This window comes from Bufo gargarizans, chromosome 1 (genome assembly GCF_014858855.1).
Source record: "Bufo gargarizans isolate SCDJY-AF-19 chromosome 1, ASM1485885v1, whole genome shotgun sequence".
Classification (NCBI taxonomy): Eukaryota; Metazoa; Chordata; class Amphibia; order Anura; family Bufonidae; genus Bufo; species Bufo gargarizans.
In genome coordinates this window covers 465,400,301-465,544,479 of record NC_058080.1, presented here as the reverse complement: position 1 = coordinate 465,544,479, position 144,179 = coordinate 465,400,301, and the positions used below count along the sequence as shown (strand labels likewise).

At 45.9% G+C, this 144,179-nt stretch overlaps 1 protein-coding gene across 1 annotated transcript; it reads right to left on the bottom strand.

Moving 5' to 3' along the window:
* Positions 1-62,871: 62,871 nt before the first annotated feature.
* On the bottom strand, positions 62,872-143,854 carry CDC42SE2 (CDC42 small effector 2). Its single transcript, XM_044287424.1, has 5 exons — positions 143,561-143,854; positions 81,873-82,140; positions 68,700-68,801; positions 66,500-66,613; positions 62,872-65,578 (listed from the first exon to the last, which is right to left on the bottom strand). Exons 2-4 carry the CDS (start codon positions 81,924-81,926, stop codon positions 66,515-66,517), a joined length of 255 nt encoding a protein of 84 aa, XP_044143359.1. The 5' UTR covers positions 81,927-82,140; positions 143,561-143,854; the 3' UTR covers positions 62,872-65,578; positions 66,500-66,514.
* Positions 143,855-144,179: the final 325 nt, after the last annotated feature.

Below are 144,179 nucleotides of genomic sequence, written 5' to 3'. Positions count from 1 at the left end.
TTCTAACGTTAGGATCTCTTGGTTGGAATAAGAGCATCTGAAGTCTTATATCTCTTCCGGGAGGGAGCAGTGCTCTTTTGGAACCTCCTTATCTTAAAACTGAAAAATTGTTCTTACTATCCTCTCCGCCGATGCACTCGATCTCTCTGCTTTATCAGAATCGCTGATTGCCATAAAGGTACTTCAAGCTATATCTTGGGATGTAAATGTCCAGCTTAATCAATGAAGATCAATGAAAAAGGATCTAGAAGTCAAAGTATAATGTCCAGCAGTATTGATCCCTTTAAAACATAACTTTTACTTTTCGAATTATAAAAAAATACCACCGTAGTGGTTCACCAGTGAGTAAGTGAAAAGACGAACAACAATAATAATAATAGATACAAAAGATATGTCTGGGAGCTAATGGTCAGTCCACTTCTAGAGGAATGAGTGAACACAGGGCAGCTGAGGGGAGCAGTGGGCACACCTGTACTCTCCCTATGCTCACCCTGGCTACAACCTCAGCCCAGGGACGCCTCCTTGTGGTGGAGACTCCCTGTCCTCGTTCCTGGGCTGACTGCCCTGCGTTTACCCTCCTCTGAAAAAAATAACAACAAAGTAAGCTCCCCAAGACGCTGATGGGTGTAGTCATGTGTCCCTGGTAATAAATTACTAACAGGGCCACCGGAATGGATAAAGACCAATACACAAGGTGACTTAGATAAATATCACCTTTAAACCTATGGAGCCAGACCCTGGGGCATCAAACTGGTGCGTTCCCAGACTGGTTCCACATAAGCCCCAATGGGGGGCTTATGTGGAACCAGTCTGGGAACGCACCAGTTTGATGCCCCAGGGTCTGGCTCCATAGGTTTAAAGGTGATATTTATCTAAGTCACCTTGTGTATTGGTCTTTATCCATTCCGGTGGCCCTGTTAGTAATTTATTACCAGGGACACATGACTACACCCATCAGCGTCTTGGGGAGCTTACTTTGTTGTTATTTTTTTCAGAGGAGGGTAAACGCAGGGCAGTCAGCCCAGGAACGAGGACAGGGAGTCTCCACCACAAGGAGGCGTCCCTGGGCTGAGGTTGTAGCCAGGGTGAGCATAGGGAGAGTACAGGTGTGCCCACTGCTCCCCTCAGCTGCCCTGTGTTCACTCATTCCTCTAGAAGTGGACTGACCATTAGCTCCCAGACATATCTTTTGTATCTATTATTATTATTGTTGTTCGTCTTTTCACTTACTCACTGGTGAACCACTACGGTGGTATTTTTTTATAATTCGAAAAGTAAAAGTTATGTTTTAAAGGGATCAATACTGCTGGACATTATATCTTGGGATGGGAGAAAGAATTGGGAACCGATATAGTACGCGCAGATCAGCAAAAAGATTTTATATTTTCTCATAAGCTCTCAATGGCCTGCTCCGAACAGGAAAAAAATTATAAGATTATGTCACGCTGGTATAGATACCCAGTTAGACTACACAGGATCTTTCCTACAGTTTGCGGCAGGGAGAGAAGTACTACGCTTCACATATGGTGGGGATGTGGATTGATTAAACCGTTCTGGGATAAGGTATTCAAAGTCTATCGAAGTATCACACAGAAAACGATTGATAACACTCCCCAGGTGGCGCCCCTCTCCATCATGCCGGTGTCACGGGTAGTACGGGGAAGGAAAGACAACCAAAGGGAACCACAACAAAACAACAACAGACTAGGCCCCAAACCTAGGGAACAAAGAGGTCACCTCCTAGCAATCCCTGATTCTCTCCCTAAGCTGATAACAACATGTGCAAATCTCAAAGGTAGAAATGCATATGCACAGGAACCTGAGACTGCTGAAACACTGCACCAAACCTTCAGCTTAGGGAACAGGGAAAGAAGCAACCGACTCCTTCCAAACTGAAGGAGCTAGTGTCTCTCTAAGGCCTAGTCAGAACTGACACACCAAGAAAAGGGAAAAGGACTTAGCTTGTTAAGCAACTGGATCAGCCGCATGGAAACAAGTGAGAGACGGAACATATAAAGAGCCACCTGACTGATAATGAGCAGCATCTGCGAAGGGGTGGAAACCTGTCAGCAACAATGAAAACAATAGAGATCTGTCAGATCGACTCCTGAGTCTTCCAACTATCTGAACTTCTAAGATCTCTCCCAGGGCTGGTGGTGACAGCTGGGCTCCATCACTTCCCAGAAAAAGAGCCTACTAGATTTTGTATCTCCGCGGCCAGATCAGTAATACCTAGACACTGGCGCGCGACACATGTACCCAATATGAGGGAATGGTATCAGGTGTTCAACTTCACATGCGAATAAACATAGACAGTTATGTATCTTTAATATATGTATAATGTGATAGAGATCTATACTTATGTCTGAACATCTGCTTTGGAATCATATTCTGTATAATGATGTTATGCATAAAAATGTTTAATTAAAAATGTTTAAACATAAAGTATAACTTGCCCTGCAAACACAAGCCCTCATATAGCTATGTGAACAGAAAGATTAAAAAAAAGTTATGGCTTCTGGAATGCTTGGAGTAAAAAACTAAAATGGAAAATCCTCCAGTCTGAAAAGGGTTAATCTTTTGGACTCAATTTGCATCATTAAAGTGAATCAATCTAATGAAGGATATGCTTGAATAGTGTTTTAAATTATTCAAATGTGTTACTACTTTTGCAAAATAAAATCCTGTTTAAAAACAAGACTTATTTTTTGTTATACGGAGCCATGGGAGGGCTTGATTTTTGCGAGATGACTTTTAGTTTTCATTGGTATCATTTTGGAGTGCATAACACTTTTTCATTGCTTTTTATTATTATTTTTTTGTGGCAAATAAGCACAGGATATAATGTGATACATTATCCTACGAATGCTGCGATACCAATATGTGGAGGGCATTTTACTTTTGAAATTTTTTCCATTGAAAAGCTTTTTTTCAATGGAAAAAATCTCAATCTTTTTAAACATGGAGATTTTCTATTACGAAAACTTTTATTTATTTATTTATTTATTTTTTCATCCATGTACTAGTCCCACAAGGAACTTTAACAGGCAATCATTTGATTGCTTTTATATTACTCTGTACTGCTTATGCAGGACAAAGTATTATACTGTCAGCCTAATATTAAGTGCAGTTGAATATGGATATACTGCAAACATGCCTTGGGCCTTCATTAGGCACCAGGGTGCCATGCAAATACATTGACAGCATGCAATCTCATTCGCGGGGTGCCGAAAGGAAACATCTAAACCACTTAGATGCTGCAGTCACTATTGACTGTGACATCTAAGGGGTTAAACAGCCCAGATTGGTGCTTCATTTGTATAAAAATTGCATACAGTAAAATGTATTGATTTTTACGGCCACAAAAACTCATCCATATATTTACCAGGAAGTCTATCTTAATTCTATGTTTAGTTCAAATGTTAGTGTTAAGCATTCCAATGCAAAAATCTGCTACCATATCACGAATGACAAGTTATTTTAAAGAATGTGAATGGAGGTGTCAGGCTTTATCTACAGCAATGCTCCATCTCACATGTCAGTAACAACATTGCTGAGAAAAAGGAAGTTTTAATATAAGGCTCTAGGAGCAACAGAGGCACTGCTGTTACTCCTAGTGGCTCAGCTCTCTCTGCAGCTGCCGCACCTTCTACACTTTGATTGACAGGGCCAGGTAGGCGTAATCACACTTTGCATTGACTTCTCCTAAAGTCAGTCAAAGCGCAGAGGGCATGGTAGTTGCTGAGAGAGAAAAGCCTCTAGGATTAACGGCAACACCCCCAATTGCTCCTAGAAGCTCTTTTTTTTTTTTGGGACCAACACCGAGGCCTTCAGCTGCCAAGCGCACATGCAGCAAGTCAGCCAGTTTCGTAAGTTTCATAGGTACAAATCTGCTGACAGATGCCCTTTAGGATCTGTGACATGAGCTGTCAGATTATTTATATATGTATGTCACCACATTAAGGCCTCTCACAACTCGGATCTTGTCCATGGATTTCCATGCCAAAAACTACATGGAAACCACATCCAGTTGTCAGTGGGAGGCTACACTGCAATTCTTGTGTCTGGGTGGATTGTTTCCATGCAGTTTTCCACAAAGTATCATTGTGTATGGAGACAACTTCTTGTCAGGAGATATGGTAGCACTCTGTTGTCAAGTAGACTAGGGCAACACAAAATCTTTTTGTATACTTTTTGTGAAATACAAGGATTTACTACAGAAGTCATGTCAGGAGAGCCAACATCTCCTCTATAAATGCAGTGAATGACACGTTTTCTTTCCTCTTTGGAATCATTCTCTATGTCCCAGACTGCCATGTCCACTCCTCCTGATGACTGCAGTGTTTGCTGCTTAGACATCTTTGGCCCCTCACTTCTGCAGCCCATCCCCTCCCTCTATGGCAACATAAATACAGGGTTCCCTCAAGTTACAATATTAATTTGTTAATATATTCCAGGACAACCATTGTATATTGAAACCATTGTAACTTGAGCCCATAACTCTATGGAAAACTAGTAATTGGTTCCAAAGCCCCAAATCGTCATCCCAAAATAAGAGAAAATGAAGATGTAAAGAGGACCTGTCAATACTCCTGACATGCCTGTTTTATAGCTACATGCATTCCCCATGTAATAACAATTCTAGAACATCTATTCTTCTTGTCACCACCCCTCTGTACCCTTACTGCAGTCTGCTAGCAATTAGTTCATAACTTCTAGTAGAAATAATACAGGAATGGCCCAACATAGAGACATAAGAATAGATAATCCAGAATTGTTATTACATGGGAAATGCAAGAAACTATCAAAACAGGCATGTCAGGAGTGGTGACAGGTCCTCTGTAAGAAAAATAAGCAAATTACTAAGACAGATAAAGCAATCTTTACATATAACAGTCAAGAATAGATTCTCAGAGATGTAAAGCATTATCTCTGAGGACAGAAGCTTCTTCAGGGTCCTGTATGGTACATGTTGTACCAGAAAATAATATGGAGCAGCTCATCATGGCACAGACAGAGGGCAGTACAGGACATTACTACCGCACTGTACTGTAATGAGGAGCTAATAAACACCATCAACACAATAAAGAATAAAGGTAAAAACGGAACACAGAAACACTCAACCACACAGTCAGGGACATGCATACGCTTTCACTTTCAATCAAAAACAGGTGTATCCAATGGTCAATATAACCAATCATACGGCTAACCTACCTGTGCACTCATGGACATGTGACCATGATGTCACTGCAGGCTCATCACCCTTTGTTGGCATGGAAACTGCACTGATAATGCAGGGCTGGCAGCAAGGTTGGACTGGCCCATCGGGCAACCAAGAGGATCCTCCAGTGGGCTCAGGCTCTGATACCATAGTGGGCCACAAAGGTCCAGGCAAAATAAAATTATTGGAACTGACTTTTGAGGCATTCACTTGGCTCTAGTTTGTATTTCTTTCATTCAAATTCTATTAGACTTTATTGATAATACAAAGGTTGGGCTCCAAGAATAATATCCCTTGCTGTGCCCAAGGAACCCCAGTCCGACACCAGCTCGCAGCATCTTTGCAAAATGCATGTCTGTGCCCCATACTACTAGATCAGTTGTATATGCAGCTTATTTGGCAGCAATGAATGTAGGTTAGCAACAGAAGATACAAACTTATGTTGTAAAAAAGTTAAAATCAGACATCATATAGTACATGAAAATCTATTTCTAACAAAGCTAGAACTGGCCCTGTACCTCATGGGGGAGTTGCTATCACTGACAGCTATCTTTGTGTACACACTTACACCGCTTTCACACAGTACGGCTTAAAGGCGTTGTCTGAACTACGTATTTTTTTTTATAAATAAAGTACTGTAAATCTGATGGTCTGCAATATATACATAGGCTAAGCAAGTTTTAGGCAAAAAAAAAACACATTATGGGCCAGATTTATCATTACTCTGACAGCTTACTCCACTTTCACATATGGCTAAAGTCAGTTTTAGCCAAGTCAGATTTATGATCGGCCCTTTAAGACTGTAATAAATGTGGTTCGACGGTAGCAGTTTATCCGTCAGTAAGCAGCTTTACAAAAGTCGCACATCTTTACGAAAAAGTCGCATGTTCTATTAAAAAGTCTCATAAGATAAGCATGGTCCTCACTGGAGTGAAATTGCGACTTTTTAAATAGTCCCAATATTAAATCTGTCTAGAGATTCATTTACATAAGAAAACACGTCCACTTTCAGAAAACTGGCGAGCATAGTGCAGAGCAGAAAAATTTGTGCGCAGTCTTAGCGTTTGGGACTTTTTCACTCCAATATTCTGACCTGAGCTAATGATAAATCTGGCCCTATATTTCCTAATTTCCCTAGTTCTGTCATGGCCTGTTGTTAACATGCAGTTGCAGAGCTGTGGGGGCAGGTAACAACAATCTCTGAGGTTTTCCTCTTGAATATTGTGGGTGTCAACAAAAACTGCTTTTCTCTCCCCTTGCTTTGCAAAGGGAGTGAACAAAATTGCTGCCCTGTCTGCAGTTTGACTGCTGGGATACTCATGTTGTATGTGTGGGACTACAAGTCCCAGCTGCAATGCTCAAGAACAGGTAGGGGGACTCCTCCAGTCAGTCAGCTCTGTGTTTGCAGGGTGAGGAGGGAGTGAAGTACTGTCACAACCAGACAGCTGAGAAGCTCTGACAGAGGCCTTTCAGAACCTCCTCCTTGAGTTTTCTTTGTTTTGAATTTCAGTTCCTCATCTCGTTAGCCTCTCTCAGCTGTCATGTAGTTGGACTGATTGCATCCCTTTAAATTCCTCCCCATAATGCATTAGTGTGCGGCTTATACAACTTCCTGGAGTGTGTGTGCATGCTGATCCTATTTTCCAGCCTTCTATCAAGATAAGTGCTGTACATTTATTTGTGATTTTCTGTTTGCTGACTCCCTCCGTGTTTAGTGTAGGGAGCCGGTGGTCGTGTCCCCTCACTATTGTAGGGTGTTCAGGTGGTATATAGTCGAGGTACGTGGATATGCGATCATCCACCATTGGGATTTTCGCATAGGCTGAGCAGACAGGGAGAGAGCCAGGTCTGATGCAGGGGTCTCCCTTTTGTTCCTTAGTTTTGGATCCAGTGAGTCATATATTCATTTTGCATTGTCTTGTTTCCTGTACACCTTCCGTGACATTATAAGCCGCCAAAACCGTCTCAAGCATGGATCTGGTTTCACTTTTGACTGAACGTTTCCAGGGTCTTTCATTGGAGGTAGCTGATCTCCGTAAGACTCTTTCTCAGTTTCTAGTGACCGGTTCAGCTTGCGTTCATGGAGTTTGTTCTGAGCCTAAGATCTCGCTCCAGGATACGTTCTCCGGGGGTAGTGAGAATTTTGTGCGTTTCAGAGAGGCTTGCAAACTCCATTTTCGCCTTCTTCCCCATTCCTCTGGTGATGAGGAACGGAGGGTGGGGATCATTATATTGCTGCTCAGGGGTAACGCTCAGTCGTAGGCCTTTTCGCTGCCGGTGGGGGCACGGCCCCTCCGTTCAGTGGATGATTTCTTTTTAGCCCTGGGTCAGATATATGATGATCCGGATCGTGTTGCTTTGGCTGAGTCTAGACTACGTCTGTTATGCCAGGGTACACAATCCGCAGAGATATACTGCTCAGAATTTCGGAGATGGGCAGCTGATACTGGTTGGAATGATGCTGCACTCCGAAGTCAATTTTGCCATGGTCTTTCAGAGGGATTGAAAGATGCATTTGCCTTTCATGAGAGGCCTATCTCCTTGGACTGTGCTATGTCTCAGGCCGTTCGTATTGACAGGCGTCTTAGAGAGAGAGGAGAGATCTCTCCTTCCTGTCATACTCAGTCCCAGGACAGTGCAGCGGTCTCATTCTATGCGCAGGGGTCTCAGTCGCTGTCAGCCCCTTCTGAGCAGGAGCCCATTCAGCTGGGGTTGATTGCCTCTGACAATAGAAGATTCAGCCCGCATGGGAAGGTTTGTTTTTGTTGTGGAGGTATAAATCATTTGGCAAATGTTTGTCCCTCTAGGAGATTCAGGCAGTTTTCTGGGAGTAATAAAGAAACAAAAAGGAAAAAATCTTTTAAAAATGTTCCATCTGTTACTATTGGCAGGGTTGAGGCGGAAATTGAAAGTTTTCCGTTTGCTTGTAGTTCCCGTTTTGTCCTCCTGGGAGGTTGTTTGTGCCTCTCGCTTTAAGACACAAGATTTTTAAGGAACACCACGATACGGTCCTTGCTGGGCACCCGGGGGCAAGAGCCACAGTGGATCTCATTGCTCGGAGATTCTGGTGGCCTGCGCTTCGTAAGTCGGTTGAGGGTTTTGTGGCAGCCTGCGAGACTTGCGCTCGTGCCAAAGTCCCTCATTCACGGCCATCAGGTCCTCTCCTTCCCTTACCCATTCCTTCCCGTCCTTGGACACATCTGTCCATGGACTTCATAACGGACCTGCCTTGTTCCTCGGGGAAGACTGTGATTCTGGTGGTGGTGGACCGTTTTAGCAAAATGGTGCATTTCATCCCTTTTCCTGGTTTGCCCAATGCTAAGACGCTGGCGCAGGCATTTATTGATCACATTGTCCAATTGCATGGTATTCCTTCAGACATAGTCTCTGATAGGGGCACGCAGTTTGTTTCCAGATTCTGGAAGGCTTTCTGTTCTCGCTTGGGGGTTCGGTTGTCATTCTCTTCTGCTTTCCACCCGCAGTCGAATGGCCAGACAGAGCGCGTCAATCAGAATCTGGAGACATATCTGCGCTGTTTTGTGGCGGAGAATCAGGAGGATTGGTGTTCTTTTTTGTCCCTTGCTGAGTTTGCTTTAAATAACCGTCGTCAGGAGTCCTCTGATAAGTCACAATTTTTTGGTGCATATGGGTTTCATCCGCAGTTTGGGACTTTCTCGGGAGAGGGGTCTTCTGGTTTACCTGATGAGGACAGATTCTCCTCGTCTTTGTCTACTATTTGGCAAAAGATTCAGGATAATCTAAAGAGCATGAGTGAGAGATATAAGCGTGTGGCAGATAAGAGACGTGTGCCTGGTCCGGACCTGAATGTTGGTGATCTGGTGTGGTTGTCTACCAAGAATATCAAATTGAAGGTTCCCTCCTGGAAGTTGGGTCCTAGGTTTATTGGGCCTTACAAAATCCTATCTGTCATCAATCCTGTTGCCTACCGTCTTGATCTTCCTCAGACTTGGAAGATCCATAATGTTTTTCATTAAAGTCCTTATTAAAACCTTATGTTCAACCCATTGTACCCTCGCCTTTGCCTCCTCCTCCGATTATGGTTGATGGGAATCTTGAATTTCAGGTCTCTAGGATTGTGGATTCTCGTCTTGTCCGCGGTTCTCTCCAGTACCTCGTTCATTGGGAGGGTTATGGTCCTGAGGAGAGGATGTGGGTCCCAGTGACGGACATTAAGGCCACTCGTCTCATCAGGGCTTTCCATAGGTCCCATCCTGAGAAGGTGGGCTCTGAGTCTCCGGAGTCCACTCGTAGAGGGAGGGGTACTGTCACAACTAGACAGCTGAGAAGCTCTGACAGAAGCCTTTCAGAACCTCCTCCTTGAGTTTTCTTTGTTTTGAATTTCAGTTCCTCATCTCGTTAGCGTCTCTCAGCTGTCATGTAGTTGGACTGATTGCATCCCTTTAACTTCCTCCCCATAATGCATTAGTGTGCGGCTTATACAACTTCCTGGAGTGTGTGTGCATGCTGATCCTATTTTCCAGCCTTCTACAAGATAAGTGCTGTACATTTATTTGTGATTTTCTGTTTGCTGGATCCCAGGTGACCCTGACTCCCTCCGTGTCTAGTGTAGGGAGCCGGTGGTCGTGTCCCCTCACTATTGTAGGGTGTTCAGGTGGTGTATAGTCGAGGTACGTGGATATGCGATCATCCACCATTGGGATTTTCGCATAGGCTGAGCAGACAGGGAGAGAGCCAGGTCTGATGCAGGGGTCTCCCTTTTGTTCCTTAGTTTTGGATCCAGTGAGTCATATATTCATTTTGCATTGTCTTGTTTCCTGTACACCTTCCGTGACAAGTACCTGTGCACAACATTTGTCTCTTCAGGGCCTAGAGAAGAGGAAGCCCTGCAGCTACTCAGTACCTGTGGCAGAGCCTCCAACCCTGAGTCTGTGCTGCTCATGGTAGATGGGGTTAAACTTTGCTGAAGAATCCAGTGGGAAGAAAGACATAGGGCAGACAGCAGCACATTGGCAGTACATGCGACGTGGCTTGTTGCCCCAACCAGCGCAGCCTTCACAGTGAGGTTTCCTGCACAGACACAGACTTTGCTCACTCCTATAGCCCAGACCTGTGCACAGAACCTCATCAGAATAGGGAAAGAAGCTGACATCACAGGTCATGTGTCCCTCAGCAAACTGGGAGAACAAGGCCACTGTAGATGAAGGAAGAGAATTGAAAAGCTCTTATATTTGGTTAGTTAGAAACATACAAAGAACAAAAAAATAACTTGGACAACCCCTTTAACTCCTGCTTTTGGTTCACAATCACTGATGGAAATCATTATCAAACACTGAACAAAAACTGATTGTGTGAATCTGGCCTTACACAGAGAATGCTATCAATCACTGATAACACCTAATCGTAAACAATGAAATCAGAAAAAGTCCAGATATAAATGAATAAATTACAAGTTTTACTGAATCTTTTCCCATAAAACTATATATCAATCTGCTCAGCTCCTCCTGCTCTATAACCTGCTGCCTGCAGAATTTATTGCATTTTGGGTAACATATCCTCTTTAAATGTATAAATTATACATTTGGCTGAATCTTTCCCCCAAAAAACTATATATCAGTCTGCTCAGCTCTGCCTGCAGATGGCACTGCATTTCGTGGTGACAGGTTCTTTTTAAAGAGCTTCTGTCACCCCCCAAACAGCAATTTTCAGTATTGGACTTAATATAATTGCTAATGTATGCAGAGTCCATATATACCCCTCTTATCTCTGGCTGTGCTTTAAATTCTTTAAAAATTTTACTTTTGTCATATGCACATTTCTTCACTACCAGCAAGTTGGGCGGTTACTTGCTGGTAGGCGCCGCATCCTCGGTCTAAAAAAAACCGCCCCCTCCTCCACTTGATTGACAAGGCCAGTGAGCACTCTCCTCCTCTCGCTGGCCCTCTCTGCCCATAAAATCCTGCGCCTGCGCCATACCGGTCCTCATTCGGAGAAGGCGCTCTGAGAGAAGGACGCTCACTTGCCCGCTCCTTCCTCAGTGTGCCTGCGCCGATGACGTCAGCTTACACCTGGAAAAGAAGCATCGGGTGTAGGCTGATGGCATCTGCCATTTTTTGTGAGGGGAATTTAAAAAAGTAAAAAAACACAATTCTGCCATTTTTTGTTTTTTTTCCCCTATATTCTAAAAATTACATGACCTTGAAGAGAACCTTTCATCTGGCAAAAAAAATGGTGAACTAAGTGTCATGATCTGTACAGCGGCACCCAGGGATCTCACTGCACTTACTATTATCCCTGGGCGCCGCTCCGTTCTCCCGCTATGTTCTCCGGTATCTTCGCAGAGCTCACAGCCTGGGAGAAAAAAATCTTCCAACCTCCTGGGAGAAGAAGACGCCCAGGAGAACAAGGGCAGTCTCCGCCTACTTTAACCAAGTGACCAAAGATACCAGATGGCATAGTGGGAGAACCGAGCGACACCCAAGGATAATAGTAAGTGCAGTGAGATCCCCGGGCGCCGCTGTACAGATCATTACACTTAGTTCACAATTTTTTGCCAGATAAAAGGTCCTCTTTAAGGTCATGTCATTTTTAGAATATAGGGGGGAAAAACAAAAAAATGGCAGAATTGTGTTTTTTTACTTTTTTAAATTCACCTCACAAAGATTTTTTTCCTGTTTTCCTGCAAAAAACAAGCCCTCATAAGGCTATGTGAACAAACAAGTAAAAAAGTTATGGTTCTTGAAAGGTGGGGAATTAAACATGAAAATTAAAATGTGGCTGCATTTTAAAGGGAAATGTAATCTGAAAATTACCTATTGTTTAAATAAATTTTTTTATGTTTAACATAATTTTTTTAGACTTTGTGGTTATATTTTATATTTTCCAGATTCCTATCTATGTTTAAAGAAATCCTAAAATCTTAAAACTCACACTAACTGCTAGGCCTAAAATATATTAAGACTTTGAGGGACCTCATTAACTTCTATGGGAGATTGTGGATAGAGTAGGGAAGCTGTGAAATCTCCTTGTCATCAACTTATCTGTTCTGGCTCCAGCGCCGCGTTCTGGAGGCTCGGGCACAGCCACGCCGTGTCAGATCTGCTGCGGAGCCATGCGCCCCGTGATGTGCGGCCTAACCACGCCTCCTGGTGAAGCAAGTGAGTCCATGACTACGGAACACTTGCTCACCTCCTCCCTGCTGCGCATGCATGCTGGAGGAGTTTCTGTGTGTGATTTAGGGTCCATTCACAAGTCTGTATGTGTTTTGCGGATCCGCTAATTGCAGATCCGCAAAACACGGACACCGGCAATGTGCGTTCTGCATTTTGCGGACCGCACATCGCCGGCACTGTTATAGAAAATGCCTTTTCTTGTCCGCAATTGCGGACAAGAATAGGACATGTTCTATTTTTTTGCAGAACGGAAGTGCGGATCCGCAAATGCGGATAGCACATTCCGGCCCCATTGAAAATGAATAGGTCCGCACCTGTTCCGCAAAATTGCGGAACGGATGCGGACCCATTTTACGGATGTGTGAATGGACCCTTAATTGTTTATTAGAGTCAGGTATATGTTCTAATGCAGGCTGAGCGACAGCTCTGCCTGCCTATCTGTAGGATACTGGTGTTCTGATCCAGTGGGTGCTGAGTCCCTAGACCTATCAGGTTCAGATACAGGGACTCAGCACTCTATTTAAATCCCCTGCTGCAATACACCCTTGCCAGTTATAGGTTTACTCACTTGCTGTGCTCCTGGTGCTGTATGTGCGTATTGGATTGTTTGTTATCTTCACTGCAGTTTGCCTCTGACCTCCCTCTGTCTAGTGATTCTGTATTGTGTAACCTGTCTGGTTCTGACTTTGGCTTGGCTATTTTGACCACCCTCCATCCTGTGATTTTGTACCGCATTGTCCTCCTGGTTTTGACCTTTTTCTGTATGACCCTTCTCTGTGTGGTTGCGTCCCTGTGTCTGTCTGTGTCAGAACCTCCCAGGGAGCCAGTAGTGGGATGAGGAACCTACTGGCAGTAAGCAGCTGACAGCCCAGAATGCGGTACAAGTTTAGGGATAATCCAAGAGGGGTAGTCAATGTCCAATCCGGGTCGAGGCAGGCAGCGAAGGTTCAAGGCGGAAGACAGTCCAGGGGTCAGTAGCCGGGAAGGATACAAAGAAACAACAGGCAATAGAAGGATCTGCAGGGAGGCTAGGTGTTCACCATAAGGTGGAATAACTCAGCAATGAACCAGAGCTCAGGCCAGGTCTTTATAGCCAGGGAAGGTAGGAACCACCCTCCCCAGGAACCAATGGCAGGCGAGGAAGGTGGAAGGTGTGTACTGGGAATCTCCCTCAGCAAGGCTCACACCTGACAGCCGGATAATGCAGGAACTCTATGCACCCGGAAATGTGCGAGCAGCCTGTGTACTGCGCACACGCCGTGCACCCACACCTCGGGCACCAGGTGTTCTACCGAGCTGAAGGGGAACCCGTGCCCTGCGCCGTGCCCGTGGTCCCAGAGTAGGGGTAACACCCCCTGCTTCCTGACAGAGCCCCCCACCAAGGAGTGGCCTCCGGACGCGACCCTGGGAAGGCCTCTCGGGGTGAGCCCGATGGAACGCCCGCACCTTGGCGGCCGCATGGACATTCCCCAAGGGCTCCCAGGAACGCTCCTCGGGACCGTACCCCTTCCAGTGGATGAGATACTCCAGGACCCCACGCCGGCGGCGGGAGTCCAGGATCTCCTGGACTTCATACTCATCATCGTTATTCACCTGGATGGGAGGTGGTGGAGCAGGTGCCCGGTCCGGGAATGGGTTGGCACGGTGTGGTTTCAACAAGGACACGTGGAATACCGGGTGGATTCCCAGGGAAGTAGGCAACTGGAGCTTGGCTGCAACGTTGTTGACCATACTCACGATCTCAAAGGGACCAATGTAACGGGGTCCCAGTTTTTGGGAGGGACAGGACAGCTTGAGGTGCTGTGTGGAAAGCCACACCTTGTCCCCGTCTTTGTACCTGGGGAATTCTGTGCGTCTACGGTCTGCCTGCATCTTGTGCCGCTGCTGAGCGGCCTGGAGTTGTTGCGTTAGGGTCCGCCTCAGTTCTCGTAGGAGCCGGAGCCGTTGAGCCACTTCAGGCACTGGGACATCAAGGGGGAGATCCGGGAGAGTTGCGGGATGATAGCCATAGTTGGCATAGAATGGTGAGAGCCCGGTGGAGGAATGAAGCTGATTGTTGAAGGAAAATTCCGCGAAGGGGAGATGGCTCACCCAGTCGTCTTGTAGATGGGATGTGTAACAGCGAAGGAACTGTTCGAGAGTTTGGTTGGTCCTTTCGGTCTGCCCATTGGACTGGGGGTGATAGGCAGAAGACAGGCTGCGAGTGATATGAAGGCTACGGCAAAACTGGGTCCAAAAGCGGGAGGTGAATTGTGAGCCCCGGTCTGAGACGATGGAATCAGGGAGCCCGTGCAACCGGAACACGTGTTGGAGGAACAACTCTGAGGTTTTTTGGGCCGTCGGGAGACCGGAGGTCGGAATGAAGTGGGACATCTTGGTACATCTGTCCACCACCACCATGATGGTGGTACAGGCTTGTGAAGGCGGTAAGTCCACAATGAAATCCATGGCTATGTTGCGCCATGGAAGGGTTGGCACTGGCAGAGGCTGTAATAACCCAACAGGTTTTGAGGTGGGACGTTTGTAGAGTGCACACACGGAACAAGACTCTATGAAGGAGCGTACGTCGGCTGCCAAAGAGGGCCACCAAAACTGACGTAGGATGCATTCCATGGTGTTGCGCCTACCTCGGTGGCCTGCTGTGGGGTGGTCATGGTGATGCTGTAGTACAGGCATAGGAAAAAATGCGTATAGCAGCACAACGAAAAATGTAAGTCTTATCTTGTGGTGGTGCCAGCCGTGTTGGGAGCCAGTCAGAAGTTCCCCCTTGGATGCGTCGTATAGAAGAAACCGCAGCACTCTCCTGTCTTCAATTCAGTGGAATTTATTTCACCAGCAAAAAAATGCGACGTTTCGACCGTAAAGGTCTTTCTCAAGGCTTGAGAAAGACCTTTACGGTCGAAACGTCGCATTTTTTTGCTGGTGAAATAAATTCCACTGAATTGAAGACAGGAGAGTGCTGCGGTTTCTTCTATACGACGCTGTAGTACAGGCAGTCGCTGGGAGACTGGGACGTAGATCCACTGTTGGTGGTAACAAAGCCCCTGCTTCATTGGCAGATGGGCTGCCTCCTCTGGAGCTGGCATGCTGGCCCGTCGGATCCTCTCGATCAAGGAGTGTTGGGTGGCTAGAAAGTATGCGGCTGGCAGGATCGGTTCCGGAGGTGCAGGATCGGTCTCGGAGGAGCACATACGGGACAAGGCATCAGCCTTGCCGTTCTTGGATCCCGGTCGATAGGTAATCTGGAGGCGAAAACGGGAGAAAAAGAGAGCCCACCTGGCTTGTCGAGGACGCAGTCGCTTGGCACTGCGGAGATATTCGAGGTTGCGATGGTCGGTGTACACCACCACAGGGTTTTCGGCTCCTTCCAGCAAATGTCTCCATTCCTCCAGGGCGTCCTTGATAGCGAGCAGCTCCCTCTCACCCACATCATAGTTGCGTTCGGCCCCGGTGAGTTTGCGGGAATAAAAGGCAACGGGATGGAGAAGCTGCTTCTCCCCTTGGACCTGGGAGAGAACCGCCCCGATAGCCCCCTCGGAGGCATCGGTCTCCAGAAAAAACGGGCAAGAGGCGTCCGGTTGTACCAGTATAGGTGCCTGTGTGAACAGCCTCTTAAGGTGCTGGAATGCCTGTTGGACCTTCGGGGTCCATTCAAACAGGGTGTTGCTCCTGGTCAGAGCAGTGATGGGAGCGCAGATCGCTGAAAAGTTCCGAATGAATCGGCGGTAAAAATTGGCAAAACCAATGAACTGCTGCACCATCCGCCGATTGCGGGGGACAGGCCAATTCTGGACGGCCTGGATCTTCCTGGGGTCCATCTCCACTCGACCTGGGGATAGGATGTAGCCCAGGAACTCAATGGACGAGACTTCGAAGGTGCTTTTTTCAAGCTTGCCATAGAGACTGTGGGTCCGCAGACGCTGTAGCACCGATTTGACATGCCGTTCGTGTTGTGGCAGTGATCTGGAGAAGACAAGGATATCGTCCAGATATACCACAACATGGGTATCCAACAGGTCACGGAAGACGTCATTGATGAAGCACTGAAATGTGGCAGGGGCGTTACAGAGCCCGAAGGGCATGACAAGGTACTCGTAGTGCCCAAACCGTGAGCGGAATGCTGTCTTCCACTCATCCCCCTCCCTGACACGAATCAGATTGTAGGCCCCACGGAGGTCGATCTTGGTGAAGAAACGGGCATCCTTGACTCTGTCCAGCAAGTCGGGAATGAGAGGGAGTGGGTACCGGTTTTTCTTGGTGATGTCGTTCAGGGCCCGGTAATCGACACAGGGCCGGAGACCCCCATCTTTTTTCCCCACAAAGAAGATGCCGGCCCCAACTGGAGAGGTCGAGGGACGGATGAACCCCTTCGCTAGGCTCTCCTCTATGTAGTCCTTCAGGGCCCTGGTCTCGGGTTCGGACAGATTGTACAAGCGCCCGTACGGCAGTGGGGCTCCAGGGAGCAGGTCAATGGGGCAATCATAAGGCCTGTGTGGCGGCAAGGCGTCTGCTCCTTTTTTTTCAAAAACGTCTGCATAGTCCCGATATTTGTCAGGTAGTCTGTGTTCAACGGTGCCCAGAACCGCAGGAGGGCTTGGAGCCGGAGACGCGTGAACAGGAGAACCGGAGGGGGGCGTGAAGGTGATGGAGCCAGAGGTCCAGTTAATCGTGGGGTTGTGTCTCCTAAGCCAGGGGATGCCTAAAATGACTGGAAACAAGGGGGAAGGCACGATGTCCCACACGATCTTCTCGGAATGGTAAAGGCCGATGCGGAGGAACAAGGGATGTGATTCCATGGCGATAGGTCCCGTCTTTAGGGTGCTGCCATCCACCAGATGCAGCTGGGATGGGTTCTTCTTAGGGCGCAACGGGATGCCTAGTTGGGAAGCCAGATCCTTGTCCATAAAACAGCTGCTTGCGCCCGAATCAATGATGGCAGAGAGATCAATATTGTTGTTGCCCAGCTGCAGGGAAACAGGGATGGTGAGATGAGACGAGTTGTTATACATAGGTAGGTTAATGCATACCGTGGGTGTCTCCGGCCTACCTTCGGGAGGTTTGATGGGACAGTCCTTCAGGAAATGGCCCGGTTTTGCGCAATATAAACACAGATGCAAGGTTCTTCTCCTGGTTCTCTCCACCGTGGACAGGGGACCCCGAACAGCCCCGATCTGCATCGGCTCCTCCTGGTTACCGTCTGCTGCCACAGGAACAGGAAGCCTTAAGGGTTCCGACCGGCGCTCCGTTAGAGGCGGGGTCTGTTGTCGCTCCTGTCTTCTTTCCCGGAAGCGGCGATCCAGGTGGGTTACTGAGTCCATCAGGCCCCCCAAGGAGCCCGGCACCCCAATGCGGGCGAGCTCATCCTTGAGCTGCTCGGACAAACCGATGCGGAATTGGTCAATCAAGGCCACCTCGTTCAAGCCCGTATCCGGGGCTACCTCACGGAATTCCATGATGTAATCCTCCACTGGACGTCTGCCCTGGCGGAGGGTGCGCAAGGTACCCCTGGCGGTTGAAGAACGCAGGGGGTCATCATAAAGTCTTTGCATAGCTGCGGCAAAGGACTTCCAAGATGCCAGCACTGGGTCATCGGCTAGTAGGAGTTGGTGCGCCCAGGTCTGGGGAGGCCCTGAGAGCAAGGAAATTGCCGTGCGTACCTTGACGAAGTCCGTGGCATATGTACGTGGCTTCAGGGAAAACAACAGCTCGCAGGAGATGATGAAGGAGCGGTACTTCCTCCGATCTCCTGAAAACCGCTCAGGGAGGCTGACTGACGGCTCGCTAGAGACCACTTCCAGGGTGCGCGCCGGCGTAGGGGGAGGCGAGGGTGGTAGCGCGGTGCGCTCTGCGATGCGCTGCTCCTGTGTGGCAACCCTCTGCAGCAGGTGCTCATGACTCGCTTGCATCTCCTGAAAGGCCTGCGTCATGAGGTTAAGTTGCTGGGTCATGGCCGTCATGGGATCCACTGCTTTTGCGGGTTCCATGGTGAAGGCTGAGTTATTATGTCAGAACCTCCCAGGGAGCCAGTAGTGGGATGAGGAACCCACTGGCAGTAAGCAGCTGACAGCCCAGAATGCGGTACAAGTTTAGGGATAATCCAAGAGGGGTAGTCAATGTCCAATCCGGGTCGAGGCAGGCAGCGAAGGTTCAAGGCGGAAGACAGTCCAGGGGTCAGTAGCCGGGAAGGATACAAAGAAACAACAGGCAATAGAAGGATCTGCAGGGAGGCTAGGTGTTCACCATAAGGTGGAATAACTCAGCAATGAACCAGAGCTCAGGCCAGGTCTTTATAGCCAGGGAAGGTAGGAACCACCCTCCCCAGGAACCAATGGCAGGCGAGGAAGGTGGAAGGTGTGTACTGGGAATCTCCCTCAGCAAGGCTCACACCTGACAGCCGGATAATGCAGGAACTCTATGCACCCGGAAATGTGCGAGCAGCCTGTGTACTGCGCACACGCCGTGCACCCGCACCTCGGGCACCAGGTGTTCTACCGAGCTGAAGGGGAACCCGTGCCCTGCGCCGTGCCCGTGGTCCCAGAGTAGGGGTAACACCCCCTGCTTCCTGACAGAGCCCCCCACCAAGGAGCGGCCTCCGGACGCGACCCTGGGAAGGCCTCTCGGGGTGAGCCCGATGGAACGCCCGCACCTTGGCGGCCGCATGGACATTCCCCAAGGGCTCCCAGGAACGCTCCTCGGGACCGTACCCCTTCCAGTGGATGAGATACTCCAGGACCCCACGCCGGCGGCGGGAGTCCAGGATCTCCTGGACTTCATACTCATCATCGTTATTCACCTGGATGGGAGGTGGTGGAGCAGGTGCCCGGTCCGGGAATGGGTTGGCACGGTGTGGTTTCAACAAGGACACGTGGAATACCGGGTGGATTCCCAGGGAAGTAGGCAACTGGAGCTTGGCTGCAACGTTGTTGACCATACTCACGATCTCAAAGGGACCAATGTAACGGGGTCCCAGTTTTCGGGAGGGACAGGACAGCTTGAGGTGCTGTGTGGAAAGCCACACCTTGTCCCCGTCTTTGTACCTGGGGAATTCTGTGCGTCTACGGTCTGCCTGCATCTTGTGCCGCTGCTGAGCGGCCTGGAGTTGTTGCGTTAGGGTCCGCCTCAGTTCTCGTAGGAGCCGGAGCCGTTGAGCCACTTCAGGCACTGGGACATCAAGGGGGAGATCCGGGAGAGTTGCGGGATGATAGCCATAGTTGGCATAGAATGGTGAGAGCCCGGTGGAGGAATGAAGCTGATTGTTGAAGGAAAATTCCGCGAAGGGGAGATGGCTCACCCAGTCGTCTTGTAGATGGGATGTGTAACAGCGAAGGAACTGTTCGAGAGTTTGGTTGGTCCTTTCGGTCTGCCCATTGGACTGGGGGTGATAGGCAGAAGACAGGCTGCGAGTGATATGAAGGCTACGGCAAAACTGGGTCCAAAAGCGGGAGGTGAATTGTGAGCCCCGGTCTGAGACGATGGAATCAGGGAGCCCGTGCAACCGGAACACGTGTTGGAGGAACAACTCTGAGGTTTTTTGGGCCGTCGGGAGACCGGAGGTCGGAATGAAGTGGGACATCTTGGTACATCTGTCCACCACCACCATGATGGTGGTACAGGCTTGTGAAGGCGGTAAGTCCACAATGAAATCCATGGCTATGTTGCGCCATGGAAGGGTTGGCACTGGCAGAGGCTGTAATAACCCAACAGGTTTTGAGGTGGGACGTTTGTAGAGTGCACACACGGAACAAGACTCTATGAAGGAGCGTACGTCGGCTGCCAAAGAGGGCCACCAAAACTGACGTAGGATGCATTCCATGGTGTTGCGCCTACCTCGGTGGCCTGCTGTGGGGTGGTCATGGTGATGCTGTAGTACAGGCCAGGCAGTCGCTGGGAGACTGGGACGTAGATCCACTGTTGGTGGTAACAAAGCCCCTGCTTCATTGGCAGATGGGCTGCCTCCTCTGGAGCTGGCATGCTGGCCCGTCGGATCCTCTCGATCAAGGAGTGTTGGGTGGCTAGAAAGTATGCGGCTGGCAGGATCGGTTCCGGAGGTGCAGGATCGGCCTCGGAGGAGCACATACGGGACAAGGCATCAGCCTTGCCGTTCTTGGATCCCGGTCGATAGGTAATCTGGAGGCGAAAACGGGAGAAAAAGAGAGCCCACCTGGCTTGTCGAGGACGCAGTCGCTTGGCACTGCGGAGATATTCGAGGTTGCGATGGTCGGTGTACACCACCACAGGGTTTTCGGCTCCTTCCAGCAAATGTCTCCATTCCTCCAGGGCGTCCTTGATAGCGAGCAGCTCCCTCTCACCCACATCATAGTTGCGTTCGGCCCCGGTGAGTTTGCGGGAATAAAAGGCAACGGGATGGAGAAGCTGCTTCTCCCCTTGGACCTGGGAGAGAACAGCCCCGATAGCCCCCTCGGAGGCATCGGTCTCCAGAAAAAACGGGCAAGAGGCGTCCGGTTGTACCAGTATAGGTGCCTGTGTGAACAGCCTCTTAAGGTGCTGGAATGCCTGTTGGACCTTCGGGGTCCATTCAAACAGGGTGTTGCTCCTGGTCAGAGCAGTGATGGGAGCGCAGATCGCTGAAAAGTTCCGAATGAATCGGCGGTAAAAATTGGCAAAACCAATGAACTGCTGCACCATCCGCCGATTGCGGGGGACAGGCCAATTCTGGACGGCCTGGATCTTCCTGGGGTCCATCTCCACTCGACCTGGGGATAGGATGTAGCCCAGGAACTCAATGGACGAGACTTCGAAGGTGCTTTTTTCAAGCTTGCCATAGAGACTGTGGGTCCGCAGACGCTGGAGCACCGATTTGACATGCCGTTCGTGTTGTGGCAGTGATCTGGAGAAGACAAGGATATCGTCCAGATATACCACAACATGGGTATCCAACAGGTCACGGAAGACGTCATTGATGAAGCACTGAAATGTGGCAGGGGCGTTACAGAGCCCGAAGGGCATGACAAGGTACTCGTAGTGCCCAAACCGTGAGCGGAATGCTGTCTTCCACTCATCCCCCTCCCTGACACGAATCAGATTGTAGGCCCCACGGAGGTCGATCTTGGTGAAGAAACGGGCATCCTTGACTCTGTCCAGCAAGTCGGGAATGAGAGGGAGTGGGTACCGGTTTTTCTTGGTGATGTCGTTCAGGGCCCGGTAATCGACACAGGGCCGGAGACCCCCATCTTTTTTCCCCACAAAGAAGATGCCGGCCCCAACTGGAGAGGTCGAGGGACGGATGAACCCCTTCGCTAGGCTCTCCTCTATGTAGTCCTTCAGGGCCCTGGTCTCGGGTTCGGACAGATTGTACAAGCGCCCGTACGGCAGTGGGGCTCCAGGGAGCAGGTCAATGGGGCAATCATAAGGCCTGTGTGGCGGCAAGGCGTCTGCTCCTTTTTTTTCAAAAACGTCTGCATAGTCCCGATATTTGTCAGGTAGTCTGTGTTCAACGGTGCCCAGAACCGCAGGAGGGCTTGGAGCCGGAGACGCGTGAACAGGAGAACCGGAGGGGGGCGTGAAGGTGATGGAGCCAGAGGTCCAGTTAATCGTGGGGTTGTGTCTCCTAAGCCAGGGGATGCCTAAAATGACTGGAAACAAGGGGGAAGGCACGATGTCCCACACGATCTTCTCGGAATGGTAAAGGCCGATGCGGAGGAACAAGGGATGTGATTCCATGGCGATAGGTCCCGTCTTTAGGGTGCTGCCATCCACCAGATGCAGCTGGGATGGGTTCTTCTTAGGGCGCAACGGGATGCCTAGTTGGGAAGCCAGATCCTTGTCCATAAAACAGCTGCTTGCGCCCGAATCAATGATGGCAGAGAGATCAATATTGTTGTTGCCCAGCTGCAGGGAAACAGGGATGGTGAGATGAGACGAGTTGTTATACATAGGTAGGTTAATGCATACCGTGGGTGTCTCCGGCCTACCTTCGGGAGGTTTGATGGGACAGTCCTTCAGGAAATGGCCCGGTTTTGCGCAATATAAACACAGATGCAAGGTTCTTCTCCTGGTTCTCTCCACCGTGGACAGGGGACCCCGAACAGCCCCGATCTGCATCGGCTCCTCCTGGTTACCGTCTGCTGCCACAGGAACAGGAAGCCTTAAGGGTTCCGACCGGCGCTCCGTTAGAGGCGGGGTCTGTTGTCGCTCCTGTCTTCTTTCCCGGAAGCGGCGATCCAGGTGGGTTACTGAGTCCATCAGGCCCCCCAAGGAGCCCGGCACCCCAATGCGGGCAAGCTCATCCTTGAGCTGCTCGGACAAACCGATGCGGAATTGGTCAATCAAGGCCACCTCGTTCAAGCCCGTATCCGGGGCTACCTCACGGAATTCCATGATGTAATCCTCCACTGGACGTCTGCCCTGGCGGAGGGTGCGCAAGGTACCCCTGGCGGTTGAAGAACGCAGGGGGTCATCATAAAGTCTTTGCATAGCTGCGGCAAAGGACTTCCAAGATGCCAGCACTGGGTCATCGGCTAGTAGGAGTTGGTGCGCCCAGGTCTGGGGAGGCCCTGAGAGCAAGGAAATTGCCGTGCGTACCTTGACGAAGTCCGTGGCATATGTACGTGGCTTCAGGGAAAACAACAGCTCGCAGGAGATGATGAAGGAGCGGTACTTCCTCCGATCTCCTGAAAACCGCTCAGGGAGGCTGACTGACGGCTCGCTAGAGACCACTTCCAGGGTGCGCGCCGGCGTAGGGGGAGGCGAGGGTGGTAGCGCGGTGCGCTCTGCGATGCGCTGCTCCTGTGTGGCAACCCTCTGCAGCAGGTGCTCATGACTCGCTTGCATCTCCTGAAAGGCCTGCGTCATGAGGTTAAGTTGCTGGGTCATGGCCGTCATGGGATCCACTGCTTTTGCGGGTTCCATGGTGAAGGCTGAGTTATTATGTCAGAACCTCCCAGGGAGCCAGTAGTGGGATGAGGAACCCACTGGCAGTAAGCAGCTGACAGCCCAGAATGCGGTACAAGTTTAGGGATAATCCAAGAGGGGTAGTCAATGTCCAATCCGGGTCGAGGCAGGCAGCGAAGGTTCAAGGCGGAAGACAGTCCAGGGGTCAGTAGCCGGGAAGGATACAAAGAAACAACAGGCAATAGAAGGATCTGCAGGGAGGCTAGGTGTTCACCATAAGGTGGAATAACTCAGCAATGAACCAGAGCTCAGGCCAGGTCTTTATAGCCAGGGAAGGTAGGAACCACCCTCCCCAGGAACCAATGGCAGGCGAGGAAGGTGGAAGGTGTGTACTGGGAATCTCCCTCAGCAAGGCTCACACCTGACAGCCGGATAATGCAGGAACTCTATGCACCCGGAAATGTGCGAGCAGCCTGTGTACTGCGCACACGCCGTGCACCCACACCTCGGGCACCAGGTGTTCTACCGAGCTGAAGGGGAACCCGTGCCCTGCGCCGTGCCCGTGGTCCCAGAGTAGGGGTAACACCCCCTGCTTCCTGACAGTCTGGCACTTAGTAGTACAGGGAACATCGACCATTTGCGGTCTTGCTGCTTAGAGCTTGGCAGCTCCCTTTGCAATTGCTAACCACTGACGTCCCCGATGTGTTTAATGGGAGTGAAGTCTGGAGAAGCTGCAGGCCGTAGCAGCATGAAAAACAGCTCCTGGGACACTTTTGAGAAATGGTCACACCACCGGTTCCACGACCAAATCAAGGTAACACTGAGCTGTACCTGAAATGAAGACTAAGGAGGTTCAGTTACCGTACATTACCCCCTTGTTTACATAAATCCAAATTTTTTATTTTTCTCCTCTAAATTGACACACCCTATTACACCACACCATAATCCCAGAAGTAGGACTGGTGTGACATATCCCTTTTGAAGGCCTCTTCATGACATTGCCCACATTGTCTCCAAACCAATCTCTGGCTATCATTGCATTGGAGACAAAAGTTGGACTCATCTCTAAAGAGGAAAGACCTCAATTCCAGCCTCCATTGCCATCTTGCTGTGCACCACGATAGCCTTTGAGGTGAGGTCAATAGAATACCTGTAGCTGGACATCTGGCTAGTAGCCCAGTGTTGTGCAAAAGCCTTCTGATGGTTTGTGTTTGCTGAGATGAGACTTCCAATTTCACTTGCAGTACAGAATAGGTCACTATGTGCCATTCTTCTAATTAAACGATCCATATGAGCAGAGGTTTGCCTCTGTGGACATCTTATCCTTCCACTTTGTCGTTCTCCACTTTGATTCTCCCAATCACTGGGACATGCAACATTGAACACTGCTGACATCTCGGCCTAGACGCTTAGTAATAAACCAAGGTCTACCAGTGCAAGGATTCTGTCCCTCTTAGGCCTCATGCACACGACCGTTGTGTGCATCCGTGGCCGTTGTGCCGTTTTCCGTTTTTTTTCGCGGACCCATTGACTTTCAATGGGTCCGTGGAAAAATCGGAAAATGCACCGTTTTGCAGCCGAGGCCGTGATCCGTGTATCCTGTCCGTCAAAAAAATATGACCTGTCCTATTTTTTTGACGGACAACGGTTCACGGACCCATTCAAGTCAATGGGTCCGTGAAAGAACACGGATGCACACAAGATTGGCATCCGTGTCCGTGATCCGTGGCCGTAGGTTGCTTTTTATACAGACGGATCCGAAGATCCGTCTGCATAAAAGCTTTTTCTGATCTAAGTTTTCACTTCGTGAAAACTCATTTCCGACAGTATATTCTAACACAGAAGCGTTCCCATGGTGATGGGGACGCTTCTAGTTAGAATACACTACAAACTTTGTACAAGACTGCCCCCTGCTGCCTGGCAGCACCCGATCTCTTACAGGGGGATATGATAGCACAATTAACCCCTTCAGGTGCGGCACCTAAAGGGGTTAATTGTACTATCATATTCCCCTGTAAGAGATCAGGGCTGCCAGGCAGCAGGGGGCAGACCCCCCCCCTCCCCAGTTTGAATATCGTTGGTGGCACAGTGTGCCAACCACCATCGCCCCCCCCTCCCTCCCTCTATTGTATTAAATCGTTGGTGGCACAGTGTGCCAACCACCATCGGCCCCCCTCCCTCCCTCCCTCTATTGTATTAAATCGTTGGTGGCACAGTGTGCCAACCACCATCGCCTCCCCCGCCACCCCCCCCCCCCTCCCTCTATAGCAGTAACATTGGTGGCAGTGTGCGGTCTCAACAGTAGAAGATTCATACTTACCTGCTTGCTGCTGCGATGTCTGTGACCGGCCGGGAGCTCCTCCTACTGGTAAGTGACAGTTCTTTAGCAATGCGCCGCACAGACCTTTCACTTACCAGTAGGAGGAGCTCCCGGCCGGACACAGACAGCGCAGCAGCAAGCCGGTAAGTATGAATCTTCTACTGTTGAGACCGCACACTGCCACCAATGTTACTGCTATAGAGGGAGGGGGGGAGGGGGGGGCGATGGTGGTTGGCACACTGTGCCACCAACGATTTAATACAATAGAGGGAGGGAGGGGGGCCGATGGTGGTTGGCACACTGTGCCACCAACGATTTAATACAATAGAGGGAGGGAGGGGGGCCGATGGTGGTTGGCACACTGTGCCACCAACGATTTAATACAATAGAGGGAGGGAGGGGGGGCCGATGGTGGTTGGCACACTGTGCCACCAACGATATTCAAACTGGGGAGGGGGGGGGGGGGGTCTGCCCCCTGCTGCCTGGCAGCCCTGATCTCCTACAGGGGAATATGATAGTACAATTAACCCCTTTAGGTGCCGCACCTAAAGGGGTTAATTGTGCTATCATATCCCCCAGTAAGAGATCGGGTGCTGCCAGGCAGCAGGGGGCAGTCTTGTACAAAGTTTGTAGTGTATTCTAACCTGAAGCGTCCCCATCACCATGGGAACGCCTCTGTGTTAGAATATACTGTCGGATCTGAGGTTCACGAAGTAGCTCATATCCGACAGTATATTCTAACATAGAGGCGTTCCCATGGTGATGGGGACGCTTCAAGTTAAAATATACCATCGGATTGGAGAAAACTCCAATCCGATGGTATAAAAGAACTCCAGACTTTACATTGAAAGTCAATGGGGACGGATCCGTTTGAAATGGCACCATATTGTGTCAACATCAAACGGATCCGTCCCCATTGACTTGCATTGTAATTTAGGACGGATCCGTTTGGCTCCGCACGGCCAGGCGGACGCCAAAACGACTTTTTTTTCATGTCCGTGGATCCTCCAAAAATCAAGGAAGACCCACGGACGAAAAAACGGTCACGGATCTCGGACCCACGGACCCCGTTTTTGCGGACCGTGAAAAAAAACTGTCGTGTGCATGAGGCCTTAGTTTGTAACAAGTGGTGATAACTGGCATGTTGACGAACAGGAGATGACATGACATGATTTGATTTTTGAGGTTTTATTTGGCTAAAAAGCATTGCTTTCAGTTTGGCTTTTATGCCCCGTCCACATTTCCACAAATTGGAGCTAGGTGCTTGAAAATGTAATCATCTGCAGATCTGAGCGACACCTACTGCTGCCTTAATTTGCATAACCTTACTGTTCAGGAGTGTACAAAGTGACTAGAAAATTCTAAAAATATGTTTAATATAAAAATTTTATTTAAAGAGGACCTTTCACTAGTTTAAAAACTAAAAACTAACTATATCTGTGGGCAGAGCGGCGCCCAGGGGTTCCCCTGCACTTACTAGTATGTCTGGGCGCCGCTCCGTTCGCCCGGTATAGGCTCCGGTGTCTGCAGCTCCCTCTATTGTACTGGACAGAGTTTTTGTATAGGCTCCCTTGCTGCAGCGCTGGCCAATCGCAGCGCACAGCTCATAGCCTGGTGCGCCCAGACATACTAGTAAGTGCAGGGGGACCCCTGGGCGCCACTCTGCCCACTGATATAGTTAGTCTTTAGTTTTTAAACTAGTGAAAGGTCCTCTTTAAACAATAGCTTATTTTCTGTTGACACAGAAACCATATACAGTACAGACCAAAAGTTTGGACACACCTTCTCATTCAAAGAGTCTTCTTTATTTTCATGACTATGAATATTGTAGATTCACACTGAAGACATCAAAACTATGAATTAACACATGTGGAATTATATACATAACAAAAAAGTGTGAAACAACTGAAAATATGTCATATTCTAGGTTCTTCAAAGTAGCCACCTTTTGCTTTGATTACTGCTTTGCACACTCTTGGCATTCTCTTGATGAGCTTCAAGAGGTAGTCACCTGAAATGGTTTTCACTTCACAGGTGTGCCCTGTCAGGTTTAATAAGTGGGATTTCTTGCCTTATAAATGGGGTTGGGACCATCAGTTGCGTTGTGGAGAAGTCAGGTGGATACACAGCTGATAGTCCTACTGAATAGACTGTTAGAATTTGTATTATGGCAAGAAAAAAGCAGCTAAGTAAAGAAAAACGAGTGGCCATCATTACTTTAAGAAATGAAGGTCAGTCAGTCCGAAAAATTGGGAAAACTTTGAAAGTGTCCCCAAGTGCAGTCACAAAAACCATCAAGCGCTACAAAGAAACTGGCTCACATGCGGACCGCCCCAGGAAAGGAAGACCAAGAGTCACCTCTGCTGTGGAGGATAAGTTCATCCGAGTCACCAGCCTCAGAAATCGCAGGTTAACAGCAGCTCAGATTAGAGACCAGGTCAATGCCACACAGAGTTCTAGCAGCAGACACATCTCTAGAACAACTGTTAAGAGGAGACTGTGTGAATCAGGCCTTCATAGTAGAATATCTGCTAGGAAACCACTGCTAAGGACAGGCAACAAGCAGAAGAGACTTGTTTGGGCTAAAGAACACAAGGAATGGACATTAGACCAGTGGAAATCTGTGCTTTGGTCTGATGAGTCCAAATTTGAGATCTTTGCGACGCAGAAAAGGTGAACGGATGGACTCTACATGCCTGGTTCCCACCGTGAAGCATGGAGGAGGTGTGATGGTGTGGGGGTGCTTTGCTGGTGACACTGTTGGGGATTTATTCAAAATTGAAGGCATACTGAACCAGCATGGCTACCACAGCATCTTGCAGCGGCATGCTATTCCATCCGGTTTGCGTTTAGTTGGACCATCATTTTTCAACAGGACAATAACCCCAAACACACCTCCAGGCTGTGTAAGGGATATTTCACCATGAAGGAGAGTGATGGGGTGCTGCGCCAGATGACCTGGCCTCCACAGTCACCGGACCTGAACCCAATCGAGATGGTTTGGGGTGAGCTGGACCGCAGAGTGAAGGCAAAAGGGTCAACAAGTGCTAAGCATCTCTGGGAACTCCTTCAAGACTGTTGGAAGACCATTTCAGGTGACTACCTCTTGAAGCTCATCAAGAGAATGCCAAGAGTGTGCAAAGCAGTAATCAAAGCAAAAGGTGGCTACTTTGAAGAACCTAGAATATGACATATTTTCAGTTGTTTCACACTTTTTTGTTATGTATATAATTCCACATGTGTTAATTCATAGTTTTGATGCCTTCAGTGTGAATCTACAATTTTCATAGTCATGAAAATAAAGAAAACTCTTTGAATGAGAAGGTGTGTCCAAACTTTTGGTCTGTACTGTATACACGTCCATAGATTGTGGAATCAGTTTAAACCCCTGTAAATGTGTGTCTTGTGTGAATACCATGTTGCCTAATGTTAACAATAATTTAGTTTTTCATTGTTCTTCCACTTTAGCATTACATTACATGCCTCTAAAAGTGAGACAATGTACAATGTACAATGTACAGTCTAATTCTGAAGTGGAAGCAGCGCTCACATGCCACACAGCGCTACTACCTCTTCAAACAGCTGATCGCATGGGTGCTGGGAGTCGGACCCCAACTGATCGGACCCCTACCGATAGCTTATCAATATTGGAGCTCTGCACAACCCCTTGAATTCAATTATCAGTAGACCACACATTCTCAGACACGTATGACAGCTTGTACTCTTATCATGTAATTTCCAAGCTAATTCAGTCATTAGTGTTTATTTTTAGTCTGTAATGCATGTAAGAAATGGGAGTTCTGAAATGCCCTTTGCTCCTGATGAAACTGGAATAAAAACAACTAAAATAATCATCTAACGTCAGAACCTAAGAATAACAGTTTGGTCAAAAATAGACATTTCTCTGAATTGGGGTCAAGTCACTTCTAAATCTGTAGACACTGCTGGTTTAGAGCTGAATCCATGGGAATTAAAGTTCTAATCATCAAAAATAAATACACAACGGAGTCAAATTATTATGTCCACTTCCTACTTTCGATGTTGGACGCTCATGAAGGAAGTCACGTGTCATGAGTTGGCTTGGTGGGTATATGAGGTGTGCAATAGGCTGTCTGCACATATATCCCTTGCTGCTGTCCTGGGTAACAGGGGCAATTTACAAAACGGGATGATTACTGCCTTTTGGGCCAAGTGGCATTATTTCTGAAACTGCACAGTTTATGCACTGTTTGTGTGCTGCTGTAGGTGAAAGTGTATCATGAGTGGACAAATGGCACAATTGTGAATAAGCGATGTAGAGTCCACTGATGTGAACTTTTGCTACAAAGGTGAGCGAGGGTGGAACATGCTACAGTGGAGCAACTCACAGCCAAAATAAACCAAGGAGCTACCAGACACATCTAAAACAACGGTTCAGTGAACCCTACTGCGTATGGGGCTCCAAAGATGGATAGTCACTGCACCTTTGCTAATGAAGTTGTATAGTCAGAAAAGGCTTACATTTTTGTGGCAGTATCAGAATTGGGTTGCCTTCTCTGTTGGGTCACGTTTTCTGCTTCATCAAATGGATGGACGTTGGTATTGGAGGTTAGGAGTATCAGAGATAAAACACCCTGCAACCATTGCTGTAAGAACACAAGCTGGTGGTGGCAGCTTTATGTTCTGAAGAATGTTTTTATGGCATTGTCTGGGCCCACTCATCCATTTGGAAGGCACTTTCAACCCATTGAATCCATCCTTGCAAATCATGTACACCATACATGCTGATTGTCTTACCTGGGGCGGATGGGATCTCCCAGGAAGACAATGTGACATGTCACATGGCTAAAAATGTTTTATATTGGTTGGAGGAGTGTGACCAAGACTTCCAAGTAGTACCTTGGTCCCCTTATTCACCAGACTTGAACCCAATTGAGCATCTGTGGGACCATCTTGATCGTCATATTCGCTCTTTGGATCTTCCTCCACTCATCCTCCGGAAGCTGTGGGATGCATTGCAGTAGACATAGCTCCAGATATCTGTGACAACCTACTAGGACCTTATTGAGTCATTCTTAGCCCATCTAGTTGCTGTCCATGCTGCACACAGCGGATATTGCTGGTGGTTATAATAATGGGACTCGACTGTGTACATAAACAGATTGTGTCCAAGTCCAATAATGTGTAAAGGGCCCTGTACACTGGTCGACATTTGAACAGATCATCGATAACCAGCATTACTAGTAATGCTCATTAGCGATGATCTGGCAGTGTAAATGCACCGCCAATTACTTGATGATCGAGCAAAACACTAGTTTATCGGGTAATTGTATCTTTTGTGCAGCACAAAAGACCATAGTTTCCCATTGGCAGATTGTGCTGTGTGATCGTGGAGAGTGGGCCTGTATAGCGCTGACATAAATAATACATCACTTTGAGCTGAAGTTGGGACTTTCAGAGCCCCTTCATCCCCCTGGATTGGTCTGTCTTTGTGACACACCAGTTCCTACAAAGTGACAATGAACCAAAATCTTAAAGGGGTTGTCTCACCTCAGTATTCACCATTTAATCACTTCGTTGTAGTTCTAGGATGGTTTCTGTAATATAGATCCATGTTCCAATTTGTCTCTATCACCTCTTATTCCTCTTTATAGTGCCCCAAATTCCATGCTCATTTCTAGGGGTTACGGCCACCACTGTAATGTTATCAGTGGTGGCCGCGCAGGCGCACAGGAACCCTATCGGACGGCTGATCTGGTGGCCGGGTTTCACAGGAGCGAGCGCACACAAATTATTGTGCATCACTCCCGGCCACCTCGTCTGAGCTTTACTACAAGCTCATAGGATTTGCAGTGTGTGCGTACGCACAAGCAAGGGTTGCGTCCTCCCTGCCCTGTTCACTGTGCGTTCAGCTCCGCCCCCAGCAAGCAGGGAACTGAGGCCTGTAAATAAGGAGGTGAGACAACCCCTTTAAGAAATACAGTCAATAGACAGTATAATATTAAAAATAAAGCAGACATTTTTAGTGAGGCTTTTCTCAGGCCTTTTTAGAGAAAAGAATATTCACCACTTAAAGGCGTTATCAGGATAAGTCATCAATATCTGATCAGTGGGTTCCTGACTCCCGGAACCCCCTCTGATCAGGTGTTTGAAGCCTAGGTGTAGCTTAGTCCCATTCAAGCAAATGGGGCTGAGCTGCAGAAAATCCCTTTAAAGGGAACCTGTCACCGGTATTTTGTGTATAGAGCTGAGGACATGGGTTGCTAGATGGCCACTAGCACAACCGCAATATCCAGTCCCCATAGCTCTGTGTGCTTTTATTGTGTAAAAAACGCGATTTGATACATATGCAAATTAACCTGAGATGAGTCCTGTGCGTGACTCATCTCAGGGACAGGACTCATCTCAGGTTAATTTGCATATGTATCAAATCGTTTTTTTTACACAATAAAAGCACACAGAGCTATGGGGACTGGATATTGCGGATGTGCTAGCGGCCATCTAGCAACCCATGTCCTCAACCCTATACACAAAATCCTGGTGATAGGTTCCCTTTAAGGTATATTCAAAAGCAGCATTTTAATTTATTTTATGCACTTATATAGCGCTATTATATTCTGCAATGCTTTACATACATTAGCATCAAGCTGTCCCCAGTAGGGCTCACAATCTAAAGTCCCTATCAATATGTCTTTGGAGTGTGAGAGGAAACTGGAGTACCCGGAGAAAACCCACATAAACATGGGGAGAATATACAAACTCCATGCAGATGTTGTTCTTGGTCGGATTCAAACCTAGGACCCCAGAGCTGCAAGGCACCAGTGCTAACCACCAGGGGCGGATTAAGTGCATGATAGGCCCGGGGCTGTCTACCCAACTTGGGCCCCTCCCTCTATTTTAGTTTAGTTTTTTTTTTTGTATGAAGAGGCTGCGGTGCTTCATGAGCGCCACAGTCTCTTCCTAGGCCATATGACATCTTCAGACAAAAAAAAAAAGCAAATTTGGCTCCTAAACTGAAAAATTTGGTCGCCAAATTTAAAATACATATAATTATAATAAAAAGACATGGACGAGAATACACCACCACATACCTCTTACATCCAGTGACATCTCCTGTCATGTAGACCTTCTCTTTCCTCTTCTCCTCCATTTGACCCAGACCACCATGGCAAATTCTTTCAGCCGCATCTCGTCTCTACAGTTTGTAACACAGACACGTTAGATTTCTCAATTTTTCCATCAACCTCCTCATCCTGGTGTCCCCACAGTGTCATTCTGCTGCCACCCCCAATACTGTGCCCGTTTTTGCTCCCTAATGTCCAAGGTACTATACTGCTGAAAGAATTGTGACCCTAATAGACATAATTAGAGTCATTTATCAAACTGGTGTAAAGTATAGATGGATTTCCAAAAGAGCTGTCAAATATGAAAGGTGAGATCTGATTGGCTGCTATGGGCAACTAAGCCAGTTCTACTTTACACCAGTTTGATAAGTTACCCCAAATGTTCCTATAGTGTCCACAGCAGCTATAATGTCCCCTAGAGTGCCCCCTGTGATAATACCACCCTCTATTGTGCTCCAGACAATAATCCCTGTATAGTGTCCCAAAAATAATAGAATTGCCCCTACAGTGCCTCCCCAATAGCAAGGCCACCCACGCTGCCTCCACATAGCAATTTCCCCACACTGTCCCCACATAGAAATTACCCCACACTGTCCCCACATAGAAATTACCCCACTGTCCCCACATAGAAATTACTCCACACTGTCCCCACATAGAAATTACCCCACTGTCCCCACATAGAAATTACCCCACACTGTCCCCACATAGCAATTACCCCCACACTGTCCCCACATAGCAATTACCCCCACACTGTCCCCACATAGCAATTTCCCCACACTGTCCCCACATAGCAATTACCCCACACTGTCCCCACATAGCAATTACCCCACACTGTCCCCACATAGCAATTACCCCACACTGTCCCCACATAGCAATTTCCCCACACTGTCCCTACATAGAAATTACCCCACACTGTCCCCACATAGACATTTTCCCCACACTGTCCCCACATAGACATTTTCCCCACACTGTCCCCACATAGCAATTACCCCACACTGTCCCCACATAGCAATTACCCCACACTTTCCCCACATAGCAATTACCCCACACTGTCCCCACATAGAAATTACCCCACACTGTCCCCACATAGAAATTACCCCACACTGTCCCCACATAGAAATTACCCCACACTGTCCCCACATAGAAATTACCCCACACTGTCCCCACATAGAAAGTACCCCACACTGTCCCCACATAGAAATTACCCCACACTGTCCCCACATAGAAATTACCCCACACTGTCCCCACATAGAAATTTCCCCACACTGTCCCCACATAGCAATTACTCCACACTTTCCCCACATAGCAATTACCCCACACTGTCCCCACACAGTAGTTTCCCCCACACTGCCCCCACATAGTAATTTGCCCCCACACTGCCCCATATAGTAATTTGCCCCCACACTGCCCTATATAGTAATTTGCCCCCACATAGTAGTCCCTCCCATAATAATTTGCCCCCACACTGCCCCATATAGTAATTTGCCCCCACATAGTAGTCCCTCCCATAATCATTTGTCCCCACATAGTATTCCCTCCCATAATAATTTGGCCCCACAGCCCCCACATTCTCCCCCTCCCCATGTACTTGATGTATCTTAATATGTCCTACCACCCCCCACATGTCCCCGAAAGTAGGCACATAAAATAAAAAAATGAAAAAAAATGAAAAGCGAAATACTCACCTAGGCTATGTCCAGGGCAAGGCTCGCAGAGGAAGGTGGGATGAGGCAGTGCTGCGTCCTGTCACAGGCACGCAATGACGTCATCACGCACGCCTGCGCCGGGATTTCACTACCGCATAGGCCTCAGGCCTATGTGCGGCCTGAAGCCTATGGTGGTGATCGGAGACAGGACAGGGAGCTATGCGCTCCCGTGCCCCGCCTCAGTATGTGGGCGTTCGGGTCGGCGTTGGGCCCCCCAGTGGTGCTGGGCCCGGGGCTGCCGACCCGAACGTCCCTATTGTAATCCGCCACTGCTAACCACTGTATAGTTTATGTAAATGAGGCTTGCAGAAATCCCATGTGTTTTCTGCCAAAACAACACCATTCAGGTAAATGGAACTGATTTCAGTAGAAGCCAAACCAGAAGACAAGAGGCTAATCCAGAAATGAACCACATAGTCTAAGCAAGTAGATTAGGTACAAAGTTAATCAGTAGGCAAGGGGAAATGCAGGCACAAGCCAAGGTCAGTACACAGGAAGGTCTAGAAGGATGCAAAGCTGACTGAACAAGGAGCTTTTGACACTTGAACAGGGCCTGTCACCACAAAATGCATTGCAATCTGAAAGCACCATCTTATAGAGCAGAAGAACGAAGCTAAGCAGATCGATGTATATTTTTGTGGGAAAAGATTCAGTAAAACCTGTAACTTCTATATTTATATCTTTGCTTTTTCCACCTCTTGTGAAGAACTATCGTTACAGGGAGGAGATGTTATCAGTGACTGACAGTTATCTCTGTATACACACTTATACACACAATGCTATCAGTCACTGATAACACCTCCTCCCTATTCACAGGGCTGCAAAAAAAAAAAAAAAAAAAAAAAGTAACATAGAAATGTATCAATTATAGGTTTTACTGAATTGTTTTCCACAAAAATATACATCAACCTGCTTGGCTTCTCCTGGGGCTATCAGATTGCATTGCATTTTGTGGTGACAGGTCCTCTTTAAAAAGACTGTGTTTGCCAAACCCTTTGCAACTGACTAGGGGCCCATTCACACAACCATATGGTCGCCGTGCCTGTGTTGTGGACCGCAAATAGCATTTCACAAAACACGGGCAGCCGCCATATTGCGGTGCGGCCCCAATTACTTGAATGGGTCTGTGATCCACAAGATACGGCAAAAGATAGGACATGTATCTTTTGCGATGCGGAGGCACAGACCCAAAAGCCCACGGAAGGGTTTCTGAGTGTTTCCATGTACTTCTGATCCGTGCCTCCTTACCGCAAAAGATAAGATATGTCCTATCTTTTGCCGTATCTTGCGGATTATAGACCTATTCAATTTAATTGGTCCGCATCCATGATGGGGAGTTTACACAGCCGGTGACCCGCTGTTTGCGGTCTGCAACACAGGCACTGCGGCCAACCGGTTGTGTGAATGGGCCCTAAGACTGTGTCCTCTAAGAGTGACTGTTGTAATCAATAAGCTCATTGTCTCATATGAAACATCATAACCATGAAGCTTGTTTGTGAGAACATTATAACTGCAGAGTCTGTTGCCCCATGTGTGAGCAGTTGGGTCATTGTTCCAAGTTACATCTGTTTCCTTCAGCCACCCTTGACTGGGGAGCCATATATTACACTTATTGGCCAAGAAGATCCAGAGTAAGGCCTGACACCCAATCCCTCTTCTTTTTACAGGCTACTGTCTATGATGTCTAAAACTGCTGAGTATTATTAACATAAACATCTATGTTTCTTTTAGTTTATAGCTGACTGAAAAAAATGATATATTGGAGAAATCAAATTTGTATGAACATACTGTATCAGCCAGGGATAGTTAGTAACAATGCCTGTTATTGGTTAGTACAGGCTGTCCAGCTAAGTTATTGTCATTCTCCTAGTGCTTCTTCCACTCACCACTGACTGCTATCCCGTTTTTCTGAATAATTACACTATGTAAACTACATATTCTCTTTGGATTCATTATCTTGATGAGAACATTGTTCCATCACAACAATGTTTACGACCGACAAACTGCAATCCATTGATGTCATGTATGCTCATTTTCCTGGGTATTGTTATGTGCAGAAACTAATTTCCTCAGAAATGGAATGCTTGATTATTTAGAAGTCGTCACATTGGACAACTTGTGATTCATATTGCAGAACAATTTAAAAGTAATAACTCTTAGGACGTGGCCTGCGGCAGCATGGAGTAAGACGCACCTGAGAGCGCTCCTGCCAGCATCCTGAAACATCCTGCTGATTAAAGACACCTAGTGGACGAGTGGAAGTGTGCCTAAAGTGAGAGGGAATTCGCCTGCTGCTCATATGAGCGCAAGAATGCATGGGTGTAGGAACCCTCAAAAATCTGGGGGGGACAGCATTTTTGCTCGCCGGGTATATTCTTATTCAGTAAATTGCGAGTTGTTTATATCGTTACATTTTAAGTGTGTGTGTGAAAAATCTCACAACAAAAAAAATATGCAAAAGGAACAGTTCTTTGTTTATCAGGTCACAGAAATTAACCAAACGTTTGCAGTTATTCCGGGTACTTTCTCTGGCACCACCCTCAGGGGTGCTTGCTGGCTTGGCCGGGCAGAAGGAGTGTAGGAGACTGTGAGACCTTTTTCTCCAAGCTGCTCCGGATCAGTGCTCTGGGCAGCTGGGCTCCGGGCTGGAAGTGGCACAATAAGAAAAATATATTTTTCATTACACCTCAGGTCAGACCACCAATCAGACCCCCAATGTTAATCAGACCTCAGCTAACAGCCCCAGTGTTAATAAGACCTCAGATCACACCTCAGCTCAGACCCCTATATTAATGACCCCCAATCAGACCTCAGATAAGAGCCCCATGCCTCATAGCAGCCCCCAGTGCCTCTCCAGCAGCCCCCAGTGCCTCTCCAGCAGCCCCCAGTGCCTCTCATCAGCCAGTAATAACAGGACCCCCCCAATCATTTCCCGGTATTAACAGCCCCCCCCCCCATTCATGTGCCAGTAATAACAGGGCCCCACCTATCATGTGCCAGTAATAACAGTCCCCCTAATCATGTGCCAGTAATAACAGGGCCCCCCAATCATGTGCCAGTAATAACAGCCCCCCCAATCATGTGCCAGTAATAACAGCCCCCCCAATCATGTGCCAGTAATAACAGCCCCCCCCCCATCATGTGCCAGTAATAACAGCCCCCCCAATCATGTGCCAGTAATAACAGCCCCCCAATCATGTGCCAGTAATAACAGGGCCCCCCCATTATGTGCCAGTAATAACAGCCCCCCCCCTAATCATGTGCCAGTAATAACAGGCCCCCCACAATCATGTGCCAGTAATAACAGACCCCCCTCCCAATCATCTGCCTGTAATAACAGGGCCCCCCAATCATGTGCCAGTAATAACAGACCCCCCAATCATGTGCCAGTAATAACAGCCCCCCCCCCAATCATGTGCCAGTAATAACAGGGCCCCCCCAATCATGTGCCAGTAATAACAGGGCTCCCCCCCCCCAATCATGTGCCAGTAATAACAGCCTCCCCAATCATGTGCCAGTAATAACAGCCCCCCCCCCATTATGTTCCAGTAATAACAGGGCCCCCCCCAATCATGTGCCAGTAATAACAGGGCCCCCCAATCATGTGCCAGTAATAACAGACCCCCCCCCAATCATGTGCCAGTAATAACAGCCTCCCCAATCATGTGCCAGTAATAACAGGCCCCCCCATTATGTGCCAGTAATAACAGGGCCCCCCCAATCATGTGCCAATAATAACAGCCCCCCCAATCATGTGCCAGTAATAACAGCCCCCCCCCCCATTATGTGCCAGTAATAACAGGCCCCCTCCCATTATGTGCCAGTAATAACAGCCTCCCCAATCATGTGCCTGATCCTAACCTGACTTGAAGGTGGTTTGCTGAGTCCTTGAACCTCTATTTTCCAGTGTTTTCTGACAGATGGCCTCTCTGTCCTCAGGGTTTAAACTGGAGGTGTGGATGCCAGAAGCTCTGTCCTACACCTGCTTGCAAAGGTGCCTGGGAAGCCTTTATGTATGGCTGTTTGCCATCCTTTGACTTGAAATATATGTAAGAATCCCCTTGAATACTTGCTTTTGTAGCTGGACACTGGTCACCCCGGAAGAGTGAGCTGTAGAAGTGGACTTCTCACCTCTGGGTGGAATCTTGCGGCTTTAACCCTGGACTGTGGAGCCAACAGGGAGAGAGCAGAGAGGCAGGAGGCCTCCCTTCAGCAAGCAGCTACTTCATGGCTGCATACTAACTACACTTGGCAAGACTGGAACTGAACTGGAACTAGACTGAACTGCCTAACTTGGGCCTGAGCTAAGTTATTTATACACTGTGACACTGCCCCATCTTGTGGAGAAACTAGTGTAGTGCACCCTAACTAGGCCTGTGTAAAGGATCTTACATGTGGAATCACATAGTGACATGGGAGCAGGCCCGTCGCTAACAGACAGGCAAAACAAGCAATTGCTTGGGGCCCCGAGCTGGCCCGGGGCCCCAAGCAGAGCCGGTGCTTGTTTTGCTTCCTTTAAGGCTGCAGCCGCCTGAGCGCTCTATAGAGAGCCTCAGGCGGCTGCAGCACTCCTGGTTACCTCCCGAGTTCCTCCTCTGCTGACTGCTGCTCTGTAGCATGGCCGAGCTCTCCTCCTCCTGAGGGCTGCGCCAGTGCGATCTGCAGGAGACTGAGGGCAGGAGCTTCATCCTCGTCACTGGGCATGCACCGAGCCCAGTGACGTCCGATGCTCGCTCTTCCCTCAGTCAGCCTGGGAGGAAGCGCAGAGGATTGCCGATCGGCTGCTGCACCCTGCGTTTTCTCCAGCCTGCCTGCCTGCCAGAGTGAAGCCAGCCAGCGATTTCTTTCCCCACCCTCCCTCCTGGAAACAAATCATTATTACTGGGTTTGGCGCATGCCCAGTGACGAGGATGAAGCTCCTGCCCTCAGTCTCCTGCAGATTGCACTGGCGCAGCCCTCAGTGGGTACTGCGCCTGCGCGAGAGTTCGTTCGGCCGTGAGGGAGGGGGAGGAGAGGGATGAGAGGCTGTGGGCGGTTAGGCAGTCGGAAGGAAGGCGTTTTGGGCACTGTAAGAGGGGCGTTACTGGGGACACTAAGGGGAATAAAACGCCCCTCTGGGCACCTTCAGGACTAATTTACATAATCATAAAAGTTGGTTTTCTCATAAACTACTGGACGGATTACAAGATAGAAGAGCACAGCCGATTCAAGGTAAGCTGTGCTGCATGCTTTAAAATCCGATTTTGGGTTAGGGGAGGTGACAGAATCCCTTTAAACTGTATGGCTATATTGTGGTTCCTGTAGGCTTTGCGTGCGTAAGGTGGGGAGGGCGTGGAGGGGGGGGGGCCTCCATGTCTATTTTGCTTGGGGCCACCAAATTCCTTCAAACGGCCCTGCATGGGAGAATATGACATGAGATGAAATACAGCATACAGGCATAATACAAGACATTAACCCCTTAGGGACACAGCCTTATTTCACCTTAAGGACCAGGCCATTTTTTGAAAATCTGACTACTGTCACTTTAAGTGCTGATAACTTAAAAACGCTTTCACTTATCCAGGCCGTTCTGAGATTGTTTTTTCGTCACATATTGTACTTCATGAAGTAAAAAAATATATTTTTTTGCACAAAATAATACCTAATTTACCAAAATTTTTTCAAAATTAGCAAATTTCAAAGTTTCAGTTTCTCTACTTCTGTAATACATAGTAATACCCCCAAAAATTGTGATGACTTTACATTCCCCATATGTCTACTTCATGTTTGTAGCATTTTGGGAATGATATTTTATTTTTGGGGATGTTACAAGGCTTAGAAGTTTAGAAGGAAATTTTGAAAATTTTCAGAAATCTTCAAAATCCCACTTTTTATGGACCAGTTCAGGTTTGAAGTCATATTGTGAGGCTTAGATAATAGAAACCTCCCAAAAAAACTAAGAAACTACACCCCTCAAGGTATTCAAAACTGATTTTACATACGTCGTTAACCCTTTAGGTGTTGCACAAGAGTTATTGGCAAATGGGGATGAAATTTGAGAATTTCATTTTTTTGTCTAATTTTCCATTTTAACCCATTTTTTCCACTAACAAAGCAAGGATTAACAGCCAAACAAGACTGTATCTTTATTGCCCTGACTCTGCCGTTTACAGAAACATCCAATATGTGGCCGTAAACTACTGTACGGCCACACAGCGGGGCGTAGAGTGAAAGGTGCGCCGTTTGGTTTTTGGAAGGCTGATTTTTATGGACTGGTTTATTTACACCATGTCCCATTTGAAGCCCCCTGATGCACCCCTAGAGCAGAAACTCCCTAAAAGTGACCCCATCTAAGAAAGTACACCCCTCAAGGTATTCAAAACTGATTTTATATAAATTTTTAACCCTTTAGGTGTTGCACAAGAGTTATTGGCAAATGGGGATGAAATTTGAAAATTTAATTTTCTTGCCTTATGTTCCATTTTAACCCATTTTTTCCACTAACAAAGCAAGGGTTAACAGCCAAACAAGACTGTATATTTATTGCCCTGACTCTGCCGTTTACAGAAACACCCCATATGTGGCCGTAAACTACTGTACGGCCACACAGCGGGGCGTAGAGTGAAAGGTGCGCCGTTTGGTTTTTGGAAGCCAGATTTTGCTGGACTGTTTTTTTGACACCATGTCCCATTTGAAGCCCCCCCTGATGCACCCCTAGAGTAGAAACTCCATAAAAGTGACCCCATCTAAGAAACTACACCCCTCAAGGTATTCAAAACTGATTTTACATACATTTTTAACCCTTTAGGTGTTGCACAAGATTTAATGGAAAATAGAGACACAGTTTCCAAATTTCACTTTTTTGGCAGATTTTCCATTTTCATTTTTTTTTCCAGTTACAAAGAAAGGGTTAACAGCCAAACAAAACTCATTATTTATGGCCCTAATTCTGTAGTTTACAGAAATACCCCATATGTGGTCGTAAACTGCTGTACGGGCACACGGCAGGGCGCAGAAGGAAAGGAATGCCATACGGTTTTTGGAAGGCTGGATTTTGCTGGACTGTTTGTGTTTTTTACACCATGTCCCATTTGAAGCCCCCCTGATGCACCCCATTTTAGAAACTACGGGATAGGGTGGCAGTTTTGTTGGTAGTAGTTTAGGGTACATATGATTTTTGGTTGCTCTATATTACACTTTTTGTGCGGCAAGGTAACAAGAAATACCTTTTTGGCACAGTTTTTTTTTTGTTATTTACAACATTCATCTGACAGGTTAGATCATGTGGTAATTTTATAGAGCAGGTTGTCACGGACGCGGCGATACCTAATATGTATACCATTTTTTTTATTTATGTAAGTTTTACACAATGATTTCATTTTTAAAACAAAAAAAGTTTTAGTTTCTCCATAGTCTAAGAGCCATAGTTGTTTCAGTTTTTGGGCGATTATCTTAAGTAGGGTCTCATTTTTTTCGGGATGAGATTACGGTTTGATTGGCACTATTTTGGGGTGCATATGATTTTTTTAAAGCTTGCTATTACACTTTTTGTGACGTAAGATGACAAAAAAATTGCTTTTTTTGCACCGTTTTTATTTTTATTATTTTACGGTGGTCACCTGAGGGGTTAGGTCATGTGATATTTTTATAGAGCCGGTCCATACGGACACGGCAATACCTAATATGTATACTTTTTTTTAATTTATGTAAGTTTTACACAATGATTTCATTTTTGAAACCAAAAAAATGATGTTTTAGTATTTCCATAGTCTAAGAGCCATAGTTTTTTCAGTTTTTGGGCGATTATCTTAAGTAGGGTCTCATTTTTTGCGGGATGAGATGACGGTTTCATTGTTACAATTTTGGCGTACATGCAACTTTTTTGATCACTTTTATTACTTTTTTTGGGAAGTAAGGTGGGCAAAATTTCAATTTCATCATAGTTTTTAATTTTTGATTTTTATGGCGTTCACCGTTCGGGTAAAGTAACATTAACCGTTTTATAGACCAGGTCGTTACGGACGCGGCGATACCAAACATGTGTAGGGAATTTTATTTTTTTCATTTTTAATCAGTGATAAATGTGTTTTTTTTATTTTTACTTTTTTTTCACTTTTTTAAACTTTTTTTTTACCCAGACCCACTTGGTTCCTGAAGATCCAGTGGGTCTGATGTCTGTATAATACAGTACTGTACTCTATATAGGGTACTGCACTGTATTTTACTTACACTGAACAGATCTATGCCTTCAGCATAGATCTGTTCAGCACCATGGACAGCAGGACGCCTGAGCAGGCGTCCTGTTGCCATGGGAACTTTCCCCGTCTGCCACAACTTCGCAGACGGGGAAGGGTGAGGACGGGGCTTCGGGAGGGAGGGAGCTCCCTGCGCTGTTAACCTTTTCCATACAGCGGTCCATACAGACCGCTGTATGGAAAGGGTTAAACGACTGACATCGCATCAACGATGTCAGCCGTTTATACCAGGGTGCCAGCAATGCCGCGTCCGTAACGACCTGATCTATAAAACGGTCATGTTACTTTACCCGAACGGTGAACGCCATAAAAATCAAAAATTAAAAACTATGATGAAATTGAAATTTTGCCCACCTTACTTCCCAAAAAAAGTAATAAAAGTGATAAAAAAAGTTGCATGTACGCCAAAAGAGTATACCCACTAGACGCCAACGATTATTCAAGGGGAGGCGGGGCGGGGGATCGCCCGCAACCCTCCTCCTGCACCACCCGCCCACATAATATCATTCAGGGGTGCAGGGGGAGGAAGAACATATATTTTGGGCATTGTAAAGTTTCTGATCCCCGCAGTCAGGGACCGCGGGGATCAGAAACGGCAAAAAGCGCATCAAACCGCAGGTCTGAATTGACCTGCGGTTTGTTGCGATCGCCGACATGGGGGGGGGTCACGGGACCCCCCCGCGCATTTAGCCTAGATGCCTACTCAATGATTTGAGCAGGCACCTTGTTCCGATCACTGCCAGCCGGGCGGCAGTGATCGGAACAACACATGACGTACCGGTACGTCATGTGTCCTTAAGTACCAGGACATCATGACGTACCGGTACGTCATGTGTCCTGAAGAGGTTAAAACACAATAAAAACATGTTTGCGGGGCCCACAGTCACGTAGTGGGACACTACAGGAGCGATCATCAGATGAAGAGGGGGAGGGAGCTAATGGATGCCAGGGCCCTACATCAAGAGAATCCACACAGGAAAAAGAAGCCCCCCACAACCCCACAGAACAGGAACCCACTCTTAAAGATATCATGGTGGCAGTAGCCAGTTGTAACACCACCCCTAAAACTCTCAATATTCAAGTGGGCAGTCTGAGGGAAGATATATCCCTTATAAGGCATGACATGCATAAAATTACTGAGAGAACCTCAGGACTAGAAAAAAGAGTGTCAGTGATGGAAGATAAGGTTAGGCCTCTCGAAATGACCACTGAGTCTACGGCAAGATATATTGCTGCTCTATTTGCCAAGGCGGATGATTTAGAGAATAGATCACTCCGTAATAATATCAGAATAGTGGGTGTCCCGGAAAAGACAGAAGGGACAAATGCTACAGAATATATAGAAAAGTTGATACATCAGAAATTTCAGGACAAAGACTGTTATCAGTATATGCTGTAGAAAGGGCTGATCGGGTGCCCTCAAGACCACTACCACCTGGTAGACCACCGAGACCAATACTTGCTAAAATACTGCACTTTAAAGACAGAGATACCATTTTGTGGCAATCACGTTATAATACAGACCTGGTCATAAATGGAGCAAAAATTTCCATCTTCCCGGACTATTCTACAGAGGTCCAGAAGAGGAGGACACGTTTTCTGGATGTCACGAGGAGACTCAGAAATCTGCAAATCCAATACTCCATGCTGTTTCCGGCTAAACTAAGAGTGGTGGCTCTGGGATCTACAAGGTTCTTTGAGGATTCAGAAGAGGCGGCACAATGGCTGGACTGCCATGAAAGTCAATTGAAAGAGAAAAACAAGGACACTTGAGAAGTTGGCGTCTAGGAGGACATAACTTGGCTGTTCCGCACGGTGTACTGAAATGAGCTCCTGTCCCCCCCCCCCCCCCCCCTTTTTTTCCCCTCCTTTTTCACTATTATAATGTGCAGGAGGACAACTCGTCATAGGACAGTTCTACGGTTGGGACAATCTGACTAACACTATATTACCAGTTCCTCTGATGCAGGAGTGTGAGTTGCACAGAAAGTACTGTTAACAGTTAATATTTATTTTCCTTTTGTGAGGTTGGGAATTGAAGGGTTGAACATGCTATATACAAAGGTGGGCAAGTTTGTTTGGGAGTGCCCTGCCCTATTCATGGGAAGAGTTGGAGAATGGACATATGTCTTTTGGAATAGAACCTATACTTATGGTAAGGGACTTGGCGGGGGAGACTGGGGGGGCAAGGGTACTCACTCCGGTATAGTTATGGGGACAATAAGGTGCTCTGAACTGGTGCAGCAGATGACCCTAATGGGTGGGGATCATTTTTCTGTTTTGATTCTGGAATATGACACGTATGACTGGGATACTCAGCTGGAATCTGAGGGGCATGGCTGACACAAATTAACCACAGATTTGAATGTATTAAAGAGTTCCTAGATGAGGAGGGAAGGTTTGCCTGTATACTATGCAATATAGAAGGTATCCAAGTGATGCTGGTGGCAGTATATATCCCCCCGCCATTCGGATCGACCACTCTGAGAATGGGCCGAAACTGTGGAAGTGCAATTTGGCTGCAGATTCTGGGAGCCCTGACAAGCATGACTGAAGCCATACTAGAATACTTTACTTTTAATGTGGGTACAGCGTCCCCACATGCAGTATGTGATGCTATGAAAGCATATTTGAGGGGGCTCTTGATTACCGTAAGTGTATTAGTGCACATAAAACCAGGTCTAAGGAAGCAGATGTCAGGGCTCATAAAGCAGTGGCTGATGCGGAGGAGGCCTTTGGGGCAGCACCTTCGCAATCTACCAGCAGTGCATTGAGAGAAGCGCAGGAACAATTAAGATGCCACTTACTTCAGGCCACTGATAGGAAGCGCATCTTTTATAAACAACGTTTGTTTGCAGAAGGAGAAAGAGTGGGTCACATGCTATCCGTTATCTCCAGGGTCCAACAAGGGATGACACGTATAAGGGAATTGGTGGATTCCCAAGGGAAGTCATGTGTGGGTACAGAGGATATTATGGGTGTCCTCAGGGGTTTCTACTCCTTTCTTTATACCTCTAGGGCCTCGAATTCAGAGGAGGAGTTACTAATGTTCCTAAGGGAGGCAGAATTTCCTACACTATCGGCAGAGGAGAGGGAACAATTAGAAGCATCTATTAATCTGGAGGAACTGGAGGAGGCGCTAAAAGATATGGCTAATGACAAGGCCCCGGGATCAGATGGCATTCCAGTGGAAGTATATAAGAGATTCCAGGGAGTGCTGTTGCCGGAATTACTAAAGGTTTTCAATTACTCTCTTGAGGTGGGCTCTCTCCCTGCTTCTATGCAGGAGGCGCTTATAGTAGTGATACCAAAGCCAGGGAAGAACCTGAGATTCCCCGATTCGTATAGACCTATATCCCTTCTAACGTCGGATGTCAAACTTCTAGCAAAAGTCCCAGCAAAGCATCTGTCCAAAGTGATTCTTAATATAATAAATCCAGATCAGACGGGCTTGATGCCTCAAAAGTCTACAGCTATTAATATCCGCAGAGTATACACCAGTCTACAGGTTTCGGCGGATAATTGTGGAGATAGAGCTGTATTGTTTCTTGATGCCGCTAAGGCCTTTGACAGTGTGGAGTGGGGGTATCTTTGGGGTATGTTAAGATGTATGGGCTTTGGACAGCGATTTAATAAATGGGTGCAGGTATTGTACTCTAACCCAAAGGCAAGGATCAGAGCTAATGGGGGAGTGTCCAACTGCATTAATCTGGCTAGGGGAACTAGACAGGGTTGCCCGCTATCGCCCCTACTGTTTGCTATAGCTTGGAGCCTCTAGCGGCAGCATTGCGAAAATCCCCAGATATTAAGGGATTTTAATACGGACAGATACATAATAGAATTGCATTATATGCTGATGATACTTTATTTTTGGGAGATACGTCACCTTCCCTATCGGCCACTATGGCTCTTATAAACCGGTTTGGTAGGTTGTCGGGCCTTACTATTAATTGGCAAAATTGCGGTTGATGCCTATTGATGGTCAGGCTGTGTCAGCCACGGCCACTGCTAAAAATATTCCATGTGTTGAGAGTATTAAGTATTTAGGAATTAAAATTTTGCCCAGGCTCCTGGACGTTGAGGAGTTAAACCTGTGCCCACTGTTGTCAAAATTTAGAGTGAAGAAGAGTGAAGGTTAGAGCATGGTGTAAGTAATTTCTCTCAGTTGTGGGTAGAGTAAATCCCCTCAAGATGGTAATGATGCCGCAACTTCTATACATACTCCACAATGCCTCGGTCTGGTTGCCCCTGGATAGATTCCATAAAATTAAGTCTATATTCAGGGACTTAATATGGCGGGGAGATCAGCCTAGGATTCCATTGGAAACATTGCAGTATGCTAAGACGGGGGGGTACCCGTGGCTGGCAGTACCAAATCCGTGAATCTATTATTTAGCAGCGCAGTGTCAACATTTTAAGGGTTAGATGGACTACACACTGGTCGATATGGCTAGTCAGATCTCACGTTAGGAAGGTTGTTGTATGTAGCCAGAAACTTGATAGCCCTGCACTAGATACAGGAGAGCCCTCCGACACTGGAGGAGTTCCGGCGTGCCTAGGGTGTTTGGCACCTGGAGCGGGTCCTTTCTCTGGCACCCCCCCAATACTTGACCACATACCTCTAACATCCAGGGACATCTCCTGTCATCCTGTCATGTAGACCTTCTCTTTCCTCTTCTCCTCTGTTAGACCCTCATGACAAATTCTTTCAGCTGCATCTCGTCTCTACAGAGTTTGTAATACAGACACGCTAGATTTCTCAGTTTTTTCATCAACCTCCCCATTCTGGTGTCCCCACAGTGTCATCCTGCTGCCACCCCCAATACTCTGCCCGTTGTGCTCCCCAATGTCCCAGGTACTATGCTGCTGAAAAAAGTGTGACTCCAGTAGACATAATTGGGGTTATTTATCAAACTGGTGTAAAGTAAAACTGGATTTCCAAAAGAGCTGTCAAAAAAGAAAGGTGGAATCTGATTGGCTGCAATTTCCCCCCGATGTACTGTCCTCCTGTGTGTCCCTCTGATGTACACGTCCTTCTGTGTGTGTCCCCCCATGTCCCCCAAAGTTGGCACATAAAATAAATAAAAAACTAAAAAAAAACTAAAAGCTAAATACTCACCTATGTCCAGGCACGCGATGGATTTCACAACCGCATAGGCCTCAGGCCTACTAGGCCTGAAGCCTATGGAGGTGATCGGGGGCGGGGGATGGAACTATGCGCTCCCGTGCCCCGCCGCAATATGTGGGCGTCAGTGCTCCAGCAATGAGCGCTTTCATCTGTATTAATGGAAGCGCTCATTGCTTCTGGCACCCTCCTGAGAGCCGGCACCTGGGGCAGACTGCCCCCCCTCTAGGCACGGCACTGGTTCCGAATAAAAGTTAATAGCATGCTGGTATATAAAAAAGCTTTATTCCTCAAAAGCGGATGCCCACACAAGTTTGACAAATTATGGAGCGACTAGTTGTCGCATACTCATATTATACTCTAAATGACAAGGGAAGGAGGCGAACCATTGCCGGAGTAAGTAAGGGTTTGGGTGGGGGTGGGGTGGGGGGTGATAGGTTTACATATATTTACGTATATCTAAAATAACTCGACAGGTTATCACTATTTGCAGATGATCTCCTGTTGTTCCTTTCCTCTCCAAGATTAGGGCATCCCTCAGTCCTCCGCGAGTTTGAACTTTTCGGGCGCCTTAGCAACTTCAGAAATAGCAAGTCAGAAATATTAAATATTACTTTACCCCATAGTGAAGTTATACATATTAGAGATACATTCACATTTCGCTGGGCCTCGCATTACATTAAACACCTCGGGATCTGCTTACCGGCGAACCCTACCCATCTTTTTTAACTTAATTTCAAACCGATGCTCAGAACCATTGATTCACTCCTTCAGAGATGGTCTTCCCTTCACATCTCATGGTTCGGTAAAATGAATGTCCTTAAGATGGACATTTTGCCCAAACTCCTGTACCCTTCAAGACTGTCCTCTGTGATATCCCCCAGACATTCTTTACCAGACTTTGTAAGATGGCTTTTCAATTTGTTTGGAGTGGCTCTAGGGCGAGATTAAGTTACAATGTCCTGTCTCGCCCAAAAGCGAGGGGAGGAACAGGACTTCCTAATTTCCTGTCATACCACAAGGCATCGGTTGCGAACTGCGTCCTAGATCTCTTTCAGATTCGCACTACCATACTGTGGGTAGAGATAGAACACGAACTGGATCCACATTTAGCAATGGGTATTTTTTGGTTACCTCTTTCTCTCCAACGGCAATTACCTCAAACACAACTTTCACCACTTTTGTTAACATTAGCAAATTCATGGAGTAAGTTTGCAACGAAGCTTAAGCTAATTTCAGCACCAGGACCGCTGACGGTCTTATCGAATCACCCGGATCTGCCCGATGGCATCAAAAGCCTTCCAACTTTTAGGGACCACAACTTAGCCCCGATTAGGATCCGAGATCTATATAATGAACGAGGTATACTCCCCCTCAATGAACTTTCACACCACTTACCTAATTCGGCAGGACGCTGGTTCCAATACTTTCAACTTCGTAACTTTCTCAATTCCCTGGCTCCTGGTTCGCAGTTATCGGCCCCTTTAACTGATTTTGATAGATTGTGTACTGGGCCAGGACACGCTGTGTCACTGGTCTACAGCCTGCTGGGCACTGGTGGGATTAGAGATGGAGCAGCCGACACTCAAGGGAATACCCCTGGTTTCATCCCGGTATGGGAAAAGGATCTGGAGGTTTCCCTAACTAAGGAACAGTAGGGAAGAGCGATATTGCTTACACACAAATCCTCCATATCAAGTCGAATTCAGATACTTAATTATAAGATTTTGACACGTTGGTATAGGACACCGGTAAAGGTTTACCAGTTCTACCCCTCGGCCCCCAATTCCTGTTGGCGGTGCCATGATCCACATATGGTGGGACTGCCCAGGAGTAGGGCCACTATGGCAGGATGTATTAGCCTTATACAACAATCTGTACCAGTCCCATATATCACCCTCTCCTCTGATAGCATTACTGTCTATATTTTCTGGTCGATTCCAACAAGTAAAAAGAGGAGCACTCAAAACTTTTATTCGTGGAGGTCGACTGATAGCTTGCAGAGAGTAACCTGGGTAACCGCACTCGATGCTCTTGTCCACATGGAGGAATTGAGCGCGGAGGTCCATAACCAGAGGTCTGCTTTTGCACAAACCTGGAAACCTTGGTTCCGATTTCAGGAATCAGCGCAGTTTTCAGATTGCTTGACCAGTGGTATTATCATCTCTCAAGATACATAGAATCCTAGTGTCATCTATTGGATATTCGCCCTTTCCCTCCCCCCTCCTTTTCCCTTCATATGTCTTGTCTTAGTCTTTCCCCCTGTTTGTATTTGTTGACTCAATGTTGCTAATATGGTGTTTTAATTTAATTATTACCATTTAGAAAGTCATATATCTTGTTATATACCTGAATGTGGGTATTTTCCAAAACCTTCTTCTAGACATTATTTTGGATGTATTGTGTATTTATGTACAACCTATATGACGGTACATTGCACTTATTATCCTTCTCTCAATAAAAACTGATTGAACCATAAAATAACTCGACAGTACACAGCGGATTGTATCAAATAGATTTATTTTGTGTTCTGATTTTACATACTTAATGTGTATCTGTAACATTATTCTTGTCAATAAAAAAGATATGATTAAAAAAAAAGTTATAACTCTTGAAATAGTTTTTCATGATTGCTATGGTTTTTTGAAAAATATTCTCATGTAGTTGCTTCCCTCATGCCTACCGTATATCCGTCTCATGCCTTTTTTTTAACCCCTTAAGGATGAGCAGCATACATGTATGACGCAGTGAACAAAGCGTTTGTGCATTCCGCTATCAAGGAGAACTATAAAAATCATATGGTTGTCAGAAAATAGCGCTGCCAGGACCCTGGTGCTGTTTGAAAGCAACATGCATCCTGTAAACCAATTTATGAAAATATGAAAAAGGTGGCCTTTACCTTCTGAACACTGCAGCGCACCCAAACAGCCCAGAACAGGCTGTAGTCACACAGCTAATTTCATAAAATATTATTTTGAAGGATTTTGATGCAAATTGCCATAGCCGGAGGGCTGCTGCAGTTGGAGCTCATACTATAGTTCTATGGAAATACAGTATAAGCCTTAAAAAAAACTAATTAGTGGATATTGTAGCCTCCTAGAGGGGCTACAAAAAAGTAAAAAAATTATTTAAAAAAATTATATATATATATATATATATATATATATATGTATATATCAAAAAGTAACACACTCCAAAATGGTATCAATAAAAACCGTAGATCGTCCCGCAAAAAATGAGCCCCCACACAGCTTAGTAGCTATAAAAAAGTTATGGGGGTCAGAATATGGCAATGTAAAAAAAAATTTAATTTTTTTTCAAAGTTTTTGTAATTTTTTTCAGTATTAAAACACGAAAAACCTACACATATGTGGTATTGTGTGGTAATTGTACTGACCCAGAGATTGAAGGGCACAGGTATGTTTTTCTACATAGAGAACACCATAAAACTATGGCAGAATTGTTTTTCTTTTCCTAATTCCACCCCATTTGGAATTTTTAGGCTACTCACTACATTGCATGCCATATTAAATTATGGCATTAGAAAGTATAACTTGTCCCGCCAAAAAAACAAGCCCCTATATGGCTATGTGAACGGAAAAATAAAAAAGTTGTGACTCAGGGAAGAAAAATGAAAACACAAAATCAGAAAACCTGTGGTATCCAAGGGGTTAAAGGGGTTATCCGAGTTATTTTTTTTATTCTTTCTATGTTCCTAACTAAGCAAATGTAACAGCTTTCCAATTCACTCACTTTATTTCCAGTGGCAGGTTTCTCAGATTTCACTGAGGGTCACATGACCTGTGATGTCAGCTTCTCTCCCTGCTCTGATAAAGGTCGATTTACAAGCCTGTAAACGAAACGTCACTGTGCTGGCCACGCCCCCCCCCCCCCCCCCCCTTCACTGCGTCTACTCTCTGCTAGGATTCTTAACCCCTTCAGCTGCATAGCTCTGCAGGCAGGGATAATTCTGGGCACTGGAGCTGATCTACTAGAGAGAGCATTGCACAAGAAGGAAGATCCTGTGTGTATTAGCAGTGTCATTATACAGCTGGGACATGTAGTTCTACACATACAACATGCTGCAGAGTCTCCCAGCACTCAGGGCAGCTCTTGTATCCACTCCCTTAGCAGTGTCATTATACAGCTGGGACATGTAGTCCTACATATACAACATGCTGCAGAGTCTCCCAGCAGGCAGACATGTCACTCAGGGCAGCACTTGTATTCACTCCCTTAGCAGTGTCATTGTACAGCTGGGACTTGTTGTCCTACACATACATGCTGCAGAGTCTCCCAGCAGGCAGACATGTCACTCAGGGCAGCACTTGTATTCACTCCCTTAGCAGTGTCATTATACAGCTGAGACTTGTAGTCCTACACATACAACATGCTGCTGAGTCTCCCAGCAGGCAGACATGTCACTCAGGGCAGCTCTTGTATTCACTCCCTTAGCAGTGTCATTATACAGCTGGGACTTGTAGTCCTACACATACAACATGCTGCAGAGTCTCCCAGCAGGCAGACATGTCACTCAGGGCAGCTCTTATATTCACTCCCTTAGCAGTGTCATTATACAGCTGGGACTTGTAGTCCTACACATACAACATGCTGCTGAGTCTCCCAGCAGGCAGACATGTCACTCAGGCAGCTCTTGTATTCACTCTCTTAGCAGTGTCATTGTACAGCTGAGACTTGTAGTCCTACACATACAACATGCTGCAGAGTCTCCCAGCAGGCAGACATGTCACTCAGGGCAGCTCTTGTATCCACTCCCTTAGCAGTGTCATTATACAGCTGGGACTTGTAGTCCTACACATACAACATGCTGCAGAGTCTCCCAGCAGGCAGACATGTCACTCAGGGCAGCACTTGTATTCACTCCCTTAGCAGTGTCATTATACAGCTGGGACTTGTAGTCCTACACATACAACATGCTGCAGAGTCTCCCAGCAGGCAGACATGTCACTCAGGGCAGCACTTGTATCCACTCCCTTTGCAGAGCAGCAATAAGCTTAACGTGTGCCTAAACTTTCAAATACATTTTCAGAATAAATTGCCATGTGCATGAGTTATAGCACTATATCTGACCATTTTATGACTTGTACCTGTGCATGCTGTATTTCTGACAGTTCTCCCTAAATTGGCAGGTGGAGACTAGCAACTCATCATAGGACCAGATTTATCATGACTCTGACAGCTCACTCCACTTTCACATATGGCTAAAGTCAGTTTTAGCCAAGTCAGATTTATGATCGGCCCTTTAAGACTGTAATAAATGTGGTTTGACAGTAGCAGTTTATCCGTCAGTAAGCGGTTTTACAAAAGTCGCACGTCTTTACGAAAAAGTTGCATGTTCTTTTAAAAAGTCGCATAAGATAAGCATGGTCCTCACTGGAGTGATTTTGCGACTTTTTAAATTGTCGCAATAGTAAATCTGTCTAGACATTCATTTACATAAGAAAACACGGCCACTTTCAGAAAACTGGCGAGCATAGTGCAGAGCCAATAAAAGTCGCAAATTTTTGTGCAGTTTAAGCGATTGTGCAAAAATTTGCGCTTTTTCACTCTATTATTCTGACTTGAGATAATGATAAATCTGGCCCATAGAGTACACATGAAGGCAGCATTTTCTGCTTGCGAGCTCTCACTCAGAAGCAGCATATAGGACATTATAGAGAACTGCTGAGCAGTATAGATGTGAAAAAAGCACTTGGGCTAGGACAGAAAACTTATTTATAGCTGCTGAATTTGCTTAGGCTACTTTCACACTTGCGTTTGGTGCGGATCTGTCATGGATCTGCACAGACGGATCCGTTCAGATAATACAACCGTCTGCATCCGTTCAGAACGGATCCGTTTGTATTGTCTTTAACATAGCCAAGACGGATCCCTCTTGAACACCATTGAAAGTCAATGGAGGACAGATCCGTTTTCTATTGTTTCAGATTGTGTCATAGAAAACGGATCTGTCCCCATTGACTTACATTGTGTGTCAGAACGGATCCGTTTGGCTCAGTTTTGTCAGACGGACACCAAAAACGCTGCAAGCAGCGTTTTGGTGTCCACCTCCAAAGCGGAATAGAGACGGAACGAAGGCAAACTGAGGCATAATGATGCATTCTGATCGGATCCTTTTCCATTCACAATGCATTAGGGCAAAACTGATCTGTTTTGGACCGTTTGTGAGAGCCCTGAACGGATCATACAAACGAAAAGCCAAAACGCCAGTGTGAAAGTAGCCTTAGGCTAGGTCTACACGACGACATTTGTTGTGCGACATTTTGTGGCACCAATGTCGCACGTCAATTTTTTGAATGGCAGTCTATGCACTGGTAATCTCAAATGGATTTTCTGCGATTGTTGCGTCGCAGTCGCAACATGTTGCAGTGCGACACCATAGACTGCCATTATAAAAATTGTCGCGCGGCATTGGTGCAACAAAATGTCACACGACAAATGTCATCATGTAGACCTAGCCTTAGTCATGTCTGTGTTGTGCTCTGCACTTGTTCCCTCCTCCTCTCTGTATACTTCAATTGGTTACTGTAATCTGATCCTTCAGTAAACAGACGTCCTCACAAGACCGAATTCTCTTACATTTTCAGAGAGAAAGTTAGCTTACAAAAGGAAAAACTGCTGATGACTGTAGAACAAGGCATTTTTCTCTGATAAGATACATTTTAAAGTTCTTGTATTCACTTGCACTACTGATTTATGCAAAGTTGCCTGAAAATGTTATGATTATTTAAGGGTGTTTTCTAATATTATGTAAATATAATGTATTACTGTGTAATTAAACGTTTTCTAATATATGATGGGGGAGATTCATCATCTCCCTGCTCCAGAAAAGTTTTGCATACATGTTTGTGACTTTTTATTTTTTTTAAATCACAAAGGGCAGTTTTTACACTGCCCTCGCCACTTTTCAGAAAGAGGGTGTGACAAGGGTGGGAAGGGGTCATGGTGGGCCACCACAAGGCGCACGGTCTGCTGGAGGATGCGCCTAATTTATGACAAGGTTATTGGACCAAATCCACATTTTGCCTTTAGAAAACGATTTACAAAAACCACATCTGCACTGGTGCAAAAAGAGATCTTGAAAGTAGTGTGGATTTGAAACTAAGTATATGCAGAACTTTGTCATTTGGAGTGATTTTTCTTAAAACCTCTTTGAGGGTGTCTGGACGTGTTGTTTTTTTTTGGGATAAAAAAATAAATAAAACAAATACACATTGTATGAAAAGTATTGGGACACACCTTTAATCATTAAAGTGTAGCAATTAAGTCTGTCTTAACAAATATATGTGAAAGAGTGTCTCATTCTGAGGAGCTCACTGAATTCCACCGTGGTACTGTAATATTATGTTTCCGTTGTAACAAGTCAGTTCATGACATTTCCTCCCTCTTAGAAATTTCACCATCAACAGTGAATGGTATTATTGCAAATTTGGACACAAAGTGGGGTCACCAAGTGATGGGGGGGGGGGGGTAATTTATTAATCTGAAATACGCCTAAACTAGGAGTATTACAGGTACAGATTGCGTTGCAATAAAATGGTTAGTTGCGCCGTAATCTGCGACTTCTCCCTGCTCACACCAGGTCTAAAGTCATTTACCATTTTCTACAAAAGCTGTCTTACATTTAGAACTGGCGAAGGATCCATTGAAGTTATGAAGAGGCCGGCATTTAGGGCTTTATTAAGTCCGGCTTTTTATGCCTCATAGTCTATAAAAGCCACCAATGTTCTGATGACTTAACTGCAAATTCCGAACATGAACATCAGCACAAAAACTGCACCTGGAGCTTCCTTGTGTGGTTTTTCAAGCTGTTCCATGCAAGCCTTACATCACCAAGCACAATGCCAAGCATCAGATGGAATGGTGTAAAGCTACTGGGCTCTGGAGCAGTGTACTGTGGTGTCAGATGGACAAGCCTGGGTTTGGGAAATGCCAGGAGAACATTACCTGCCTCAATATGCTGTGCCAACCATAAGGTTTGGTGGAGGAGGGCAATGCTATGGGATTGTTTTTTCAGAGGTTGGCCTAGGCCCCATAGTGCCACTGAAGGGAAATCTTAAGACTTTAGCACACAAGACATTTTTAAAGGGAGTCTTTCACCTAAAATGACCATTATACACCACAAACATCATGATATCCATTACATTCCCCATATTATAATCTTACCTTTCATATTGCTGTCCGTCGCCTATTCTCTCTTAAAAACGCTTTTAATCCATATGCTAATTAGGTTCTGAAGGTGCCCAGGCTCCACGGCGCTGTTCAAATCAAACCCCTCCCCTTTCACCCCTCTGGCCCGCCCTCGGTTCTTGAGATACCATCCTCCAGTCAATGACAGAGCCTGTGCACTCCATTACCCACTAGGGCAGAGGCAGCAGAGCGTTTAATCCGCATGCGCCGGCCCGATCTAGCCGGCGGAAGTAAACTGCCAAAATATCGGGATGTACAGGCCGGCGCATGCACATTAAACGCTCTGCTGCCTCTGCCCTAGTGGGTAATGGAGTGCGCAGGCACCGGATCTGTCATTGACTGGAGGATGGTATCTCAAGAACCGAGGGCGGGCCAGAGGGGTGAAAGGGGAGGGGTTTGATTTGAACAGCGCCGTGGAGCCTGGGCACCGGCCGCATAAACGCCGCCCCTGGGCACCTTCAGAACCTAATTAGCATATGGATTAAAAGCGTTTTTAAGAGAGCATAGGCGACAGACAGCAATATGAAAGGTAAGATATGGGGAATGTAATGGATATCATGATGTTTGTGGTGTATAATGGTCATTTTAGGTGAAAGACTCCCTTTAACAATTGGATGCTTCCAACTTTGAGAGAACAGTTTGGGGAAGACCCTTTTTAGTTCCAGCATGACCATGCCCCACTGCACAAAGCAAGCTCCAGAAAGGCATGGTTGGATGAGTTTGGTGTGGAGGAACTTGACTGCCCCAGACTCCAAACCATAACTTGTCAAACACCTTTGGGATGAACTAGAACAGAGATTGTGTCTTACCTCACAAATGCTCTTCTGTATGAGTGGGCAGAAAGTTGCACACAGACACACTCCAAAATGTAAAAACATCTTGTAGAAAGCCTTCCCAGAAGAGTGGAAGCTACTTTAGCTGCAGAGGCGAGACCAACTCCATATTAATGCCTATGGATGTAGACTGGTATGTCATAAATGCTGCTGTAGGTGTAATGTTTAGGTCCCCATACTTTTGTCCATAGTGTATATAGAATATTTCCTACATACTAGTTTACCTCCCCACCCACTCCTTGCTTTGGCTGGCTGTTTTCCTCTAATGTGCAAGCATGACCAGCGCAGTGTATAACGTGTTGGAAAAATGGATGAAGCCAGGAAACAAGACAACATGGGCAATCACAGTACATTAGTAAGTGTCTTGTATTCACTTTATCTACATGATCAATACCATTAGATGAAGTGTGAAAACACCTTTAAGGTTGGAAACACACAAAGGATGGACTTATATACTTCCCCCTGCTGAATGCACTTTTGGCTTTGGTTCAAAAATTGCATGTTTATTTCCAGCCTAAGGTACCGTAATCTGCGCTGTGTGGAGGCACCCTAACGGTCCTCTTACACAAAACGATCAGGCAAATTATCAGGGATGAGCATTTGTATAGAGTTAGACCAATAAAAAAACAACAAAACACAGCTTTTCACCAGAAGAAGCGGATACCTCTTGTAAAGCATGTTGGTGGAAATGTCATGGTTTGCAGCATTACAACTAGAGATGAGCGAAAAACTTCACATAAAACTTTGTTCTAATACTGTACGGAGCAGGAACTCCGTACAGTATTAGAATGTATTGGCTCCAATGAGCCGAAGTTATTACTTCAGAAATGTATTTATACTGTAAAAAAAAACATTTCCCAAACTCTGGGAAATAAATCATGGAATGATTTAGAATAAAGCAAGATCCTACATTTACAGCGGGTTCACACCTGAGCGTTTTACAGCGCGTTTCTACACGCTGTAAAACGCTCAACAGGCAAGAACCAATGATTCCTTATGGGAATGGTTCTCACCTGAGCGTTTTACAGCGCGTACGATTGCGCTGTAAAACGCCCGACGCCCCAAGAAGTACAGGAGCTTCTTTGGGGCATCTTGTCGCACGTTCCCGTAAATAGACTTCAGCGGGAACGCGCGACAATGGGCGTTCGCTTGTCTCTGTATGCGCGATTGCAAACGCCTGTACAATCGCGCATACAGAGTGTACGTTCAGGTCTGAACCCAGCCTAAAGATTGTTTGCAGGGTTCTGTGCACATTTCGTACTTTGATGCAGTATTTGCTAAGGTGCCTAGAATGTAGTGGAGTGTTGTTGAGAGATTGTTTCCAGTAGGAATATTACATTCCACAGGCATTTCAAGGAGTTTACATATCTGCTACAATATTTTTATAGAGCAGGTATCAGCAACCTTCGGCACTCCAGCTGCTGTAAAACTTTAACTCCCTGCATGCACTTTTTCAGCTGTCCTTATTATTCCCATAGACGTGAAAGAAGGATTATGGGAGTTGTAATTTTAGAGTTTTTTAGTGCGGGAGGTTGCTAATCTCTGTTAGAGGATGATTTATCTATAAAAAGTATCATTTTCATGAAATCACATCCACTGCATGTACAGACTTGAAGGGGTTCTAGGGGCTTTTAATATTGATTACCTATCCTCAGGATAAGGCATCAATATCAGATCAGCGGGAGTCCGACACCCCCGACAATTAGCTGTACAAGTAGACTGTGCGTGTCGTGTGCACTTGTCTCCCTTCTCACCACTGCTGCTTTGTCATAAAGAGAGAGAGAGAGAGAGAGCGAGAGAGCGCAAATGCACACTGCGTGCGCTCCATCTCATGATACAGATGATACTCAGGATAGGTCATCAATATCAGATCGGCGGGGGTCCCACACCCAGCACCACTGCTAATCTGATATTGATGACCTATCCTGAGGATAGGTCATCAATATTAAAAGCCCGGACAACCCCTTTAAGAAGACCTATTATTTCTGCAGATTTCATCCATTCCATTGTGATAGGGATCACAACGGACTTAAAAGATAGTGTGACTAATGACAAAATAGACCAGGGGTCAGCAACCTCCTGCACTCCAGCTGCTGTGAGACTACAACTCCCAGTCGGAGTGCTGGAGGTTGCCGATTCCAGCTGTAGACAGTGTACATTTCAGTAGCACAGGATGGATAATAAATTTGGTTCATGGCTCGACACTTCTCTATACCACATATTGGCTGGCTTATTGCAACAGAATTTTGTGCCAAAATTTCTGTGCAAATTTAGTGCATCTCAAGCGAGGCGCAGTCCAGTTTTTTTAAACTAGGTGTGTGAAGATTTGCTACAGTTTAACAGATGTAGGCACAATCACTTTGGGCCATGATCTACCTTCTTTAAAGGGGTTGTCTCATCTCACAGTTACTAGGACGAGAAGAGACACAGTCCTGACCACCTCCCGGCCGTGAGACTGTTTCAGTAGACCTCATTGCCGTTCAAGAGACCTACAGAAACAGTGTAGCACAACAAGCTATGCTGTTTCTGAGTTGGGACATTCACGTGGCTTGCTGTGCTATGCTGTTTCAGGAGCTTTTAATGCACCGCAATTAGAGCTACTGAAATAGCAGAGTACTGGCATGCTCTGCCTCTTCATGGCCGGGGGGTGGTCGAGGCTGTGTCTCATCTCGCCTTGGTAATGGCGAGATGAGACAAGACGACCTCTTTAATAGGATAGGTCACAAAATGGACACAAGCAGCAAGCAAACTTAGAACACTTCAGGGCTATACTTGTCATTAAGGGATGAATAAACCCTTTAAGGGTATGTTCAGACGATAATATACTGCCAAGTTGAAGAAAAGTCAACATTTATTTGCTGTGGAATCCACAGCAGAACTCTTAAATTAAGCCTCGAATTTCTGCTGCAGATTTGTAGCTTGAATGCCGCAAATTAGTTTCAATGCTGCAATCCGCACGTTGACACTCATCGCAATTTCAGCACAATTTCCATGAGGAAATTGTGGAGAGAATAGATATGTTCCTTTTTGATGCAGTTTGAAATATGCACTGAAAGAATCCGTGGCCAAATGAACACCAGTGCAGATTCCTGTTGAAAACAACGGAAGGCAGATTTCATGTGGAATCTGGTAAAAACATTGAGCCAAAATCGGCATGGAAAAAAAGGCAGTGGGAACACATTCTAAGGCCGAATGCACACGGCTGTGAGCTGGTCCGTGGTAACACTAGCTGGATTCCTGCTGCAGCCGCAGTACAATGATGCAATGGTATAGATCATACCAGAGTATTACTGTACTGCGGCTGCAGCAGGAAGCGCACGGCGTCATAGCAACCAATGACGCCGTGCGCTCCTGCTCTCAGCAGGAATCCAGCTAGTGTTACCACGGACCGCTCACGGCCGTGTGCATTCGGCCTAAGGGTATAACTCATGTCTAAATTTTTGGGAAATCCACATACACAAAAAACAAAACAACTGGGAGATTATACCCTAAATGAGCTGTTCTATATTATTGCATATTATCATGACGTGTTATTCATAGGGAACAAATGCCCTGTGAGCAGTCCACTGCAGCGACATGTTGTCTCTAATGGCAGCCAGTCAGGTCTTCATCCCCTCTGTACCAGTCTGTTAATCAGTTCGGGCTCATTGGCCTTGTTTTATATTTTGTATGTATACCGCCTTGGATATTAATAGAATTAATACTCAGAATCAGGGTCCTTACACACATGAATTTGGCTCTAGCATTTACCAGTAGAAAAAAATAACACCAGAATAGGTGCAAAGGGTTTCTTTTGGTATCTTTTTTTGTGTGTTTATTTTCTGGCTTTTTTTTTTTTTGCACACAGCATAGTGTAGTGCCATCACCTATACTGCTGTCCATTGCTAGTTTATATGTACCCCGCTGTCGTACACCCACCCAAACACCAAGGCAAGAAATACAATCCTTATTCCACGCACCATTTCAGTCGCCATCTTTATTGGATAACGTAGAGAAAATGAAATAAAATCTCCAAGGCAGAGATGAAAGAAAACATTTATTGAATCAATGTCAATACTTCTCTGTCATATCTACAAGCCAACACTGAACTGATTTTATTCAAGAATGAACACAATGTACAAAAAGTATGCTTTGTTATAAAAATATGTCAATTATTTACTTCTTATTCTCTTGATCAAAGAATGTGAAAATATTTTTTGATAAACCTGCTCTTCAGACAGATTGCTAGTAGGATGATAAAAAGCATGGCGAATAAGCCTGGCACAGTCTGATGCCTTTCACGGAACTGTGTGTAATACCGCACAATACTGAATGTGTTACAACAGTTTATTAGGCTTTTGGATGTATCACAACAGAGTAGCCATTTCTGCGACAGATATCTGGCTTCTTCATAGGGAAGTTTGATCTAGCAGGTCTATTGCAATAAATTCACATTATTTCCCCATCTGTTGGGACACTTTATGGACAGGGAATGTTTTCATACTAGATATTAAATAGAACATTTTGGCTTCACGGTTCTCGACAGGCATTCAGTCAGACTTACATTTACATTCCATTTAATCAATACTGTGTTTTGACGTGGTGCTGAAACTAGCCTGACATGATGGCGTCACGCTACCTCCAGGACACATCGCTTACGTGAACACGGAACCAAACAACATGTATATCTGTAAACGGTGCAATATCAAAATATCTATTTTTACAATGGGTAAAAGACATACATGTTTTGGAACCTGAGCAAAAGACATTTTACAGAAGCTGTCAAGAGTCACCCTGTATATTAGAAGCATTTTTACCTTTTACTCTACCCTGGAATTTTCTCAACCATAGAGCAGCCGCCTACAATCTTGAAGCCTATGGGAAATTAACATTTTTCTCATACAGAGAAGTCTAAGGTACTTTCACACTGGCGTTTTTTGTGGATCAGTCATGGATCTGCAAAAACGTTTCCGTTACAATAATACAACCGCATGCATCCGTCATGAATGGATCCTGTTGTATTATGTCTTCTATAGCCATGATGGATCAGTCTTGAACTCCATTGAAAGTCAATAGAGGACGGATCAGTTTTCTGTTGTGCCAGATTGCGTCAGAGAAAACGGATCCGTCCCCATCGTCTTACATTGTGGCTCCGCTTCATCAGGCGGACAGCAAAACGCTGCAGGCAGCGCTTTGGTGTCCACCTCCAGAGCAGAATGGAGACTGATCGGAGCCAAACTGATGCATTCTGAGCGGTTCCTTATCCATTGAGAATGCATTAGGGCAAAACTGATCCGTTTTGGACCGCTTCTGAGAGCCCTGAACGGATCTCACAGATGGAAAGCCAAAACGCTAGTGTGAAAGTAGCCTAAAATAGGCAATATAAAGGCCCCTTCTATTGGGAAATGTGAATTATTACTGGGACCAAGAAGGTTTTAAGATCCAAGCTCCATTCTCCACCTAGTCCCAGGAGCTCAGAACTGTTAGGGCCATTTCACATGAGTGTATTTGTTCCATGTGACAGCAGTTTTTTCTGGACTAAACACTGCCCCTGTGACAAACTCACAGCATCATCATTTATAATGCTGTGCGTTCTTGCCCAACCACAGCTATACTGAACTGTACACACATTGTTTCAGTACAGCCGAGGTTGGGCAGGAACACACACCATTATAAATCATTATAATGCTGTGAGTTTGTGTCACAGGAACAGTGTTCAGTCCAGGAAATACAGCTGTAATGAGGAGCGTATTTCTTGCACTGCATGCACTCTTGTGAAATTGCCCTTCGTAGTGTCATCAGAGCCATTAGAAAAGCTACAATGGATCTTCAAGAGTTAATATTCCAGGTCTCAGGTAATGAATTACATTTTTTTTTTACATTTAGAGAACACTATTAAAGAGTTCATCCCATCTCAGCCTTTCATTGCCACGATAGGAATAACCACAGTACGTGCCAGAGGGGAGTTAACAGACTTAGGCCGAATGCACGCGGCCGTGAGCGGTCCGTAGTATCCCGGCCTGGCATCCTGCTGAGAGCAGGAGCGCACGGCGTCATTGGTTGCTATGATGCAGTGTGCTTCATGCCGCCGCTGCACTACAGTAATACTCGTACAGATCATACCAGTGTATTACTGTAGTGCAGCGGCGGCATGAAGCGCACGGCGTCATAGCAACCAATGATGCCGTGCGCTTCTGCTGTCAGCAGGATACCACGGTCGTGTGCATTCGGCCTTACAGTAACATCCAAGCGGCTGGTGTTCCATTCTTTCCATAACTTGCTGTGCTTGGCTATTTGAATAGCTATGGGAGGAAACAGTAGAGCACCGGCTGCTCAGGCCATTTCTGTCCCTCAGTCTTCCCAGGTTGGTGCTTACTGCGGTTATTCCCATGTCAGCCATAAAAGGCTGAGATGGGACAAGTCTTTTAACAGGCATCTATCACTAGGAATCTCATTGGTAGACTAGGCAGAAGATCTCGTAAGGCTAGCTCAGCTGAATATAATGATACCTTTCACAAAGCAATTCATTGCTTCATTCTGGAGAAAAACTACTTTTAATACACGTGCAAATGAGCAAAGAGGACAGGCTCAAGCTACTCTGTGCACCCTTGCTCCTCCGGCTTCCCTCTCCTCCTTGCTTGACAGGGTCAGGGTCCTACACAGCCATCTTGCCTAGCCCTGTTAATCAAGAAGGTGATGGAGGGAGTAGCAGAGGAAGCAGGAGGAGCATGGATACATAGAATGTTTTTGGTCCTGCCCTCGGTGCACCTAACTACTCACTTGCATATGGGTTAAAAGAACTTTTTTTTCAGAAGAAAGCAATGGATCGCTAAGTGAAAGGTGTCACTACACTCAGCCGAGTTAGCCCTACAAGGTCAATTTTCTGGTGACAGATTCCCTTTAATAGCTTTTACATTGCCCTTTTGAAAATCATCCTGTGATGAACTCCAGCTGTTTTTCCCCCCAAAACTATCACCCTTTCTTTTCACAGGAGACAGAATCATGTCTGACCTACTTTGTTTTCAAAGTACTGCTGCCATTTATTGGTGGTAACAACTTCACTGGAAACTGAGCAATTCCACTTGATGATGTGTTATACATGGGCACAATAAAAATCATCACAGAAACACTCATCGCCATTGTAGTTCATACTCCAATCAGGTCCTCAAACCTTTTGTCTCTTGTAAGCCACATACAAATTTGAGTCATGGTCTGGAGCCACACTGCTCAAAAATGAAGGAGACACACCATATTACCAATACATATGGTCATAGCTCAGGATTCCTACTGGTTGGAGACGGCTGACGAATCAATAATGGGGCCTTTTACTTGTGGCACCACAAGTGACTGCTCCAGACCAGCACTGTCAGCTTCTTTTCTTCAGAAATACTGGTGCCACACATTGCTGATGCTTCACCAGCGCTTTGCATGAGCTTACCAGTTGCCTACTTTTCTGCACCAGAGTAGGATGAATAAGGTAAGATTTAGTTTTCCTTTTTACTGGGAGGTCAGGGCACGTGCACCAACTCTTCTAGTGGCTGATGTGCAATGGAAAACTCAACACCAGGTGGAAATGCTCCTGGAATGGATTCTTTTGACCATCTTTGACATGGATCACTTATATTTCTCAGTCTCTTGTAGGTGGTTAAGCCCATTTGTTGGAAGTCCTTTCTTTAAGGTCATACAGCTTATGATGGACTATATTAACTATAATCATAAATCTAAACGTTATATTCTCTTTTATAGATTTCTACATGAGAAAATTATAATTCTCTTCTTGTGCCATTGCACTGTGGATTATTATGCGTGTGGTCACTCCTGGAATGGCACAATGTTAATATTGATAAGCACATCACATGTTTCCATGACTAATGCATTAAATTAAGGATATTCCTGAATTTCCAAAGTGTGTGGCTTAATTTAGAGGTCTACAAACTGCCACCAGTTGTGGCCATGCTGGTAGCTGTCCCAACAACTGGGCCTCAGCCTAGACCAGAGGGACTGTTGCCTGTACATTATATCAGGTTATGGGATTTATTGCAGGCAGTCTGACATGCACTATTGCAGGTAAATGGTTAAGAAAGCAGGAATGGCGATTCTAGTATTTCTTTAGAACAGACAAAAGCACCAACACAATACTTTATAGGTTACTACACTGGTTACAATCTCGAGGTCAGATCTTTCAAATAAATATAGTGAACATTTACAACAGAATTCCTTATGAATGGATGCGGTTTATTATTACGTCTTATTATTATCATCATCCTTAGCTAGATCAATTTTGGGCAGACCTAAAAGTGATATAGCTATACTAGGAGTCTTTACTCCTGTTGCTCTAGGAGGACATTTTGGCATATACATGTAGCATCATCTTCAGCAACAGGCAGTTTCCCATTTCTAGGCCCAGCATAGGCCCACTGTACAAAGCAACATTACATAGCATGCAAGTCATCTACTTCACTGACAGTCCAATTTCAATAAGCATTGTGCTTGACGGTCCCAGGCCTTCTCAACACCCGTGAGCGAAGGCCCGCATCTAGCAATTATTAACTGAAGGGAAACAACCCCCCCCCCCCCCCCCTCAAAAAAAGAAAGAAAAAGGGTGAAAAATGTGTAGATCTGAAAAATAAAATAATTCCAAAGATGTTTTTGCTGTTAATTTTGGCGTAAACCCTTTGTGCCCTTTTGCGTTTGGTAAGACCGTCGGCACAGGCCATCATCTTTTTCATGTGGGAGTACAAATGTATCATCTTACACGCAATGAAGAACACAGAAAGCAGTCACTGATGCAAAATGAGGGCAGTAAAGACAAAAAGGAAGAAGTTAAGAACCATCCAGAAGATCCTAGAAGAAAGAAGATGATAGGTTAGTGATAAAAATGGGACATGAAAGTATGGTTTTTGGCCTGTCAGTACTGGCTGACCTGACCATGCGCACTTGGCAGATGAAGGCATCTGTGTTGGTCCCATGTTCATATGTGCCACGCCCTCTGCACTTTGATTGACAGGGCTAGACCTGATGACATTTTCACTGTCTGGGCTTTTCAAAGTGCAGAGGGCGCAGCAGTTGCAGAGAGAGCAGAGCCTCTAGGTGTAATGGCAACGCCCCCGTTGCTCCTAGAGGTTAATTTGCATATACAAAAACTAAATTTTTCTCCGAAATGTGGACACACATGAACATGGGACCAACACAGATACCTTCAGCTGCCAAGTGCACATGTAACAGGTCAGCCAGTGTCATAGGTACAGATCTGCTGACAGAGGCCCTTTAAGGGCGATAAGCCGAGTGTGCATGTGTATAGGGCAGTCAGAAGGAATAGCTGTGGCCAGTGTAACAGTAAAAATCCGCAGGGGGTTTAGAATAAACCTTTTAAATCAATGAGCTGCATGAATTGTAAAGTTTAGATAATCATAGCCATACATGAAGGTAATATCATTTAGAGAACTACCTACAGACATAAAAGGTTACAGTGTAAAAGGTTTTCTTGCACACATTTGATTATTTTACCATGCATGCATAATTTTAACTATTTTCCACCCACTTCAAAGAGTATTTCTAACTCCTGCAGCTGTAGGTGTGATGCCAGAAAACACTTCTTTGCCCTGCAATGGTAACAGGAAGTGGTGGGGACGTCAATGACTGATCTTGCAGGAATGGCGGTGGATTTAACAGCAAAGCATCAAATTCTTTTAGTTTCTTACAATACATTTCAGCAGACATTACATCGTTTTCTCTGTCATTGAAATTCACATGACAAGTACTGACCAGGTAATACTAAGGTTATCCTGCTTTTGTATCTACAAGCTGCATCTGAACATTTGCAGACATGTTGCCACTGTAGCCGCCCTTTGACTGCATTTGGTTTTGGATAGAACTCACCTGCAAATTGAGAAAGAAAAGCATTATAGAGATCAGTTATTACACCTGAATAGTCCTGACATACAGTCCAATCAGCCACACTAAGGGCTCATGCACACCAATGTATGACTTGAATGGGTCTGCAATCCGCAAGATACGGCCAAAGATGGGACATGCCCTATATTTTGCGGAGCGGAGGCAAGGATTGGAAGCCTACAGAAACACTATGAATGGCTTCAGTGGGCTTTCAGCACCACGACTTCATCATCTTTCAACCTGCTGGGACCACCCCTCTGCCTTAACGGGTACCACACTTGATACTGTTTCTTCTGGAATCTGGTAAGGTTATTCATGTCATTTTTATACCCGGATGACCAGGATTGATTACCCGATACAAGTGGCAATAACAGGTTTTTGTGACACTTACCATACTAGTAGAGACATGCTTGAAATAGAAACATTGCTATAGTTCTAATTGTTTAAACGGTTCTATCAAAAGTTATGTTTTAGTAATTAGTTCCCCCCTCCTGTTGGATGAGGATTGTGGGAGGGTCGCCTGAGCCAGCACTGTGATTATTGCAGCTCCTTTGTTTTTCCACTAGCCCTCTTTTTGCTGTATCTTGCAGATTGTGGACCCATTCAAGTCAATGAGTCCGCATCCGCAGCATGGAGTGCACGTGAACTTTGAATCGCTATTTGCGATCTGCAGGACGGGCATAGAGCCCTTATGTTCATGTGCATGAGCCCTACGGATATGGCCAGCGGTGCAGCTGGCCTTAAGCAGCTACACTCAGCTGATGACTGCACAACTCTGCAGTAAAGCCATGCGGCCATAGGCGAGTGTCATGGGGACAGCATGGAGCCAGCCCCACAATCAGGTTCTTGCTTCTGCTCGGGGACATTCTACCAATCCCCCTGGGTGCAACCATAACCTTCATGACAGTTTGATGTAAAATATGTAAACTCAGAAAGAAGAAAAATACTTTGCATTAAACATTTTGCCTGTAAGGTTTGGGGCTCTACGGACACAAACATGGACTCATATGAATGTGTTTAGATGGATTTTTGAGTACAAAATTTTAAAAGTTTGCACATTTTTGGTTTTGTGACATTTGTACTCACTCTGCAAATTTTAAAGGTAGAAAGTAAGCAAGGTGGGAGGCTTGGCTTAGGCCAAGTGGATTCATCAGATTAATGAGATATGGCACAAATCTGTGTCTGCTTGTAGAAGGTTTTGCCTGTCACACAGTTAAGTTTACAAAATTGAAAAAATAAATAAATAAAAAGTTGCCATATTCTGACAGCTAAAGAGCTGTCTGCAGGGAGAGCTGTAGTTTTATTGGTACCATTTTGAGGTACATAAGGCTTTTTGATCACGTTTTATGCACATTTCTTGGGGAGGAGACAACTAGAGATTAGTATAGTTATCAAACTCGATTCAGCTGCTTCGCCAACGTTCAAAGAGATTCAATCTGTTACAAATTACTTCATCATGCATTGCATTCCATTCTACTGTATGTAGCTGGCGCAAAGAGAATAACAATCGTGGCCCCCCGTCATTGAGCCCTTCAGATCATGGCATCTGTCACATTCAGGCCTTTCATGGGTTAAAAAATGAAATAAAAAATAAACCCAAACATACTCACCTTGTACATTTGCTCAGGGAGATGTCGTCATGGCCATCTTAATTGAAGAAAACGCGCCAACTTCATCATGCTGGCAGGGCGTGGTGACATCATCACTGATGCGTCGCTGCACCCGGCCGTGATGATGTCACACATCAGTGCCCGAGAGGTCTGGCACTTTTTCTTCAATCAAGATGGCCGTGACGGCCTCTCCGTGAGCAAATGGATGAGGTATGTATTTCTTTTTTTACCAAGCAATTCAGGAAAAATTACCACGAAGCGCAAGGAAATTTGACTTCAAGATGAATCAAATTTTTCCTGAAATTCGGATTGAAGTCAATAATAATAATAATTCGATTCATTGAACACTAGGGACAATGTGACCAGAAATGGCAAAATGGCTTTTTTTTATTCCATTGCAGAGTTCACCGCAATATTTCAATAGTTTTTTTTCTTTATTTCAAAAAAAGTTTTATACTTACGGAATTCATTCCACTAAATACATCTCCCGATCCTACATGTGCAGTATGAACAAAGTTTGTGGGTTCTCCTATCATGCTTCTGTCAATACGCCGCCTCCTTTTCTGTAATGATACGGAGAGAAAAGATGCAATGATGTATTTTGGTGCGGTCACATTCTGCACTGAGCTTATTAACATATATGTTCACCTATGACAATAACTAGTTTTATTAAAAGGTCCACATACCTGGGTCTGCAGTCAGATGAAAGTCCGAGCTGAATGCCAACAGTAAATATGAATGCCCCCAGTAAGGCTACTTTCACACTAGCGTTCGATCGGATCCGCTCATATTAATGCAGACGGTGGCTCCGTTCAGAACGGATCCATCTGCATTATAACTTAGAAAAATTTCTAAGTGTGAAAGTAGCCTGAGCGGATCCGTCCCCGTTGACTTCCATTATAAGTCGGAACGGATCCGCTCGCCTCCGCACGGCCAGGCGGACACCCGAACGCTGCTTGCAGCGTTCAGGTGTCCGCTCACTGAGCGCTGGCAGGCGGATGCATTCTCAGTGGATCCGCCTCCACTGAGAATGCATTAGGGCCAGACGGCTGCGTTCAGGGCCGCTTGTGAGCCCCTTCAAACGGAGCTCACGAGCGGACACCTGAACGCAGGTGTGAAAGGAGCCTAAGAGTAATGCCCCCCATCTCTGCTTTTGCGAAGAATAAAAAAAGAAAAAAAAAAAAAAAGAAAAAGAAAGAAAAAAGAAAAGCACTCCCCTCCTCCATTTGCTTGAGCCGCTGTGAACACTCTCTGTTGACTGGAAGCTCCAGTGTGAAGTGAGCTACTGGCCGGGTGGCAACCCTAGCCGCAGAACAGACTCACAGTATGTATTTCTGTTCCACATCCAATCCCCATTATTGGTGGATTGAATGTGGACTCCTTCATTTCAATGGGCCCACAAAAGATGCAGATAGCACATGGTGTGATTGGAGCCTTATCTTTATTTCCCCATTAGGCCACTTTCATCCCATGATGGAAAGTTCGCTGCAGTTCGCTCTCCGGTATAGGAATGCAACCAAATGGAACAGAATGCATTTTGGAGCATTCCATTCTGTTCAGTTACATTTTATCTCCATTGACAATCCATGGGGACAAAACAGAAGCATTTTTCTCCGGTATTGAGATCCTATGACAGATCTCAATACCGGAAAATAGAAACGCTAGTCTGAAAGTAGCCTTACAAAGAGAGGCACAGGCAAGATGGGAACATGCCACTGACACTGTGGAGTCAATGATGCGTTCCCGCCCTGTCTGTACCCCTCAGTCCCCTCCCAACCTCCCCATGTTTATTTTACCTTGATTTTTTTAGATGGCTGCGGAGTGGGAGGAGGCATGGCTTATCAGAGTCGAGAGCGGTGTTTTAAAGTCCCTCTTTTGTGGCCACCCTATTCATTGGCGATGTCTATCCCCCTTCTTCAGCAGTAAGTGTCCTTTGGAGCTTGAAGCTCCCGTACGCGCCACTGCTGCAGGAGAGGAGGGACTGAGCCACAGAGAGACAGCTTCCTCCACGTGCAGGCGCGGGAAGAAAGTGCTGAGAGAGAAGTCCCTGGGCCTGCAGGTGCAGGAACCCGTCTCTTTCTGCCCACCCATTCCCTTCCATCCAACGCCTGCATGTGGAGGAGCCTGTGCCCCAGCTCTTTCCAGCACACTGGCAGATTAGGATGCAGCCTAAAGTGCTGCCTCCTATGGAAGGGATGGCAGGGGTCCGGACAGCTGGCGTCCACGGTCTGCCAGTACCAGTACCCCTGACCTATGAGAACAAATCTAAGTAGACATGGTTACACAGAAATATGAATCACGGATGCAAGCTGTGTTGTCTGCACGACCTAGGAGGCTTTGTGGTCACAGAACACAACTTTGAATAAGGACACCATAAATATACTGTTTATGGCCAGTTTCAGATGAGCGTACTACGGGTGCATTTATCTGCTCGTATTATGGACAAGTGTCCAGTCCTACCACAGGTTTGCAGTAGAATAGAAATCCATGATGCTGTGAGTTTGGGTCATCAGACCTGAAGTCAAGCCGGGACTTTTGTCCTTAATATGCTTGTCGGAAAGGCCTAGGGCAGTGATGGCGAACCTATGGCATGGGTGCCAGAGGCGGCACTCAGAGCCCTCTCTGTGGGCACCTGCACTCTGGAAAAAGTCTATGGTGTACAGTATGCCTTAGACTTTTCCTGCCATTCATCAGCGCAGGTGCACTATGAACAGCACAGGCGGCGCACTGAATGTAGGCAGGCTATTATAGCTAAATCATAAAGTACATAGAGGATATACTGTATTGGACTATAGTATTCAGGTTAAATTGCTTTGTTGGCACTTTGCAATAAATAAGTGGGTTTTGGGTTGCAGTTTGGGCACTCGGCCTTTAAAAGGTTCGCCATCACTGGCCTAGGGTGTATTCTTTTCACCAGGTTTGTGAATAGTAGCAAGCAGTGTGGGATGAATGTACCCAGCTGCTTCTCTGCATGTACTGTCAGTGTAAATCTCATCAATGGCAGAAGCCATCTTCAGGCTCCTGCATGGGGCCAATGCCTGCAGCCCAATAGAGGTGATTTACTCACATGGGTATATATCATTGCTTTCATACATGACCTGCAATGTGTGCACACTAGATAGGAGGCTCAGGATTCACATGAGTAAGGAAACAAAAAGGAAATAAGGATGTCACGATTAAATAAACTAGCTGAGGTCAAGGAAAGTTACAAACTGCTGCATAGTGCAAGATAACAGGACCAGGCCGCAAAGCCAAGAGCTGCCCCTAAATCTACACAGGAGGGCGTCCAGCGAACTGAAAACAGCAAAGGCTGTCTTCACATTTGCGCTTCCGTCGAAAGAGGTTCTGTTCATGGCATATTCATCCAGATTTGGTGGGCAGAGTAGTGTTGTACACAGCACTGTGTCTCCTGGCATAATGGCGGGCCCCACCAGGGAGCCTGAAAACCCCCATTATAAGTCAATGTGATCTGCCAGGCACTGGTGGGTTCCATCCTATGACAGATCCATAACTTTGTTAGGGCTCATTCAGACGGCCATTTGAATGAGTCTACATCCATTATGCAATTTTGCGGAATGGGTGCGGACCCATTCTTTCAATGGGGCCTGAAAAGATGCGTACATCACACCGTGTGCTGTCCGCATCCGTGTTTCTGTTCTGCGTCTCCGCAGAAAAGATAGAGCATGTCCTATTCTTGTCGGACAAGAATAAAGTATTTTCTACTATGGTTGCGGCCATGTGCGGTCCTCAAATTGCGGAACGCACACAGCCGGTATCCTTGTTTTGCGGATCAGCAAAGCACTACGGCCGTCTGAATGGGTCCTTAGAGATGCAAAACGCACGGCAGATGAGAAGAAAACGACCATCATGGCATATCACTAGGCTATACTATGACACTGTGTGGTGGGCCCAATCAATGGAGCCCCTATTGAACAGGGGTGCAGGAGAAAAGCTGGATTTTTTTGGATTTCACTTCAATGAGGCTATAAAGAAAAACTGTCTGAGGGCCACAGCTCCATTGCTGTATAAACTAATCATGGGTCAACCATACGGATATCTACTGGTTACATGCCTTCCAAGTTTCTGTAATTACACAAGCCTGAAACTCAGTTGTAAAAACAGTCAGGACCTACTTTTCACTGACTCGCATTTCCAAAAGAATAAATCCGTAGTGTTCAAGTAGAACCAAGATACAACTGTGTGCCTGGCATACAATATGGCTAGGTACACCAGGACTGGCGACGTCCATGCTGATGTGCATAGTGACACTCCATACCAGAACGACTAATCAACCCAACAAAGGGCAGTCCAGACGACAGAATATGGGGCAGTTCTGCTGTCGTCCTCCACCATACAATCTGTGCAAATGTCTTTCTCAAGTCCAATCCTATTTGAGACTTTGCAATGGGAGACCACTGTTGTATGGACATTATCATGTGTAATAGACATAGGAATAAGTAAAAGTGGTGTTACTGAGTAAAACATGGAGTCCAGGTCCTGGCTGGAGAAGACTTCATTCTTGGTGTACTGACAGCAGAAGAGGTGACACATTTATTAAGAGGTGTGGACTCCTTAATAAATTGGTTGGCTCTTCCTCCAGCAAGGTTTTTACTAGGACTGGCGTGGAAAATGTGGATCTTAATAAATGACCCCCTTGTATTTTTCATCTTAGAATCCAAAATTCTATGCGGACTGATTGAATATACAAAACCTGTATAATTCTAGTGGTTAGAGCTCAGTTACAAATCTTCAAATCCTGAGGAATCCACAGCAAAAACTGCATGAGTTACATGTGGATTTGTCACAGATTCTGCTGAGGGTATCACGCTACGCACTGCAAATGGTGAAATCAGCTGAGACATCTGCATACTGAACTCATGTGGAACATCTGCACAAGCGAGGTCACATTATACATACACTGTCTGCTAGTCCCTGGCCTAGGGAGCTAGATTCCAATTACTCTATTAACTGGAGCGCACCCACCACGCCACACATTACACAGGGTCACTGAGCTTTCAGAAAAGGTTTGATGTCATAGCCACATATCAAAGGTTTTGGAGGTCTGAGTGCTGAGAGCCCCATCGATGGCTAGAATGAGGAGAGAGAAGCGCTCACAAAGAGCAATTGCTCTCCTGGTTGGAGGAGATGGAAAAGAGCTGGACCCACAGAGTTTCTACCGATTCCATCTCGCTTCTTATTCTATGGCGAGGAGCGTACAATGCGAGAGTGCTTCTCTACCCTGGTGGGAGTCTCGGCACCCAGACCCCAACTGATCAAAACCTTTGATAGGCTATCAAAAGTTTTGTCAAAACTCATTTATCCTTTAAGTAACATTGCCACCTCACTCCCCAAAAATGTAAAGTGATTAAAAAGATATATGTACCCAAAAACGGTATTAAAAAAATGACATAACTCTGCAAAAAACAAGCTCTCACACAGCTCTCTATACAGAAATATATACGTTATAGGAGTCACAACATGACGATGCAAAGGACATTTTTTAATGTTTCCCCCTGCATAAACCGTGACCTCTTATCATAAATTCTTCAGTATTGTTTATTTGCATTACTGCAAATATTCGAGGCTAAAAGCCTTCCTCGAAAATGCTAAGAGGAGTACCGGTAGTTTTACTTGTTTGTGAAAAATGTGGTGCAACCGCCAGCGCAACCATCTTCTAGTCACTTGTTTGTTTTCCTACAGCCAGATGTGGAGAAGATCCTATGTCCATGCTTTGGGCAGAAGAAAACAGACCAGGGACTGGAAGATGTAGGGAGGAGAACTAGCTCTCAGGACCAGGGCAGGCAAGTATGGATCTTTCAGTAGTCGATCCAGGCTAGGGGCCTTCAGTTTGCAGCAATCTTCTCTACTGTATCGCTCATGCCCATACAGATTGATAGTTTTTGGGCAGCAGATCACCATTTACACAGGACAGAGGCTCTGTCAGCAATGCCGTCAGACAGAAACCATGATGGAAGCAGAAAGACCCATCATGTACCAGATCTGACTACTGTATGTGTTGTAATTTCCACTCTGAACAGAAGCGATGGTGCAAGTGTGCACAGAGCCTTATGCTTATATTAGACACACAGATGAAGCAGGCAATTCTCAGGAAGGAAGACTTCCTTCCCGACAATCGCCTGCTCATTACGGGAGAGACCACTGACACTACCTGCAGCGATCTCCTCCACAGTCTGGGGAGGAGCGATCGCTAATGCCATTGCTCGTCCCCATACGGAGTCAATTTTTGCTGGCAACAGATTGTGACTACACAGCACGATCTGCCGCCGACAAACAATTTTTAAACCTGCTAAAAGATTCCGATTACCTGATGAATGAGCAAAGGCAATCGGCGGCAGTATTACACTGCCAGAGCATTGCTTATGAACGTTCATGCGAACACTTGTTAGTGATGATATGCGCGATTATCTGCGCATCTAATATAAGCTTTAGTCTTTGGGCCTTCATTTAGGTGTAGATATTGAGGTGTGTGCTTATTTAGCTTCACACAAAGTCTAATGCTACTTTCACATTAGCGTTTTCAATTCTGCTATTGAGATCCATCATAGGATCTCAACAGCGGGGGAAAACGTTTCAGTTTTGTCCCCATTCATTGTCAATGGGGACAAAACTGAACTGAACAAAACGCACTAAAATGAATTTCGTTCCGTCTGGTTGCGCTCCCATCGCGGACAGAATAACGCTGCAAACGGATCTGTCCCCCATTGACTTTCAATGGTGTTCATGACGGACTTGTCATGGCTCTAGAAGACATAATACAATCCGTTGCAGATCCGTTGCAGATCCATGAGGGATCCGCAAAAACGCGAGTGTGAAAGTAGCCTTAGGCCCCATGCACACGGCCTGGATCCCTCCTGAGAGCAGGAGCGCACGGCGTCACTGGTTGCTATGACGCCGTGCGCTCCCTGCTGCCGGCACAGTACAGTAATACACTGGTATAGATCATACCAGTGTATTACTGTATTGCGGCGGCAGCAGGGAGCGCACGGCATCATAGCAACCAGTGACGCCGTGCGCTCCTGCTCTCAGGAGGGATCCAGGCCGCGGTTCCACGGCCCGCACACGGCCGTGTGCATGGGGCCTTAGTGAGAAAGCACAGGTTTAAAGTCCTGCCACGTGGACCGAGAAGTCATTCAGCAGCGGGCTTCAGGACGAAACCAGTCCAGTCTTATTATACACCAAGGATCAGCAACCTCCGGCACTCCAGCTATTCAGAAACTACAACTCTCACTTCTATGGGAGTTAAAAGAGGAGCCGAGCATGTTTGCATACTGGGAGTTGTAGTTTCACAGCAGCTAGAGTGCCGAAGGTTGCTGATCCCTGTTATACACTGAGGATATGCTATTAGATTTACTTAAACACTATGGTGGAACATTTAGGAAAATTGGTGCATCATCCGAGTGGTGTATGCTTCCACTAAATAATGCCAGGTTTTACTGTTACTGTTTTATGCCAGGAACCTTGTGAAACTGCACTGGTCAATAAGAAGTCAGAGATAAGGAAGGCCAGCTGGGTTCAGCTCAGAGACATAGAGCCAATATGGCCACACAATAGGTGCACAATCTGGACCATCTGGAATAGGTTTTAAGCAGCCAAAACAATACATTTGGCTTCAAATACTTCTACAATAGTCATTACATTAGGTGACAGCACAATCTATAACCTGAATTATTAGCAAATGTCCAGTTAGGGCTCTTTCACACTTGCGTTGTCCGGATCCGTCGTGTACTCCATTTGCCGGAATTACACGCCGGATCCGGAAAAACGCAAGTGAACTGAAAGCATTTGAAGACTGATCCGTCTTCAAAATGCGTCCAGTGTTACTATGGCAACCAGGACGCTATTAAAGTCCTGGTTGCCATAGTAGTAGTGGGGAGCGGGGGAGCAGTATACTTACCGCCCGTGCGGCTCCCAGGGCGCTCCAGAGTGACGTCAGAGCACCCCATGCGCATGGATGACGTGCCATGTGATCACGTGATCCATGCGCTTGGGACACCCTGACATCACTCTGAAGCGCCCCGGGAGCCGCACGGACGGTAAGTATACTGCTCCCCCGCTCCCCACTACACTTTAGCGTCCTGGCAGCCATGGTAACCATTCAGAAAAAGCTAAACGTCGGATCCGGCAATGCGCCAAAACGAGTTTTAGCTTAAGGCCGGATCCGGCTTGAGGCCGGATCCGGCATAATGCCGGATCCGGCCTTGCGGCAAGTGTTCAGGATTTTTAGCTGGAGCAAAAAGCACAGCATGCTGCGGTATTTTCTCCGGCCAAAAAACGTTCCGGTCCGGAACTGAAGACATCCTGATGCATCCTGAACGGATTTCACTCCATTCAGAATGCATTAGGATAAAACTGATTAGGATTCTTCCGGCATAGAGCCCCGACGACGTAACTCTATGCCGGAAGACAAGAACGCAGGTGTGAAAGAGCCCTTATAAATATGGAACACATACACAAAAAATAATGCACCCAGATAGAAATGTCAGATTGCTCAAAAACTCTGCATGCAGTTATGTCTCAGGCAGAAAAGTAAGTGGTTACAACTGTGGTCTGATTAGACACAGCCACAAGAGGGCGTAAAAGAGCTTTCCCCGCTGCCCTATAAAAAAGCTCTCAGAGGCTACTTTTGGGAAGAGAGATTGCCGACTGCTAGACATGACTATGATGCATTTCGAACACATTGTGGCCAGTTGACAAACTTTGAGGGGGGTGCATCATTAGACTGAAAGAAGCAGCATGTTTGTTTCAAGGATTTACCTGCCATTTAGGCTGTTCTGACCTAGCTGTTAGGAGGTGTTGGTGGTTGCATGAGTATGGAGGCTTCGTGGTGAGACACAATGCCACAACTGCTGGTCTGAGGATCTGGGGAGCCATCGCATATTACAATCAGTCACCCCTAGTAGTGATACGAGGGACACTAAAATCTCAGTGATAGGTGCAGGACATCCTGTGGCCACGTGTGTTGCCTCTCATGGCAGGGCTTTGAGGTGCCATTTTTTAGCAGGATAACACTCGTCCACACACAGCAAGGTTTCCCAGAAATGTCTCCCCCAGATTTTGACACTTTCTTGGCCTGTCCAGTCACCAGGCTTCTTTCCAATTGAACATTTATGGGACCCACTAGGACCCCAGCTTCGACAACCTACCAGTGTGCAGGATCTACAGGCCCGGCTGCAACATCTGTGGGCAAATGTGCTGCAGGATACCATAGAGAACCTGTATGCCTCCATGTCCAACCGTATCTCATCCTGTATCCAGGCTAGAGGAGGTATAACAGGTACTGGAGCTTCTTTTCACTTGTACAGTGTTGTCCAATAAACTTATCATTTCACTCTAATATTATAATCACTTATATATACCGTCATTACATTCACAGACAAAGTTTCATTCCATTCCAAAATCTCCTTCTTGCTTCCTGCTTTTATCCTAAGGCATTTACACAATTGTATGTATTTTGGGGTCCATAAAATGTGGATCTACAAAATACTCATGACGTCTGTGTGACATCCAATTACTTCAATGGGTCTGTGGTCCGCAAAAACAGGACATGTTCTATTCTATGTGGAACGGACAAACGAATGAGAAAAGCACATGGAAGACTTCTGTGTGTTTTCTGCATCCGTATTCCCGTTCTTTATTCCAGTATTTGCCGCTTTTAAGCTCTGTTCTAGTCAGACACAGCTATGATTAGTGACTCCAGTGTAACTACATTGTCAGGCAGCTGCTTTATACTGCAGCTCTGCTTATTGAGAATAGAAGAACAAGCCTATAATAAACCGAGCAGGAGGTCAGTTCGAAGTGCACTTTTTTCCTTCACAAAGAAAGAACATTTATAAACTACAAGCAACTAAACAAACAGATGTCTAAAGGGTGTATTAGACACCGTGATGCTGCAGATCTTCCCTCCTGGCAGTCGCCAGATAGCAGTGGTGTTCTCTGCTACCCATTACATGCAGCAATGTCCTCTGTGGCATGGGGAAGAGCGATCGCTATACTATCGTTCGTCCCCATGCAGGGCAGACTGTGCTGGCAGCAGATCGCTATTACACAGCACGATCTGCCGCTGGCACAAACGTGATTTTTAAGCATGCTTAAAAATCACAATTGCCCGATGAACGAGCATTTGCTTGTTCATCAAGCATTTTTAGGCAGTATTAGACTGCCAGATGATTGCTAACGAGCGTTCATAGGAACGCGAGAAAATCTTCCCGACTAATATACCCTTAACATTCCTGGCATAACTTTGCATCATTTTCTAAATTTTCCACCTTATGCTAACAGCAGCAAGGCTGTCATTACGTAAGTAAACTATGCCACATATGCCAAAAGCATACTTCGGTGTGAATACCCCCTTACTGTTTATGCAGCCATGTTCTGTTTTTTTGGAATAATACCCCTTATCACGCCTTGCACTCCAGAATTCATGCATCAAACAGCAGCAAATTAGGAAACTGTGACTTTGGGCTTATTTGCGCAAAACCTTGGAAGTCATTTCGCATTTTTACACCACTCACGCTTCCGTTTTAAAAAGTGGGTAGAGAAGTGAGCATGGGTTGCTATGTTAATTGGCTTCACTCCAGATTTATCTACTAAAACATTTTTTTTTTTTTTTTACTTGCAAAAATCTCAATCTTGTTGCACTTGGGGACGGTTATAGAAAATGCAGCAATATCTCAATACCCAAGTCTTAGACTTTAAGGGGTTGTTCAGCCATTAATATTGATGACCTATCATCAGGATAGTACAGTCATGGCCAAAAGTTTTGAGAATTACATAAATATTGGAAATTGGAAAAGTTGCTGCTTAAGTTTTTATAATAGCAATTTGCATATACTCCAGAATGTTATGAAGAGTGATCATATGAATTGCATAGTCCTTCTTTGCCATGAAAATTTACTTAATCCCCAAAAAAACTTTCCACTGCATTTCATTGCTGTCATTAAAGGACCTGCTGAGATCATTTCAGTAATCGTCTTGTTAACTTAGGTGAGAATGTTGACGAGCACAAGGCTGGAGATCATTATGTCAGGCTGATTGGGTTAAAATGGCAGACTTGACCTGTTAAAAGGAGGGTGATGCTTGAAATCATTGTACTTCCATTATTAACCATGGTGACCTGCAAAGAAACGCATGCAGCCATCATTGCGTTGCATAAAAATAGCTTCACAGGCAAGGATATTGTGGCTACTAAGATTGCACCTCAATCAACAATTTATAGGATCATCAAGAACTTCAAGGAAAGAGGTTCAATTCTTGTTAAGAAGGCTTCAAAGCGTCCAAGAAAGTCCAGCAAGCGCCAGGATCGTCTCCTAAAGAGGATTCAGCTGCGGGATCGGAGTGCCACCAGTGCAGAGCTTGCTCAGGAATGGCAGCAGGCAGGTGTGAGCGCATCTGCATGCACAGTGAGGCGAAGACTTTTTGAAGATGGCCTGGTGTCAAGAAGGGCAGCAAAGAAGCCACTTCTCTCCAAAAAAAACCATCAGGGACAGATTGATCTTCTGCAGAAAATATGGTGAATGGACTGCTGAGGACTGGGGCAAAGTCATATTCTCCGATGAAGCCTCTTTCCGATTGTTTGGGGCATCAGGAAAAAGACTTGTCTGGAGAAGAAAAGGTGAGCTCTACCATCAGTCCTGTGTCATGCCAACAGTAAAGCATCCTGAGACCATTCATGTGTGGGGTTTGCAACTCATCCAAGGGAGTGGGCTCACTCACAATTTTGCCCAAAAACACAGCCATGAATAAAAAATGGTACCAAAACACCCTCCAACAGCAACTTCTTCCAACAATCCAACAACAGTTTGGTGAAGAACAATGGATATTCCAGCACGATGGAGCACCGTGCCATAAGGCAAAAGTGATAACTAAGTGGCTCAGGGACCAAAACGTTGACATTTTGGGTCCATGGCCTGGAAACTCCCCAGATCTTAATCCCATTGAGAACTTGTGGTCAATCCTCAAGAGGCGGGTGGACAAACAAAACCCCCCCACTAATTCTGACAAACTCCAAGAAGTGATTATGAAAGAATGGGTTGCTATCAGTCAGGAATTGGCCCAGAAGTTGATTGAGAGCATGCCCAGTCGAATTGCAGAGGTCCTGAAAAAGAAGGGCCAACACTGCAAATACTGACTCTTTGCATAAATGTCATGTAATTGTCGATAAAAGCCTTTGAAACGTATGAAGTGCGTGTAATTATATTTCACTACATCACAGAAACAACTGAAACAAAAATCTAAAAGCAGTTTAGCAGCAAACTTTGTGAAAACTAATATTTGTGTCATTCTCAAAACTTTTGGCCACGACTGTACAAACAACAAATGTAGAGCAGCACTCAGACCTTCATGACCTCACCAGAATGCATCAGCCGACCAACGTCCACAGATCCTCAGTGGTCCATCAAATAACATAAAACAAAAGTGGACGGCAGCATCTCCAGTGTATTTCTTTATTCGACAAGCCTTTACAGAATGCGTGCAGTAAGAACCAGACAGCTAAGTTTCGGCTATATCCTAGCCCTTATCAAGTTTGATAAAGGCTAGGATATAGCCGAAACGCAGCTGTCTGGTTCTTACTGCACGCATTCTGTAAAGGCTTGTCGAATAAAGAAATACACTGGAGATGCTGCTGTCCTCTTTTGTTTTATGATCTCATCAATATCTGATCGGCGGGGGTCCGGGTTCTGGCACCCCCGACGTTTAGCTGTTTGAAGAGAAGGCAGCGCTCCTTGCGTCTCGGAAGTGCAGTGTAAGTTAATGGAGTGAGTACTTGTAATTACACTATGCCACGGCTCCACAGGAGACAAGACGTAGTATAAAGACCAGGAAGTGGTGCTCGCATGGAGCGCTGCGTCCTCTTCAAACAGCTGATCGGCAGGGGTGCCGGGTGTCCCCCGCTGATCTGATGACCTATGTTGACGATAGGTCATCAGTACTAACCAGTGGACAACCCCTTTAAAGATGCACCAAGTCTATCAAACATTGTGCAATATTTGATAAATTTGGCCCATTTACGGCAATGCAGACTCCTGACTTTAAATCTCCCCCTATGTCATTACAGCAGCTGTATTCATGATGTTGCTGTAAATTTCCACCAGCTGTATGACTACTGGAAACACTTTGCCAGAGGTTCACCCGCTGGCCTTTTTATGCCATGTCTTGAAGCCTTGGTACAGAATGTGCAAATAGGATGTTCTTTGTACGCTGAAAAACATAAAATGGGCCAGCAGATGTAACGTGAGAAAACGAGATGTGTCGCTGACCCTTGTGCAGAGGTGTTTCCTCCTACAGGAGAGACCATGCTCATAACCACTGCTGCCAAAAGATAAGAGGATATACTTTTGCAGAAGACTTGACAGGTTTTTCCCCAGGATAAATAGCAGATCATTACTGACCATGCATTGCCAGATGGCCGTCACATACAGGCCTCCGACCACAGTGACTGCTTCACTTCCTCCAGCTGTGAGATACTGGCGCTACATTCACTACAAACAGGTAGTAATAACCGCTATTGAAATCTAAAAGGTATTTTATCTATGACACACACATTTGCCTCATGATGTAAAAGAAGGGTTAGGAAATGTCTCTATAGCAATTCTAGATATTTGGAAATTACTTACAGGCTGCGGTTGTTCTGCAATGCAGCAGTTGAAACACAACCAGAATTCACTCATGGCTAAAAGTCTAGAAAGTTATAGTGCGGACACAATGATGAGAGTCACTCTCCACAGCCCAGTGGAAAGTACTTTGAGCAGCTACGTAAATCCGGTAAAAAAAAGTCCTGGAGGTAATGTATCCAACGCTATGTCAGGTGCTCAGCGAAGCTATATCCTCAGAGAGTTGCGCCTGCATTGAGGAGTGGTCACTGATCCCTATACAGATGGAAACCTAAAAAAAAGAAAAGAAAAAAAAACATCAATTTTTGGTGTCAATATACTGTAAGTCAATCATCTTTTTATCTTTTGAGATTTCTAATGGATGGACAAAGTGACTCTCAATCTTCCTATTGTAGACAATTAAAGGCCATCTGTCAGCAGATCTGTCTGTACCTATGAAACTGGCTGACCTGTTGTACGTACACTTGGCAGCTGAAGGCATCTGTGTTGGTCCCATGTTCATGTGTGTCACAATTGTTTTAATATATGCAAATGAGCCTCTAGGAGCAACAGGGGCGTTGCAGTTACACTTGGACTGACAGGGTCAGGCAGTGAAAGCACGCCTGGACCTGTCAAAGTGCAGAGGGGGCCGCAGCTGCAGAGAAAGCTAAGCCTGTAGGTGTAACGGCAACACCCCCATTGCTCCTAGAGGCTCAATTGCATATATTAAAACAATTCTGACACATATGAACATGGGACCAACACAGATGCCTTCAGCTGCCAAGCGTACATGTACAGGTCAGCCAGTTTTATAGGTAGAAGTCTGCTGACAGATGCCCTTTTAGTAAAAATAAATTGAATTGGCAAAATTACTTGTGTAAAATAGATCTTTTACTGAGCTTTATTTAATACAAGATCCCATGTTGGTTATGATAGGTTTAATCTATGAGGGCAAGATGCCAGCGCTCATTAACGGGTGACCCTGATTGAGACTTCTCCTCGATTACACATCATGTATGGTTTTTGGCTCGAGAACCATCAACATGGGACACATTATCTTCTAAAAAGATGTCCAAACAGTAGAACAATTGCCAGTTTCAAGAACCCTTCTATTCTCTGTAAATCGCATTAAGAAAAAATAAATAAAGCAATAATAATAGTGCATAATAATTCATGCCCTGGGCTTCTCCACATACACACATCACAGCCCATGTAGTTTATGGTGGGTAACCTCACCCGATCAGTGTGGTGAACCAGCTTACGCACAAAACTGTTGCAGAAATGATTCAATGCTGTATGTAAGGCACTTCCTCGTAGATCATGTCCAGGGAGACCTTCCCCACATAAGCCTCCAAGATTTCAGCTTTATCTGTCTAGTATCAGTCCGGCTTACTACGTAAAAGGTGATTTGTATCGCTGCCACCACATTACTGCAGGTCTGTCTGCAGGCTGCTGGATTCCTATGCGTGTGGCACAGCTATAAAAGAGCTGCACTGACCTCAGCTAACCTCACTTCTGCAGCCAAATGTGCTATGAAATACCAAGGTTAAGATGAATTGATTATTCCCGAGGAGAAATCATCTTTAACGCTCCAACTTGTCATTCTTTACAGGACAAATAATAATAACCCTTCAGATTCCTGAGAACAAACTACATAGCGGAGGACAAGTCCACACGAGAAGGACTTCACTGCAGACTGCACCAATGACTGATCAAGTTTCAATAGCAGAAGAAAGCTCTGTGCAGACACTGATCCAGCAAGGAATTCTGGGAGAACGCAGCTCTGGACTATAATACATGCAATAAAGAAACCAATTTATCAACAAGCAGATCATATCTATAACCCATAAACTGGTGGTCATAGGTGGACATATGCTATTTTTATGACTTGTATCGCTCTATTGATCCATCGACGCTGCTGAACATCACAAGTCAAGAAGTCAATATGCCTTCATATTTCAAACCTATGTCCTCGGCGGTAAGTGCGGTGCTGATGAACAGCTGATAGATACTAGCCTGATTGAGGCCGAAAGAACGCTCTTTGGCCTCCTTTGGGTGAACAAGGGCCTATGGGTGTGTTTAACGTATGCGTCGTAAGCATTCCTGGTGCATACAGTAAACGCATACTGTAGTGAACGTTTCAACAATGACCCTTAAGACACGCTGATCATTTATTTAATTGCATATTCCATCGCTTGTATAGCAGACAGTTACACAAAGCAATAACTTGAGAAGCTTGCTTAAACACTCCCACGATATAATCGCCTGGAATCGTGCGTGCAGTGAACGATTCCTGTTGACAGGTACGAAATCGTTATTGTCCAACGATTATTTTTGTGCCCACACAAGCGATCGAACCAACGAGAAATCTACCGAAGGCTGGTTGTCGCTCTATAGGTCATTGCTTTTACACTGCCCAATAATCTTACAGTTTTGCTCGATTTAATGATTTAATCGCCTTGTGTAAAGGTACCTTAACCCATTTAATTCAATGGGGCCTTTCACACACCCGTTTCTTTATAATTGATCCTGGAATCTCACTGCCAAGCCCAATACTGGTCTCTTTTTGTGCATGAAAAGGAACATGGAAACTATGCGTATTTCAAGGAGGTGTTCTTTCTGGGCCAAAAATTGTGCATGGCTGTGTGCATCAAGCCTTAGGTTGAGGCTTCACACAGAAACATTTGTACATCACAAATAAGAAAGGCGTGGGGTAAACACATGGGGCCAGATTTATCATGACTCTGACAGCTCACTCCACTTTAACATATGGCTAAAGTCAGTTTTAGCCAAGTCAGATTTATGATCGGCCCTTTAAGACTGTAATAAATGTGGTTTGACGGTAGCAGTTTATCCGTCAGTAAGCAGCTTTACAAAAGTCGCACATCTTTATGAAAAAGTTGCAAGTTTTTATGAAAAAGTCGCATAAGATAAGCATGGTCCTCACTGGAGTGAAATTGCGACTTTTTAAAAATAGTCCCAATAGTAAATCTGTCTAGAGATTCATTTACATAAGAAAACACGCCCACTTTCAGAAAACTGGCGAGCATAGTGCAGAGCAGATTTGTTCACAGTTTTAGCGTTTGGGACTTTTTCACTCCATTATTCTGACCTGAGCTAATGATAGATCTGGCCCATAGTGTGGCAGCCATAATATTATATGATCTTCTAGGAAATAATGCTTCTTTTTAAAGAACTAAAAATACCGTATGTGTGAAATGTTTGTTTCATCATTTCTACTAAACACAAGGGCAAAGTGAACTGCACGACATTCACCAGTGACAGCTGCTGAAAACAAACAGGGAATATGTCCAGTATGAACTGAGCACAGCTGGATATTAGAGAACTCTTACGCTACTCTATGGCCTAGGACCAGTGCAATGACAACCTGTCCGTTTCACTCCGATCAACTAGACTAATAATCTACACCAGTGCTCCCCAACCAAAGTCCCCAAGCCAGGCAGGAAGCCATCAAGGATCCCCAGATGATTTGCCAGGTGGCAAAACCACTTTCCCATCAGCGTTTTGGCATTTCCGGTCTGTCCCGTTTAAGGCCAATGTATTGTGCCCCGTTCAGGATGCATCCGTGTGCATTCCGTTCTGTCACCGGACACAAAACTGCTCCAAGCTGCGGTTTTGTGTCCAATCATCGAAGCAGAACAAACCGGATCGGTCATTAAAAAAACAATGTAAGTCAATGGTGCCGGATACGTTTTTTACAGATCCCATCGATTGTCAACTATTGACTTACAATGTTTTTAGTGACCTATCCGGTTTGTTCCATTTTGATTTAACACAACCGCATCCTATTGGAGTGGATGCATCCTGATGTGTTGAATTGGTCTGGTTTTGAGATCCTCTGCCAGATATCAAAACTGGAAAAGAAAGAGCAGATGTGAAGGTAGCCTTAATGAGGTTGGCAATCACTCGACACTACGGCTGGCCAAACACATAAGATAGCTGCTAGCCAAATGACTCCTGATCCCTCCCATGCATATGCATGCTCAGCAGTGTAAGCATATGTTCTCAGTAGAAGAGGGGAGGAAGTGAGTGCCAGAATCTTCTGGAAGTGTCTCATCCTCAAAAGGATAGGGCAGTTGAAATACAACATGCCTGACCCTTCTTTTCTCTGATATCTGCCACTGGGGGAGAGCAAGGGGGCCCTTATACAAATTAGGTAGTTGGCAGGTTTGACCAACAAACATATATGGCCATCCTAAAAAGCAATGCCCGGGGCCCTCATACAGCTTATACTTACCCCGCGTCGCTCCTGATCCCCGCATGGCCGCCACTGCATTTCCCCGTTGCATAGAACAAAACATCCGGAGACCGGGGTGGGGGTTAGGAGCCAATAGCAGGCCGCGATGGGGGACAAGCCTCCCTAGATGCTGCCGCCGCCGTGTGGGGATCAGGAGCGAAGCGGGTGCAGGGGAACAGGGCAAGTATGAGGGGCCCAGGCATCGGGGCGCATGTTTGAAACTTTGGATAAGCTCTTTAAAAGGCACAACACATCACAATTATAAAGCAGATCTAAAGTGTGTACTAGTGGTAGATAAAACAGGGGAATTCCACAGAAAATAAACTAGGAGAATTCTTCAAGCTTCTCTGGTATTGAAAGGGTAAACAGAAAAGTCCCTGGGTTTACTTTTGTTACAAGGGCTTCACGGAAACGCCAACTGCTTGGATTTCACCTTGCCTACAGGTTACTTCTTGTTAAGAACTGGATTTATTAGCATAATCACGCATCATTAATGAGGGGTAAATGCTGTCCTCCACAGAAGTCCATCCAACTAGGGGGGTATTCAGCTATAAAGGAAGGAAGAACATTCTGAAGCCTGGAAAGTGGGGCGACCATCTTGGTCATGGCTGCGGTCTATAGGAAGCTGCATACACAATCTTCTGTGTGCCCTATGTGCATAAAGCCTGGAGTTGGGCGGAAAACCGGAAATTCATCAACAGCTTCTTTAAGACGACGACGCTGATGCCTTAAGCTTTGCATAATGAGTATGTGCTTGTGAAAAATGCTGACAAATAATTAAATGTTAGAAATCCACGCTGTGGCACACATGGCTGAACTGGATGATAGAGGAGCTGTAATATGTATATCTTCTGCAGGGTTTTATGCTGTGGTCTTCCCGTTAGACACTGGAACCTACAACATACAGGAGGTAGCAGACATCCTCCCAACCTCCGCTAACTGCAGAAAATCATCTCCCAAGACCCCAGAAATATACATCAGGTATAGGACTATGGTTCCTACTACTACGTAGCACTGCCGTGACTGGAAACCTGAGGGGGATTTATCACGCCTGCTTGCAAATTACATTTTGCACATATTTACAGAAATATTTAAACTTTCCTAACTTCCTTTGAAAGTAAATATGCAGGTGTAGACTGGCCATAGACACTACTGGGAAAATTAACGATGCGGGGAGCAATAGGCAAATGGTGGCAGGACCCCTACTGAATTCAACAGTAAGGGTCCATTCACACGTCCGTTGTTTGTTTCCTGATCTGTTCCGTTTTTTGCTGAACAGATCTGGACCAGATCTGGACCCATTCATTTTCAATGGGTCCTGAAAAAAAAACGGACAGCACAATGTCAGATTTTTTTTTCAGGACCCTTTCAGGACCCATTGAAAATGAATGGGTCCAGATCTGTTCAGCAAAAAACGGAACAGATCAGGAAACAAACAACGGACGTGTGAATGGACCCCAATTATCATCCTCAGGATGGCAATAGGTGCTATAGAAGGTATTACTGGGGGCACTACAGAAGAATTTGTAATACTGAGACACTATAGGGACATTACTATGGTTCTACAGGGGCATTATTATTACTGGCAACATGATAGGAACATTATAGGGGGGCACTATACCTATTAAGGGTACCCTGCTTTGCACAATTATTTTTTATGGATAGTATTTTCAGGGTTACTATCTTTATGACACTATTATTTCTGCAGTATAGTATTTAGGGGCACTGGGGAGCACAGCAGTTTGTGTTAATATTAGGGGTGCACCGAAATGAAAATTCTGGTCCGAAACCGAAACCGAAAATTCAGGATACCCCTTGACCGAAACCGAAACTGCCTTTTTGCCCAAATACTTTTAAAAGACCCCCCACCCCATAACAGTGCCATCCACAGACCCCCACCCACCCCATAACAGTGCCATCCACAGACCCCCACCCACCCCATAACAGTGCCATCCACAGACCCACCCACCCCATAACAGTGCCATCCACAGACCCCCACCCACCCCATAACAGTGCCATCCACAGACCCCCACCCACCCCATAACAGTGCCATCCACAGACCCCCACCCACCCCATAACAGTGCCATCCACAGACCCCCACCCCATAACAGTGCCATCCACAGCCCCCATTGTACAATTAATAGATTAATAGAAAATAGCGGGGAGGGACTGGGAGGAGGAGCTGGGGGCCGGTGCGTTCACTGTTCTCCGGCCCCCAGCTCCAGTAGTTATAAAATGTTGTACAATTAATAAGAAATCTATTCATTTGGCCCCCCTCTGCAGTATTACATTCAATACAGCCACATCATACTCACAGGGCTGTCATCTTAATGCTGGCCGGCCGGGCAGAGGAGCGGCAGCATCACAACTGACGTCATGTGCCCGGCCTACTTTCTGAATGAAGGAGGCGGCGCAGGCATGTGACGTCAGTCGTGACGCTGCCGCTCGTCTGCCCGGCCGGCCAGCACAGCCCTGTGAGTAGGATGTGGCTGTATTGAATGTAATACTGCAGAGGGGGGCCAAATTAATAGAATGCTTATTAATTGTACAACATTTTATAACTACTGGAGCTGGGGGCCGGAGCACAGTGAACGCACCGGCCCCCAGCTCCTCCTCCCAGTCCCTCCCCGCTATTTCCGGCCGATATGTAAAAATATCGGCAGAAGCAGATTAGGTGCATTCTCGGCCGATATTTTCGGTGCACCCCTAGTTAATATGATGGGCAAGTGAGGACTCCAAGATGTCTTTGTGGCAATCTCTGCAGATACTACGCTGAAAGAATGTCATGGTGGTCTGGGCCGAATGGCAAAGATGAGTAATGAGAATGTAAAAGGTATGTAGTGCTGTATTCTCCAGTATGTTTGGTAGTGCTGAAAGACCAGGCAGTATGCTGAAGGTAAGGCTTGCTCTGTGCTGTAGCACATGTTTCACCCCCAGCCCCCTCCTCCATATCTTAATTTAGAGACAACTGGAGTAGGAGGACGTGGGTGGAGTGTGGTAGCTGTTGCTGGAAATTTGTGCAAAATTTTAATATTTGGCTCTACTAGAGCAGTATTTGGAGCTGCACTGTGGTACGGATGACCCCACCTACTGTTGCATCATCTTTAATTTGGACCCACCCACAACATGTGGCCACTGTTAGTTACCTGTCCGCAACAAGTCCTGCATTTAAAGAGGACGGTCACCACTTCTGACATGCCTGTTTTAATAGCTTCATGCATTCCCCATTTCTACTAGAAGTTATGAACGAATTGCTAGCAGTCTGCAGTAAGGGTACAGATAGGTGTTACCAGTTTGGGGGTGGGGGTGGGGGGGGGGGAACCTGCACAGTCTCACTCTATCCAGTCAGTGCTGCTATTGTCAGACTGTGCAGGGACACCCACCCAGCTGGTTACCACCTCTCTGTACCCTTACTGCAGACTGCTAGCAATCCATTTATAACTTCTAGTAGAAATAATACAGAAATGGCACATCATAGAGACATAAGAATAGATGTTCCAGAATTGTTATTACATGGGGAATGAATGAAGTAATTTAAACAGGCATGTCAGGAGCGGTAAAAGGTCCTCTTTAATGAGTCAATTATACAATATTAGAATATTTAGTAATTAAATTTTGAAGGCAGATTTGGAGACTGTACATTTTCACCAACTCCTACTCCAATTCCATAGCCCCAGTAAAGATATATCAAACAGAAAAATATGCCCCCCCCCCCCCCCCCAGCCTCTGGGGGTCGAAAGCTGACAAAAAGCACAATAAAACAGAAACGTAAGCAGGACCTGTCTTACTCCTAAAGCTAAACTTCAGGTAGAAAGTGTCAGGAACAGTATGAATACAAGTTATGTCAATGAGTGTTCCAGGCTCTCCTAAGAAATAGGAGAATGGCGAGAATGGAAAGAACCTGGCACAGCACCCTGCCATTCATTCAGCTCTGAGCAGACTACCAGATGGTAATAAATATACATTTATATAAATCTTTTCATGTATATTACATATACAGGCTGTATAATGTAACATGGGTTATGGGCGAGCTTCCGCCCAATTCTTACAAGGCACTTAAACCATTTCCTTGCCGGTTTCCTCTGTAAGACCTCATGCACACGACCGTTCTGTTTTTTGCGGTCCGCAAACCGCGGATCCACAAAAAACGGAAGCCGTCTGTGTGCCTTCCGCAATTTGCGGAACGGGCGGCTCATTGTAGACCTGCCTATTCTTGTCCGCAAAACGGACCAGAATAGGACATGCTATATTTTTGGGGCGCGGTCTCGGAACAGAGCAACGGATGCGGACAGCACACGGAGTGCTGTCCGCATCTTTTGCGGCCCCATTGAAGTGAATGGGTCCGCACCTGAGCCGCAAAAACTGCGGCTCGGATGCAGACCCCGAAAAATGGTCGTGTGCATGAGGCCCAAGGCAGGCATCCTCAAACTGCGGCCCTCCAGCTGTTGCAAAACAACTCCCAACATACCCGAACAGCCTACAGCAGGGCATTGTGGGAGTTGTAGTTTGACAACAGCTGGAGGGCCGCAGGTTGAGGATGCCTGGCCTAAGGCATATGACTTTTTGATGGTATCAGACATATCTCCTCAGGTAACACCTCGCCGGTTAATCTGTTATGATGGGACGAGTTCTGAAGCTAGGACTATGTAGGAAACAACATTCACTGTGCCCTCTTATACAAGATAAGGGGAACAAGGTTCATGTGGTGTCAGTGCAGCAATAGACTGGGAATAGGAAAGGCAATGGCAGCATGTATGAATATGGTTAATGTTCAGTACTAGGCAAGTCACAATATCAAAGCTATATTATACGAGTCTGAGGCAATATCCATTTTATCTTTCAGGCGAATTTCACATGTCCGGGAGCAAATACGTAGACATTTTGTATCTATGCAGCGTAAAAATCTGCGTGGAATAATGAGCACGCTCTGGATTTAAAATATGTAGTATGCTCATTATTGGCACAGAAAAGCTGAGGATCAGCCCCATTTTCATCCACTCATGTGGATCCACTGGTACATCGACAGGAGAAATCTGAGCGCCCGCCACGGCTTTTTGCTGTAGATTCTTCCTGGTTATCAGATATTTCAGGCTGGAAATCCTAGTGCTGTGATGGCTAACCTCCGGCACTCCAACTGTGGTAAAACTACAACTCCCAAGATGTACACTTGCTTGGCTGTTCTCAGAACTCCATAGAAATGTACAGAGCATGTTGGGAGTCATAGTTTAACCACAGCTGGAGTGCCGGAGGTTAGCCATCAGTGTCCAGTGGAAGTTTCCCACAATAGGATTATTGACAATTTACCATCATGACTAACAAGTTGTCAGTGATATGGTGCCCACACATGTTAGGGTGATGATGGCAATTTCATCTGGACTGACCGAACGTCTAAAGCATGTCTCAACTCTCCCCTGATGGCAGAAAAAGAACTGGATTTCAACATGTCTGACCCTTGTTCCCCTCTCTCCACGTGTAAGTGTATAGAGTCAGGAGGAAGAGCTAGCAGCTGACTGTCATCTAAGATGTCCGCTTACCTTTAGGAACGATGATCATCACCAAGTGCAAATCCAGCATGTATAAGGTGCTTGAAAAGTTGGTGGCGGATGGAATAATGGTGGAGTTCTAGCTCTACACTCAGCTTTAGTAAAAGATTCAACAGAAACAAGTCTGCACGGCCACAAAGTTACAAAAATACACCAATCTTTAGAAGGCAAATTAATCTAAATCACGTGGATATGGTGGCATCATCACTACAAAGTGAGATTAGAGTTACAAGAGTACTGAAGCAAACTATGGGGCGCGGGCTGGCGTCAATCCAGCTGTGCACACATTATGGGTATGTATTTGGGATCTGCAGCCCCCGGGGCGTTGATTCAGCAAGGAATGATCTCATGTGCCGATCTAGTCTTGTTTCTGCGTATTGTACTTTACTGCTGCCTTTCATCGCCCCATAAATTAGTTCTGGTACTCTCCTCTAAGCCCAGTAATCCTATCTCTAGGAGTGACTCATTTTTTATCCCTATATTCATTTGCCTTATAAAGATGGCTTTACATACTCAATTTTCTATAGCAGGAATCAGCAACCTGCAGCACTCCAGCTGTTCAGAAACTACAACTCCCAGAATGCTTCATTCACTTCCATGGGAGATAGAACTGCCAAGCATGTTTGCATGCTGGGAGTTGTAGTTTCACAGCAGCAGGAGTGCCGAAAGTTGTTGACCCCTGCTCTATAGGATCATTGAGTCTGTCATGGAGTCTTGACTAGGGATGGTATGAACATGCCATATCATATTCCTGTTCACCAAATTTGGCGACTCACCTTTAGTAGTAAACAGCCGACCTTCAGTTTTAGGTGTATATAACATTAGTAAATTTCTATCTACGCCTTATACAGTCGGCTCAATCATAATGTTGTAACTGTGAAGGCATACACAGGTATAAGGTATACCTCCATTCATTTCAGCACACCAGGAGGAATACTCTGGTCGTACCATAGTCTACAGCCAATATACATCTTATTATCAATGCATAGCAGCTGTAGTCTTATTGGGGATGTCGGAGAACCAGGTCATCAACTGCTAGCGGTGGTGATGCCAGGGTCAGTCACTTATTGGATCACTGTGATGATATTGCATTAGAGCAGCAGCTCCAGCTGTTGTGAAACTACAACTCCCAACACGCTCCCTTCACTATGGGAGTTCCAAGAACAGCCAAGCAAGTGTGCATGCCGGGAGTTGTAGTTTCACAAGAGCTGGAGTGCCAGAGAACAGGGAAGCTCCAAACGCCAAATCAGAAAGAAGGATTCTTGTAAGACTCACCAAGTCCTTGCAAACATCAGATCTTCATGTGATGGAAGAGACGAATGCAGCATCTATCTGCTACGTTCATATTTCACTGAAAGAAGGGTTCATCCTACTGTGACGCAGTCCTGTTTTTAACATGAAATGCCTCAATATTAAGACACCTAGTTTATTACACTATTACCTAATCGGGGAATGTGCCAAAGCTTTGGAACGTGAACCACAACAGGGTCGCAGCCGACTGGACTTTTCTGGACTAATACAGGTGAGTCATGTGGAGCGTGAAGAGCAGCGGCCAGGAATTGTTCTACACTGTACAGAGGACAAAGCATTACTCAGCTTTCCAGGCACTGGCGTCCTCAAAGAACGGAGGGATTGGACCTGTGACGTACGTGCATTACTGAGCAGATACACACATTTCTCTCTCATAACCGACACGGTTATTTCATTACTCTAAGACCTCTGATCCTTCCTGCTCCAAGTGCCTACCAATTGATAAAGATCATAAGCAGCCGGGACACATCTAGGAAATCACTGTACAGAAGTCCCCCCGCCCCATTGAAAAGAACATAATGAGCCGAACTATTGATTTTCATCTCCCATCTATGATGACAACATGACAAAATAATGTGGAACTCTGCATAGTAGCGTACGGTAATTGCTTTTTCTCTCTCCAATATTGATTTATTTCAAAAAACAAACAAACAAAAAAAAAAACATTTTTGCAGAAGTAAGATGGTTGACAAACAAACACAATTTGCACCATGCGTGTGCAATATTCACAGATCTCAGAAACAGTGTACAAATGCCATAAAAAGCATGAACTGCCACATCTACAACATTTTTGCCTTGTAGACAATCCTTTTTATGGCATAGGCCTGGTCCAACTGGGCAACTGCTCCACTTTTTGTCTATACTGGTGTTACATAGGAAGCCTAACACTGGTAAATGGTTATTAAACCATTTACCCCCTCAACTAGTCAATCTATAAAGCTCCTGTCCCAACTAAACCTCCGGCTCATGCATTGCCAAAAGTGGCAATTTCACTCAAATTGGAAATGTAGGAATCGTTGCTATTTTGTAGATGGGGTTGTATAAAAATTGGGTTGAACTATAATGTTTCACTAAACTATAGTATGGCTGCTTCATGCAGTACATCTTGTCATATTGTGGGATTCAGTCCCTTTGAGCAGGTTGAATGAAACACCACATCTACAACGTATCACTGGCCTGACAATGGCGTTCTTTGCAGACTAGGACAGTTTTTTATTTTTGCCCTAAAATGTAGACCAAATGCGACACTTAAAGTTGTACCTGTAAAATGCAGTAAAAGCTAAAATTTAAAGAAAAATAAGATGTTGCTCTTCGATAATGGTCTTGGTTGGAGAGCACTGCTATAAAACTTGCGATGACGGCAGTAATCAAATACATATACAGGGATCCATCAAGATACAATGGCCTCAGGATACAATATTTTCAACATGCAGTGGTCTTTTCTGACCCATCGTAAGTTAAAACTAGACTCCGAATACAATGGGCCAGATTTATCATTAGCTCAGGTCAGAATAATGGAGTGAAAAAGTCCCCCAAAAAGTCCCAAACGCTAAAACTGCGCACAAATTTGCGACTTTTTTCTGCTCTGCACTATGCTCGCCAGTTTTCTGAAAGTGGGCGTGTTTTCTTATGCAAATGAATCTCTAGACAGATTTACTATTGGGACTATTTAAAAAGTCGCTAAAAAGTCGCAATTTCACTCCAGTGAGGACCATGCTTATCTTATGATACTTTTTAATAGAACATGCGACTTTTTCATAAAAACGTGCGACTTTTTCGTAAAGATGTGCGACTTTTGTAAAGCTGCTTACTGACGGATAAACTGCTTCTGTCAAACCACATTTATTACAGTCTTAAAGGGCCGATCATAAATCTGACTTGGCTAAAACTGACTTTAGCCATATGTGAAAGTGGAGTGAGCTGTCAGAGTCATGATAAATCTGGCACAATGTCTCAGACTCGGATCCAACCAATCAAGGCCACTTGTCTAGTAAACTAGCTGGATTAGGCCTCTTTCACACTTGCGTTGTCCGGATCCGTCGTGTACTCCATTTGCCGGAATTACACGCCGGATCCGGAAAAACGCAAGTGAACTGAAAGCATTTGAAGACGGATCCGTCCTCAAAATGCGTTCAGTGTTACTATGGCAGCCAGGACGCTATTAAAGTCCTGGTTGCCATAGTAGTAGTGGGGAGCGGGGGAGCGGTATACTTACAGTCCGTGCGGCTCCCGGGGCGCTCCAGAATGACGTCAGAGCGCCCCATGCGATCACGTGATCCATGCGCGTGGGGCGCCCCGGGAGCCGCACGGACGGTAAGTATACTGCGCCCCCGCTCCCCACTACACTTTACTATGGCTGCCAGGACTTTAGCGTCCTGGCAGCCATGGTAACCATTCAGAAAAAGCTAAACGTCGGATCCGGCAATGCGCCGAAACGACGTTTAGCTTAAGGCCGGATCCGGATTAATGCCTTTCAATGGGCATTAATTCCGGATCCGGCCTTGCGGCAAGTGTTCAGGTTTTTTGGCCGGAGCAAAAAGCGCAGCATGTTGCGGTATTCTCTCCGGCCAAAAAACGTTCTGGTCCTGAATTGAAGACATCCTGATGCATCCTGAACGGATTTCACTCCATTCAGAATGCATTAGGATAAAACTGATCAGGATTCTTCCGGCATAGAGCCCCGACGACGGAACTCTATGCCGGAACAGAAGAACGCAGGTGTGGAAGAGCCCTTAGCTGCTAGTTAGCAGCTATTCCTCACTGTAATACTTAAGGACTTGTTTTATCTGCCCTAGTTATCTGCTTATTTTACTTAAATCTTTATTTTCTCTCATCTTGGATGACATTTTGGGGCTTTGGAACCATTTACTCAACTTACAATGGTTTCAACATACAATGGTCCTCCTGGAAGCAATTAATATTGTATCTTGAGGGACCACTGTACTATGACGAAAACGATGGATGTGCCGGACCAATCACACCAACTATAAAAATATAATTATAATGGGGTGCGTCGGGTTTCTGCCATAATGTCCAGCAATTTTTCTGAATAAACTGCGCTGTATGCTAGACTATTCTGTCCAGCACCTTAAAGGGGTTGTCCTATTATGACAACTTATCCTCTATCTATAGATTGGGGGAAAGCATCTGATCAATGTGGGTCTGGTCATTCAAAGCCCATTCTGATCGCAAGAACAGGGTCCCATGTACCCCCATATGAACAGAGGAGTCACACAAGCTCGCTGCCACTCCATTCAGCTCCATGGCACTGTCTGAGGTAGCTGAAGGCTTGTACTTGGCTATCTCCGGCAGTCCCACAGAGTTAAGGGGAGTAATAGCCACGTATGTGTGTCTGTCACTCCTTTCTTGTGATCAGCGGTGGCTTCTGTGGTCGGACCCCCATTGATTAGGCATCTATGACCTATCCTATGGCTAGCAGATAAGTTGTCTTAGGCTTGTTTCATCAGCACAGCCTACTGGCAGTATGTTCCTGCATAGAATGCTGGGAATTAAAAACAATTTTTCCGGCCGATTCTCAGCATATTTACTGAGTTTCAGCCAGGACGGACTGCATTCCGGCAATGCCATATCCTGCAGGCTGTTCCCAGCTAGAACAGCCTGCCGGATCTGTCAATGCAAGTATGAAACAAGCCTTATTAGAAAACCCCTTTAAAATGTTTTGGCACCGTGTCACCATCAGGCCCAAATGATTTGTATAGCAGTATAGTGAACTCCACTGCACCACCTACCTAGTACTGAAAACTGACAGCAATAATATCCCTTTCTGGTGCAAATGCAGAGAGACAACTAAGATATGCGATCAAAGACCTGCAGCTCTCACCTAATAATGTAGGAAGGTGTCAGGAGAAACCTAGACCAAAGTTCAACCAGATTGTTCTGTTTATTGCAGCAAGACAGGGCTGTGGCCGGTAATTATGTGCATACTTCGGGTACTTTCACACTAGCATTAGTGTGATCCGGCAGGCAGTTCTGTCGTCTCCGCCGATCAGTGTGACAACTGACAGAATTTGTAGACGGATCCGGGTGCGGATCCCTCTACAAATGCATTGCAAGAACAGATCCGTCTCCGCTTGTCATGCGGATGGACTGATCCGTCTTGCAGTCTTTTTCACAATTTTCCAGGTCTGCGCAGAACGGAAGGACGGATTTGTCCTTCAGTTGTTTTGCAATGCCGGATCCGGCACTAATGCAAGTCAATGGGAATTAATGCCGGATCCGGCATTCAGGCGACTGATCAGGCATTTTGGAAGGACATAATACCACAGCATGCTGCGGTATTATGTCCGGCCAAAACGCCTGACAGTGATTGAACGGAAGGCATACTGATGCAAACTGAACGGATTTCTATTTTCCGGCATAGAGCCCTTTGACGGAACTCAATGACGGAAAAGAATGATACTAGTGTGAAAGTACCCTTACCGAGGGCTATACTTCCCATCAAAGAATTGCAGATCTGCTGCAAGGAACATATTACCATATCTGCTGATTTGCTGAATTATTATATGCCCAGATGTTAGGAAGGGGGACACTCTGATGGGATCTGAAAATAGATCTAGCACAGCCATAATCACATATATCTGCGGAAACCATGTCACTAATGTGAACAGAGCCTAATATACAATTGTGGATGTAAAGAGGGGGAAATATCAAAGAAATAAAGTCTGTGTGCCAGAAGGATAGGAGATAAGCGTCTGATCGGTGGGGTCCGACTGCAGGAACCTCCACCGATGACACTGGTCCGGAGTCCCCTGTATGAAAGAAGCAGCAGTCAAGCATGCGTGCTGCCACTCCATGTAACGGTATGCGCTGTCCTTATTTTCAGCAGTGTCATAAAGATGCCTGCTCATCCGCCAATCCATTTACAGGGAGTTCCCGTGGCTGGTGAGGGTGGGACTACCACCCATCCTAAACATCATCTATCCTGTGGATAAATAAGTTTCAATCTTGGAACAACTTCCTCTAAGGATACAGACACATGGGTTGATACACTAATTTTCCAAAGCACAATTGTCTGCAGAATATCTGCAGAAGGGTCGGGCAATTAATCAAATAAGATTAAAGGGGTTGTCCGCTTTTTACTATTGATGACCTATCCTCAGGATAGGTCATTAATATCAGATCAATGGCGGTCCGACTCCCGGAACCTCCACCAATCAGCAGCTTAAAGAGAACGCAGAAATTGACTCTGAGAGCAGTGTAATTACAAGTTTGTCTTCCCCATTCACTTCTATGGGACGACTCCGTCTGTTCAAGTGTTTGACCCCTGCTGATCATATATCGATGATGTATCCGAAGGATGGGTCATCAATAATTAAAAGCGGAGTATTGAGCAATTCAAATTTTGGACGACAGCTTTGTATCAGCGTATCCCTTGTAATCTGCTCAGTCCATGGTACAGGCAGCAAAGACAAACTGTGCTGATACAAAGTTATAGCTTTTAGAATGCAGCAATATAAAAAAAATATAATAATTTGCCGCAAGACGTGCTATTGTGCAAAAGTAGTAAAAACAAATAAAACTATAGATATTTGGTATTGACAGAATATAGCAGTGACCCATAGAATAAAAGTAACACGCTAGTTATATCACACGGTGGGCCACATTTACTAATGTGTCTGTGCCAAAAATATGCCTAAAAAGTGGTGAAAAATGGATTTCAACACTATTTTCTATCTCCATAATTGCACTGACCCGCAGAAGTTAAAATCTCCACACTGGGAATACCATAAAAACAATACCCTAAAAACAATGGTAGCATCTAGCATTTTTTGTTTTTGTTTTTTTTCATACAATCTTTTTTTAACAAATTATACAATTCGCCTCAGGTTAGGTTCACATGACGTTTTATGCCTCCGTTTGACATATACATTAGGGGGAAAAATTTAAAAAGTTACAAAAACACAGCACACCAGTTCTTGTATCCTGCAGAGTCCGGTAAAAAAATAAAATAAAAAAAGTATACTTTTTTTTTTTTTTTACAATTGTGAATGGATGCCGCTGTGCGGAATCAGTCTCAGGCATCCGTTTAGCGTATACATTTTTTGTATACATTAAAACGGATGTGAAAAACGTGATGCGAACCCAGCCTTAGACTTCAAAATGGTTCCCTTTAATAATACAACAGGCCCGTATAAAACAAGCCCTCATATGCCTAGGTCAATGGAAAAACAAAAAATTATGGCGTCTGAAATGTGTGGATCAAAATAACAGATAACCACCAAGTCTCAAGTACCAATGGTTGTGTCATTAATGGGTTAAGAGGGGCTATCCCATTACAGGACAGGGGATAAACGTCTGATCGGCTGCGACTCCATTCAGCTTGTACTCGACTATCTCTGGCAGTCCCGGCAGTAGAATGGAGTGGCAGCGCTCATGTGTCACTGCTGCTCCATTCAAATTGGGGAACACAGGGCCCAGCGGTGGCCACAGTGGTCAGAGCCATACCCATCAGACACTTGTCCCCTACCCTGCAGGTCAATACAACTGGACCAAACCCTCAACTGTGAATAGGACTGGGGCTAAGCTAGTTTTTAACCTTTGAATGTAAAATGTTTCCATTCACTGAAAGCAAGCTAGTTGCAGAACTTTCCATGATCATAAGTTTAGTTTATATAAAAGAATTCCAGATGGCGGCTGACAGCAGCACATTTCTAGTACTGCACTGGTGAGGTGGTCCCTTTAAATAGGATGCTGCTGGCTTCACATTATAAATGGCCAAGTAATCAGATCAATTATAAAGCACACGTGACGCCTCTGATTTTATCTACCCTAGGAGTAGATAAGATCCATCACTGAATTCCATCATCTCCTCCCTATCATTTATTTGCAAGCAGGGTCTGGCATGTCATTGTCAGGATGTGTGCCCTGAATTAATCCCTCGGATTACTGTGCCTGGCTACAGGCGGAGCCATGCTTTGCGTTTGGACGCGTGCCCTACTTCTTTCTCCCAAGGTCTTGTTGCCAGGGATGCAGCTGCACGGTTACTGTCTACTAGAATGCATGTCCTGATAGCGGCACAAAGACCCTCATTATGTCAGCGCACGCTGCGGACACCATGGCATCCCCCATCTCTCCGATACATACTAGCCAACCAAAAGAAACAAAGACAACAATGGTCAAACCTCTGGGCCATCCGTGAACTCAGAAAACTGAAGAACTCATTAAAATGAGGTAGTCACTGCATGTATGGATTTATCGACAAAAAAAAAAAAAACCTTACACCCTGAAATAATGTGAGTCATATGATCTATGCCATCTTCAAGGGGCTGTCCTGTTTAGAAAGTCCGAGCTCACACAGTGGGTTCCATTTAGACCCACAATATAATACCTCTTAGGAGTCAGCTGAGGACTACACTCTGGAAACACAAGAAGACATGACAGTGCAAGCAAAACCATCATATATTATACAAAAATCTAAGAAACAAGCAAGACAGGGAGACCCCCAAAAGAATTGACAGAGAAGGGCCGGACGCAAACACAAGAAGACCCCATGCTATGGCCACCCGATTACAGAAAAATAAAAAAAGTGAACCAACAATTATTGCTGGATGTTCTAAACCTGTCTGAACACTGCCTTACTGGGGACCAAAAAGAAGTTCCGTCTCTGGGTCTGAACTTTGTGCCTACCGCGGACTTTGATTTATTTTCTACCATTCTTGACATCAATAAGTTTGTGAGGAATTTAACCCTTAGAAGACACTTCCATGATGTAAATGACAGATCTGGGGAGTTGGAGACAGACACAGAATTAACTGCTAATTTACAGACCGGTTTTTCATTCCAGGAGCAGCAGTCTCTGGTCTGCCTCACCAATCTCCAGATAGAAAACACTAATTTTCCAGAGGCAGTAGGGGGACAGGATTTTAAGTAGGGATGTTCCGATATCGGACATTTGCACAAGTACTTGTACTCGTGCAAATGTCCCCGATACCCGATGGCCGTGCAGCGGCGGGTCCCGTGTCCCAGATGATCAGCGGTGAGGACGGTGGCGGGTGCAGTGTCAGCTTCCGTGCGGCGCCGCTCCCAGCCGATCAGTGTGGGGACGACAGCGCGCCCCAGCTGATTGGCATGGGACTTCTGTGCGGCGGCTCCCAAGTCCCATGCGGTTGCCTAGCACTGGGAAGAAGTTAAAGCCACTTCCTCCCAGTACTCTGGTGCATCTGCATGGGAAGGATTACAGCAGGCCAGGTGGGTATGGTGTAGGGCTGAAACGATTATTCGAATAACTCGATTAAATCGAGTCAAAAAATTCATCGATGCAGTTTCCCTGCATCGAGGAATCGTTTAGATCACGTGATCACGGAGCGGGAGTGAAATTAAGCGTCTCACTCACCGCTTCGGTGTCCTCCGGAGGCCAGAGAGGCAGGACTGAGCCGGCCGGCACAGCTGAGGAGGAGGAGGGAGTCTCTCCCTCCCCACTGTGCGCGGCTGCCGCTGAAGACCAATGAGGACAGAGTAGGAGGAGGAGGGGAGGGACTGTGGCCACTGCGCTACCAATGACTGTGCCGGCCATATCCCACAGGGTCCCCCTCCTCCCCCTCATCATTGGTGGCAGTTTGCAGTTCCGATCGGAGCCCCAGCAGTGTAATGCTGGGGCTCCGATCGGTTACCATGGCAGCCAGGACGCTACTGAAGTCCTGGCTGCCATGGTATGTTAGTGAGCAGAGAGCAGCGCATTATACTCACGTGCGCTGTGGCCGGCGGTCGCTCCTTCTCATAGGTCTGTGCGGCGCACATAGGTCTGTGGTCACTGCCACCAATGATTAATACTGGGGAGGGAGGGGGGGGGGGTTGCGTTACCAGAGGGGGCAGGCAGATCAGAGGCTGGGGGGATGGGGGGGGGGGGGGGGGGAGGCAGATCAGAGGCTGGGGGGATGGGGGGGGGGGAAGGCAGATCAGAGGCTGGGGGGAGGGGGGGGGAAGGCAGATCAGAGGCTGGGGGGAGGGGGGGGGGAAGGCAGATCAGAGGCTGGGGGGAGGGGGGGGGGAAGGCAGATCAGAGGCTGGGGGGGGGGGGGGGGAAGGCAGATCAGAGGCTGGGGGGGGGGAGGCAGATCAGAGGCTGGGGGGGGGGAGGCAGATCAGAGGCTGGGGGGGGGGAGGCAGATCAGAGGCTGGGGGGGGGAGGCAGATCAGAGGCTGGGGGCAAGCAGATCAGAGGCTGGGGGCAAGCAGATCAGAGGCTGGGGGCAAGCAGATCAGAGGCTGGGGGCAAGCAGATCAGAGGCTGGGGGCAAGCAGATCAGAGGCTGGGGGCAAGCAGATCAGAGGCTGGGGGCAAGCAGATCAGAGGCTGGGGGCAAGCAGATCAGAGGCTGGGGGCAAGCAGATCAGAGGCTGGGGGCAAGCAGATCAGAGGCTGGGGGCAAGCAGATCAGAGGCTGGGGGCAAGCAGATCAGAGGCTGGGGGCAAGCAGATCAGAGGCTGGGGGCAAGCAGATCAGAGGCTGGGGGCAAGCAGATCAGAGGCTGGGGGCAAGCAGATCAGAGGCTGGGGGCAAGCAGATCAGAGGCTGGGGGCAAGCAGATCAGAGGCTGGGGGCAAGCAGATCAGAGGCTGGGGGCAAGCAGATCAGAGGCTGGGGGCAAGCAGATCAGAGGCTGGGGGCAAGCAGATCAGAGGCTGGGGGGAGGCAGATGGAGAGAGAGTGGTTAATGGAGGCTGCAAGCACCACCTTGGCATGTATAAAGTTATTGGTTTAGAGAGGGGTTAATGAAGGCACCTCCAAGGTGCTTTCATTAACCTCTTCAAACCAATAACTTTATACATGCCTAATGCCAAGGTGCTTCCATTAACCCCTCCAAACCCAATGGGCATGTATAAAGTTATTGGTTTGGAGGGGTTAATGGAAGCACCTTGGCATTAGGCATGTATAAAGTTATTAACCCCTTCAAACCAATAACTTTATACATACCTAATTACGTACATTATTTTAAGTAGCTTTTTCTTATTAGATTACTCGATGAATCGAGAAATATAAATCGATAGAATACTCGATTACAAAAATATTAGTTTACTGCAGCCCTAGTATGGTGCATGAAATAGAGGAGAAATTCAGTTAATTTCTCTCCATTTCATGTTCAAAAAGTATCGGTACTCGGTCTTACATTTTTTTTTTATTTTTTTTATCGGGACATCCCTAATTTTAAGGTCACTAATCCACATTACCCCCCATTTAAATCTTGCACTCAAGGTATGGACACCTTCCAGGGGGTTATAGAAAAAGAACTCACTGCAATACATGACCAAAAATCTCAAAATTACAAAAATCACAATCTAACCAGAAAACAACAGGATGGGAGGTAGAGGGTTAAACTGACCTTATAATCAAAATTGCAGATGGGGGGGGGGGGTTTCAGTGGTGGTTTTAAAGGGAACCTGTCACCTTCCAAAACCATCCCAAGCCACCAACAGTACCTGCGTGTAGCCAGCAGTGCGTTTCTGATTATGCTTTTATCCCTGCCCAGCGCGCTTCACACATGCTTGAAGTCAAGGAGGCAGCGTCATCCTTGCTTCAAGTCAAGATAACCACGCCCCCTTCCCTGCGACTGACAGCGCTTATGCAGAGAGTTTGGCAAAACCAGCCGAACTGCCAGCTGTCAGTCACAGCAAAGGGAAGGGGGCGTGGTTATCTTGACTTGAAGCAAGGAGGCCGCTGCCCTCTTGACTTACCCTGGGTTCACACCTGAGCGTTCTGAAAGGAGCGCTCTGTATGCGCGATTGTACCGGTGTTTACAATCGCGCATACAGAGACAAGCGAATGCGTTCCCGAGAGTCTATGTACGGGAACGCGTGACAAAACGCCCCAAAGAAGCTCAAGAACTTTTTTGAGCGTAGGGCGTTTTTCAGCGCGTTCAAACGCGCTGTAAAACGCTAAAGTGTGAACCAGGGCCATAGGGAAGCATTGGTTTTCATGTGTTGAGCGTTTTACAGCGCGTTTGAACGCGCTGTAAAACGCTCAGGTGTGAACCCAGCGTTAAAGCATGTGTGGAGAAGCGCGCCGGGCAGGGGATAAAACAATGCTTTCAGTACTTTTGCAGCATCTGCCTTCAGGAAGAAAAGCATAATCAGAAACGCACTACTGGCTACACGCAGGTACTGTTGGCGGCTTGGGATGGTTTTGGGAGGTGACAGGTTCTTTTTAAATAAAGAAACATACTACCAACAAATGATGGATCTGTTGCCCGATGCCTCCACATACCAGAAACTGGATAAAAATCCATTATTGGAACATCAAAAAGAATATACTCTAATCCTCAATAAGGGGAGAGAACGAGGTTTTATTAACCACAGACAATACGAATTTCTGAATGTGGAGGCACCAGTCACACCCATAATACATGCACTACCAAAAGCTCACAAAAATGTGAACCTCCCACCCTTGCGCCCTATTGTCGCAGGCATCGGCTCTCTGATGGAAAAGATGGGAGATTGGCTGGACTCACTGTTACAGTACCGGGATATACCCGAGACACCACTGATGTACTCACAAGTGTCTATAATAGACCGTGGCATAGGGATTATGCATGGCTGACCTTAGATGTAGCTTCGCTTTATACCGCCATGCCCCACAATGTAGCTATCCCTGGAATATCACCTCCACAGGTATAGAAAACATTCAAATTAATTTATAGACTATATCTTTGAGGTGACATCTTTCCTTAGGACACAATTATTTTTCCTTTGATACATTTTTTGTTCAAACAAGGGGCGTGTCTATGGGAGCAAAATTCTAACCCTCATTGGCGAATTTAACCACGGCTTATTGGGAAGAACGTTATATATTCTCTGAAAATAATCCCTTTTCGTGCATGGTGGTCTGGTATGGCAGATACATCGATGACCTGCTCCTTATATGGGGCGGCAAGGTGTCTTCCATACCGGACTTCATCGATTACGTTGATAATAATCCGTACAATATAAGATTTACTCATCACTTTGATTCGCACACTACTAGCTTTTTGGACCTGAAACTGATGGGGATTCTTGACCAAATTATTTGGATGGAAACGTTATGCAAAGTAGTTTCAGGAAATACAATATTAAAAGCCAATAGCTTGGCTATTGCACAATCTGATCTTCTGTATGTGGGGAGTTCTAGCAGAACATATCGGTTTTATTTCCAATCCCTCAGCGACGGGTATATCAAATGCAGCAAATCATTTTATTACAGAACATCATCGCAGTTTAAATAGCTTCTGTACGTTTGCGATTGAAAAGGTAGTGGTCCCACCCAGAGGGGGTAACCTGAAGAAAAAGGTTTTGCAGCGGGAGGCATAATGGATCTTCAGATTGAATACCAGATACCCTTTTGGTCTCAATCTGAAAATATAGAATTGATTCGGGCAGCACAGTGGCCCAGTGGTTAGCACTGGTGCCTTGCAGCACTGGGGTCCCCCGTGTTTGCATGGGTTTCCTCCGACACTCCAAAAGACATAATTATAGGGAACTTAGATTGTGAGCCCCATTGGGGACAGTTGGTTGCTAAGGCTACTTTCACACTAGCGGCAGGACGGATCCGACAGTACTGCATGTCCGGCGGCCTCTCACCGCGCACTGCCGTCGGATTCCTCCATTTCACCCACCACCGCTGCTCCCATCTGCTTGCCTGGCTGCAGCGATGACGTGCCCATATACTCCACTTGACCACTGCATCCAATCACTGGATTTAGCAGTCATGTGCTGTATACCCAACGTCAGTGATTGGCCACTGTGATGTGCCCACATATTCCACATGACCACTGCATCCAATCACTGGATTTAGCAGTCATGTGCTGTATACCCGAGGTCAGTGATTGGCTACAGTGATGACGTGCCCACATATTCCACATGACCACTGCATCCAATCACTGGATTTAGCAGTCATGTGCTGTATACCCGAGGTCAGTGATTGGCTACAGTGATGACGTGCCCACATATTCCACATGACCACTGCATCCAATCACTGGATTTAGCAATCATGTGCTGTATACCCAACGTCAGTGATTGGCCACTGTGATGTGCCCACATATTCCACATGACCACTGCATCCAATCACTGGATTTAGCAGTCATGTGCTGTATACCCGAGGTCAGTGATTGGGTACAGTGATGACGTGCCCACATATTCCACATGACCACTGCATCCAATCACTGGATTTAGCAGTCATGTGCTGTATACCCCTGAGGCCAGGTTAGAATGGGTTAAACAAAAAGATGACTCCCCTCCACTGCTGTTCCAGTTACCACTGCTTTCCACTTTCTGTCCCATCTCAACGTTCCGGAAATGCCAAGAAAAGGACTCAGCCAATTACTGGTCGACACAGGGCACCATTAAGGTCAGTGATTGGAACGGCAGCAGACTGGTGGTCTTTTATTACTAACCCATTCTGTCCTTTCTTTTTAATGTGCTTACTGGAAAACCCTTTTAAGTCCTATAATAAATGATATTTCCATTGTCCCGCTGATCTTCATCTTAACAGCTCGTAAACAGTTTAGAAAACCTTCATTTCAGGTTCTGAAATTATTTAACAATTTTTTCCACGAATCCACCTCAAAATGCAATCCGAATAATTCATTTTTGTCATTTCACCTTCATCTCTTTAGGGTACATGCACATGCTCAGGATTCATGTGTGGAGAATCCGCACTGAAATCCGCAGGTGTTCGCAGGCAAATCTGTGCGATCGATCCACATCAATTGGTGCGGATTTGCGTGTGGATTTTACTAAGTGAATGAAGAAAATCTGGTCAAGAAAAATAAAATAAATTGACATGCTGCGGACTTTAAAATCCGCACCGCAGGTCAAAATCCGTGCGGAAAACAAATCTGCATTGCGTGCATTGAGAATTTCAAGTCCTCATAGAATACAATGCTCATGACCTACGGCGCGGAAAATCCGCATGCAATCCTGATCGTGTGCATTTAGCCTTAATCTCAACTCCTATTCTGTAGTGGCTCCACTGATGGCATTTCACATTGCCAGCCAAATTCCTCTCCCGTGCCGATGAGGTATAAGAGGCTAAAACAGATCTGCCCATGCTGTGTGTAAACTGCTTCTAGCATGCCAGTTTCCATATTCTTCTCAAGGAAATTTGTCTGAAGACCCGCTAAGGAGATTTTCACCGGTAATCTTGATTGCTTAGGCACACAATGTATTGGATATCTGTTGCGATTTCAAGCACGATGTGGATGTGTACACGGTTCCACCTCAGCAGACAGCCTGGCCTTGAGTGTAAGTTGGTCTTCTCTGGGTAAGGAACGCTTCAGGGATGCTAAACTTCATTTCCAGTCCACTGCTTTTCAGCATTTCACAGAACTATGTCAGGGATGCAATTTCTCCAGAGCTATGAGCCTGAAAAGGAGCAAATCAGGTAGTCTGTGCTGACAGCTCTCTCAGGTGTCAGGCACATGGCAGGACAAGGCTGGTCTTATCAGTTACACGTCCTAGTCTTTCAATGGCCATTTACATATCACACTAGAAAAGTGCAGCCGCTGAGGAAGGATACAACGATGAATAAATGCGCCCTCTTAAAGGCTGCATTAGGCATGCAGTCAAGCAGGCGATTGTCAGGAGGGAAGCGTTCCTTCCCAGGTATCGCCTGGTGGTCAGCAGAGGAGAACACTATTACATGCAGCGACCTCCTCCACAGTATGGGGAGGAGTGATTGTTATGCCATTGCTCGTCCCCATGCTGACTAGTAGTTTGACTGCGGAAGACCGTGAATAGACACCACGATCTGCCGCCGGCAATGACTTTTAAACCAGTTTAAAAATCTGTATTGCCCAATGAACGAGCGGACCAGCCCGCCGGGTCTCTCTGCGTTCAAGCATTGCCAGAAGCTACCACATTGCTGTCCAGCCCCATTCACTGTAATGGGGGCCGGCGGAGATGCAGCTACAAACTTGCAAATATGCCGAGAGATAGCCGCCGCGCACAGCGGTTTTCACCCAGCAGATTCTCGGCAAGTTTGCCAGATTGTGGCTGGATCTCCACCTGTCCCCGTTACAGTGAATGGACCGGACGGCGATGCGGTAAAAGCCAGAACAGCCTGCCGGAGATATCAAACGTTAGTGTCAAACTAGCCTAAACTAAAGGCCCCTACACACTTTAGACGATTGATGGCTGAACAGAACCAACAATCTAAGGCTACATGCACACGACCGTGCCGTTTTTTGCAGTCCACAAACTGCGCATCCGCAACGGAACAGGCAGCCCATTGTAGACACGTCTATGCTTGTCCGCAAAACAGACAAGAATAGGACATGCTATATATTTTTTACGGGGCCTCGGAAAGGAGCAACGGATGCGGACCCGAAAAACGGTCGTGTGCATGAGGCCTAAAGTGTATGGAAAGCTCCATAGACAGATGATGTAGATGGAGAGAAGGATCGGGCATGTTGAATTCCAATGCCTGAATCTTTTGTTCTCCCAGGAGATGAACTACTGCCAAAGGTGTCTGGCAAAGGCTTTTTACTCCGTCCCCGCTGGGAACACACACATAGCCCAGGGAGCACATTGAAGTCAGGAGCAATAGCCGTCAGCTGACAGATATTAAAGGTGCATGGGCATCTTAATGAGCAGCTGTCAGCATGATCAACCTTATTAAACCAGGCATATAGTCTGGTAGGGTTGATCATGCTGATTCAGTCACTGTGTGCTGTCCGCATCCATTCCGTCCCCATAGAGAATGAATGGCTCTGCACCCGTTGAGCACAACTGCGGAATGGGAGCGGACCACAATTGTGGACATGTGAATGGAGCCTTAATGTTTAAATTTGGAAATGATATCGACAGGACAGACAAGGGGATTTTAACTTCTTTCATACAGTCAAAAGGATTTGGGTTTGGGTTTTATACACACACACACACACAAATAGAAAGTTTACTAAATTAGTAGGTAGGTGACCAATTAAATTTAATCTAGTCTAATATTGAAGCTTTAAAATTTTCCGGTTTTCCGGGATTTTAATAATGATTACCTATTCTCAGGATATTTCATCGATATAAGATCGGCGAGCGTCTGCCACCCCTGCTAATCAGCCTTCTTATTCAAGGGATACTACAGAGCCACCCCATAGAAGTGAATGCTGCAATATCAACGGCAAGCAGGTAAACAAGGGAAGGCTGCGCTCGCATGGAGCGGCATTCTCTTCAACCAGCTGGCGGGTTTGTCGGGTGTCGATCTCCCTCCCGATCTGATATTGATGACCTATCCAGGAGGATAGGTCATCAATGATAAAATCCCAGAAAGTCTGGTAAACCTAACTCGCCTTTTTTCTTTAAACATGATCACAAATATCATTGCCTCTGGCTCAGTACTAGGTCATCTCTCACCTGGCAACCGATGGTGGGCTGAAAACGTTCAGATCTTGGAATATTATCAACTATATGTTACTAAAACCTTAAACATATAAGCTTTTGACAACTTCTGCACAATGTGATGCCAGCCACATACACACACAATACATCCAAGGGAGTATGTCGGCTGTTAATGAAGAATTCCAGCCAAATGTTATTTGTTTCAGCAGAGCTGTTGGATTTCGGTGTATCCTAGGCCACGGTTGTTCCCAAATATCTTCACTCTGCTCCTAACATTATGCGATTCTTCCCTTCCTACTGGATCTTATTAGGAACCACCAACGCAGACAACCAGCACTAACTATGTATGAGGAGTGTAATGTAGTCAATGATGAGGCTCACATAATAAAACTCCATGCTCAGCAGAATCACTTTCTTTGAACAATCTGATATAAGTATGGTGGATGCAAGACTGTCCCATTTACATGGGCTGGGAGCAATCCTAAAAATGCTTTCTTCCAATAAATTCATGGTGTGACTGTGCCACTGATCAACTGATAAAGCAGCAAGTTTTCGATCATCGGGTGAAAACGTAGTTGATGCAGACACCAAAATCGCCATTTCTGGGCAGCAGGTTGTGCCGTGTTAATAGGGATAGATCCGTGATGGACGGATCCGTTCAGATAATACAACCGTCTGCATCCGTTCAGAAAAGATCCGTTTGTATTACCTTTAACATAGCCAAGATGGATCCGTCTTCAACACCACTGAAAGTCAATGGAGGACGGATCCGTTTTCTATTGTGGCAGAGAAAACGGATCCGTCCCCATTGACTTACGATGTGTGCCAGGATGGATCAGTTTGGCTCAGTTTCATCAGACGGACACCAAAACACTGCAGGCAGCGTTTTGCTGTCCGCCTCTAAAGCGAAATGGAGACTGATCTGATTCATTCTGAGCGGAACCTTTTCCATTCAGAATGCAAACTGATCCGTTTTGGACGGCTTGTGCGAGCCCTGAACAGATCTCACAAACGGAAAGCCGAAATGCCAGTGTGAAATATGCTGTCCAGAAATGATGATTCTCTATGGGGACGAGCGATCACAGAAGCGATTGTTAGTCCCCACACAGAGGACATGATTGCATCATGCCATCACTTCTATTCTGGTGCACAGAGAGAATATGCGGCAAATTTATTAAGAGGCGTGTGCTTAAGTAAATAATTTGGTCAGATTTCCGCCAGTTAGGTCTTCAGTAAATGACCCTCGTTACCTTGCTGATAAGAGTGTAGCTTTTAACCCATACTTCTCAACATGCTTTACACTACAACCTTCAACAAACGAAATGGTTTATGGGTGACAGTTTTACCCTGCAACGCAGTAATCACATAGTAAGTACGCATAATGGGTCCGCATCCGTTCCGCAATTTTGCAGAACCGGTGCGGCCCAATTCATTTTAACGAGGCGCAAAATACTTTTTGTATCATAGTTCCGGCCATGTGTGGTCTGCCAGTGTCCGTGTTTTGCGGATTCGCAAGTTGCGGACGCGTGAATGGACCCTAACCTGTAAGCTGATTTACAGCAGGTAACACACTAACAGCAACAGCCACTCATTGGTATTGTGGTTTTTGATTGCATTAAGATACTTATCAGCCAAAAAAATAAATTATTGCGCCAAAGTGTTAATAATTATATATATTTCTCTAATCTGAACAAAAACATACTACAAAAACTGTATAGTGTCACATTCTACATTTATAGTCCTATCAGTCTGTCCCGTTTCTTGCTTACATGCATACATTCTGAAAAAGGGGACAAACAAAGCTTCGTCATCTGTAATCTGCCTGCGCTGCAGACCAAGAGAGATATATATCTTTTTTCCCTCTAAGTTGCCCTTTTTTCATTTCAGATGCACCATAGCAATAAAAAGGACATAACCACAGTTCTGTTGGGGCACGCCAAATTTATTATGTGTTTAGCCTGTTTTGAAAAGTGTCTAGAATGTGGGCTGTGGCTAAAAGGAATAGTAAGGCACAAATGGTCTGTATTGTATTTACATCAACCATGAGAGAGAGAAAAGCGACTAAGGCTACTTTCACACTAGCGTTCGATCGGATCCGTTCTGAACGGATCCGATCATAGTTAATGCAGACGGAGGCTCCGTTCAGTACGGATCCGTCTGCATTAATAACTTAGAAAAAATTCTAAGTGTGAAAGTAGCCTGAGCGGATCTGTTCAGACTTTCAATGTAAAGTCAATGGGGGACGGATCCACTTGAAGATTGAGCCATATGGTGACATCTTCAAGCGGATCCATTCCCATTGACTTACATTGTAAGTCTGAACGGATCCGCTCGCCTCCGCACGGCCAGGCGGACAGCTGAACGCTGCAAGCAGCGTTCAGCTGTCCGCCTGTCCGTGCGGAGGCGAGCGGAGCGGAGGCTGAACGCCGCCAGACTGATGCAGTCTGAGCGGATACGCTCCATTCAGACTGCATTAGGGCTGGACGGAGGCGTTCGGGTCCGCTCGTGAGCCCCTTCAAACGGAGCTCACGAACGGACCCATGAACGCTAGTGTGAAAGTAGCCTTACTTGCTTATATCGTTGTTCCATAGGCACCAGTTGGTGAATTTGAGCTATTTTCATCAACCTTTAAATGCATCCTGATAATTTCCCTAAATGTACAGGCCTGAGGTTTGCACATGCGTGTATGCATAAAATACATTTTATTTAGATAATAGCAAAAAAAAACTAAAAACTGTATACAGATTATCACTGATGCCCCTATAGAACAAGGATCTCTGGCAACCACTGCCGGGCACCTATTGATCCAGAAGATTACATCTGTTCCAATATATTTAGTGCCTTTTCTCTACTATTATAGATGCAGAAATCCAATAAAAAACAGGACAATCTAGAAAGAAACAAGCCTAGTAGATGGATACAATCGTAGAGAGACTCTAGTCTATATCAATCAGAAAGATACATTCTTCCTTCTTTCATTACAGGAACAGTTTTGTGCATGTGTGGCTCCAAAAGCAGTTCACGTGGCTGGGAGAACAGATAACCTACAATTCGGTTGTGTGTGATAATGATGGTGTGGTCATGAGCTGGGACATCTTACAAGAACACCACATCTACAAACAAACACAGCCTTGTTCCTCAGTGGAAACAACTAGAGAGCCACTAAACGCTGTGCAAATGTTTTCTAGGTCAACGTCATGGCCATGTGCAATGACCACCCACAACTACAGCTATACACAGTCATCAATGCACCACAGTCTTGGGGAACACTTAAGGTACTTTCACACTAGCGTTTTTTGATTCCGGCCGGCAGTTCCGGCAATGGAACTGCCTACCGGATCCGGCAAGCCATGTACAAACAGATATGGTGAAATACTAGACGGATCCGGTGAAATACCGGGTCCGGTATTTAAAGATCAAAAGCAAAAATAGCTCCTCCTACGTCCCGGCGATGCAGCATTTTCTGGAACACTTGGTACCGGAGCCAGCATTAATATGTCTCTATGGAAATTAATGCCGGATCCAGCAAGTGCGGTATTGTTCCGGTATTTTTTCCTGTCAAATACTGTACAGGGAATGGAACAGGAGACATCCTGAATGGATTGCTAACTATTCAGAATGCATTAGGACAAAAATGATACCTTTTTTTCTGGTATTGAGACCCTTTACCGGATTTCAATACAGGAAAAGAATAACGCCAGTGTGAAAGTACCCTTATTAAGGTTGACTTTTCACTAGTGTGGACACTATTAACACAGTAATACGAGACATAGGTGGTGGGAAAGAAATAGCAGCCAATCTTACAAATATAAAACATCAAAATGAAAACCTATAAGACAAAAGTAGATATCAGAATCTCAGGGCCTCATTTATCAAAACTGCCCTAGTTGTTCACAGCAACCCATCAGAGCTCAGCTTCATTTTTTCAGCACCCTTTAGGAAATGAAAGCTGAGCTTTGACGGGTTGCTATGGGCAACTAAGACAGTTTTAGGCCTCTTGCACACAAACGTTTCCCCCCCCTTATGTTACTTTTTTTTGCGTTTCGTATACGAAACCAATCATTTCAATGGATCCTCAAAAAAAAAAAAAAAAAAAAAAAAAAACACGGAAGGTACTCTGTATAACTTTTGTTTCCGTATTTTTGTTCAAAGATAGAACATTTCCTTGTCCCCATAACGGACAAGGATAGTACTGTTCTATCAGGGGCCAGCTGTTCCATTCCGCAAAAAACAGAATGTCATCCGCATTTTTTGCGGGCCGCAAAATACTGAAAAAGCCATACGGTTGTGTGCAAGAGGCCTTATGGTGAGGAACTTCTGATAAATGAGGCCCGGAGTGTTTAGTCCACATACATCACCATTGCTCATCTACTGACTCGCTGACAGTTTCCTTGGTCCTCATGAAGTGCATTTCCAAAGCTATGCCATGACGTGGTGTGCTATCCATAGTGACAACATGAATGGACCCATTTAGACATTAAATTAATGGGTCCATTCCTCGGTTACATAACAGCAAGGCTCAAATCTGAGTGAGTGGCTTTGGACACCGCACCTCAATACATGTGCAGAACAGACTGTCAATGAGCAATAAATGGAAAAAGGACAAAAAAAAAAAAAAAAAAAACACACGTATCTAACTTTTGCCAGAGAATGGTAGAAGAACTGTCCAGACCAACCAGATTCTAGACCTCCTGCATAACAACTGTTGTAAGGGGACAGTATAGCTGACAGAAATCAATCCAAACCCTGTTAAAATAAAAATTAAAGGGAACCTGTCATGTAGAACATGGCGTTTGAGCTGCAGGCACCATGTTATAGAGCAGGAGAAGCTGAGCAGATTGATAGAGTTATATGGGAAAAGATTCAATAAAACTTGCAATTTATACAGTTAAATTCCTGCTCATTATGGGCCTCAAAGTCGAGAAGGTGGTCCCATCAGTGATTGACAGCCTTGCCTCTATGATTGTAAATACAGAGATGGCTGCCACTGATAGGACCACCTACTCTACTTCAAAGCCCAGAATGAGCAATAATTTAAAAGGGGGTTATCCGGGAATTTAGAAAATGAAAAAATACTTAAATATTACTTTATTGTAAACATATTCCCAAATACCTTTCATTATTTAGAATGGCTCATTTTGCTTAGAGAGCAATCATTAGGATAAACAAAATGTCCGCTGTCCTATTAATACACACAAAACCTGTCCTAATCATAGAGGAGGACATGTTACTTCTGAGCACTGAGGTAAAGAGCTGCCTCATCCTCCTCTCCTACTTGTCAGGGATTATGATCCTGAACACAGAATATAAGAACGTTTACTAAGGCCTCTTTCACACGGGCGTCATATTTTTGGCCTGGATAAGAGGCGGGTGCGTTGCGGGAACACTGCGATTTTTCCACGCGAGTGCAAAACATTGTAATGCGTTTTGCACTCGCGTGAGAAAATCGCGCATGTTTGGTACCCAAACCTCTTCACAGAAGTTCGGGCTTTGGATTAATGTTCTGAAGATTGTATTATTTTCCCTTATAACATGGTTGGAGGGCTGGAGGGGTTAACAAAATTTTTTAACTCACCTTCTCTTGATCGCGTAGTTCCTGGTCTCTTCTTTACTAGCTGTGGGCTAAATGACCTGTAGTGTAGTGAAGTCAGATCACATGCTCCAATCACATGGTCCATCACCGTGGTGATGGAGCATGTGATCTGACGTCATCACAGGTCCTTTAGCCCACAGCTCATCATTAAAGAAGTAAAGAAGAGACCGGGAACTACGCGATCAAGAGGAGAAGGTGAGTTAATAATTTTTTTTAACCCCTCCAGCACTATTATACTATGCATTCTGTGTACAGAATGTTATTATTTTCCCTTATAACCATGTTATAAGGGAAAATAATACAGTGAATAGACTGTCACCTAGAAACCATGCGTGAAAATCGCACCGCATCCGCACTTTCTTGCGGATGCTTGCGATTTTCACGCAACCCCATTCATTTCTATGGGGCCTGAGTTACGTGAAAAAACGCAGAATATAGAACATGCTGTGATTTTCACGCAACGCATAAGTGATGCGTTAAAATCACCGCTCATGTGAACAGCCCCATAGAAATGAATGGGTCAGGATTCAGTGCGGGTGCAATGCGTTCAACTCACGCATCGCACCCGCGCGGAATACTCGCCCGTGTGAAAGGGGCCTAAATCTCTGTGGGAATGGAGTTCGTGAGGAGACATGAAGCACAGAGAGGATGGACAGGACAGACTGTGGTAATGGAGACTGCATACAAGTGCTGCTGCTCATTATCCACATCACCCCGACCCTCCTCTCAGTACTCCATTTCTACAGAGATTTAGGTGGAGATCATATTAAACTGTATTCAGGATTATAAAAGAAGATGAGGCAGCTCTTTGGCTCACTGCTCTGAAGTAGCGTGTCCTCCTGTGTGATTAGGACAGGTTTTCTGTGTACTAATAGGATGGCGGCCATTTTATTTCTCCTAATGATTGCTCTTCAGACAAAATGAGCTATTATGAAAAGTATTTGGGAATACATTTATAATAAAGTAATATTTAAGTGTTTTCATTTTCCTAATTCCCAGAGAACCCCTTTAAATGGATAAAATACAAGTTTTACTGAATCTTTTCCCATAAAACTATATATCAATCTGCTCAGCTCCTCATATTTTCAAGTGACAGGTTCCCTTTAAAGTTGGAATCATAGTTGGAGGCCAAAAATCTTTCAGTTTAAGGCTACTTTCACACTAGCGTTGTTTGAATCCGGCGTTCAATTCCGACACCGGAACTGCCCGCCGGATCCGGAAAAACGTGTGTGAAAACTGATTGCATTTGAATCCTGATCAGGCTTTCGATCACAATGGAAAAATGCATTGGAAAAAACGGATCCGCCATTTATGGACTTTAACTTTTTTTTTCCTATTTTTCGGGTTTAACATGCAAAAGCCGGATCCGTTTTGACTGAACACACGGCGCCGTATCCAGCGTTAATGCAAGTCAATGGGAAAAAGGCCGGATCCGGCGTTCAGTCAAAGTGTTCAGGATTTTTGGCCGGAGGTAAAAATACTGCATGCTACGTTTTTCTGAAAAGCCTGATCAGTCAAAAAGACTGAACAGATGACATCCTGAGGGACGGACTCTCCATTCAGAATGCATTAGGATAAAACTGATCAGTTCTTTTCCGGATTTGAGCCCCTAGGACGGAACTCAGCGCCGGAAAAGAAAAACGCTAGTGTGAAAGTACCCTAACACTTTGCCTATTTGGCCAGGCATCTGGTAATAAAACACTATTATACTTGTGTGTTTATTGCTTTTCCCCCCAAAATGTAAATTTCCACACTTTTTTGTAGGCATATAAAAGCCTCAGATCTGTAATAAACAAACAATCAGTGGTCTTCGATGATTAGGACTTGTTTATATTCAGGCTCTTAGGACTTGCCCATCAATAATGACCTACAGAATAGGTATAGTGGTCTTTCATCTGGTTTGTGTGGGGCCCTACCTGCAGTATTTAATGGAGGAAGGAATGAGGGCAGACAGTCTCATGTTTGCTATTCAAATGGCAACCTTTGCATCCAATCTGAAGCATGCTGAACTGGGAATAATGGGCTGGGGTGTGGGAAAGGTGTGACATGACTTGGTCAGAGGAGCAGAAACATAGAAAAAGCGAGTGCTGGATCAATCACATGACCCACACCAGTAGTGTCCATCATGTTGATGGGAAGAAATGCATGCTACGCTATCATTGCTGTCCAATAGGTCTCAATCCCCTGAATATGAAGGTTGACTAACATGAGCTGAGAGGCCTACTTTAAATGTAACTTCACAACCTGCCAAACGTTCTTTTATCCCTGAAGGCAGCCAGTTATTTCAAGCCATACCATTCTATAGAAGCTCTAGATCAGGGATCAGCAACTTTTGTCACTCCAGCTGCTGTGAAACTACAACGCCCATCATGCACACGTACCCTGCTGTTCTCTTCACTCCCACAGAAGTAAATAGAGGATTCTGGGAGTTGTCGTTTCGGAGCTGCTGGAGTACTGATCCCCGCAGTAGAGTAGCAGTGGGCTATTTGGGATACTGTAGGAACATGCTCACTATATATAGAATGAAGGAGCACATTGTGCTGGTACTTCACTTTAACCACCTACACCTAAAACCAGGCAATATACTACAAGGCAATAGTCACTACAAAGTGTCAAAGAGCTGTTCATACTGAAGACTATGAATGAAGCATTATATACGTAAGGGACAACAAATGCTCTGTTCTTTTCCTGGCAATAAGAGACAATTCATTTAGTAGGCAATAGCAAGACAGAAGAATCTTCTTGCATTTGAGTGACCTCATTAAGGTTGCTTTTAATATGTGTTCTATGAGCTATGATTTTCATTATATAATCAAGCTGTGTGTGTTCTTAGTTTACCTCCTTATTAAGCTTTTTTCCCCGGATCCGTTAGACGGATCCGGTGAATTACCAGATCCGTCTCATTCAGAATAACAGATCCGGTATTTAAAAAACGGACACCGGTACCGGATCTGGTATTAATACATCTCTATGGAAATTAACGCCGGATCCAAAAAGTGCGGTATTGTTCCAGGATTTGGGCCAGAAAAAATACTGCAGCATGCTGCAGTATTTTGTCCGGTCAAATACCGTACAAGGGACAGAACAGAAGACATCCTGATGCATACTGAACGGATTGCATTCCAATCAGAATGCATTAGGATAAAACTGATGCGTTTCCGGTATGGAGACCCTTTACCATATTTCAATACCGGAAAAGAATAACGCTAGTGTGAAAGTACCCTAAGGGCTTTAGAAAAATGATTTTATTTGTCATCACGCAACATTTTTTTGCCCCGTTTTAACTGTAGTTCATCAGGAAGACAAGCTGTGGACTTCACCATGGACTAGCTCCTTATGTTAGGCTGAACAAGGGCTTTTTGGGACCACCATGCTCCTGTGTTGTGCATGTAGTAGTGCGGCCCCTCGCTGCCTCCCACTCTACATATTGCCATGGATACATGACGTCCTGCTGCTCTACATTCAGAGCACTATCTAGGCTCTTGCTCATTTCTCTGACATGAGGAGAGTAAAAATAGAAACAATACTCAATGTGATTCAGCTAATGCGGGTGCACTCCGTCTAGTGAGGAGCCGGCCTGGGCAGACACATCGAGTCAAATAAAGCGGCTTCACTGTGCCCGCAAACCATTACAAGCCAGATATCTTTCCAGATGGAATAACCTGCTTATTATATACGTTATGCACAGATGTAGCTCACACTCCCTTTCACTCTTAATATACAACCATTAGAAGAAAAACACATTTGAAAAGAGTGAATGGTATGCTGTGGATGGAGCCTTCTGCTTCCGACTCCATTGATGTAAACTTCCATTTTGATGCTGCTGCAGCCAATCTCTGGCTGCAGTGGCATTAAGAAGGAAGTTCACATTTCTGGCAGTGCAGCTGAGGCCGGTGAGAGAGGGAGCGAGGAGCCAGTGTCAGGAAGCAGGTACGTATGCTTCCCTTCACAGGTCTACCTCCCTCCCAGGTTACAACCCCTTTAAGGCTACTTTCACACTAGCGTTCGGGCGGATCCGTTCTGAACGGATCCGCTCATAATAATGCAGACGGAGGCTCCGTTCAGAACGGATCCGTCTGCATTATTTTTAGCATAGAACAGCTAAGTGTGAAAATAGCCTAGTACGGATCCGTCCAGACTTTCAATGTAAAGTCAATGGGGGACGGATCCGCTTGAAGATTGAGCCACATTGTGGCATCTTCAAACGGATCCGTCCCCATTGACTTACATTGAAAGTCTGGACGGATCCGCACGGATCCGCACGGCCAGGCGGACAGCTGAATGCTGCAAGCAGCGTTCAGCTGTCCGCCTGTCCGTGCGGAGGCGAGCGGAGCGGAGGCTGAACGCCGCCAGACTGATGCAGTCTGAGCGGATCCGCCTCCATTCAGACTGCATCAGGGCTGGACGGCTGCGTTCGGGTCCGCTCGTGAGCTCCTTCAAACGGAGCTCACGAGCGGAAACCCGAACGCTAGTGTGAAAGTAGCCTAAAGAGTTGTCTGGGAATAAGTAACTTTTCACAGGAGCCCGCCTCTGTTGTATGCTCCCTGCTGCTCGGGTCCTGCGTGTCGGTTCCAGTGTATTCATCTTCCGGTCCACAGCTTGTTTACCTCCTTTCCGGTATGGGCATGATCACCTGCTTTAAGCCTCATCAGTGATGTGTCTCTTGTTGGACACGTCACCGCTGAAGCCAGTCATTGGCTGCAGAAGAGCAGATGCTCATGCTGTGGACCAGAAGGTAGACACACAGGACCAGAGCCGCGTATAGCAGAGGCAGGCTGCGGGCACCTGTGAAACGTTATTCATTCCCAGACATCCCTTTATGACAGCGCTGTATACAGCAGCTCCACTTTTTACACTTTTTTATTTCCACTTAGACTTGCACATGATTCTCTGCATTTCCGGGGCATTCATATAGAGCTTTTCTAATAAATTCATAGATTTCTTACAATTATTAAGTGTATAACAGTGGTTTCCAGTCATTAAATGCATAGTGAACTGCATTTTACTTACAGGAATTTAGAAAATGTCAGGAATTTCAGAAGTTGTAAACCAATAAATATGGTTTAAGTCATATCTAAGTAGCTTAATTACATGGCAGTAAGAAAAAGCCCAATGTTACTATTTGACTACAATTTATTAGGAAACTATTAGCCATTTAAGAAGTAGTCCGAGTGTAATAAAATGCAGGACTTGGCTTACCGACTCCACAGCCCTGCCGTCCACTGTATGGTTTCTGGTGCCTGCCGAAAACTGCAGACTGGTGGGCAAGCTGGGTGCCAAACCTCCACCTACCCGAGACTCGTGACCTATCCGGGGGAATAAAAGCTGGAAAAACCCTTTAGGTTTGTTGACATTTTGCAACAGGACTGCTGCACATATGGCAAGCGATATGCACCCATGTCACTGACTGGCATAACACATACATGTATACCGCGCAGTACACTGCATATAGTTGTACCAGAAAATGCAGTTTCCTGCACTTTATGTATAAAATCCTTCCTGATCTGCATAACCTCAGTTTAAGAAGTTACAATACAGAGCGCTGTCACTCTGAACTACCCCTCAGTTTTGAACAGGCGGTTGGGGGGGGAATGGCTGGAGGGGAGAGAAATCTGACAGATGAGTGCATTTGCAGTGTCCTGAGCCCTTTGTTAAATAGATATATTGAAGTCCTCGGAGCAGAACATATATGGATCATTCTGGACGGCATAGCAGCCACAATACATTTCCCAAATAGGTACTGACATATTGATTAATATTTGCAGCGTTTCCTTTGCTGGAGCTAAATGGAACCAGATCAATGTGTATATGGAACGTGTCAACCAACATGACATTGAGGAGGGGAAAATAACAGGTTTGCCATTTCAGGGCCAGCTTGCAGCCCTTCATGTATCCAGCCCTCCAATCTATTCCTAGGCACACAATAAGGCTCCAGTCTAGCACAAGGTACAGCGTGCCATGGCACATTAGGATGCCAAGCTCATGACCTAGCATCCTGGCAGCTCGCCGCTCGGCTTTCCGCAGGCTATACTCTGCATAATGAGCTGAAGTGTCCGGATTTAGCTGGCAGCCAGTGATACTATACCAATGGTAAATCCCTATTACACACTATCACATGATTCCAATGCTGTAGTGAAAGATGGCAGTAACCAGGTTTAGGGTCCATTCACACATCCACGGATCCGCAAAACACGGACAGCGGCAATGTGCGTTCCGCATTTTGCGGACCGCACATTGCTGGCACTAAGAGAATATGCCTTTACTTGTCCGCTATTGCGGACAAGAATAGGACATGTTCTATTTTTTTCAGGATTGGAATTGCGGACCCGCACTTCCGGATCGGGGCACCATAGAAATGAATGGGTCCGCGATTCCGTTCCGCAAAATGTGGAATGGAATTGCAGATGTGTGAATAGAGCCTTATCAGAATATAAGAAGCTGTGCCTTTAACCAAAAGGATCTTACTGTGTGTTAGGAATATACCAGGGGATGATCACTCACACATCACAGGCAATTCGGAACCTCATGCACGGAAGTCGCAATGATGCCTGTACAAGCATCATAAAAAAGTCTCATGCATATTTCTACACGAGGCGGTGTATCAGCACAGCCTACCAAACCATTTTAGTCTCTGCCACCTGCATCATTAACCCTGGCACTGCTTCGGACCACCGCGGGAGCCAGGCACTGAGGGAAGCCGTGCTCTCGATGTAACAGCCGGAATCAGAGCTAACCCTGATGCTGGCCATAAAGAGGTCGTTCACTTTTTACTATTGATGACCTAACCTCAGCTGTTTGAAAATAAAGCAGCATTCGTACGAGCACTGCCGTCTCTGTTCTGCTTACCTGCTCGCAGCAGCAATTACAAGTATGACGGCCTCATTCATGTCTATGGGACGGCTCTGTAGTATTCACTTGAACAGACAGAGCTGTCCTACAGAAGTGAATGGAGATGCCATACTTGTAATTACACCTGCTCACCACTGCAATTGCTGCGGCAAGCAGGTAAACAGCACAGTATGAGCACTGCTCTCTCTTCAAACTGCTGGGTGTGTAAAACACACACACTGTATATAGGATATCACACCGTGTTTGGTGTAAAGGAAAAGTGGCTTAGTTGTCCATAGCAACCAGTCAGATTCCACCTTTTATTTGCCAAAGGAGCTCTATGGGCAACTAAGCCAGTTTTCCTTTACACCATTTTTAATACATCTCCCTCAGTGTTATTTAAACGGTTGTGCAAAAAATGCTGAATTGTTTTTGTTCCTATTCACCCCGCCCTAAAAAATAATAAACATTAACCATCTCATGTACTCCAAAAAATGGTACCAATAATAACCACATCTTGACCCAAAAAAAAAAAAAAAAAAAAAAAAAAAAAAGGGCTAAATACAGTTACATCAGTGCAAAAAAGAACAAGTTCTCGCTCTTGGAATGCAGCGACATAACGAGACGTGGTACTATTGTGCAAAAAAACACTTACAACTACATATATTTGGCATCGCTCTAATTGTACTGACCCACACAATAACGGTAGCATGCTAGTTATGCGGTACAATGAACGTCATAAATAAAAAGTGCAAAAAATATTGGTGGGACAACTTTTTTTCTCTATACCACCCCAAAAAAAGGTAATCAAAGTTAATACGTTATATGGCTGAAAATATTCCTTAAAATGGTAAGAGGACTACTCATCCGGTAAAAATGGAGTGCGACCTTTGGTAATGTACACTTTCATATCGAGCAATGGAACTAGCCATTCAGAAGACCACGGCTGGACAAGTCCCAGAAGCTGAGTAGCCAACCTAAAAGGCTGTTGTTGGCAGTGCACCAAAGTGTACAGTAACGTTTGCACCAACGATGTAGACATTTGCCATGGATTTGACAGTCAACTGAATTCTGGAACCAGGATGTTCTTAAAAGGTTACGGTAAGGGTATGTCTACATGAGGCGGATTCACAGTGGATTTTTTTTTATAGTGGAATGGAGAAAGGAAAACCCAGGGGCTATAAATAAGAGGAATCCTCACAGAAAATTTCAGCAATTTTTAATCTGCAGCATGTCAATTTAAGCTGCAGATAACACATGCAGATTTTGGCACAGTTTCATTGCAGATTTTCCACACAACATTTCTAGCGGAGAAATGTGTTGAGTTTTTTTTTTTTTTTTTTTTTTTTTTGGGGGGGGGGGGGGGAATTGTTGTGTGGCTGCCTCTTCGATACAACTCTGCAACTTCTTTTACTTACCTAGGCTGCGACGATGACGCCCTGTATAGCGCTGCAGCCAGTCACTGGCCTCAGCAGTCTTGTGTCATACTCCACTGAGGCCAGTGACAGGCTGCAGCCGTATATGAGATGTAACCCCTGCAGCCACAACAATAGGTCACTGGCTGCAGCTTGGAGGAGAGGAAGGAGTGCTGGATCGGAGGGGGTCTGGTAAGGCTACTTTCACACCTGCGTTCAGGTGTCCGCTCGTGAGCTCCGTTTGAAGGGGCTCACAAGCGGCCCTGAACGCAGCAGTCTGGCCCTAATGCATTCTCAGTGGAGGCGGATCCACTGAGAATGCATCCGCCTGCCAGCGCTCAGTGAGCGGACACCTGAACGCTGCAAGCAGCGTTCGGGTGTCCGCCTGGCTGTGCGGAGGCGAGCGGATCCGTTCCGACTTACAATGTAAGTCAATGGGGACGGATCCGCTTGAAGATGACACCATATGGCTCAATCTTCAAGCGGATCCGTCCCCTATTGACTTTCAATGTAAAGTCTGAACACTTCACAAATTTTTCTAAGTTATAATGCAGACGGATCCGTTCTGAACGGAGCCACCGTCTGCATTAATATGAGCGGATCCGTTCAGAACGGAGCCGATCGAACGCTAGTGTGAAAGTAGCCTTACGCTGGGTTCACACCTGAGCGTTTTACAGCGCGTTCCTACGCGCTGTAAAACGCACAACAGGCAAGAACCAATGATTCCCTATGGGAATGGTTCACACCTGGGCGTTTTACAGCGCGTACGATCGCGCTGTAAAACGCCCGACGCTCAAACAAGTACAGGAGCTTTTTTTGGCGCGTTTGACGCGTGTTTGGGCCGTAGACTCTTTGGACAACACTGCTGTCAATCACCCAAACGCGCGTTTACTATTACAAAAAACGCGCATAAAAACGCGCGACAAAATCGTGCATAAAAACGCGCGTTTGCGAAACGCTTAGGTGTGAACCCAGCGTTAGAGTGTGGCAAGTTTTATTTTTTTTACTAGCCCCACAGCAGTTTTACAATACAAAAAAAAAAAAAAAAAAAGTTTCGACCACCCCTTTAAAAGGTTCAATTTGCAGTTAACAGCATTTAAAAAAAAAAAAAAAAAAAAAAAAAAAAAAAAAAATCTAAAATAAAATCTAAAAAAAAAAAAAATTTAACCTGCCACCCCCTGGCATCATTATTTTATGCAGAACATGTACACATATAATTGTGGATAATACTAATCTCTAAGGGCCCTTTCACACTTGCGTTGGCCGGTTCCGGCATAGAGTTCCGTCATCGGGGCTCTATGCCGGAACAATCCTGATCAGGATTATCCTAATGCATTCTGAATGGAGAGAAATCCGTTCAGGATGCATCAGGATGTCTTCTATTCCGGAACGGAACGTTTTTTGGCCGGAGAAAATACCGCAGCATGCAGTACTTTTTGCTCCGGCCAAAAATCCTGAAGACTTGCCGCAAGGCCGGATCCGGAATGAATGCCCATTGAAAGGCATTGATCCGGATCCGGCCTTAAGCTAAACGTCGTTTCGGCGCATTGCCGGATCCGACGTTTAGCTTTTTCTGAATGGTTACCACGGCTGCCGGGACGCTAAAGTCCTGGCAGCCATGGTAAAGTGTAGCGGGGAGCGGGGGAGCAGCATACTTATCGTCCGTGCGGCTCCCGGGGCGCTCCAGAGTGACGTCAGGGCGCCCCAGGCGCATGGATGACGTGATCGCATGTACACGTCATCCATGCGCCTGGGGCGCTCTGACGTCATTCTGGAGCGCCCCGGGAGACGCACGGACTATAAGTATGCCGCTCCCCCGCTCCTACTATGGCAACCAGGACTTTAATAGCGTCCTGGCTGCCATAGTAACACTGAAAGCATTTTGAAGACGGATCCGTCTTCAAATGCTTTCCGTACACTTGCGTTTTTCCGGATCCGGCGTGTACCTCCGGCAAGTGGAGGACACGCCGGATCCGGACAACGCAAGTGTGAAAGGGCCCTTAATTGTGGTTCGCAATGTATGTTTAAAGGCTATGAATAGCTTCAGGGGCAATTTATTTTTATGATTGCATTTTACTCATTTTGGGCTAAAAAAATTTCTCAATTGGTCTTTATTAAAACGTTGTACAAGTTTCAGCTTCACACTGAGCCAATGACGGCTTCCACTGGCCTCAATTATATCCATAAGCTATCATCACAGATGCAGATCTGTTCATATGACTGTAATACCTGGGGCCCAGAGCACACCATTCACACATGTAAGCAGATAGCACATCCTGCACATTTTCTAATTTTAGGAAATGAGCCCTGCGCCAGTCAATTGTATGACGACCACTGGCCTTACGAACAATAAGAGCTCAGCCTTGAACGTATATTGCCATCTCTTTGGGAATACTTATGTACACTGAAAGCCAGGTATTATACATGTAATGGCTTTGTCTTTAAACAAAGGCAGGAAAATCCAGGTAAATGGTCTGAAGCAACATACACCAGTGATGTGCAATAGCTAAAGCTGATCTTATACAGGGGTTAGATTACTAAATAACATTCTTCCTTATAACAAAATATGCCATTTCAAGCCACAATTCCCATCTGACAAGCGGCTGCAACATGTTTCTTGTACACTTTGGCTTTTCAGGTGCACTGCTGAGGCCAGTGATTGGCATCAGCAGTTACTTGTTGTCAATGTTACGTCACCCCTTTCAGCCAAGGAAATATCCCCTATGCAGCAGCTGCACAGGATCTGTATGGTAACTACTTATCACTTCTTTATTGCAGGCGGTTCTCAAGGGTTGTCCAGTTTAAGGAGGAAATATTGTAATACATGGTAGTTGTTATTAATAGCCTTTATTTTGCAACTGAGCTGCTGCAGGTCTAGTTTTTAATATTAGAGGCTCTGCTGCTACTGTAGCAGTACCCATGCTGAATGTGAATGTGCCACTCACGTCTGGGTACACCCGGAAGGGTAGGGGCGCACTAGCATTTGGAGTAATTAGAAAAGCCTCTGGCAACAGGCTACTGCTGGGGGCTCATCACTTTAAGATCCTCCTCCATCCAGGGACCTGGTCGTCAAAAGAAAAAACAGCTCCTGACAGGACACCAGCTCATATTGATTTTGTGTAGTTATATTTCAGTCAGCCATATGTAGGTGCAAACATCAGAATTCCTTTTGCTTTTGAAAAGGGAATATCTTTATTTTATTCTGCCATGAAACGTGCAGACATAGCAACATTTCAGGAAGCACCGCTTGGAGTAATGGCGCAGGCGCGAGATTGACAGGGCCAGGAGAGAGGCGAGACTTCCAGCCCTGTAAATCAGGGTGGTGGGGGTCCTCTGAAACAGCAGAGCCAGCCCCTCTCTGCTCAAGAACTCAATTTACTCATCTCTAGTCGGGACATATCCAAGGGAATCTGTCACCACGAACCTCCATAGTCTACCAAGCTGCCAGATGTGCACTTGTCTGCTGACTGAATGGTGCCCGCACACCCTCGTTGCATCAAGCAGACCATATAAATATAATAAAACCTCTGACAATTTGGTTTACTATGGAGGTGTGTGGCGACATATTCCCCTTAAATGATCGGACAGTTGTTCCAACCAGCCGACAACCCACCAATTTTATTTTCAGAGCATCACCATTTGTTGCTGCATGTATCTTGCATGGCAAGACCACGTACTGTCATCTCACATATATATTCTTATTAGTATAGCCATATTTACCACCCTAACTCCTCCCACAGTTTTTACACTACATAGACAGTAATATACCGAAACGTGCAGATTGTTCCTGATCGGTGTGCTATTACTTTGTGGAACGTTTCACCGAATGGTTCATAAAATATCGGCGTTTTTGTGGAGAAATTGGTCCCATAGGAACGAATGGTGGAATGTTCAAAAAAAATAATCAGGACACGATTTCTAAACTGCCACCACTCCCCCATTTTCAAGCCCACCTACACAAATCGGCTGCTAATGTTTTTATAAATGTATGTTTTACTGTAACTGTGAAGCACTTTGGGCAACACTGCAATTAAAGGGGTTCTGCACTTTCATTTAACTGATGATCTATCCACTGGATAGATCATCAGTTTCTGATCGGCCGGAGTCCGACACCCAGGAGCCCAGGACACCCAGGAGCTCCAGCAGCACCGCAGCCTTCTCAGTGTTTACCGCCGTGCGCTTCCTGCTGCCGCAGTACAGTAATACACTCGTATGATCTATACCAGCGCATTACAGTACTGCGACGGCAGCAGGAAGCGCACAGCGTCATAGCAACCAATGACGCCGTGCGCTCCTGGACTCAGAAGAAATCCAGGCCGGTATCACACGGTCCGTGTCCCGCGGACGTGTGCATGAGGCTTTACTCAAGCCACCCAGTTACTCCGCCCACTCCAGTTGTAGACTACTGGTGGAGGCAAGAACACTTTACACAATGTCCACAGAAATTGTACCTTTTCTAGTTAACTAATAAAATGCATGGGTTAGGCGTTTCAACTTTTTGTGAATCCTCTACGTGTCTGGGAATTCATCTATTTTGCTTTCTCTCTACACTTTTAGAATATATGTGTTACTGTTACTTAGACCTCTTTCACATGACCATATGATATGGCTTTTTCAGTATTTTGCGGTCCATTATTCACGGATCCGTTGTTCCGTTTTTTATTTCCGTTGTATTTCCATTTCTGTTCCGTTTTTCCTTATGGCATATACAGTAATTACATAGAAAAAATTGGGCTGGGCATAAAATCTTCAATAGATGGTTCCGCAAAAACGGAACGGATATGGGGGACATACGAATGCATTTCCGTATGTGTTCCTTTTTTTTTTGCAGACTGATTGACTTAAATGGAGCCATGCAATGTGATTTGCGGGCAATAATAGGACATGTTCTATCTTAACGGAATGGAAAAACGGAAACTGAATGCATACGGAGTACATTCCTTTATTTTTTTGCGGAACTATTGAAATGAATGGTTACTGTATACAGAACGCAAAAAAACGGTTGTGTGAAAGAGGCCTAAGGCTCAGAAAATAAATGGCTATAATTCTGCATTTATTGTGTGCCCGCTACAAGTTCTATTTATTTGTGGCGCATAGGCACGGACTGAAATCCCACTGAAGCACTTCATAGTGCTTCTGCTTCATGCCTCCACTCCGCATCTTGGGGCTCCATTCATGTGAATGGGTCCGAATCTGTGATGCGGAGCGCGCGCATGGCCAGTACCCGTATATTGAGGACCCATTGTTTGCGGGTGGCACACGTTTGTGGGCATGAGGCCTTAAAAGGATTTTCCAGGATTTTAGAACTGATGACCCATCATCTGGATAGGTCATCAGTATCTTATCAGTGGGGTCTGACATCCAGGACCCCGACAATCAGCTGTTTGAGAAGGCACCAGTCATCCTGTGAGCGCCGCTGCCTTCTCGCAGCTTACCAAGCACAGCGCCATACATAATGTAACGACTGTGCTTGGTATAGAAGTTCAGCCCCTTTCACTTGAACGGGGCTGACCTGCACCTGGGCCACTGTGAAGCTGTGAGAAGGCAGCAGTGCTACTGTGAGCGTCGCCGCCTTCTCGAACAGCTGAGGTCCCGGAGGTCGGACCTCCATAGATCAGATACTGATGACCTATTCAGATGATAGGTCATCAGTATACGAGTCTCAAAAAACCCTTTAAGCATGATTACACAAACCTAAATCTTAAAAAAATAAAACAAATTCAAATTGACAAATAATTACAGAATTGGCAAAGAATTAAAGCATGAAGACAGAGATGTGCCAACATTTGGGATAGCTAGCTCCGTCCAGTATCCAGTGTTGCTCAGTTTCCTGTGCGATTTGGTCATGCTGAGAAAACAGGATTCTCCTGCAGACTGACAATATGCCTGTGCCTCATAGACGCTACTCATAACCCTTGCCCATAATTAACGGGATCTCATAAAAACGGATGAGCCGTCTGAAGAATGTTTGGGAGCCCAGCAGTGGTGCTGGAGTCACACATTTTTCAGCATTTTAAGGACATTTTTGGCAGGGACCAGCATAAATGTGCTTGGCATTGGCAGAGCTTCAGCTGCTGTTAAAAATCTCTGGAGGACCAGGGCAGACAATTTTCTGAACTTACAAAACTACTAGTGTAATTAAGGCCATAGGCTGCTGGCAGGGTAATAAGTGATTCATTCAGTATAACCAGCAATTTTGTCATCTGATGTGTCTATCAAGACAAGGATCGGTCAACTGAAAAATTAAATGTGATTTGGGACAGAAATTGGAATATCCCAAGTAAGGCCTCGTTCACATTTCCATGTCTGTTTGACGTTCGTGAAAAAAAATGAGTACGCGTTTCATCCGTGAAGATGTCCGTGTGTCTGTTTTTTGTCCTTCAGGTGTCATCCCTATTCCATGGACTCTGCTCAGCTGAAAGTTAAAGGAGTTTTCCGAGATCTTAATACTGATGGGTGGGGGTCCGACATCCGGAACCCCCCGCTGATCAGCTGTTTGAGAAGGCACTGGTGCTCACAGTAGAGCTGCAGCCTTCTTTCAGCTTTTTCAAGGCCAGTGAAGACATGTTCATCGGTCACGTGGCCTAAGAGCGACTGTGCCCCATGGAGATACCATGCACAGCCTCTATACAATGTACAGTGTTGTGCTTGGCAAACTGCGAGAAGGCTGCAGCGCTCACAGGAGTGCCATCTCAAGCAGCTGATTGGCGCGGGGTCCCAGGTCTCAGACTCCAACAGATCAGATACTGATGACCTATCCAGGGGATAGGTCATCAGTATTAAAATCTCAGAAAACCCTTTTCATTTCCAGTGCATCTCCTATTAGTGGTCTGTGAAAAACGGACCCAACATGGATGTCATCTGTGTTGTGTCCGTGTTTTTTCACTAACCCACAGTCTATAATGGATGTGTTTGGTCTGCATCATGGGCCAAAGTAGCGCACGTCTCAGATTTTTTTCACTGACCACGGTCAGACACCTCCAAATCAATGGGTACATGTGCCGTCTGTGGAAAACGAGGACAGCACACGCCAGTGAAAAACGGAAATGTGAACTAAGACCTAAGGGCACAGCCAGGCAGTCAGGATTCCTGATGCAATGTTTTTAGAGAAAGTTAGAAAAAAGAATAGAAGTTGTATCAGTCCTTTATACTTTCTCTTCTTTTAGGATCTGCACCGTGGCTTTCAAAAGTGCATCAGGAAACCTGACCGCGTGGCTGTACCGAAATGATAGCGATTGTGGTCATGTTGTAAGGCTGCTTTCACACTAGCGTTCGGGTTTCCGTTCGTGAGCTCCGTTTGAAGGAGCTCACGAGCGGACCCGAACGCAGCCGTCCAGCCCTGATGCAGTCTGAATGGAGGCGGATCCGCTCAGACTGCATCAGTCTGGCGGCGTTCAGCCTCCGCTCCGCTCGCCTCCGCACGGACAGGCGGACAGCTGAACGCTGCTTGCAGCGTTCGGGTGTCCGCCTGGCCGTGCGGAGGCGTGCGGATCCGTCCAGACTTACAATGTAAGTCAATGGGGACGGATCCGTTTGAAGATGCCACAATGTGGCTCAATCTTCAAGCGGATCCGTCCCCCATTGACTTTACATTGAAAGTCTGGACGGATCCGTCCCAGGCTATTTTCACACTTAGCTTTTTTTAGCTAATATAATGCAGACGGATCCGTTCTGAACGGAGCCTCCGTCTGCATTATTATGGGCGGATCCGTTCAGAACGGATCCGCCCGAACGCTAGTGTGAAAGTAGCCTTACCTGCAGTTTACAGTGACAACAATCGGCTGGATTACAGCTCAGCCACAATTGCCATCTTTAGTTTTGATTTTAGCAGCGGACATTGTCATGCGGCCAAAAGTCACCGTGTAGCCCTAGCCTTGTAGATACGATCTTTCCACCTTACATATAATAAGAACATTGTGAAGGGAAAATATTGTCAAGATTATTTCTTCTAATTAAAGCAACACATACAGCAAAATAATTTTTATCACGTATTTGCCTGAATGTGTACATTTTTTTTTTTTTTCTTAACATTTTTCTGGATATTGTTTCTTGAAGTCAAACTGTTGTGTTTAAAGGGGTATTCCAGTTATTTTAAGTTATCCCTTATCCGCAGTAGTGGGGTACCATTGGGAGTCCACTGATCACAAAAAGAGGGGCGCCGTACCCGCAGGGCCACCCAAAATGACCAGAGCTGCAGGTCAGGCATGCAATATATCTCCGGCAATCCCACAGAGATGGAGTGGTAGTGCACATGCCCGTCCTTCCACTTTATTCACTTCATGGGGCCCCGGGTATAGGGAATAACCTGAAATTACTGGAATACCCCTTTAACTTTCTCTTTGTTTAGACTCTTAGCATGCCAGACAGTCTTAACTCTCTCGTTCAGGCCGGCACTGCGACCAGAGAGATCCTCCTGTAGTGACTCAGTTAGAACATTACCTGTTACACTAATCAAACAAATGAATGCAATGCTCCTCAGTGGGCATCTTTATGTAGGCCTAAGAGAACAATACAGCTAGCATACTGTTATACCGACAATTATAATGAGGATCACCCCGCATCCTTCCCTTACAGCAGCAGCAAACTGACAACAGATTGCCTAAACAAATATATTCTATGAATATAGGGGGTCATTTATTAAACAGTAATACTCCTATACTAGATGTATTTCTGGTGCAGATTGCGGTGCAAAGGTCCTTTGCATTGCAATTTGCAATTTTTCCCAGCTCACGCCTGGTCTAAAAAAGTTGCCGTGGCGTGGGCTGGGACAGGCCCGTCTCATTTACCATTTTCTATTCCTGTTTTAGGCATAGAAAATGGTCTAAATGTAAGACAACAAGGAGGCTGTCTTACATTTAAAAGCGCCGATGCATCTGCCAAAGTTATGTAGAGGCCAGTGCACGGCCTTAAAGGGGTTGTCCAGGTTCAGAGCCGAACCTGGACAGCCCTCCATTTTCACCCCAGCAGCCCCCCTGACATGAGCATCGGAGCAGTTCATGCTCCGATGCTCTCCTTTGCCCTGCGCTAAATCGCGCAGGGCAAAGGCATTTTTCAGAGTTCCGGTGACGTACCGGGCTCTCCATGGGGCTGACAGGCACTGATGGGCGGGATTTGGCTCTGCCCTAGCCAGTAAAACGGCTAGGGCAGAGCTAAAGCCCGCCCCTCAGAGCCGGTGACGTCACCGAACACACTGTTGGGCGGAAGTTACCGCCCGGCAGTGTGTTATTGAAAACACAAGAGCCTGTGCCCTGCGCGATCTAGCGCAGGGCACTGGAGCGCATCGGAGCATGAGATGCTCCGATGCTAGGCTCAGGGGGGCTGCCGGAGTGAAAATAAGGGTATGTCCGGGTTCAGCTCTGAACCCGGACAACCCCTTTAATAAATGTGCCCCGTAGAGTCTAAAAAAAACCTTTCAGATGGAAGTGTCTCCTTAAAACCAGATTGTGAAACATATTTTTTTACTTATCATCAGTGTTCCTTTCTGATTGCAGATTTTATGCAGATTCTATTTTCTGTACATTATTATGGGGGCAGCCATCTTGCCTGAGCTGCTATATTACTCTGTCAACAGTGTTCTGAGAAATACTTTACAGCAGTCTTATGGACAATAGGAAGTTTGTGCAGAGATGAACCATTGACTTCAATGGGAGAGTGCTCTAGACATGCTTTATGACCCGTGCAGAGGTTACTCTGCAAAAACGGATCCTTTACAATAATACAACCACATGCATCCATCATGAACGGATCCGTTTGTATTATGTGTAACATAGCCAAGACGGATCCATCATGAACTCCATTGAAAGTCAATGGGAGACAGATCCTTTTTGTATTGTGCCAGAGAAAACTGATCCGTCCCTATTGACTTACATTGTGTGTCAGAACGGATCCGTTTGGCTCCGTTTTGTCAGACGGACACCAAAACGCTGCAAGCGGAATGGAGACTGAACTGATGCAAACTGATGCATTCTGAGCGGATCTTTATCCATTCAGAATGCATTAGGGCAAAACTGATCCGTTTTGGACCGCTTGTGAGATCCCTGACGGATCTCACAGACGGAAAGCCAAAACGCCAGTGTGAAAGTAGTCTAAGCTAAGACCATCAGCTATTGTGAATGTTGGATCATGCGTTATCCGTCATTGTTATCCTTCCTAAGAGGTGACTGTTTAAAAGTGATCTTTATAGAACATTAGAGGGATGATTTATGACAGACCAGCATTTTACGCCGGTCTACGATATCCCCTGCACTCCCGGAGGACACACCTAAATTAAACACATCCTCTGGCAGTCGTTGTGCCTGAATGGAAATCTATGCCAGCTCTGAGATTTCAGTCTTTTACCCCAAGTGTAAAAGAAGGTAATTATATCAGCCCTGCCACCTCCCTCATCTTGGGAACGCGAGGGCAGCATAGAAATGCCCCTTGTGCCTAAATTTAGGCGCAATGGTGTTTTAAAAAGTTACACTGGGTTTGTGACTTTGCTAATAGCAGAAAATGGGGGGGGGGGGGGGGGGGGGATACATTTCCTGAATAGTATCTATATAAAGTGTATTTTTGAAATATAGATAATGTAAAGTGTGAAAAGTCATCAGATTTTGTGGTTTATAAAACCGGGATTTAAACATTTGAACATTCCCTTCTTTCTGCTTTGCAATGTGCACACCTATTTATTATCAGTAGGTGAGAACGCATTGTGCATATCAGTCACCTATGGGCAGAGAGGCGACACAGGGCTGATAACACTGCTGCAGACCCATTTAGCATATTCATTAGGCTGTGGGGCCCTTTGAAGATCACACCCACCACAGCGTTCTAGGATAGTGAAAAGTAGGCCAAGAGCTAAATTTACACACAAGACGGAGCAGAGACGGCAGGGACCTCATACATGCATGGAATTAAAGGGCTTTTCTGAGACTTTGATACTGATGACCTATCGTCTGATTGGTGGGGGTCCAACACCGAGGACCCCTGCCAATTAGCTGTTTGAGAAGGCACCGACACTCCTGTGAGCGCCGCTGCCTTCTCCATGCTTACCATGCCTGTAAAGGGAAGCTTACTGTAAGGGGTTATCCAATCCAATTATTGTAAAAAAATGAAAATCAGACATCATAGTACATGACAATCTCTTTCTAAGGTCCGTTTCACGCTAGCGATGTGGCTTTCGGGTTTTGAGATCTGGCAGAGGATCTATAAAAACCGGGCCGAGACGGATCGGTTTTATTATCATTCATTGTCAATAGGGACAAAACTGATCAGGATGCATTCTGTTCCGTTTTGTTGCATTTTTTCACAGGACACCAGACCGCTGCAAGCTGTGGTTTTATGTCCGTTCTGCGAAACGGAACAAACAAGACATGCCAGATCCAGTTTGTTAAGTGTAGAAACAGACGCACAGATTCGTTGAATTCTAGTTTTGAGATCCTCCTGCGGGGACCGGGAGCAGCGTAGGGAGCAGGGAGCCAGGTAAGTAGATTTAGGGCTCATGCACACGACTATTTTGCGGTCCGCAAAAAATACAGATGACGTCCGTGTGCATTCCGTATTTTGCAGAACGGAACAGCTGGCCCCTGATAGAACAGTACTACCCTTGACCATAATGCGGATAATAATATGATGGAAATTGGACCTACGAAAACGGAATGCACACTGAGTAACTACCGTTTTTTTTGCAGACCCATTGAAATGAATGGTTCCATATACGGTCAGCAAAAAAAAAAAAAAACGGAAAGGACATGGAAAGAATATACGTTCATGTGCATAAGCCCTTAGTGTGAGGGCCTGGAATATATGCCTCATCTAGTCATATGAAAAACTAGCGTTAGTAAATGGCCCCTAATATCTCAAAATAACCTGTAAGTAAATGAGGCTTGTCTGAAGAAGATCTGGTACACATTTCATGGCCAGTCACTGGAAAAAGCATGTGCAGCTCCTGTTCTCCTATACTCTACATGTGTAGTTTTTTTGCATATTTTCGTGAGCATTTTGCTGCGTTTCCGCACCAAAATCCGAATGTATTACTGTACTTGCATATTTTGACGTGGATTAATCTGCACTGAAAATGTGTGTCAGACCCCCACCACTAAGATATCCTGAGGGTAGGTCATCAATATACAGTACCAGCAAACTGTATGAGATTAGACAAATCCAATGTGCACTCGGCTTTCTTTTCTGTACTGCTAGGTGGATTTTGAAATCTGCAGCATGTCAATTGTTTGTGCGGGTTTCATTCTTTTCAATGGAAGGGCGAGATCTGCGGCAAAACCGCACCATATCCGCAAGTGACACGTGGTCTTTGGTGCACAAAACTGCACTGAAATTCTGTTTGGAAATCTGCAAATCTGCTAAATTTTCAGCTTGAGGTTTTTAAAGCTGATCTGCACCAAAACAAGTTAAACCTCCCCAAAACACACAGACTTGGGCTACTTTCACACTACCGTTTTGGCTTTCCATTTGCGATATTCGTTCAGGGCTCTCTCAAGCGGTCCAAAACGGATCAGTTTTGCCCTAATGCATTCTGAATGGAAAAGGATCCGCTCAGAATGTATCAGTTTGGCTCCGTTCAGTCACCATTCCGCTTTGGAGGCGGACACCAAAACGCTGCCTGCAGTGTTTTGGTGTCCGCCTGACGAAGAGAAGCCAAACAGACCCGCCCTGGCACACAATGCAAGTCAATGGGGATGGATCCGTTTTCACTGACACAATCTGGCACCATAGAAAATGGATCCGTCCTCGTTTGACTTTCAATGGTGTTCAAGACGGATCCGTCTTGACCATGTTACAGATAATACAAACGGATCCGTTCTGAACGGATGCAGACTGTTGTATTATCTGAACGGATCTGTCCATGACCAATCCGCACAAAACCCGAGTATGAAAGTAGCCTTAAATGGAGCTGTTTTTTCAGCTTCCTATCCTTTTCAATGGGAGATTCAGCGCCCAATTCTGCCTCAAGATTGACCCAAGCCAGCACTAAGTAAATGTTAGCATTCCCACATTTTATACATGAGGAACCCATTTATATGTTTAATACAAGTATGTGGCGAAAAGCATTCCTTCCATGTCCTTTATACGCGTCCTGTGATGACAGGAAAGATAGCAGATCACTTGCAGACAGCATTATTTCCTAAGTATTCGGCTCCCTTCAAATGCCAGTGTGTGAACAGCTACCAAACTATGCCAAGCTATAGGAGGAGCATGAAATGCTACAGAATACATAATGCCCTGATCATCTCCATAAAACAATTACCAGTTTACGTGGATTAAGATGATCATATAGCATCAGGCTAGTTTTCCTGTAGTTTATGAAGTGCTGCAGAGAGATCCCTCCATGCTGTGCATACCGTGCTATAGTTATATGTGAGCTGTAAAACACACCCTGAATTTTCACAGAAAGCTTGTAAATGAAGCAAAGCTGAATCATGGATGACCTTCTGTACTCCACTCGCTGCTCACCAGTCACTTACTAGAATGCCAGGCAAGTGAATGTGTGCCGCCAACAGTGGTCACGGCCAGGATCGCAGTGTAGCGGGGATAACACAGAAATTATTGGGGCCGCCGTGCAAGTTGCACACGTGCTGCAAATCCACCAGGGGGTCGCAGATGTGGCATACGTGCGACTCGCACTGTGACCCCATTCATTTCTATCGGATCACTACCACATTGCGATGCCCCGGCAATACTGGCTGCGACCAGTGTAACCTTACCCTAATGGCTGAGCAGAAGACCACAGCGCAATATAAACATGCGCTGAGACGTTCAGAGACAAATTGCTTGATAGAACCTATTATGAGGACTTGGAAATTATCGTTTGTCGGCATTATATACCCTCGTGTAAACAGGCACCGCCAAGATGTTAGCACTGGATATGGGAAAGGCAAGCAATCAGAAAACAATTAAGAAAAAAAAAAAAAAAACACATGCGATCCTTACAAATAAATGCATGTCTGTATAACAATGATGGCCATGTGACAGGCTTTTTTTTTTTTTAACAATCGTTACAGGGCCATTTTCAGAACAAGGTGTTCGGAGTTGTCTCCGATCACTGACTTTGCCACCAGGTGTCCGTTGTGTAAAACAGCAGGAATGCCAGCGGCTATGGTGCTTGCTCGGCGATGACAACTCTATTGTTCTCTTGACAAAGGTCCAAACAGAAGAAATTAAAGAGCCAGGACAGGAAGTAGAAAACACATGAATACCAAAAAAAAATAAAAAATTAGATCCAGTAAACCATCCACCCCTTTGCACAGGTATATAGTGGCTGTGCTTTGTACTGCGCTCAGCCCCATTCACTTGCAGCTATGCGACCGATGTCATATGGCCTAAGATGAGCTGCGAGAGCCGGTACCTACTTAAACAGCTGATCTGTCCGGATCCTGAATCTATTAGAGGGGAACACCTCTTAGGTGCAGCAGCAATGCAGTTTCTGTAACTCCAGTTTCCTTCTAATATTTCTATAGCGCCAACATAGTCCGCAGCGCTTTACAACCAGAGGGTAGAAACAAACCCAGATATTTCAGAGTGACTAATCAACAAACAATAAGAATGAGCGTCCTGCTCACAAGGAAACAGGGACTATACCTGAAAGTGAAGCGTCTGGCGAGGTCTAGACCTGGTGACACACACGTGTGTATTGTGGCCTGGTTGGGTTCCTGTTTGCTCCTGGCAGCAATGTGTGACAGGTGTTTACTACCCGGGAACACATAGGATGTGGTTCATTCCAGGAAAAGAGATGGACGTGACTTCTATAAAGGCTGGATAATTATGATGATACGGTTTTATAATTACTAAGCCCAGAGGATTATTACTGCTCTTATGCTGCATCTTCAGTTCACACACGGCATATTCTAGATCACCATTCGCACTCTACATTACTGAGGTCCTTCTTTACTCAAGCCAATGGCATCTCACTCTTCCATTTGTCCACAGTAGCTTCGTGTTGATGGCTTTATAGAAAGCACAATATGGCAGTTTTCCTGATGTTCAGCGCCGTCAATAAACTTCATTTTTGGCACAGGTACAGGTTTTTTTGTACCGAGAGCCGTTTCATAGATCTGAATGGGGTTGTTTTTCGGCATGTTTATGGATTTCTGCAAGCCTCATTCAGATAAAACATACATGTTTGTATGCCAAGTGTGAACTGGCCTCACAGCGGTGACATGGCCACATGTGGCACATCTGCGCTGAAACCAGTTATTGGCTGCAGTAGAGCATGTGACCATACCCAGGGACCCGAACATGGACATGTGGGGGCAAACAGGAGGATTGAAGTGGCAGGGAGCAGGCAATCTATTTATGTAGACAGGCTGCAGCCATGGATAAAGAGTCTTCATTCCCAGGAACCTGTTTAAAGTGGAACTAAACTTTTATACAACTTTTACACTATTCAAAACGCACTGAAATTCTGTTTTGTCATTGATTTTACTGTCAGAAGAGGCCTCCAAAGTTGCAGGCGGTCTACACAGCGCTTTTCACGTTTGCATATACATCTGTACACCGTTGCAGGAATAGCCCCCTTAGCTCAGTACTGGCAGGAGCACACAAAGCTGCTCCTGTCTGTGGGGTCTCATGCCCTGCTGTGCCGGAGACACTGCCAGAGCAGAGACGTGTGCCCCTGCTAGGACTGAGCTGACTGCGGGCTCTGTATATCACATATGGTACCTGACAATGGTGCACGCATGTCATATCCACAAGAGGGACAATAAGGTGGCTTTATCATTACTGATAGGGAAAATAAAAAAGTTTTTCTTTTCCCTAAGGAGAGTGTTAGGGTCCATTCATGCGTCCGCGAATGTGTCCGCACCCGTTCCGCAATTCTGCAGAATGGGTGGGGACCCATTCATTCACACAGTGTGTTGTCCGCATCCGCATTTCCGGAGCGTGCCCCGATCTTCCGAACCACGGCTCTGGAAAAAAATAAATAGAACATGTCCTGCAGCTCTATGGGGTGTATATACACGGAACCGCTATACACTACGGACGTGTGAATGGACCCTTAGTCAAATAACGTAATGGAAAGGAATCCAAAAGATCTTAGAATAACAGTAGCAGGATGCCACACAGGGAGGAGAAACTAGTGCCACAGTGTACGGAATAAGTGGCTGAATGTGTAGCTAAAACTACCACATAGATAGGTGCACGAAAGGAGAGGAGGACACAGCCACCGAGAAGGCGCCAGATTCCAAATTGTCGCTATCGGATTTAAACAGGATAGAGATGGATATTTTGAAGTCGCGGGACAATGAATTAGTAGACACAATTAAGTTATGACCTGAATGAAAGCTGATCAACAAATGGGATAAAATAAATGCAAATAAAAAGCTTGCTAAGGCCTCTTTCACACTTGCGTTGTCCGGATCCGGCGTGTACTCCATTTGCCGGAATTACATGCTGGATCCGGAAAAACGCAAGTGAACTGAAAGCATTTGAAGACGGATCAGTCTTCAAAATGCGTTCAGTGTTACTATGGCAGCCAGGACGCTATTAAAGTCCTGGTTGCCATAGTAGTAGTGGGGAGCGGTATACTTACAGTCCGTGCGGCTCCCGGGGCGCTCCAGAATGACGTCAGAGCGCCCCATGCGCATGGATGACGTGTCCATGCGATCACGTCATCCTGAAGCGCTCCGGGAGCTGCACGGACGGTAAGTATGCTGCTCCCCACTACACTTTACCATGGCTGCCAGGACTTTAGCGTCCCGGCAGCCATGGTAACCATTCAGAAAAAGCTAAACGTCGGATCCGTTAATGCGCCAAAACGACGTTTAGCTTAAGGCCGGATCCGGATTAATGCCTTTCAATGGGCATTAATTCCGGATCCGGCCTTGCGGCAAGTGTTCAGGATTTTTGGCCGGAGCAAAAAGCGCAGCATGCTGCGGTATTTTCTCCGGCCAAAAAACGTTCCGGTCCTGAACGGATTTCTCTCCATTCAGAATGCATGGGGATAATCCTGATCAGGATTCTTCCGGCATAGAGCCCCGACGACGGAACTCTATGCCGGAACAGAAGAACGCAAGTGTGAAAGAGCCCTAAAAACAAAAAGGTAAAAGGTAGACTCACCTCACCAAGGAGGAGGTCAATGGGGTAAAGCTCAGACTCAGCCTCCCCCGCCGGGATCGCTTGTAGTATCTCAGGAAAGACACGGCAGTACCAAAAGGTGGTACTTCTGGTGGCTTTCTTTGATTGATATCACTGGTGGGCTCACTGTGTTTCAGGGGTTCTCCTATCCCCCTTCTTCAGGAGCAGTCAAGAGAGGTGTGTATGTATGTATGTATGTATGTATGTATGTATGTATGTATATATATATATATATATAGCAATAGCATCATAGAGCTTTTTGATTATGCTATTTTTATGGAGCAGATAAATGTAACAGCGGGTAACCAAGTGTCCCTGATAAGTCACTCAGGTGACAGGTGATATAGTTCTGAGACGTCCTGACGGTGACTGTCAGTGCTCCTCTACCTGATGTGATAAAGGTAAGGGAGAGGAAAACATGGCCGCCCACCTGTCCACAAACCTCATTTATCTGCAGCCCTTTCCTCATTTATTACAGACGCACGCTGTTACATGGCTACACGGGCAGACCACTGACGCGTTTACCTCAGGAAAGACAACGAAACTCCTTCCAGGACAAGCAGATACATTGATTTCCATCCTCACGATACTAGGTCTCGCTGAAAGCCGACATTCATGTGCAGTGGGCTCACTAGAGAGGACTCTGCCCTCCCCACTTCTTATGATACAGTGTAAGCTCTCCGGGTGAGAACTGCCTCTAGAGTCTAGACTGTTACATGTACTGGATGTTCCGCGTGTCGGCCTTGTAAATGACAGAATCAAATTAGAATAATTTCATCAAGTCCTGGGTAACCCCGCTGAGATAAGGTCTCTGTAGGGAGAACCCCTTTAATTCGTTTGGGGGTACAGCAATGTAAATGTTAGGTGCTTGGCTCAGGCAGAACTTCACAAGTCTCAATGGCTTTCTATAATAAGCAGGCGCCATAGCTGTTCGACCGCCTGCACAGGAAACAATCAGACTACTGCTTAGCTATTGGGGGGGGGGGGGGGGGGGAGGAGGTTATATTTGGGTGAATACATGACTCCAAAGTGTAAAGGAGTTGTCCAAGATTACCAATTTCTATCAAAGCCACCAAACAGAATGCATAACCATCATTTCCGCTGCTGCAGTCATCTTCTTGATACATACAATGGACAGCCTACAGTCCACTGCTGACCTCAGGGGTACCACAGGTACTCCGCCACCGTACAGGTCCATTGCATGACGCCCTTTATGGCCCCGAAAAATTTATTCAATGTACTCGCTAGATAACTGCATCACGTCTTTTCATGAACTGTCCAGGCTGTACTGACCCATAATAGGGCTGCCATAGAGGTATACGGTGACAAAACGGGTAAACTGAAAAATGTGTCACGTGATTATTATTTTTTTATATATAATGATGCCACACTGACACAACAGTCGTACAAAAGTCCAACTTAGATGGATTTTTGGCGACTGCCATGTCTCACTCGCAGCATGTCGCAGTGCGACACTATTGGCTATCGTTATAAAAAAACGTTGCGTGGATGTGACAAATACCGCCGTGTAGTCCTAGCCTAGGGCCTCTAGCCATCCTTCAACAGAAAATAATTTTGCCATGGGACTCCATGAAAGAGAATATCTATGTCCATACAGCAGCACACGGAGACCATGGCGACTTCTAAATGGTCGCTATTTTGCAGCAGTATTTGTACGCCAAAGCCAGCGGTGAAATCTACAAAAATACATTTTGCGGTCTGCAAATTGCGGATCCACGCAATACAGATACAGTCCGTGTTGCAGCTGCATTCTTTGAGGACCTATTGACTTTAATGGGACCGCGGTCGGCATTTTGCAGACATGTTCTTAAAGGGAACCTGTCACCCAAAAATCGCCTATTAAGCTGTTTACAGTACCTTATAGTGCTGTATAGTCGTTTCCTGATGCACTTTTTGTTAGTTTTGCCGCATGTATGCTCAGTCAGAAATCGATGTTATATTCAGCTGCTGCCCCGTGCTTCAAGTCAGGCTTGAAGTCACGGGGGCAGCGGCCTCGGCGTCTTACATGGCCCTCTCCCCGCCCCCTGCCTCTGTGACTGACAGCCGAAATCCGATTCCGGGACCGCGCTCAACGGCCGCATGCGCAGTAAAGGGCGGCAGGAGCGCGGTCCCGGCTGCCGCGCGTACTACGCGCCGTCTTACTTTCGCCGCACTGCGCATGCGCCCGACATCCTGTATCAAACGCGCCCGCGCCCAGATGCCGGGCGCGGGCGCGTTTGATACAGGATGTCGGGCGCATGCGCAGTGCGGCAAAAGTAAGACGGCGCGTAGTACGCGCGGCAGCCGGGACCGCGCTCCTGCCGCCCTTTACTGCGCATGCGGCCGTTGAGCGCGGTCCCGGAATCGGATTTCGGCTGTCAGTCACAGAGGCAGGGGGCGGGGAGAGGGCCATGTAAGACGCCGAGGCCGCTGCCCCCGTGACTTCAAGCCTGACTTGAAGCACGGGGCAGCAGCTGAATATAACATCGATTTCTGACTGAGCATACATGCGGCAAAACTAACAAAAAGTGCATCAGGAAACGACTATACAGCACTATAAGGTACTGTAAACAGCTTAATAGGCGATTTTTGGGTGACAGGTTCCCTTTAACTTTTTGTAGAACAGACATAAGAATGTGGAAAGAACACGGATGATCCATGCGTATCTGTAATAATGACGGCGTGAGAGAGTGGCCTATATGGTGCTACACCAAGATCGCTTTCACACAGTCAGGGTCTCGTCAGTATTTGAGCAGTGATTTCCAGCAGTGACTGAGTCAGAACCAGGTGCTGGTCAAAAAGACAGAAGAGGAAGAAATGTTTCCATTATACATTACGAGCATACTGGCTCCATACCAGTGTGAATGAGCCCCTAAGGCTGTGTACAGATACACAGATCATGATGACTTTCCCACCGGCTGGATTCTTCACGGCAAGCTGTCATTGGGGGCCACTTTGTTGTGTACAGACGAGTGACACAAGATGCTGTACCCACCATGATCACCAATGGCGGCGAGGACCATCAGCCATTACTAGACCATTTATAGCGCGGTGACACTGACTGACAGGACTGACCACATTGCCGGGGCGGGTAGGGGCATTATATATATATATATATATATATATATATTATAGAGGCTGCACAGCACTGCAGGGCGGCACTGTCTCCAGCAGTGGTACATATGGCATACACTGTGCCCTGTGGTAGCAGCACCCAGCAGGTGCCAGGCTCTGTATGCTGCCTCCATCCACATACATTATATACGTGCACATCTGTCATCACACACAATCGGCTATGGAGGAGAGACACCGGTGCCCGGGTGACACACGAGTGATGGGCAGATGAAGGGTTAATTAGCCGCCGCCGAGCACTCACCGGTTGTCCGCGTCCTCCCGTCACCCCGCCGTCCTGCGCCCGGTATCCTTCAGTGCTGCCGGGATGGATGCCCGGGGATTCCCTCAGCTGCCCCCGCTCCTCTGCCTCCACAAATCCGGGTCACCTCCCGCCCCGCCAAGACAAACCGGGGCAATGAGCGGAGCCCGCCTGGCTCTCTCAGGGCACGGCGGAGGGCAGATATTACAGATATGTAGCGGGAGGAATGAGAAGAGGAAGTGAAGATGGCTGCTGGAGAGGAATTGAATGGCTTCACATCTCCCCCTCCTCCCCTCCCTCGGCGTGTGAGTCAGTGTGCGAGTGAGCGGAGCTGCAGGGAGGAGGAGACAAAGCTCAGGCCGGGCGCCTCACACCGAGCGGCCACAGGTGGCGGCAGCGCGCAGCTACAGAGGACCACGTCCCCTCCCCCTCCGCTCCGGGATGGACGGCTCACCTCACAGAGCTGCGCGACTCCATGTTGGCCTGTGTCCGGCTTATTTCCAATAGGCAGCTCAGCACTTGGTGCGAATCTGGCTGGTTTTGGATACAAAATAAATAAAAATAACTGCACTTTGTAAACTAGGCCTAAAATTGCATTTTCAGCCATTTGCTCCCATTAGAG

Coding starts and splice junctions, on each gene's coding strand:
- CDC42SE2 (XM_044287424.1), bottom strand. CDS start 81,926: ATGAGTGAATTCTGGTTGTGTTTCAACTGCTGCATTGCAGAACAACCG. Junction 68,802..81,872: donor TTGCAGAACAACCGCAGCCT/GTAAGTAATTTC, acceptor GTATCATTACAG/AAAAGGAGGCGGCGTATTGA. Junction 66,614..68,699: donor TATTTAGTGGAATGAATTCC/GTAAGTATAAAA, acceptor CTCAATTTGCAG/GTGAGTTCTATCCAAAACCA.